The 144,179-nt window shown below is 34.3% G+C and overlaps 1 protein-coding gene across 1 annotated transcript; it reads right to left on the reverse strand.

Moving 5' to 3' along the window:
• Nucleotides 1–4,110: 4,110 nt before the first annotated feature.
• LOC129234221 (amiloride-sensitive sodium channel subunit beta-2-like) lies at nt 4,111–88,208 on the reverse strand. Its single transcript, XM_054868153.1, has 12 exons — nt 88,119–88,208; nt 52,106–52,169; nt 49,598–49,740; nt 47,515–47,630; nt 42,228–42,391; nt 41,111–41,209; nt 38,639–38,759; nt 36,015–36,090; nt 21,455–21,509; nt 14,781–14,836; nt 6,798–6,873; nt 4,111–4,513 (listed from the first exon to the last, which is right to left on the reverse strand). Exons 3-12 carry the CDS (start codon nt 49,699–49,701, stop codon nt 4,223–4,225), a joined length of 1,158 nt encoding a protein of 385 aa, XP_054724128.1. The 5' UTR covers nt 49,702–49,740; nt 52,106–52,169; nt 88,119–88,208; the 3' UTR covers nt 4,111–4,222.
• Nucleotides 88,209–144,179: the final 55,971 nt, after the last annotated feature.

Raw genomic sequence — 144,179 nt, forward strand, 5'->3', positions numbered from 1 at the left:
CCCTCTAGAAGGTATTTTTGATCAAAAAACACACCAGAAGGTGTTTTTGATCAAAAACTCCCCTCCAGAAGGTATTGATAAAAAAAAAAACCTCAAGAAGGTATTTTTCATCAAAAACCTTCCTCTAGAAAGTATTTTTTATTAAAAAAAAAAAACCTCCAGAAAGTATTTCTGGCTGCGCTAGTGATTCAAGTACTTTAAGAGAGATCTCAAATTCCCATCTCCATTTCTCTCGCAGCCAGGATCTGGAGGGCCACGATGATGATAAATTTCGAAAATGTCCCCCCCCCCCCTTTTGACTGTGCGCTTTAAGAATCGCTCGTTTAAACGTTACGTTAAAAACGGAGCTTTTCTGCATCGAAAAATCGTTACTCATGCTACCATCTAGTGACAGGATAACATGGTAATTTGTGTTGTTGTTGTAAGTGATTGCAAAATTTACGTAAAGCACATTGAATGAAATCGTGTTATTATTTTTGGAATACGAAAGGGATGAATTGATGAATATAGCTTCTAATCCAAATTTTATTCTTTTCAAAGGGGGAGGGAGGAGGGAAATGGATTTAAATTGACAAAAGTTACTGAATTGATTTGCTGTACAAGTTAGTTTTGAGATTTTTATAAGTAAATTGCAAAATCAACGTAGAGAATATGGCATTAAAAAAAGCAATAGCAGTTTTCACCCGAGATTTTCCTAAGAAAAAAGAACTAAGGCTCCCAGTGAATGGAATCTAACCTTTTACTACCAAAGTTATCTTATTTTACAAGGGGGAAAAAAATCTGCGGTTTAATTTTGCTTTCAAGGAAAACTGATTTTTGACAGCAGTTTTCGACCTGATTGAGCTGGATGAGTTCCAAATCGCTTTGAAGCGGGACATCATCCACCAAGTAGTACCAAACTATGAAATAAAAACCTTCTGAAGATTTATGGATTGAGCTGTTCTTGGTACTAAACTCCGGAGTCGTAAAAAAAGCACTTACGAAAATTTCCAAAAGGAAGTCCAAAAACTTCAAGAGTCACGACCCCCCCCCACAAGCTTATTTTTGTACATAATTCCTAAACATGTCCGTTCTTCTTGGCCACAAGCAAATTGTAGTTCCAGATTAATTACTATTTGGGAAATTTTAACGTTGCCATTTTATTTTCATCATTTGATTCTTATTCAAAATTTAACTATTTTCATCCTTAATCATTTATCTACCAAATTTCACCCTTTCATTTACAAATCATATTATTTTCAGAGAATTATGTGATGCAGTCTGCTTTTAAGAAATATCATTAACATTTCATTACGAGATGAAACCTTTTTTTTCCCCCAATGTGCGAATGTATTTTCTAAATCAGGGATTCCGAACCACTAGTCCGGTGAATCGGCTCTGGCCCCAAAAAAATCTCAACAGTTCTCGGGGATTTTCATCCTTATCTGTGTAAAAAGTTTTTATTAAGAAATAATATCTAATAGGGGCATTTTATCTAATATATTTTACGGTAACTTTATGATTACTTCTCTTAATTATCTGCGACTTTTAAGATTGATACACTTATTAAAATCTTAATTACTACATTTTTTGTTTTAACATTAACTGTATAATAAGTTGTAAATCATAACAAAAACCTCATAATTAAATGACGTAACAGTTTTTTTATGCACAGGTTTTTGTTTTTTATTTTGAGGAATAAAGACTTTACTGGTCCATAGAAACGTTTAACCAAATTTTACCGGGTCAAAAAAGCTGGTCGATTCAAACATTCTTCTGAATGGTTCTGTTCCGTCGTTGATTTCATCAAAGAATATTTTTATTCAGTGTAAAGCCATAAATAGAAATATTTTTGTCCATTTTTAAAGAATTTGAAAATACATAAATAAAGCAGGAATTGTTCGTCTTTTCGCAATAGCGTAACATGTTGATCATTCTGAGAATTTCATCGCTAAAACTTATTCGGAAATATTTCATCGGAAGAAATAACGGGGTATTTCATGAAATGATAAACGCGTCAATAGGTGTGTTAAATAGAATTGTTTGCTTCGTTTGCCATGGCACGTTCACAAAGCGAATGAAACAAGCTTCCTCGTAGGATGTTTTATTAAATTAATTTTAAAATGAAATTTGAATCATTTCGTGAAACAATGCATATTGTCAAAAAATGAATTGACTTGGAACGAAATAACTGAACGAGGAATTATAGAATTGATGATCGAATTAGGAGTTGGGGTAAGTAAATTAATTGTGTATCACTTAAAATCTTGCGATTATGTGAATCAAACTTCAAGGTTATTACTGTGCTTCAAAGGATTACTTAGCAGCTTGCAATTAATTCTTGATTGATAGTTTTCTAGTATTTTCGCTGAAATAATGACATGAAAAATTATTATTTGTCATCAGAAAAATAATGGTAGCATTACGCTTCAAATCGTTAACTTTTTCTGTATCGGGATCAATAGGGAAATTTTCGATTTTTCAATTTTATTTTTATATGATAGAGTAACATGTATGAACATCATAGGTGAATTTTTTTTTTTTTTTTTGCAATACTATAAGTAGTTTTTTTTAAATTAATTTTTAAAGTTCAAGCGCTTGTGACGTCAATTGGCATAGGAAGTGACGTCATGCGCTCTTCTTGAGGAAGATTATTTAGATTGTGCTTTAACGAATCCGGTCTCCATAGTGTGTTCAAAAGGATTATTGAATTTCTAAAAAATAAAAATATCAGCGCGCTCAAAATGTCCCTAGCGAAAACAAGGGATCTTCGGCGGAAGGCTGCCCATTAGTGCCCTGTGACGTAAGCTCGTGACGTTTCAGAAGAGCGCACTTTTGCGCGTGGATTTTAAAAATTCATTAAAAATCAACCACGGTGTTTTAAAATTCGGCGATGGTGCATTTTTTAGTTTTGGGGGTCAATTAACAATATCCAATAGCCAAAATATGAACATTTAATAGGTTGCAACTTCCCTATTGGTACTGCATCAAAAGATTTTTCTCTTTTTTCTTAGTTCAATTTAGTGTTTGCTTTTTGGTGTGATATAAATTTTTTGTAATTTAATTTCGTGTCTGTCGAACTATCCGAAACTCGTTAATTTAACTTGTCAAACTTTTACTTTTGCTGTAACCTGTAATCTTTTTCTTTCTTTCTTCTTTTTTTTTTGTTTTGTTAACATTTAAAAAAAAAAAAGAAAAAAAAAACTTTTTTACATTTGTATGATAAATTAAAAACATTTTTTTCAAGTCCCAATATAGAAAATAGCGGGAGAAAAGTATGTCGTTTCAAAAAAACAAGTGCACTCAGCCATCCCACGGCATACATGCGTGTCTCGATATGATCAATGGATATTTTAAACATCTTCGTGTATAAGCTTATGCAAATTCCAATGCTCATGTTTCTATTAAAAACTTTTCTTCTCATACACCGGATACAACGTCACACTATCATCACGCATTTTTCTACATGTGTTCGTACAGATGAAATTCTTAAGAGATTTTTTTTATGCACTCCAATGGCGCACAAACCCTGTATAGCAGGCATGGGCAAATATACTCTTTTCACGGAATAGATAGAGTGAAAGTAAACAAATATGTTGCCAAAAGGTTTGCTACTACGCCACTTTTGGGGATTTTCTCTGAAATAAAGAAAAACCAAGAGTGTTCGCATTCTCCGTCTGCTTGGCACCAATTTGATCTTACCCAATCCAAGTACGTGATTGAAGTCGCCAAATGGCGAATTTCTTTTTTCACTTCTAGTCCATTTTTTCCGTGAACGCAGTATATAGTCGATCGCGATCAACTGATAGATCACAGAACGAGTTCTCGTTGATGTAATAAAAACACCAGATAACAATCCTTTGCCTTTCACAATTTTTTTTTAAATTTTTACTTTAAGATGGATACTATAAAATAATCTGTGTCAAAAGGCTAAAAGATTGTAAATAAATAAATAAATAAAACTGCTTTGATAAATCAGATATCAAAAAAAAATATTATTCTATTTGACGATTAACGAACTGAAATACAGCTCCGTTGTTGCCGAACACTTTTCGAGTCATTACTGCAGAGACTTTATTTATCAATCATTTTCTACATTTTGTACACTTTACAACAACACTTTGGCCGGAATATCATCGGCTTATTTTATCGAGGTGGCGATCGGATGGCGATTGACATACGTTTTAATCACCATTTTTTTTTTCATTAAGTCGTGACCACGGCCAGTTTTGGGCCTCACTCATCAATAATAGCCATACGGTACAACCTGGACAATGCGTCCCGAGCGAGCAATGGGAAACCCAAACATGATATCGCTGTTGATGGCACGGCCGCAACTGCACTTGTGTTTGCTGAACGATTTCACGGGGGATTTTGCCTTCCTTCGCTTTTTGTCTCGTTTCTTGGGTTTGCAAGGTCTCAGTGTGAAGATTAGGACTGTGCAGAGGCCTTCGATGAAGGCACAGAACTCCAGAAGTGATATGCCGAGCCAGCCGCCTGTGATGCCTCCCAGATAGCTGAAGAGGGTTTCAGTCTGAAAAAGTGAAAAGGATCTTAAGCATAAGATGAATAAATACCTTTGTGCTGAAGAGTAAAGTAAAAAAAAAAAATTGCAGATTACTGCAGACACGTGCTTCGGCGTTACAGTGAACGCCTTTTCAATGCAAAAACTAATGAGCTTATGGATGAAAAGATATCCGACAAAAGCTAAAGGTTCCCTGTAACGCCGAAACACGTGTCTGCAGTAATGTGCAATTTGTGCTTTTGTGACGTTGCTTTTTCTTATCTTAAGCATGTTTAGCCACAAAATAGAAAAAATCTCGTATTAGATGGTGCAGAAGGGGGGGGGGGGGGGAACCTGTCAGTCAGAAAAAGCTAATCTTGAGATAAACGCATTTGAATGTTTGACTGATGGGCTTTATCCCCAGTACCACCTATTGTCGAACAAGTATTTCAGCTGACTTATGGAGTTCTGTCAAAAGATGACCGACTATTCGAAAAACATGCTTCAGCAACCACTAGACTGCATTATTATTTCGGTTCTTTGTAAAAGCTGACTGACGGGGCTTTTACCCTTGTACCCTTCATTCCAAAATTTATGAATCGAGTCAGTTAGGGTAAAGGGAGACAGAATTTTAATGTTTCAACTTTAGCTACATCCCTTTCTTTTCGTCGAATTGAGCCATAAAATGTTGTTCTCTCACCAAAGCTTTGCTATTAAAACTTACTTTTTATTTTTAACTAGCGGTACCAGCAAGGCTTTGCCCGTAGTAGAAAATTAAAAGGTCATTTGGTTCGACTGTATATTTACAAATATAGGATGATGAATTTCTCGCCAATTTGCTATATTCATTTGCTCGCCCATGTTACGGTTTCACGTTTTGATAATTTGGTAATTTACTCGTCCACGTTATGATAATTTGCTCTGTAAAATGTTCTTAAAATTAGAATAGAAAAAGAATAAAATCGAATTTTCGAAAAATCGCTTCGAGGTACTCACTCCTATGCTACGAACTAATTGTGTACCAAATTTCATGAACATCGGTCGAACGGTCTAGGCGCTATGCGCGTAACAAACATCCAGACATCCAAACTTTTAGCTTTATTATTAGTAAAGAAATCATCGAGGTACTCACCCCTATGCTACGAACTAATTGTGTGCCAAATTTCATGAAAATCGGCAGAACGGTCTAGGCGCTACGCGCGTAACAAACATACAGACATCCAAACTTTTAGCTTTGTGATTAGTAACGAAATCATCACAAAAAGCGTGGTTAAAGGAATTACTTCCATTTACATCATGTTTCGTTTTACCCCAACTGACCTCATATGGATTCCAAGTTGTTTTTTATGTGGGTATATTTTATTTCTATGTATTTTACATTCTATATGGACTCTAGGATTTGCGAAAGTTTTTTCTCTTTCCGTCTTGATTGCGTTTTTGTTGAGACTGACTGTCCCTCATCAAGTTTTCAATTTTATTGAAGTGAATTTACACATATATCAGTACAGCTATAGACTAATTCCACATTATTTCAAACAATCAAATTTAAAACTTCACTACATGACATCTTTAGTTCTAATTATAAAAACCGGATATACAATATTTAGCGGTATTTTTACAAGTACCGCTAAATATTGTATATACTTACATAGTAGACCATGTCGCATGGTCTACTGATTGGATCCCTGAGGTGAGAAAAAACAACATTTGCATTCTTATAACTTTATGTTTTTGGTCATTTGCATTCTTATAACTTAATGTTTGGCTGGTTCCGCACCAAAAATTTTTATTTTAATTGTTCGTACAGTTCATAGAACACAGCACACATAGAAAGTTTTTATTCGTGTTGGAAATCTTATAAGTAGTAATTTTGGTACTTTTTAGATACTTTTGTAGGAAATAAATATTTCAGTGTACGCAATTAAGGAGTTTAAATATTATTTAATTTTGCTTTAAATTATTAGTTAAGAAAAAAGGTGGTTTGGGTTTTTCTTCATATTCTTCTTTTATTTATTTATTTTTTTAAATAACTTTTAAATTTGTGCTTAGATTTTTTTCTGAACTAAAGTATTGTTGCATACTTATAAAAAAATTGAGTATTCTTCTGGAAATCAGTTTTGGCCTTAGTTAACACTCTCCCTTTTTCTTCCCTTTCCTCATATTATTTTCAAAAAAATAATAAATAAAGTTTTATTAGGAAAACGATAAAAATAGCTTTTTTGAATGCATAAATTCTAATTACAAGTTTTTAAAAAAATATTTAAAAAAAATTGTAAAGCAAGAACACATCATCTTCAAAATAGTCAATACTTACATTGAATTCAGGGGAATGTCTGTATATACGGTGCTCCATTGTCTGATAATGAATCCGTACGTCTGCCACAAAAATCCTTTCAAAAAATAGTGAAATATTATAATAAACATCTTACATGTATTGTTAACAACATGTAATCAACAAGTATTAAAATAAACATATGTTACATAATATCGAATTGAGTAGTAACTAAGGTCTGATTATCAAAATTATGAAATTATAGATTGTTATATGTTCGCAAGAACCACTTAAGTTTGATTGCTGATGTCTATTGTTAACTACAATAAATTTCAAAAAAGTAATTATCAACGTTCAAGTTTTAATATTAACTGTATTTGCCTGCAAATTGCTTCTAGGAATTCACTAAATGAAAATAGCTCTAAGTCCATGAGTAGTGCTGGTAGTTTTGAGTTACTGAAAGCGCTTTGCTTCATGGGCGGACTTATGAGGGGGGGGAGGGGGTTCCTTCCCAGTTTTTAGAGAACTTTATGCAGTAGCATCTTCTAAAATCTAAAAACAAAAATCATGATTCCTTTTTTTTTTTCTTTTTTGAATAGTTCAGAAGGGAAAATGAAGAGAATTGCAAATGTCCTTTTCTGCTCGGAAAGAGAGAGAAAAAAATAGAGAAAAAAATAAGAAAAACATCAAACATTAAATTCAAGTAGTACAGCTGTCACTGAGGTGCTGAAAATGTGTCTAAATTGACTATTTTGAACTAAAAACCATTTGGGCTAGTATTTTAATGAAAAGACAGGCTAAGCTAATGCAATACTTAAAATAATCGACGATTCTTTTTTTACAAATTAGTGCCTAAAACAAAAGGAGAAAAACTTCCCCACCCCTTTACACTAACGATCTGCTCATCATAATTTGCTTTCTTTCTTTTCAGAATGTTTATTTTCAATTTGCGTGATTTCAAAGGCTAGATATTTTGGGTTTCTATAGACGAAATATTTTGAAGAACCTTCTGGTTTCATACGCTCAAATAAAATTGGCTGATTTGAAGTGAGTGCAAAAGAAGTACAGAGAGAAAAGGTTTTTGTACAGAAAAATACTGCTAATTTAACAGTTAACACCATACGCGATGAGTTTATGGAACAATGAAACAAAAAACCGAATTGTCCAACCATTGCATCAAAAGAAAGTAAAAGGACTATAAACAACAATGCGTTGATTTTTTAGGGGAAAAAAATAGGAATTTCAATAGCTAGCAGTTCAAAATTTAATTTCAGATTCTCCAGAATGATACATCGTATAGAAAACGTCTAAATGAAAGAAAAGGTAAGGGAGATGTATTTCCGGCAAGGAAGTTTTGCACATTTCTTGTAACATCACTTTATTCGCTGATAAAATGTTTTTATAACTGTGTTTTCCTTATTTTTTAGAGGAGAAAAATATATAAATGAAACTAATAGTTAAAGCTGTACTTCATGCGCTCAAAAAAAAAAAAAAATCAGCGAGATTTTTGATTTTTCAGATTTTTTCAGATTTGTTTGTTTGTATTTTTTTTTTTTTTTTTCAGATTTTCAGCGAGTGAACTATAAAATTGTCCCACCATTGCACCAAAAGAAAGTAAAAGCACTATACACAATAATGGGTTGATTCTTTTTTGGGGGGGGGGAGTAGGAATCTCTATCCCTAGCAGTTCAAAACTTAATTTCAGATTTTCCAGAATCATGCATTGTAAAGAAAACGTCTAAATAAAAGAAAAGGTAAGGAAGATGTATTTCCGGCAAGAAGGTTTTGCACATTTCTGGTAACATCACTTTATTAGCTGATAAAATGTTTTTATAACTGTATTTTCCTTATTTTTTAAAGGAGAAAAATATGTAAATGAAACGAATATTTAGAGTAGTACTTCATGCGCTCAAAAAAAAAAAAAATCAGCGTTTTTTTTTTTTTGAGAGAGAGAGAGAGAGAGAAAGGGAGAAAAAGAGAATGAATACTATCTCAAACTTAACAAATTTCAGCTACCTGAACATTCGGATTAATTGAATTTTTTTACTCAGAGGGAAAATACCATTTTACTTACTTTCTAAATACTAGTTAAAAAGTAAAGTAAGTCATAATCATCTAAATCTAAATAAGCCAGTCAATGTCATTATTGAAATCTAAATGATTCAGTCATCAAAAGTTTTGGAAAAATGTACTGAAATTTGATAAAAATCGATAAAAACCTAACTAGTCCAGTCAATAGGTAGAAAAAAACGGGCTTGCCTTACAAAAAATGGGGTCAAAGATTTTATTTTTTAAATTTGTGTATACTAGTGCCAATATGAAAAAACCAAGTTATCCAACACAAAAGACCTCGGGAGAACTTTTGGGGGCCGAAAACCCCCAAAAATTTGTGACTTTTTGTAGTATTTTCAAAATATCTCAAAAATGGTTAAAATTACAAAAAAACTTCCAATGCAAATGTTAAAGAGGATTAAATTTCCTTCAACTTTTGTCGTTACAACATTTTTGTAGCATGAAAAGCAAGCGAGTTACAGCTTCTTGAAAGTCACACTTTTTCTGAACCCCTTCAGCGAAGTGCGTGAAAGCGCATCGGATAACGGAGGAAAAAAGGAGAAACGCCGGCAGTCTGACCTTGGAAATCATTTCACAGCTGAGGGTAAATGGCTCCGTTCCCTTTAGTTTAAACAAAACACCCCCTTTCCATACCCCCCCCCCCTTTTTTTTCTCCAAATGAGATGAATCGACTCAATAGCTACTCATGTTGGTCACTTCAGGGTTTGCGCGAGAGTATGTTTTATCAATTTGTGTATTCTGAATTACAATTTTTTTCCTAGAAATGATTACGCCTGACCAAGGTGTTTTTTTTTAATTATTATTATCATTATTTTTTTTGAAATCAGTTTGCATGAATGCGAAATAAAGATTGTGAAGGAGAAGGGAACAGAAAATCTTCAAAGATGCAGCGCAAAACGGCAAAATAAAGAACATCAGCATTTTTTGAAGTTCTTAAAAGAAGTGGCCATTCACACTGCCTGTCACAAACGCTATATCAATGAGCAATCAATCTCTTCCCTTGAAGTAATGGTTGAACCTAACATGTTAACTAAATTCCTAAAGAAAGATTTCTAGCAAATTATAACAAAAAGAATTGTCTTATTCTACTTCTTGAGACATATTTCGAAGAGTGTGGTATTGAAGTCAGGCAGACTCAAGATGATGCCGACTCACTCACTTACTGCTCTTTCAAAGGCAAAAGAAATTGAAAAGGTTGTTATAGTGAGCGAGAGGACTGATGGCAGCTTTAGGACAGCCTTTCAGCAACTTGTTCTTTTTAAAACCTGGAAGAGGGAATGCTTGTGATTTGTTTTTTCCCCCACTAAATCTTTTAAGTTTAACCCCAGCAATATTCTTTTCATCCATGCGTCTAGTGGGTGTGATACGACTTCGGCAATCTTTGGCCAAGGCAAAATTAAGTTGTACAAAATAGTCAAAAAAAAAACCCTCCTAAAATTAAGGAAGCTATTGAAGTATTTATGGACCCAATCTGTCATCATGATGCCTTCCTTAGCTGCAGCTGGAGAAAACATTTTGCAAATATTATACACAGGTGACGTAAAGTATTTGAACCTATCTTTGGATACTTTGCAATTTAATCTTTTTATAAAACTAGTATACAGGGCTAAGATAAATCTTGCAGGGCTACGTCCAACGTGCGGGGGGGGGGGGGGGGGCATGCTGGACGGTTATCACTCATATCGGTTCTACCACCAAATTCAAAGTTGGTTGGGCAACATAATTGATCCAGAGAAATGGGGTTGGGAACGCAGGACGCAAGGTCTAATGCATGTTGACACGAAAAGAGATTCAGTTACTCAGAATCTTTTGAAGATGGTACCTTGTACCTGCAAGAAAAATTGTACTGGAGCCTGTTCTTGTCACAAGGCAGGTTTAAAATGCTCCAGCACGTGCAAACACTGCAGTGGCACAAATTGTGAAAATGTTGCAGAAATTTCATCTTTGGATGAGACTGCTGAAGAAGATAATTTGTTCCAGGAGCTTTTGGAATTACCGCAACAAGGAGATGAACAATTAAAGAACCACAGCTTCTTTCTACCCCCTACAGATTCTGAACTGGGAGAACCTGGACCTTCAAAACGGCTTCGAAGAAGATAAACATCGTATTTTGTTGTTATTTCCCTATTTGCTTTAAGGTCGAATGAATCTCTCTGTAATTTAGATGTATGTATTAATCTTCTACAGTTGGATTTTCATTTTGTAAGGTAATTCTTTTGGGTTTTTCATGCCTCAAAAAGTCAGTTTCTGCAGAATTTTTTCTAAGTGTTCATTACGTATTGCTATTGTACCTTTATTTATTCATTTTTATGTCTATTGTTTGCTTATTATCACCCTAATATTTATTCATTCACATCTATATTCGAATATTGCATTTTCGCTTGTAATAGAATAGATGGTACGAATTATGTGCTTTAAATGAATGAGAAGATTTTGTAATTCAATTACAAACTGCAATATAAATCATATGTTATTGGAGTCTGACTGAAGACTACCTCTGTCAGACTAGAAATATTAGTTCGTGAGCGGTGGGGGAGGGTTTATTATTATTATTGTATCAGAGCATAGGATGCATGACTGTGTTGATTGTTTGCTTATTAGCTGCCTAATATTCATTCCTTCACATTAATATTTAAAAATCGCATCTTTGTTTGCAATAATTAGACTAGAATGTACGAATTATATCCCTCAAATGAATGTATATATTGTATAATCCAGTTACAAATAACAATATATCATCTATTATTGGAGTCTGATGAAGACTACCTCTGCAGATCAGAAAAGTTAGTTCGTGAGCAGTGGGGAAGGTTTTTTTTAAAATTATTATTGCATCGTCGTATGTGCTTTAAATGAACGCGTATATATGTATTTCAGTTTCATAATACATCGTCTGTTTTTGGAGTGTGGGAACTAATCTGTCAGCCAGAATTGCTACTGTGTCCAGCGGGGGGGGGGGGGGAGGTGAGCAAGAAACTCAAACTACTCTAACTGTCGATAAACTCTCTGAAACTAAAGTTTCTATTAAAGTTCTAATAATTATGACGCCTTGCTTTCAGTGTGAAAGCTTTTTTTTTTCGGAGTGGAGGAAAACTGCCTATTTTCAAAGAGCTATAGCAAGCTTGTTATTTGTGCTACAAAAAAGTTGTAAATACAAAAGTTGTAGGAAATTTTATGTTCTTTAAACTTTATATTTGAAACTTTTTTCGAAGTTGAACCGTTTCGGAGATATTTTGGAAAAAACAAGAAAAGTCATAAATTTTTGTGGTTTTTCGGCCCCCAAAAGTTCTCCCGGGGTCTTTCGTGTTGGATAACTTGGTTTTTCCATGTCGGCACCAATATGTGCAAATTAAAAAAATAAAATCTTTGACCCCATTTTTTGTAAGGTAAAATGTATCTATTGACTGGACTAAACACAGATTGGTAGAATCCTAAAAATCCTTTATAAAGCCGTAAAAGCTGAAGATTTTTTTGTAAAAATTACCAAAAAATGGAACAAAAATCTAAATGTAAGAGTGAATTACAAACAGGGCCGGATTTACCTATAAGTTAAACAAGCTATAGTTTAGGGTCCCTGCTTTGAGGTGGGCCCCCAACTCCCAAAAAACTACATGATTCGTTCATAAAAAAGAAAAGTACTTGAAAAAACTAATTTCATTTTCAAGTGCTTGAAAACCTTGAGCATTTAGAAAAGTGTGGCAACAAACCTTAAATTTTAAAATTTCTAACAAGTGGAAGGGGGTAGGGGGAGGAATACCAAAATATGTCAAATTCAGCTCTTTGCTACACTCTGCATCCAAATGTAAAAATCATGGTTCTCACGTTTCTGTAACATCTTACTTGAAATTAAATTTTGTGATTCACATGTTTCATATCTTGCTATTTATTTAATCCTGAATGCAGTATTTTGGAAATTCTTTTGTATATCTTGCTTTTATCTTATTTGTACTGCATTTTGTTAATTTGCTTAGCCCGAAAAAAAAAATGATATACCACCTGTATTCCTTTTTGTTTTCTACACTACTTGCAAATGAAAAAAGGTTGTTGTAGTGAGAAATATATTGTTTATTTCTTCTGTTAAATTTAAAACAGCTGTTTCTAACGAAGTTTGAACAATAATGTATAGCTGCACATTTTAGTACTAAATTTCAGAGTCTAGAAAGTACAAATGACATAAAAAATTAAATGTTCCAGAATCCTTAAAAAGAATTAGATCAGTGTTTGAAACTCCTAAGAAAAGTGTGTTTCAATTTTATTTCTTATCAAGTGTATAAATAATCAGGAATAGTTCAAATGGGCAGTATGTTACTCTCTTGTTACCCAGTTTCTAAATCTGTACACCATTTCTTTTAAAACATTAATTTACATCTCAAAGCACATTTAAAACATAAAACTTCAAAAAACATATATATTTGCCTATTTTTGCCCTAGTTTTTTTGTCTATCCTATTACCCCTTTGAAGCTTCAAAAAAAAAAAAAAAAAAAAACGAATTTTATATCTATTTTACAAAATTTCTCCAGGATCCCCTAAAATTAGGAACATACTATACTTTATTGAATGGGGAGTCCTGTATCACTCTTAAAATACCATTAACCTTCTTAGGGCCAATTCAAAAAGGAAAGCATGTAAAACACATTTAAAAAAAAAAAAAAAAAAAAACGACACACATATAGACGAAACATGAAACATTAACAGGAGAAAAGACAAAAACATAGGGGGATGGAGGGCATTTAAAAAAGGTTGTTAAAAAAATACTGCCGCCCCCCCCCCGGAACTCAGTCCTAAATCCGCCTATGTTTTCTGTCATTGCAAGCTGATTTTTATTTATTTTTTATTTAATTTAGCATTATTTTCGCAGTGAAGGAATGATTTTATTTACCATCAAGTTAGCCTGTGTTAATTTCGCCTTCCTCAAAGCAGTATGCGCGGTATAATGTGTAGTACTTGAAGCTGTACAAAGTACTAGTACATTGTAAAAACAATTCAGAATCATTCCAGGAAAATAATGGGCAGCTAATGTGCCCAATTTTTGCCAGTAACATATCTTGCAAAATACAGGAACGTTTTCCACTAAATGTCAAGAATATTCTGAAATCATCGTGCACTGTTAAAACTACAGGTTACATTCGGCACCTTTCAGGGGTGAAACGCTTGTTCACCAGCGGCACCCAATACCGAGCCGAAATGGCACCTCTTACTAAGGCTACTGCGCGGGCTGATGGCCCTTCATTAACTTCTTTCTTCCATTGAGGTGCTAAAAAATGTCGGAACAAAATTTCCTAGCCTTCATGGCACCCTGTGGCTCCGTCTTTGCACCCAAAGGCGGAAAAGTGCACCCATCTGGCACCTCTGGTTATAACAGTGTGCAGTATTTCAAAAGAATTCAAAAATCTCCCCGGTTATGTTTAGTCATGTCACTCGAACCTTCAGAGAAAACTTAAAGAAGTTTAACATAATAGCTTGCCGCCTTCCCGATTTTCCAAGAAAACTCCGAAAGCATTACTTAGCTATTATGGCCAAAGCTAAGCTGGAACTCCAAGTAAGTACCAAGCACCTCAGAGACACATCGCTCTCATTGGGAGCTTAGTCAGTATGATTTTTTTCTTCTTTGTGTTTCATTCATTATCATTTTATAAAAACTAGCCTAAAGAAACGATTGATTACTAGTGCAAGTTTCAGTAAGATAATTAAAAAGTTGCGGATTATCATTTTTAAAATGTAATGAGTAACTTCTGTACCTTGCTAATAAAAATGTGTTTGCAAGATTTCGTTTACTACATTCCAACACACGGTTTTTAACTAGAAGAAAGAAATTTTAAACACAGAAATTGAATGTAATAAATTGATTGTTGTAAATACGATTTTATAGTTGTTAGACCAATGTAATCAACCGTTTCTAGAATTACAGAACAGTAGAAAACAAAGCTGTTATGAACATTTTGAAGAAGGCTCACCCTTTTTCTTCACCTCTTTTCTTTTTGTAATTTTCGAGATCCTTCTCATTTACCACCTAAAAATTAAAAAATAGAATCAATGAATGTACAGTGGCTCCCAAAAGTCTTCGTACACCTACGACTTTCAACGAAATAGGCCCCAATCCATTGGTTAGAATTAATCTTTCGGAATGGGTTTTTAATTATAAGATCTATGATCAATTTTTAACAAAACTACATGAAAAGTTTTTCAAAAATATTAAAACTTAATTTTTTAAAAATCAAAAACCAAAAAGTGCCGGAAATTTCATCTCACAAAAGTCTTCGTACACTTTATAAAATGTCTATATCTTATTGAATAATCTATATTTTTATTAAGTTATTAATTAGTAGAATATCCTACAGTATTCATAACACTTTTTAAACGTATAGGAATAGATTTCATTCTTTTTCTTTCTTTTTTTTGCGTAATTTCTGAGTAAGTGTTCAACCACACTTCGAGTCTTACTGTTTCTAGCTCTATTTTCGTTTTAAAGCCCTATTTTCGAAATCTAGCCCCCATGTATCTCTAAATACGTTACATTAAGTTAAAAATCTAGAGATTGAGGGGGTATTTTCTAAACTTTAGGACAATTTTCGAGGCACTAGACGCAAACGTTGAAAACCGTGTGCTTCTTATCGTTATCTTGATGAAAAACAAAGTTGTTTCCAATAACCAAATTTTTGGCTAACAGTTCAAAATTGGTTTTTAAAATATTTAAAGGAACAGTATGATTCATTATTTCATCAAAAAATTACAAACTACCAAGTCCTGATGCTGATATGCACCCTCACATTAGAAAACCTCCACCGTCCTGATTAACTGATCCAAATAAGTTCTTAAGATTAAGTTCCTAATTTTTTCTTCTACATACAGTTATGCAACAATTTAACCAAAAATGTTAAATTTATTTTTATCTGTAAGTAAGACGTGATTCTAAAACGTTTTTAGCTTATTTATCATTGATTTTGCGGCGAAAAGCGTAAGTTTTCTGTTTTTCGCACGACCAAGAAAATTTCTGTGGGAAGAGGTCTCATTTAATCCAGCTAATCAGAGAACTTGACGAACAATTTTAGGTGAAAATTAAATGTAAAATGTTTCATTTAACTCTGCAGAAACTTTTACAGCACTCAAATGTGTATTTTTTATAAATTTTTTAACTTTAAATCTCCGATCACGTTTCGTCAACTTTGTCGGTTGACCTTTTCTTACCTTGTTTTCGGTCCGATTCCTTTCTTTAAAGCATTTTATCAAGCACTTTACTATACAAACAAATAAATTAACTAATTTAGAGACCTTTTAAACCAATTTACCACTACTGTGGGAAAAAAATTCAAAATTTGAACGGTGTTTTTGGGTTTTTACGAATACCAGCCATTTTACAGTAATAAGCACAATATTTAGGAATAAATAAACAAAAAATTAAAGCCAAATAACTCTCAAGGGTCAACACAATGCAAAAGTATTAATAAAATGGCATATGATAATTTTAATCATGAATTTATTCGAAAATATTTGAGTGTACGATGACTTTTGTGGCGTGTTATTTCTCTGTCTCTTCGTTTTCTGACCCATTTCAAAAAGAAGATCCGTCAATATTTTGAAAAAACCAATGGGTTGTATTTAGTATGACATAGGAATGATGTGAAAAAATATTGAAGTTCATATTCGAATTCAGTTTCGAGGTATATTGATTTTTCTAAAAAATTTCAAAGTGTACGAACACTTTTGGGAGCCACTGTATACTGATTTTTTTTTTTTTTTTTTTTTGTGAAACACCAGAAAAGAAAAAAAAATCTATTTAAAGTTTTTTTAACGCTTTTACAAGTGTATTTCACGTATTGAAAATCGTATTTTGTAATCTTTACTAATAATAAAGCTGAAAGTCTCTGTGTCTGGATGTCAAGAGGATGACTGGATGTCCTGAGGATGTCTGGATGTTTGGATCTCTGTGACGCGCATAGCGCCTAGACCGCTCGGCCGATTTTCATGAAATTTGGCACAAAGTTAGTTTGTAGCATGGGGGTGTGCACCTCGCAGCGATTTTTCGAAAATTCGATGTTGTTCCTTTTCTATTCCAATTTTAAGAACAAAACTATCGTAAGATGAACGAATAATTTACGAAATTATCATAACGTAGAATCGTAACATGGGCGCAAGCCAATTGGCGAGATACGAAATTATCATAACATGGAGCCGTAACATGGGTACAAGCCAATTGGCGAGAATATTCACCACACATTATTTGTAAATATACAGGCGAACCAAAAGACTTTTTAATTTTTCTATTACGGGCAAAGCCGTGCGGGTACCACTAGTTACAAATAAAAACCTAGGTCGACAAAAATGAGAAGAAAAAAGAACTATTTTCTTTACAAATTAAAATTCGAATGTTTTTTTATTATTATTATTATTATCTCTATTTTTCGGCATAAAATGTCAGAGATTCTAAAAGCTTAAAATCGAAAACGTACTCTATCATCATCCATTTCCTACGCAGAATTTGTTTTTTTTTTAATGAAATCTATCGCAATTGGACTCTTTATTGTTTTCACATATCTTATAAAATGATTTGTTTCCTCTAAAAAATGTTGAGGAATATTTTCAGGCTTTGGAAGAAAGAAAAAAAATCCAGCACTCAAGATTGAACATCCAGCCCTTGGCATTTATTTGAATTTTGGCATCTTGCATTCAAATTATGTTTTTCGCAATTTCAAATTGCAGTAGCGCCCTTTTCGTTGGGTTTCTTGTTTCTCCAAATGGTTCCTATGGAGCCACAACTTCGAAAAGCATAATATTTATTTATTTATTTATTTATTAAAAGTATTACGCACAACAGAAAAAATCCAGTTATAGTGGCACCAACAATATAAAAATAGCAATTAAAGCCAATTATACATTTAGACTATTAAAACATAAAGACTTAAACTTGTAAAATGACAAGTAAAAAATATCTAAATCACGACAATGACGTTGAAAAGTTTGTAAAATTTAAAAAGACAAAAATGATCAACATAGTTCTGTTTTGAAAAAAATAAATAAATAAATAAAAGAAGAACGACTCCTAAGAGGGATATTTGTGACAAGTTGTATCGAATTAACGACATCAGAGCAGTCAATTAAATTATGCAGAACCTTATAGAAAAAAAAGAAGACATAAAAGTTCACGGCGTGATTTAAGAGTGGGAACATTATAAATATTACATAAATAAGGGTAAAAATAAGTCAAAAAATCTTGATTTACAGTTCTGTAAGACAAGTAATAAACAAATTTGAATTGAATGTGCTCAAGAATTTTAGCTTTATTGTTGTAGTAGGGATCCCAAATAAGACAGCAGTACTCAAGTTAGGGGCGCACAAGACAAAAATAAAGTGTTTTAAGTGCTTGCTCATTCGAAAAATCTTAAGTCTTTTTGAGAAAACGTACACTCCTGTTTGTGAAAATTGCAACACCATGAAGGAAGCGTCATAGTTGAATGAAATTTAATACACAGTTGAGTGGTAATGATACAAATAAATGATTACATTTTCAAACCAAACAAACAATAAAAAGAGATAGAATTTAGTATTTTGTGTGGCCACCACGCGCCGCAATAAGAGCGGCTACACGACTCGGCACGGAGTGAAACAAAGTTTGAATATCTGCCTGCGGAAGAGTATTCCGTATTATTTGTATGCGCAACCAAAGTTCGTCTGTCGGAGCAACAGGACGAGGGTCACGAGCGAGACGCTGCCTGACGAACACACATGTTCAATCGGTGACATATCCGGGGAATATGCAGGCCAAGGAAGAAACTGTACCTGCTGCGAATTGAGGTAGGATTTGACAGTCCTGGCGACATGTGGATAGGCATTATCCTGCTGGAATACAGCCCCTGGCAATCCTTGCAGGAAAGGAATAGCTTAGGGCTGTAAAACTTCGTTTATGTATCGGGTACTGTTCAAATTGCCCACAATTCGTAGCAATTGTGATCCTCCATGATATGCTATGGCACCCCAGACCATAACTCCGGGTGTTCGTCTACTGTGGCGTTCGATAATGCACTCCGGAATGGGCCGTTCACCGGCATAGCGCCTGACACAAATTCGGCCATCATGGTGCCACAAATTGAATCGGGATTCGTCAGAAAAGACGACCTGCTGCCAATCAGCACGCCAGCTCTTATGCACATTGGCCCATTGTAGTCGCAGGCAGCGTGGTTTTGCGTGAGAGGAATCCTGTATAAAGGAATCCTTGCGCGCAGCCCACGCTGCATCAGACGTCTCCGGATTGATGAAGCACACAATGAAACACCTGTAGCTGTTGATCACTGAGCTGCCAATTATCTAGAAGAAGCTGTGCGGTCCGTCAGTGCCATACGAACCAGGTGTCTGTCATCGCGAGCTGACGTCACATTTCGGGGTCCACTCCCGGATTTCCGAGCTGCCCGACCCTCGTCCGTCCACTGTTACCGAACACGCGTGATTGTGCTGCTGTTACGCTGCACACGAGCGGCTACTGCACGATAAGACAATCCAGCTTCACGAAGGCTGATGATTCTGCTCCGTTCAAACTCCGAAATTTGCTTAAATTTCGCTTTCTTTCGTCCAAGAGGCATAGTAAAAATTCAAGTAACGTTTACTCATGCGCTACCGGTCTGCAATTCTAATCATTTGCATATCATGCCCTATTTTACATTTCCTGCAATTTTCAGCTCACTCGGGTAAGTCCTTCATGGTGTTGCAATTTTCACAAACAGGAGTGTGTGAATTCATATAAATTCAAAACGTCAAAACTAAGATGAATGCCAAGGGCTGGTGAAGAGAATTATGTAAAGTCGAGAGGATCGGGCAAAACTAGAATGGACACCACCGCCCAGATGGAGGGAAGTGGAGGCGGAGGCCGGTGGACAGAGGCTCAGAACTCAAAAGTGGACGTCAACTTCAACCAAAGTACGGATAACTAGCAATTCGTGATTGCTTTGAAAAAAAAAAAAAACTAGACATATTTCTTGGTCTACTATTGTACATTAAACTGGTGTCCAGTGAATATTAATCATCCTTGGAAATGATAACATACATGCGTCATTATTGGGAATTATAGCTTGAGAGCGTTACTCTCTTGGTTTTCCGACTACACCCATGCTCTCTTATCGGATGAACGGATACCTTTAAGTGGATAGGCAGAGCTTGGGCAGCAGGAGCTGTGGGCTTAGGCCACGCAACCTGGTATCAGGTGCAGTGCCATTTTCCTTCTCCTTTAATAAATAATCTCAGGTTCAGTAACCTTTTGTTTAGTTCTTTTAAGGGGGTATTTTAGTTTAGAGGCTTAATTTTAAGGTGGTTTTACAGGCGTAAAAAAAAAAAAAAAAAAAAAAAAAAAAAAAACAGCATTAGTTTCACTGTCCATTTTTATCAGTTTTTTAATCAATACTTTAAAAGTATAAAAATGCAAAATAGTTGAAAAAAAATCAAAATTGTAGTTGGAAGAGGCTGGCAAAGTGGAGACTCTAAAATAAAGGGGGGGGGGTCTCCTGGTTGACGTTATTCCGATCCTCCAGGTGATCTGAAACATAAAGTCAAGGTTCATTCTTATTAAACAAGGATGTAGAATTGTCTAGACGTAGCCGATTTGAAAAAAAAAAATTCCACAAAATGGCGTCTTTTTTTTTTTTTTTTTTTTTTAAGTTCATTTTTTGGTATTTTTTTAAAAATAATAAAAATCAAAAAATTCAAAAACTCCTACGTGGGGACAATTTTGATAGTACTAAGAAAGTCAGTACCAAATTTCAAGTAAATCGGTGAATTATAACTTGAGATATCTTGTCAACCGTATCGAGAAAACTAGTTTCGAGGAAAACGCTTTTAAAGTTTGCAGTCTCATTTCAGCAAAAAAAATTTATTTCAACAAAATTAACTGTAGCTCCAAAAATAATTTGAATTACCATAAATCCTCTTAGAAACTTATTCTTAAAGGCCTAAACTCTGAGAATATGAAGACAAGAACAAATCGATTTTTTTTTTTTGAATTTCTAGACTAGAAACCCCCTTAACTAAGTTGTGTGTGTGTTTCAAATTGTTCAAAAATGTTTTTTTTTTTTTTTTTTTTTGAAAGAGCACAGTCGAAAAACATGGGTTACTTCCTTTGACATAGTAAAGGAAGTATTGCATTCGCGAAAAAAAAACACTCAAGTATCGGCCTAATTTCATTTTGCTTCTACTTTTATGCAGAAAATAAATATAGATAAAAACAACGTTTAAAACTATTGTCTGTTCGAATTTTTCCATACATATCACTTGTACCCACTACTTTCATTAGGAAACAGGTTAAACCTTCACTTTTGCTATTTCAATAATTTTCTGGTCGGTCCTGTCACTTTTATAGTTTACACGTATTTTCTGCATTGAAAAAGTGATTCCTTCTAGTGTAAGCTATCCTTCATTTGCATCAAAAATAAACTTTTCTAAATTGCATTTTTTTTCTTGGAATCGCAGTTTTCATGCCTATGCAAGAATTCTAAAATCCTTAATTATTTGTGAGTGCAAAAATCCTGGAGGCGAGTACCGTTTCGTCGAATTGTTTTTAGATCATGTAGAATATCTTTGTGCAACCGTGTTTCCCTTAACTGTTCATATGAAATAAATTTTACTCTATTACTATAAAAAAATCACTTACTATTTTGTGTTCCGATGTTGGTGAAGAATCTATGTTTATAGAGTAGTGAGTGTCGCTGAAAAGTTAAAATTAATAGTTAATATGAGCAATAAACATTCTGAAATTTGTAGCAGTTTTTAAAAAATAACAAATCAAAAATATAGATAGAGGATGGCATTTCCGATCGATATCATTCATTCGATGCAACATCAGAAAAGTTCCTAAAAATGTATCAACTTAATGATTTGCTGTTTTAACTGTATGCTGTTTGCTGTTATGTATTTTATAAACGTTTTTTTGCTGCTTCCAAAATTTTTGCAGGACATGATCAAGACAACTTCAATTTGAAGGGCCGAATGAGTTTTATATTTTAATTTTCCAGATAATTCCGTAGCCTATAGTTATGATTTTGCATTGTGTCTTCATTTCATATTTAAGTATTTTCCCAATTTTTTTCCTCATGAGTTTTAATAGCTTTCTAAAAGATATCAAACGTACTATTAAGTTCGTACTATTTGAATGATTGTTCCGTCAAACATAATCATTCAAACAATCTTGAAAAGATGCTTGACCTTGGACAAACTCATTTTAAGTGGGTAAAGAAGAGATTGGTACACAACGGCAATGACCGTTATTGGAAACGTAAACCGGCTTTCCTCACCCCCTTTTCAATTAATGGAATCGTTTAGACTTCAGCCGATCAGATGTCAACTATTCAGAACCAGAAGATCCTACTTTTCTTGTTATGTTCTTATCTGTGAACATTTCGTTATCGTAAGAGGGGCCGACGTATTAACACCCCATACTTGGAGAGAGTGCTGTGTAAGTTGTGTTGGGGATATTATGGTGAATGGTAGTATCGACAAATAACAGTAAACGTGCCATTTTTGCAGTCGCAGCAATGGCATGGCGTGATAAGGGGCCATTCATTAATTACGTAGGATGATTTTGGCAATTTTCCCCCCTCCCCCCATGTAAGTGTACGTAAGATTTTTCAAACCCCTCCCCTCTATTCTTACGTAAGATTCCATTTCGTTTCTCAAATAATAAAATAAGGAATCCTACATCACTGAAATCGAAATTAAATTCACTATTATTAAATTATACCCTTTTGTGTAAATAAATATTTACTAAAAAGTTGGAATTTAGACTGACTGTTTTTTCGACACTTTTTTGTATAAGGTGCTATATTAATTAAAAATAAAACTTACCATACTTAGTGCGATTCTTTTATTCCATTTCAGACTATTCATTCAACCTTTATCCTGCCATTAGACTTAAATTGACATAGGGTTAAGTTTTTTTTTTCTCTGAACTCACACGCAGATTCAGAAATGGAAAAATGAGCATGGGGTCAGCCGTTTGCCTTGACCCGGAAACAGCTCCGATCTACGTAAACAATGATCGGATTCTTGCTGTTAAATGTTCATTTCATAAGTTTTGCAGAATTTCACATACATTCATCTTTAATCGGTCGACCAAAACTTCTCACATAATCCCATTGTTGTGAAAACGCAAGAGTGATGCAATTTTTTTTACCAGCACTGTATCTTAGCCTTTAAACTAAGAAGAGACTCATTCAAATGCGCGAAACACGCGCATCAAGTTTTTACTTTTCTCTCTCATTTAGATAGACTTGTCTTAACTGGATGTATGCCAATTCCATACAAATCGTGGTTGGACAGCACTTTTAACGGAGCAATTGCTTGTTTAGCGAATATACTTGAAATTTTAACCCTAACTCCAGTATAGAGTTAATAGTTGACCACTTTTTCGCTTCTTCACTCTCCTAAAATGACGGTTTTACCAGTAAAACAGTTAAGTGATCGAATGCAGTTCAGCCTCGTCAAAATAAAGCATTTTCCCTGAATGTCAATCATACCAAAATATATCATCTAATTATCATGCCGCGGCGCGAGTTTCATTGTTGATGACATCAATAGCGTTATTCGATCATTCGCTGTTATTTATATGAGGATTACAGCCCGTGTTAAATTACCAGCTGCACATATGCACTAAATTTATTATATTTGAGCTTCGTTCTAAAACTGAAGCTATTGTTAGTGTTTTGTTCATTCATCGCTCCAATATTAAAATAATAATATTAATAGTAAAATAAAGTAAAACTGTTCGCCCTCTTTTGCTCCCTTTGTTATTGGTGGACAGCGAATCACTTGATTCACTGTCTCCTCGAAATTTCTCCTTGAAATATGTTCTTCAAATTATTACTATGTTGTTACGCTTAGTCTATACATTGCAAGTGGTGGGAAAACGGCTTAGATAAAGATCAATTTGAACACAAAGTTGGCAACTTAATTTAAAACATTATTATTATTCACTATAATATTAAAATCTGTTCGCGTCCGTCTGTCTGTCAGTCTGTCTGTCTGAAGATCGATCTTCTCGAGAACCGCTGCGAATCGAGAGTCGAACGAGATACCGATCAATTCGAAATTTTCCAAGTGCGACTTTAATTAGCGGATATATTAATTAAAACGTTAATTAACATAACTTTCCTATTCCTATTCAGAGTCACAACTGACTACAACTGTATTTATGTCGAGGACTGCATACTAAGTGCCTTGCCTCCATTATTTTAAATACCGATAGATGGCAGCACCATCACCGGATCGAACAGTTAATGAGAATTTAGAACTAGTCCAGGAGCTAATAGCTACCTGGTGCTAGCACCCCCAGAGGTATCGTTTCACTTGGAGGACATTGAGACCACGAGCATATTTAACGTCGCCCAGTCCCCTTTAATGACGACGGTGGGTCTTCGACCATCGAGGTTCGAATTCAGGACCCTCCGGCCCCGAATCCGACATTCTACCGATCGGGCTACCACGGCCCCTAACATAACTTTATTCAGGAATTTTTATTTCTTTCCTGTTGCCATTTTGCATATGGGTGAGCAAGTAAAATTCTAATAATTGTTTTAAAAGAGATTTTTTTGGCTGCTTTCCCAATCTTAAAACAACGTTTCCATCTAGAATTTCATTTCGAATTAGTTTAAAATTGGTTGCTCTATTCGGACATAGCCTTTATTTTGTCGTCTGTCTTTTTTTTTTTTTTACATTCAACGTTCTTAACTCTTTTCAGCATATATGAAAGTTGTTTTTTTCGTTATGTTTATTAATTGTAGTGTAAGTTTATCATTCACCGGCCTCATATTTTGGTACATTTAGGATGCGCGACTAATTATGTTTATGTTGTTGGACTTTTTTCCGTCACATGGATGAGTTTTCGAATTGTAATAACTCTCTTTTTCCTTCTTGTTTCTATTTTTGTAATGCAGTTTGTATAGTTAAGAGAACATGTTAAATTAAGATTGTTTGGATTTCTTTAAGTGAAACAGAGTTGAACAAAAAAGATTGTTTTTAAGGATTTTAACAAAGCTAATTTGGAATCTGATGACTTGGTATTAAATTAATGCTTATTGGTATTTATTTAGTGTTGGTGCTTTAGTTTCACGTAGTCAACCAAAACGTATGTGTCATTTTATGTAAAAAGCCGATTGTAATTGTACATAAATATTTCAGATATAGTCTATCAGATTGTTCAGTTTAAAGTGAGCACAGATTATAGTTGATATTGCATATATATTCATCTTTTGTGCTAATTGAAAATACTCATAAGTTGTATCATTGATAACTATGATTAAAGTTAAAGAGATTTTTGCCAAAAAAATGCTCTATTGGTGTTTTGCAAACCTTGCATTACGCGTATTTATTTATTCCTTACCGCTTTAGAAACTGATGTCAGAGTAATACAAAAACATCAATTATACATCTCTTTCATTTTTTAAGTAGCCCGTGCAACGCCGGGCACGCAGCTAGTTTATCATGCTAATTTTTGTGAAGATTTTTGTCCGAACAGTTGAAATGATCTGCAATCTAAAAAAAAAAAAACATGTGATATAAATTGGCGCTTCTTGATCGGTTTGTGAAGGAACATAGAACATATGAGTATGCATAACTTGATCGGTCATTTGGATATCAACCAAACTTCTGCTCAGAAATGAACCAATACATACTGCATGGAAAAATTTGACTAGTAGTTAAAATGTTTTAAATCCAGGGAGCAAAATTGTATGTTAATATATTATGAGAAGCAAGCTACCTACATATGAAAAGATTAACTTGGACGGTATTTTTGGTTTATTAATTTGTAAAGAAATTTCATTAAAAAAAATAACTGTTAATATTTCATTCATTAATAGCTTGAATTTTTGATAGGAGCATAACTTAATTTAACTTTAATAAGTGATTTTCAAAATTTTCAAACACAAAATATGATTTTAACTGATGCTGCCATCTTTTGAGCAGAAAAAAGAATAAATAATAAATCCATTATACATTATAAATGAATTTTTCTGAAATGCTATCAATTAAGCCCTAATTTATAAGTAAAAATCAATTTGTCTCAATTCAACTTAAAAAAGTTAAAATAAGAAAGTATTAGCTGCAATGAGTTTATTTTACTTCGTATACACTAGTCAACACCAAAAATGCATCCCGCTCAAAAATAACTATTTCCGAAGTATTTTGCCCCAGGTTGGGATGGAAAATCTCACTACATGAAAACCGAAAGAAATTTAAATTTTCGGAAGAAAAATTCCCCAAAATCAGCCTCTTGTAAAGCCACCCATTTCTGATCCCAACCCAATGCTCATTCTGCTGGGAATAATGAAGAACTTCGTGAAAGCCGTGAACAAAGACAATTTTCCAATTCGCAACTCCAATAAACTATAGGGGGTGCTGCAGACCACTGTCTAATGGCGGATGAAAAAGGTAAAAACAAACAAATGCCGAAACTTATAACTTGCTTTGACGCTTAGTGAATGACAGTAATTTTTCATCGTGTTGTGGGAAGCTTTTCTTTTCTATTCTTCTAAAATTACATTGGGTCATTCCATGTCAAGTGATCCAAAATTTGGGAAATTTTTTCCCTCACCCTTTTGTATTTCTTTGAAATTTGGCTCATCGATTGTACCCTTTGAGGTAATCAAAAGTCCAAAATTTTTAGATTTTTATCTCTATTATTTTTTTATTTATGACACTTTGATTTTTCGAAAAACCCGCTTTTTTTCATGGATGCTTGAACATAAAATGGACGATAACTCAGCACCAAATATAGATAGAAAGATTTGGTAAAAAGCATTTTAAAGTACATTAGTTGCTGTTTAATGGGATATGTAACATGACTAATTTCAAAAAAATTATATTTTTTTAAAAATGAAATTTAAATTTTAAATTTGAATTTCTCGAAAAAGGTATGATGAATTTTTTTAAAAAAATTCTCAAAAATTTGTGTGTATTTTATCTTTATTTGTGCAAAGTTTCAAGTTGGGATCTCAATGGGATCATATTTTTTATGAATTTTTAAATAAAATTCGACTTATGAAATAATGACATTTTTCAGATTCTAACTAGTTAAAAATGGGGTTCTCTCACTGGGGATGGTTTAGTAAGTAGTAATTGATCATAACTATGCTTGAAATGAGCTGACGTGAATTTCTAAATTGGCAAGCAGGCCCCCCCCCCCCCGCGCCACCACTTTTATTATTTTTTTTCAAAACTATTCTTAAAATGTAAAAAAATAAATAAATGAATAAAAAACCAAATTGAATAGTAAACTTATTAAAAATTGGTAAATTTTCTTCTTTAAAGTAAGAAAAAGACCCCCACCCCCCCCCCGGGCCACCACTTTTATTATTTTTTTCCAAAACTATTTTCAAAATGTAAAAAATAAATAAATGAATAAAATAAAACAAAATGAATAGAAAACATATTAAAAGCTGGTAAATGTTCTTCTTTAAAGCAAGACAAAGTCCATTCCCCGCCCCCCCCCCACATTCACTCACACATACGATTAACACTATACTGGTATCACGCTTCGTCTGATGCTTTTTTTTTTCAGACCAAGTGTTTCTTTTTCAATCCGAACTTCACAAAGTGTACTTGATTATTTCACTATCTGATAAGGAAAGTTATGATTCATTTCGTTCCTTACCCCTGCACCAACTTTCAATTTTGGATGGAGGAAAGAAATAGTTTGCCCCAAGATCACAGCAAAATAGGAGCGTTTCCCCCCCCCCCCCGTGTTGTTTCATTCTTTTTACACTAAACTAAAAATAAATCTAAGTATCAGGTCATATGTCTGTCAAGCATAACACTAACTGTTTTTCTATAACATTTGGAGTGCAGCTGTTTTTTCTTTTCTTTAATGCTAGTTTTCTTTTACTTTCACTTGTAAACGAGAGCAATGCAGCGAGATCTATTTATACATACATTAAAAGCAGTTATAGATCAAACACATTTTGCTAATTTGAGCATAACCTTCCATGTTATGTTTCATTCCAGATTGCCCCCCCCCCCCCCCTCCCCCTCCCCTACCGTCCCACTTTCCGAAAGAAAAAAAAAATCTGCAAATGAGTGGTTCTCTTCAGTTTTTCTGACTTTTAGTTTTTATGACCCCCCCCCCCCCCCATTAATAATCTTTAGGTCACTACTGATGTTTAGCAGCGTGTGTCCCAGTTTATTAAGGTTATAACTCTTACGTGCCGGCTTTTTTTCTAAATACAGTTTTGAAAAAAAAAAACGATAAAAAGTGGTTGTGTGACGGAGGGGGGGGGGGGGGGTACTAATCTACAAAGTCATGTCAGTCCATTTCAAGCATAGTCATGATCAATTACTACTTACTAGACCTTCCCCAGTAAAAGAACCCCATATTTAACTGGTTAGAATCCGAAAAATGTCATTATTTCATTAGTCAAATTTTATTTAAAAATTCATAAAAATATGATCTCATTGAGATCCCAACTTGAAACTTTGCACAAAAAAAGATAAAATACACACAAATTTTTGAGAATTTTTTTAAAAAAATTCATCATACCTTTTCTGAGAAATATAAATTTAAAATTTAAATTTCATTTTTTTAAAATTAAAATTTTTTTGGAATTAATCATGTTGCATATCCCATTAAACAGCAACTAATGTACTTTAAAATGCTTTTTACCAAATCTTTCTATCTATATTTGGTGCTGAGTTACCGTCCATTTTATGTTCAAGCATCCATGAAAAAAAGCGGGTTTTTCGAAAAATCAAAGTGTCATAAATAAAAGAAATAATAGAGATAAAAATCTAAAAATTTGGACTTTTGATTACCTTAAAGGGTACAATCGATGAGCCAAATTTCAAAGAAATACAAAAAAGTGAGGGAAAAAACTTTGGATCACTTGACATGGAATGACCCCATTACATTATAAACTATCTGAAGCCTGTAATTCACCCCAAAGAAAACACGTGGCATGGAACGTTTTACCTTTTTCTTTAGCATTGTTAATCACTGCAAGGTAGCGTATTCGAGCTCTGGAGTTGCGAATACCTTAGCGGGAAATTTCCCAAGACATACCGAAGCTAAGGTTAAGGAGAGTATTTTTAACGGCCCTTCAAACGCGCGAAATTATGAAAATCGGTGCTTGAGGGGGGGGATTGCAAAGGGAAAAAAACACCCAGAAAGCATATATTACAAATATTTCTAACCAGCAGCGAAGACGATAACTAAAAACAGCTGATCAAATATCCTGGGGGAAGTTCCATGAACATTGATGAATGATTTCTGTAAAACTCTATTTTGTTCACTTTTTCCAGGATATTTTGTTTAAAAACTATAGCTATGAGCTGTGAGCATGAGAAAAGGTTTCACCAAGATATCTTTACAATGGAGCCCAGATATCAGGGTCATTGAGCTGAGTTACTGCTCACCAAATATTGCTGAACTATTACAAGAGATGGTCCCTCTTTGACGTGCAAAAAACAATCGAAAATGAAGCGTTTACATCAATAAGCCAAAAGCAACCACTGCTTTCCCCAAAAAAAAGCCTTTTTACATAAAACAGGACCTATTGAATAACATTTATTGCACATAATTCTTCTTTTCCTTTTTACTTCCTTTTACAAAAAAAAAAAAAAAAGTATTGTATTTGCGAAAAAATTTTCACTCAAAAATCGACCTTAATTTTCATTTTGCTCACCCCCGAATGAATGTTGAGTTTTTTTTTTTTTTTTTTTTTTCGACTCGACCACACGTGCATATATACCTAAGAACGTATAGACGCCCAAAATATCCATTTTGACGTTTCCCGAGGTAATTACAACAAGTTTTCTCGTGACGTCTGTATGTAAGGATGTATGTACGTATGTGCGCAAGTATGCCGCATAACTCAAGTACGGTATGTCCAAGAAAGTTGAAATTTGGTACATAGACTCCTAGTGAGGTCTAGCTGTGCACCTCTCTTTTCGGTTGCATTCCGGTGTTTCTAAAGGGGTCTTTTGCACCTTTCTGTGGGAAAATCATTGTTAATTTCGATGCAAACTCAAGTGGTGTTGTGATTTGTCGGAGACTTGGCAATATATCACCAGTCTTTTAGTCGCCAACTAGGCGACAAATTTGGCGTTTTTTTTTTTTTTTTTTTTTTTTTGAGCAATCACGATTGCTTATTGCTTTCATTTGACTGTTTTTGGCGTGTTATCATTTTTGTTCCCACCGGTGCCACCGCCTACCAGTACCAACCGTTGGCCGGCCTCACGATTCTGCTCCTGTAGCGAAAACCATCTCCAGGTTGCATCCATATCCTACACACACACGCCTACACACACACACGCCTACACACACATACACACTCTCATGCCTGCACACAGACACAAACACACAATCCTACACACACACACATACACGAACACCTAAACACACACGTGCGCGTACGCACACAGTACTGCATACACAACACGCACACACATGAATACATACACACACACGCACCCACACACATGCGCCTACACAAAAACACACGCGCGTTCATACACACACGCTCGTGATTGCGAAAAACATAATTTGAATTCAAGACGACAAAAATTCAAATTAATATTTTTTTTTTAATCTGGTTTCAATTTGGCCATTGTTGGTGATATTTAGAGCGTTAACTATTGAATCACATTAAAATTGCCAATGATGGGGAAATAACTTTAAATTGGTGTAAAAGGAAGTCATGTGATGCACACATCAGCTCGTTTCTTTTTCGAAAACAACATTTGTTGCAATTTTCTTTATTTAATGCTTCTTCTCAATTTGAGCATAGTTAGGTTGTCGTGTTGAGGGTCTTTTACTACGTACAAATTAAAACTAATTTTATTGTTCGCTAGACAGAGAGAGAGGGGAAACACTGTGAGTACATGAAAGAGCACTATTTAATTCTCCCCTGAAATTTATAAAGTCGGCTTATAATTAAAATACAAACTGTGTAATAAAACTTTACTCTTACGAAAAAAAAAATCCTAAACAAATCTGGTAGAGGAAGGGTACTGATTTTGCCTCTCTTTTCAGCAATCAGCGTTCCTTAAAAAATTACAGTCGCTCCCAGGAAAAATCCTGAGTGCGCGTCTGGGTTACGGTAACATGGCGGCTTGACGAGATTAACGAAAAATAATATAATTAGATATATTTTTTTTATTTTAGTGAAATTTTTAATTTAATATAAGGGCTTGTAAAAAATTATTTGGGGGATAATACTTTAAATTTTAATGGAGCACTTATGAGCTTTTTGTGGCCTAACTTATTTATTTGGCGAAATTTCCGTTATTTTAATAAAAATTTTTAGATTCCAGGATTTTGGAGACTTCCATACGACCAAGTTACCTTAATTCGGCCTGTAATAGAACTGTTGTGAAAATCTCTGCAGAACGCCACCTAATGGTATTCGTCTTGACTTTGCCACAGTGAGGTTCATTTTCTGTAGGCTCTTGTTTGCTTTAAATAAAACTTCATTTTCAACTCCAAACTTTTTAATGATAGATTAAAATAGGCGTGTTGATACATTTTAACTCTAATATTTATTCGAAACAAGATCTATTTGACTCAATGCATCGTTTTGAACTGTCAATCAATTTACCATGGAACTTTCAATTTCAGTTTTTTGAATGTTTTTAGCACCTGTGTCACAGCTGCTTGAATTTCCAGCAGTCATGACACAGTTGCTAAAGAACATTCCCAAAACCGAATTTGAAACTTTATGGACAAATTGCTTGACCGTTCAAAACGTCGCATTGAGCTAAATGAATCCTATTTTAAATAAATACTAGCTTTAAAACATATTACTGCGCTTATTTTATTCTGTAACTATAAAGTTCGTTTATTTTTAGATCACTCTGTGTATATATTTGAGTGTTTTATAACCATTTTTGAAGTTTTGAATTTTTACAATGAAGTGCTCTTTTTCTGATGGATTTGGAGAGATGCAATGTATTTGCAGTATCGGGACTTCATGATTTAAATCAATATTTTAAAATTTTATAATGTCTAACGGATGAAAATTCGTAAAACATTTTATAAATCATTTTAACCACGTTTTTACTTACTATAACGAAATTCTAATTAGCTTCACTAAAAGTAGTAAACTTTTTTCGGTATTCCTTCCATTGTCATATTTTCCCTTCTTTTCTTCAAAATACTTTTCTAGGTCCTTTTAAATTTATTTTTGTGTTGTCTCTCTAAACAAGCATATTTTTCTCTGTTAAGCGTTTTACCAAGCTCTTCAGATTAAAGTTTGTCCTTGCATTCTATAAACTTTCAGAAAATGTGATATTTTAACATTTCGTTACTGCTGTGTTTTTTCTATTTCTGCTGCTGTGAAATTTCATCTTTTCAATAGTAAATGTTGCAATAATAAAAATGTGATCGGCATTAGCCACGCGTAAATGCGCTGGCTTGCAACTGAGTCATGATGACAAATTGAAGTACTGACTCAATGAGTCATTTTAGAAGGGAAAAAACTGCAAAACAAGTTGGAAATACGTTTTTAGAACAAACCACTTTATATTTTATTGGTTCAAGGTGCATGTTTCTTATAACAGCTAAGATTGTAAATATTTTTCTGTTAATAAATCCCTTTTCAACTGAAAACACATTTTGAAAAAATGGTTTTGCTTTGTTTTCTTGATACATGGAATAAGTTCGAAATCCGACTTCAGAGGTTTAACCTTAGAGCAAGAATATAAATGGAGAGAGCAAGTCTTATTGGCTTAGCAAAAGCTGAGGCTGCGAATCCAAGTCACGTGACTCAACAACGACGAATGGTTGGCACGTTTTGCGTGAAACTAGCGAAAGAAATCTGATTTCTTCCAACGCTTTGCTTTAAAATCTGCCACGTGACTTGGGGTTTTTGGTTCACTTAAGAAAGTCTTCACTCTCTCCATTTTATTTCTTCTCAATGTGTTCAACAGTCGGGTACTTCGTTTACAAAAACAGCCAAACCGGTAATTGAAAATGCCATATGGAAAATTCTGGAGCAGTGTTACTATCCCAATCTGTCACTGTGTATGGTACGGTTCTGATAACAAGACACCTGACTGTGAGATAGTTCATATCTGCTTGAGGAGGAAAAAAAAGGAATTTTGTTGGCACTAAGCCGAAACCCACCACACGTTATCGGCGAAGCAAACCAGCTTTCTTAATCCATTTTCAACAAATAGCATCGCTGAATTCAACGTTTCAGATCATCAGAGCTAAACATTCTACTCCATTGATTCAATTTGAACGCAACTTGCGTGGTGAAGCAAATCTGGTTTCATCAAAATCAGCATTGTGTAGCCCCCCCCCCCACGAAAAAGAAGAAGCGTTGAACGTTTTCGAGACAGTTTAAATGAGTTTGGGGCCATTCATTAATTACTTAAGAGTCCCAACGGGGAGGGGCTTTTAGAAAAATTTCTACATACCCTTACTTGGGGGGGGGGGGGGGGGTCAAGCTCATTCTTAAGTAAGATTTTCCAAGTCGATATTTTACACTTGAAATCACGTGGTCAAGTGGTTTGACAGGGATTATATTTCATTTGCGTCAGGAAGGTAAAAAACGTATTAGGATGAGCAGTTTTTTATTTGTTTTACAAAGATTTAATAGTGTCAAATGTAATAAAAGATTCGCACTATTTTTGGCATGTTTTATTTTTAACTAGCCGCCTGCGGCGACCAGCTGGTCCGCCTTTTTACGCCAGGGGTGCCGCCTTCGGCGGCTGCTTAAACAATTTAGCGACGACATTAATCAATGTTTTTCTCTATAAATCAGTATTATCATTCGTTTTTTTACGCCAATGTTGCCGCCATCGGCGGCTGCTTAAATTAATTTCGTGGCGGTGTCAATCAATCTATATCTATCTATATCATTAATAATTTGAATAAAATATTTACTAGATCTGTCTCCAGTTTCGTCGTTTGGAATATTTTTAAAGGAGGAGGAGGGGAGACACAAACGACGTACTCTTCTTGCAAATGTTGTCGAATAATAACAAAAAGCACTTCCACTTTTATGTGAAAGCATTGTTTTTTCAAAGTCATGGTGTATGTGGGGGAGGGAGGGGGGCATTGACACCCAATGCGCAAGCAGCCACCTACGGCGGCTGTTTGGCTAACTTGTCATTTACCTTTTTACTTCAAGTTTGCCGCCTTCAGCGGTTGTTTAAATAAAGTTGGCAGCAGTATTAATCAATCCATCTCTATCTTTTTTTTTTGTGCCATTCACATTTTTACGCCAAGATTGCCGCCTTCGGCGGCTATCTACCTTTACAATCTATCTCTACATTTTCTTATCCATCTCTATTTATTTTGACCTCCTCACCCATTTCCTAATAAAAACAAAGAACACTCAAAAAAAAAAAACGCTTTTTTTCATTTAAGTAGAGCAAAAAAAAAAAGCTCAAATTCCCCGTAGTGTGCAAAAAGTAGCGTTTGACAAAGATAAAAAAAAAATCTCGCTGTTTTTATTGAATTAATGCGCACAACTATGAAATGTAACGTAATATAGATACAGCGAAAGGTCCAGCTTGGGGGGGGGGGGAGGATGGAAAAAGAAATAAATGCAATCCCTAAATAAAACAAAAAAAAAGGAAAGAAAAAAAGCAAGCGCTGCCGAAAAAACACGTGGTCATCACGTCAGAAAATAAAGTAAGCTATATAGTAAAAAAAAAAGATTAACATTGCTTGCGATTAAGATTCCATCGTAAATATCGAATCGAAACCCAAGTAGTGACGTCACAGGCATAGAAGATTGAAGAACGCTTTTTTCGACTGATGCGTGAAAGGACATGATGTGTTCAGCATCAAAAATATTATTAAAAAAAAACTATTGCGTATTTTTAAGAACTTTTTTCTTCTGAAGAGGGCGAAATGGTTTTACTATTACCAACTTAAATTTCAGAAATGATGCTTTGATACTTCTCGCAGGATGATATTAGAAAAAAATAAAACCCAGGAAAACATGCAAATTAAAGTTTTTTTCAAAAATTCATAAAAAATACAAAAATTGCTCTATCTTCAAAATTTTTTTGTTCATCATATTTAAAATTAAATTTCCGACACTATAGTATCAAAAATATTTGTCTGGCGTGATTGGTTCGGGGTCTGTGAGGTTAAAAGTACTAAAAAGTGCTAAAAATCACATAAAACATTAAATAACTTTTTTTCTAATTAAAATATCAAAAATCGAAGCCCGAGGTGCACAACTTCAGCAAAAACTACACCTGTATACCAAATTTCATCTTTCTAGGCCTTACCGTTTTCCCGGGATGCGCGCCACACACACACACACACAAACATCTTATTTTATTATATGTATAGATTAGTCTCGCATCATATACAAAAAAAAATGTCGAAAAAACATTCAGTCTAAATTCCAACTTTTTAGTAAATATTTCTTTACTCAAAAAAGTTTAATTTAATAATAGTGAATTTAATTTCGATTCCAGTGATGTAAGATTCGTTATTTTATTATTTTGAAAAACGAAATGGAATCTTACGTAAGAATAGGGGGGGGAGGGGTATGAAAAATCTTACGTACCCTTACATGAGGGGAGGGGCGGTCAAAAGTGGCCGAAATCATCCTTACGTAATTAATGAATGACCCCTTTGCATCTACCAACCAAGTTTTGGATGGCGATTCCAGAGCTACAGATGATATTATGTCATAATGACCACTGAACATGGTAGGTTTCCAGATGCTTCTAGGCGTGATATCCATCTTTCCCTTGCAAGTTTTAAAAATTCATTCAAAATGCGTAAAAATTTGATTTCTTAACTCAGTTTGAAACCCTCACATATGTAATAGCCAATGTTCGAGTAACGCTCTTCGCGTCATCAACAATGAAACTCGCGCCACGGCATGATAATTTGATAATATGCTTTGGAGATGGTGTAACATGCAGGGTAAGGCTTTATCGTGACAAGGCTAAACTGGATCGGGTAACTTAACTGTTTTACCGGTAAGACTAATTTTAGGAGAATGAAGAAGCGGAAAAATGGTCAACACTAACCGCTACCTACTGGAGTTTAGGGTTCATCCACTGGAGTTAGGGTTAAAATGTCAACTATCAAACTTTCAGCAAACAGGCAATGGCTTCGTTCAAATGTAGATGAAATTTTCACCCGTCATATCTTGACGAGCGATTTTCTAGTATAATATATTTTGTAAAAACTTTAGCATATTTCCTTAAGCTTTTAGTTTTCCTCCTAACTGAAAGCAAAAAATACTTACTGGCAGGGTACACTGCAGAGTGAAGTGCAGTATTCTTTGTAATTTTTCGATAAAGACATCGCACATTGTTTGTCTTCTGAAATAAAAAGCATATTGTGATTTGTAAACACGTATTTAGTGGATAATCTTTACTAATAATAAAGCAGAAAGTCTCTCTGTCCGGAGGATGTCTGTAGGATGTCTGTAGGATGTCTGTGACGCGCATAGCGCCTAAACCGTTCGGCCGATTTTCATGAAATTTGGCACAAAGTTAGTATGTAGCATGGGGGTGTGCACCTCGAAGCGATTTTTCGAAAATTCGATGTGGTTCTTTTTTTATTCCAATTTTAAGAAAAAAACTATCATAAATTACGAAATAATCATAACGTGGAACCGTAACATGGGCACAAGCCAATTGGCGAGAAAATTCACCATACATTATTTGTAAATATACAAGCGAACCAAAAGACCTTTAATTTTTATATTACGGGCGAAGCCGTGCGGGTGCCACTAGTACTCAATATTTTTAATGGAAGAAGAATTCGAAATGGCATGCCTTTGAAGCCTACAAGCTTCATCGATACCTTGTATTTCACACAATGTCTGACTGCTTCCAATGCCATTGATTCTACATAAATTAATGCGCACACGTACGTATAGACATCAGCTTAGGGGTCATTCATTAATTACGTAAGGGTCCTTTGGGGAAGGGGGGGGTTGGAAAAATCTCTACGTGTCCTTACTTGAGGGGGTGAGGGGTCCGACCCATTCCTAAGTAAATTTTCCAAGTAAATTTTTTCGTAATATTTTCCAAGTCGATATTTTTTATTAGAAATTTTTTGATTTTATTCTTTGAGGTAAAAAGCGTATTAGGATGAGCTGTTTTTTACTTATTTCTCAAAAAATTAACAGTGAAAAATTTAATAAAAGAATCGCACTGTGTATGGCATGTCTTATTATTAGTTAGTATCACATTATTTTCAAAAAAATATTTGTCGGAAAAACATTCACTCACAATTCTTTTTATTAAATATTTCTTTTCACAAAAAGGTTTTAAAAAAATAATAACAATAGTCAATTTGATAACAATTCAAGTGATGTAAGATTCTTCTTTTGTATTATTATTTTGAAAAATGAAGTGGAATCTTACGTAAGATAGGGGGAGGGGGGTTGAAAAATCTTACTTACCCTTACATGGGGAGGGGGGTCAAAAATTGTCAAAATCATCCCTACGTAATTAATGAATGGCTCCTTACTAATTCGCTATTATTTATTCCGACATATAGAATGATTCTGACAGAGGCTCGTTAAAGCAAAATGTTACTGTAGCTTTATCAGAGTGGTTCCAAGTAACAAAACTAATTAAAAAACTAAGTTTTATTAAAACTTAAAAGAGAATGAAGATAACGAGGCAGTTACTCGTTCTTGCTAGTATTAGGAGGGCTGGCGGCTCCCTTTAACTGATGTAACATAACAACATGCAACATAAGCCAAAAGATACCAGACAACTTGCTTAAATAGGTGAGGAATACGTCGTCTTACGGCCATTCGCGACACTCGTATCGCATTCCGGCAAGGAAAGTGACACAACTTAAAATTTGAGGAAAATGGACTAACTATTGATTTAAAATCTAAAATTACCATAAAACTCCTTTTGTCCCACATGTGACGCTTCGTATACTTCATTAAAAAATAATCATTTTAAATGTTCATGACAAAATGTTTTGCTTAAATAATCACACATATGTTTGTAATTTGTTAAGCAACAAAAAAAAATTGTTCATTACCATTTTAAAATATTTTTTATAATGAAATATATGAGGCGTCACGTGCGGGACAAAATGACCGTTTTCCGTGGAATGGCTCAGTGACACATCGCTAAAATTTCATAATTTACAAGGAAAATTTTTGAACTTTCAAGTATGCATCATTAATTTAAACAAAAAAAAACTGTATACATCACTTTAAAAAAATTTTGCATGCACGGTGGTATTTGAAGCTAAATCGCTTAAAACTACTTTTGCGTAAAATTTTGATTTTTTTTCTAAAGTTTTTTTTTTTTTTTTTTTTTTTTTTTTTTTTTTTTTGAGCTGTGTCACTTTCCTTGCCGGAGTGCGATATATTAATTTGTTGAACTTATTATGACTTGAAATGGAACAAGAAAGCTGTCTCTATATGGATAGGAAGTTGCTGCAGGGAGTACAAGAAATACTTTACGAGTTCTGATGCAGGTTTAAGAAGGACTTATTCCCAAATCATGAAGCAATTCGTGTTTTGTTCCTAAAAAGGCTGAGTATTGTCTCCTTACGTATGGAAACATAGTGGGCTGACTGTCATGCATTCTTTTATGTGGTAACAATATCGATAATACACTTAACCACTTTGCTAGTTCCATGCGTTGCTGTGTGGTAATCTTAAGACTGAACCTAAAAGGTACAAAGTTATTACTGTAGAGAATTTTAACGCTGTTGTCGTATTATTTATTATATTTAGTGTTAACGTTATTGGGAACTAGCAACTGAAACATTTATCACGATGTTTGCGTTTTCTTTCTTTCAGTTTCATAAAGAAAATAAGTATAAAATGTTTAGGTAACTGGAGATTTTCTACCTAGCCCAGAGATAAGACACAAGAAACTCAATTACCTTCTGTAATTTGGTGATAGTCGTATGGTATGTCCTGGGAAAAAAGAACTACGTTGTCTGTCACATAATGATGGTCACACCCCGTCCGCTGCAGATACAGTAAGCATTCAACCGTGCATATCTAGAAGAACATATAAAACAAAGCTGTTTAATAATGATTTGATTCCATAAAATCAGTTATAAATAAAAATACGGACAAAAAAGAGAATTTAGGGACTCATTCAACTCGATTTTGTTTGGTTCGATCAAATTCTATTTTCTAGCAGCGCAGCGAAAGATTTCTTTCTGAGAGGGGCTAAGAAAACTCCTGGCTGCTGGATTGGTAGATACAATTGATCGTATTCAATTCGATCAAATTCTGTTAGGATTTAATGAGCCTTTTAATCTCACATAGAGGTTGTTCATAAAGGATATCACTTTTCTTCCCAACACATTTGACTCCCTACTCCGTTTGTCACAAAGTATTCAACTTGACCTCACCTCCCCCTCTCCCCGCCCTTCCCTTGTCACACGTCACTCTATATTACATAAATATATTGTTAAAAAAGGTTTTTATTTCATCCAAAATGGGTGATGTCACACTTTTTGTTACCCCCTCCCTCCCTCTTGTCCCAAACTGCCACAATTTTTAAGACTTTCCCTTCCCCCTGAAAGTGTAACATCAATTGAGGCAGTGAGAAGCAAAGGGATGTAAGTGGACATTTTCTTGAGTAAAACGACTATAAAGATAACGTCCTAAGTAGGCTTTCTTTCAATTTTTGTTTTTCGAAATGCTGTACAGCAGCACCTACCAAAACTACTAGTACAATCTCTTGCCCGAAGACAAAGGAGGGGTCCACCGCCTATTTGTACTGGTTATCTCCAAATTTTTAATTTTGTTACTTACATTCCTTTGCTTCTCCCTGCCTCAATTGTGGACAACCCCTTGTGAAAAAAGAAAAAAGATTTAATCTTTATTCTAAATTTGTATGAGGCACTTTTGTTCTTGTTCAATATTGCTCATATCTTTGAATATCTCATAGTGATTGTTGTTTAACATACCATGATCAATTTAAGTTTCAAGACTAATGAATCAAGTAAGTGGTAATAATGGGCAGTAAATCAATTTCACTGATTCTAATCAATTTATTGCTTTAAAATAATGGTAATGGTTGTCAAAAGGAAGTATTTACACATTGTTGAAACATTGCAAAGGTAAGTTAAAAGCATCAGACCATAACTTTACTACTGGATGAAAATATGCAATTGTTGATAGCATCAATATTTCAATATGTTTTAACAATATCTTTTAAATATTTCCCTACAATAGATCACAGTCAATTTAAAACGTATATTAACCGTTTCAATAATCTTCCAAAAATAAGGTCATGAGGAGCAAGAGGATGTAAATAGATTATTATAAGTTTTGAATAAAACACGTGCTACGTTCAAACCCTGGGGTGACATTCATTGAAGAGATTTTCTAAATTATGCATATCTACCATCAGGCCTGCTAATACCCCCCCCCCCCACCCCAAACAGATGAGAGTTTTCTCTAGCATTTGTACTGCTTTACGAAAACTGGCGTCAAGTTCTTTCTTGGCTTTTTTTATCCTACTTTCCTGTTAATGTTCAAGAAAACAAAGCACGAAAAAAGGTTTAGTATAGAGTAAAAACATCACTGAAATCAAAAAACGAAAAGTTCCAAAAATAAATAAATGTCTAAGATACTGAAAAATTTTTCGTTGAAATGTTATAGCATATGCAAATCCCGAACTAAGAAAAAGATTTACTTCGAATAAACTTTGTGGGAAAACTATTTTTGACGCTGAGTATGAACAACAAAAAAAAAAGGTTGATTTTTAATACAGGCATATTGTAAACAGTCTTAGCATTATCACTTACGTGGAAACATGAAGCATATATAATTCCTGAATTCAAAGATGTGTTTTGAACAAACTTTATTGAAAGAACTTTTAACGCCTATTATTTGGAAAAATACGTTTCGCTTTGGTCATTTTAAGGTTATTTTTGGTACAATTTCAAAAGAAAAACGGCAGCTTGGCACTTTTGGGAAACATGAAGCATACATAAATCCTGAACTAAAAAACAGATTTCATTTTAATGAACTTTATTAGGAAAGTTTTTGACGTTTAAACTAAGTCAAAAGAAAGGACTATTTAACTTAATTTATTCAAAGGTGTTTTTTAGAACCGTTAAAAAATAGCATTAAATTAAACCAGTAAAATCCTCAAATTTTCGCGTGAACTTTCTCATAAAATTTGAGGATTTTGCTCATCATAAGAAATTTTAACTTTCTGTGACTGACAGTTTTTCAGTCTTGTGGATACATTACTTCCCTTACTTTACATCAGGTATAAGAAAGTAATTAAAGGTGTTGCAAAATTTTGAGAAATAATATTTACGTAGACTTTACTTAAACATATTAAATTGCTTCAATACGCTGATGTAGCAAATGAATTATAGAATTACCCTTGGGGTTAGTTCCATACTTGACAGTGAATGAAATGGTAGATCATCATAATTTGTGCAATTCGTCATGTACGGCTTCGGCAGTAAATAAACACTATTCTGGAAAAGGAAAAAAAAAAAGTCAGATGACGTTAAATACAATGAAAAAAATAAATTTCCTTTTGCGTTATTTTGGAATTAAAAAAAAACCACACACACACACACACAATAGTTGTAGAATGGTAAAAAATATTGCCTGATGTTGTTTCGACCGTTCATCAAAAAAAAAAAAAAAAAAGCGCTAAACACCTAAAGCCGAGAAAATCAGTTATGTTTATAAAGATCATTGGCAACCGAAAATAACAATTGAAGATTAGCACAGCTGTAACATAGGGTTTATAGGCTTCGCAAACATTTGCGGCGAAATTTAGTAGCACCAATATTTAGGGCGAGGATAGCAAAGCGTGCCAAGAGAAGGTTGTTTTTCTTCAGTAATACTGCACTAGCAGAGAAATGTCTTTTACAGCTTTTACTTTGTTTTATTTATTTTTTTGAAAATTTTCATCCGAAGGGCTTGCCTGAAAAAATCCTTAAGTACCTAGAAAGGGTAAAAGGCTCTAGACTTGAGATCTTTTCTAGTTTGCACTGTTTTTTCTAGAATCCCCTGGCTGCACAGCCCAACGTTAGGAATAAGAGCGTCGTGAAAGAATATGAAATTTGTGATTGAGGTTAGGTGACTTGAGGACTAATGACTCCAATTTCTAACGTCACTCTTAAACACTTACGCTTCGTTACTTTTGCTGCATGTTTCATAGCGCTAGGCCTGAATCTGCATACCCGCAGACAGGGAGGGAGGGGGTGGGAGGGCATGCCCGTAAAGTGCCCAGTGTCCCAATAAATTTTTAAAAAATAAAAAAAAAAAGAACAGCACTAAGAGTTATTAAAGTTGCAAATATATACTGCTCGCCTTTGGGAAACAGTCATACAGATTTAGTCGCAGGGGGCCCAAAATTTATAGATCCGGGCCTATAACGCAAAAAGAAGCAAAGCCTTAACTTCTACTTCAACAGTAATTTTTGGAATCAAAGAATCTATCTTATTTTATAAGAAAGAGAGAGAGAGAGAAGCCTATAAGTACCTTTGTGACTGCTAAATTGTAGGAATGATCGGCATAGACGTGCATTCCATGAGCAAATATGTGTGGGTAAGACATATCTTCATGCACCGAAATGATGAGCCCAGGAGTTGTTTTACCCGGGCTCAAGTATTCGTCGTGCTCGACATTCAGCACCAAATCCATATCTAGAACAACAAAAAAAAGTATGTAATTTTTCTTATAAAAATTTACATATTAAAAAAAATATATATTTTTTTAAAGCAATCATGATTGCTTATTGCTTTCATTTCACCGCAGTTGATGTGCTTCCTATTTTATTTTTCTGTGCTTAGTATTAGTGATGTGCCGGATCGTTAAAAAAGTTGATCCGTGGATACGGATACGGATCCGCATCATTAGTGTCAAGATCCGCGGATACGGATGCGGATCTCAATTTTTTTTTTTACCCAATTCAACTATCCAAGTGTAAAATTTGTTACGAAAGGTATTCCCGTCAGAATAATGGCAGTTTCTTCAAAAAAAATGTGAACTGCGGCAAAAATATAATCAAGACTATGATTTACTCAAAAGAAATCTCCGTTAAAATTGAGGGAGAATTGGAAGGAATGGGTCAGCGTTGCATTAATGCTTAGATGGAATGTGAAAAATTATTTCTAGCTTACTCGGTAGATGTAGGATACAGGAGCAAGAGTGTAAAGCTGCTACTGGACAGGCTAGAAATAATTTTTCCCATTTTATTTCAGCATAAATGCAGCGCTGACCCATTGCACCGATCTTCTCCGACCGACGAAATACAGAGCCGGGAACACTTTTACAAACAGTAAATAGAGAATTTAGTCTCACTTTTTTTGAAGGATGCCGAGAAAAACAAAAATGAAGAATAACAGAAGCCCCAAATCAATAACGAAAACTAATATTAAATTAAAAATTAAAAAAACAAAACATGTCCCAGAGAGCCGACCTCATATTAAGATGAATTTCGCGAGTCAGAACACACATTCGTTAACAAATATGAACTGACAGCAGGTAAAAATTTTAAATCATTGAGCTTTTTCTCCTTATCTTCCGACTATGAAATCGCTACCAATCACGCGTATAAAGGTTTAGAATTGCAATTAAAATTTACTTAACTCTATCCAGCATCCAACAAACAACATCCAGCAACTAGCACTAGCACACAACATCCAGCATCAAGCACACAACATCCGGCACATAACACACAACATCCAGCATCCAGTACACAACATCTAGCTCGCAACATCCAGCTTTGATAAATTTGAATTTTGATATCTAGAATTCAAATTATGTTTTTCGCAATTTTTGTTGCGATAGGAGCCATTTGTGGGAACAAGGAACTCGCAAGGGTCCTATCGCAATTCGTGATTGCGAAAAATGTAATTTGAATTTTTAAAGTCAAAATTCATTTTTTTAAGGATATCATCTGTGAATATTCAAATACAATTGTCATCTGAATTATATTTCTCGCAACTGGCCTGTGGTGCACCAATGTAAATTGGTCTGAAAAACAACAGCTGAATATTGTCAGCCACATTTTGTTAGATCTTTTTAAAATTCAGATGAAGTTTAAAGCAATATTGTTTGTTAGCCTTACCTTTTTATTTTTTTCTCTTTTACGTTTTTCTGTATATCCAAAGTGTAAAGAACACAGTATCAGATTGGGAAAAACTTTCGATGTTCGTATTTTGGTAAATTTTTGCGTTTTATAAGGTGCCATTTTACTTATTTTTAAAAAAATGTCTGTATAAGTTTGTCTGCATATGGATGAACACTTTTTTTTTTTTTTGTGGGCATTCTACTTCAGAAATTAACGCTAGGATTCGAACATAGTTTAGTGCGCATTTGTCCACAATGAGAATTGACGCTGAGTTATGTGCAGACAGACAATCAAATACAGTTGGCTCTCTGTTTAACGACGCTCTATTTAACGACTTTCTCTATTTAACGAAGGCAGTCCCAGATGATTCACCATAGTGTTAAAAGCATTCTATTTATGGACGCTTTATACTTAAGGACGATTTTTTGTGGTCCCTTGAAAGTCGTTAAACAGAGAGCCAACTGTAGTTATTTAGACTTCTATTCTAAACACAGATAAATTCTAAAATGAATGGTATTGGTATAGCATGATTTGAACTGTACTTTAAAGCACCAATAGCTTTAACTGTGTTTGAAACGGATTTAACTTCAAAGTCTTTACAGAAAAAAAAACGCTTAAAATTTCGAGAAAAAGATAAAACTAAGTAGACGGACATATTTTCACCAAAAATGACAGAACCTTATTTTTTTACGTATGAAAATAATCTTGTATGAGTTGCAGAATGAACTTTTGTGTGTCTGTGTGCGTGTGTGTGTAAAATAGCCGTTTATGCAGGCATATAAGCAAGACTAGTCGACCCGTGCGGAACTCCGCACTGTACTTCGAATCGTTTCATAAGGCATTTCGCTCTTTAAAAATTTCAAAGAAAGAATATTAGGAAGAAAAACCGAAAAAAGTAAGCGCACAAGAGAAGGCATGTAATTTGAAGACATCAATAACAAAACCTCGTTAAATACAATGTTGTGATAATTCGATCATCGCTCCCCTTTTGGTTGTACGTATTTTCAATGCAAATATAAATATCATTAAAAGTGTGGCTGAGTGACACGTGAAAAATCAGTAATTTTGCATGTGAAAAAACAGGTTGTGGCAAATACAGTCCTGCCCATGTGAGCATCTGACGGAAAAAAAAGAAACATTAAAGAGATATTTAGTGGCACGGATTCGAACTGGCGCCATTCTGATTAACAGTATGACGCTCCAACAAATCTAGCAACTGCGCCTTCCTTTTCGAATGCTATTCATTGAAGGAATGCGTAATAAAACACAGTAAAAAAAAGCTTTTTGCCGAAAAAAATATAATAAGATCATGCGTCTATGTTTTGTCATTAGCCAGCATACGATTTAAAATTACTCGTAAAACACGGAATTAGATTAAAGAATGAGGAAGATCTCACGTAGCGATTGAAACAAACATTCTAGAGAAGTAATAAATTCGATTGAAAAAATAAGTGTTTTTATTTTTGAATATTCAACAATTTCCGACAGCAGGCTTCTTTAACCTATACGGCTTAAATGCCCGCACTTGTTTTTCTTTTAATCGAACACTTAAAATTCAAAACCAAAACCATTTGAACTGAGTCCGTTTTTTAAGTGTAATTTTTCGAACGTAGACAAACTGCTTTTTTTTTTTTCAGCCGAAAGCAGAGGAGTAGAAAATGATTTTTTACTAATGAAATTGATAATAATTTTAATGTTTTCTATCGTATTCGAATAAATAATTAAAGATTATTAAACTCGTAGTTTTAATTTGGCGTAGTATTTTTTCATTTGTACAAATTTCAAACACTGCTATTTGAAAAATCTACATTTCAGCATACAATGAAAATGTTTTTCTGCACAAAAAGTATTCCTTTGAGGTATATCTACTTTTTTTTATGCTTACATTATGCTCAGTGGTCTGAACGGATTCAAAGCTTTAAAAAAAGGGAAGAACACCCTTCGATTAGCAGTCAACTTATCTGAATGATAACTGTAGCCTGCATAAAGGAGTCGAAACACCAAATAGCATTCCCACTGCATTTATTTTATTACGTGTGTTATCTGTTGTATGTTATGAGTACATGTAATGCGTAATATTAATGTAAATTTGCTATTATGTCGGACAGCCCGAACTGGCCCGAATTTCAGACAGTTTATAGCCGAACGCTCTACCGGAAAAAAAAAACCCACAGGTTAATTTTAAGTTTTTTTTCTTGACGAGAAGTGTTTTTATTTTTGAAAATTTTTACAATTTGTTACCGCAGGCTGTTTGAACCTTTATGGCTTAGATGGCAGCAAGTGTTCATCATTTAACAGCACGGTTAAAATACAAAATAATTTGAACTAAGTTCTTTTTTAAGCGTACCTTTTCAAATGTAGTAAAAATGTGATACGCTATTTGTTTTTCTGCAAAAAGAAAAAAAATATATATATTACCCTTTAAATTGAGGTAGCAATTTTTTTATTTGTACAAAGAGTCAAAAACTCATTAGAAGAATCTATATTTCAACATACGATTTATTATATTTTACTGAACAAAAAACAATTCCATTGTAGTCTGAAATCTTAAACCTGATACTTATATTTTCGCTTACATTATGCTTTAATTTTCTTACCGGAGCCAAAGCTTTAAAAAAAAAAACCCTTACAATTGAGTATCAATTTAGCTCCGTGTTGCATCATGTTTTCATAACAGCTAGGAGCGTTTCTATCTCATGTATTCCCTCATATTTGATACTCATTGTTCATGTAATGCGCGATATTTTTCTAATTTTTTGATGCAGATTGTCCGGATGTGGGCCCGAACACGCATTCTCCTGGTTACCAGTCGAACGCTCTGCCGATCAAGCTATTCAGCTCTGTCGGTAACAGTGCAAGTTAAAGTTATACATTTAACTGGAAACCTCATTCTGGTTCGTTAAAACAGGTTTTTTTGCCCGAAAAAACAATTTTTAGACCGTGGGTCTATTTTTCGTCAGTAACCTGCACGATAAGCTTTAAAATAAGGTGTAAACCAAAGAAATCGATCAAGAATTGAGGAAAATCTCGCGTAGAAACCAGAAACAGGCTACAGAAATAATATATAAGGATGAATTCATGATATTTTTCACCTTTGAAAACTAAACATACACTTTTTACTTCTTTATGAAATGCTATTTTGTTATCAATTCTACCAAAACTGGATCAAAAATCTGTTTTGTAAAACTATTTTCCCTCATTTTACCACTGCTCTTAACATGTAGAATGGGGTTTAGAGCGATTGCATTGTTTATGCTTCTTGCCGAAGACATCACAAATGATGAAATGCCATTCAGTGTTGCCATTCACAGAGCAAAATATTTAATTTGCATCTTTACTCACGTGTTTTGGCAACGATATGGTTGATACCAAGCTTAGAGCGCAATTTTAATTCGCTTCTTGATTATCATAACGTGGAAACGCGGTGCAAAGATGCGCCAAAGAACATCATTTGTGACGTCATCAAGACCATGCTTTGTTTGAAAAATCGGACATTTTAAAAAATTCATTAAAAAATAACTCTTGGGAAAATGAAAGAATTTTCTGGGTCTATGTTATTATTTTTTGCTTATTTATCAATTTCAGTGACTATGTGCGGCAATTTAGCGGTGATGTAGTATTCAAAATTTATGTAGGAAAGTTTTCAGTTGAAACATAAAGTATCAAATAAAATCGAGCGAAATTTCTTTTTACCTTTAACATCTTGCCAGGCATCTGGCTCTGTGACCAACAGCTTCTGTCTTTCTCCATTTCCAGAAGCAAACGTAAAACAGTTTCCCAAATGAGGATCATACAAGGGAACGAAATATCTGTGTGTAAATTTAAGAAAATGGATCATAAATCGAAACCTTAAAAAAGTAAATTCAGTGCGAAGCAATACAATTTCATTAAAAATGTATCGTTTTCTTAATGTAAAGGTAACGCAAAGAAAATTTTTCGAAAAATCATTGAAATAAAATCATTGTAAACCGAACTCTAATCCTGAAACGTTATTTTGCCATGATAATTTAAACTAGTTTACAAAAGTTCTCAACTTTTGAGAAACAAAGGTACACTTTGAGCAATTCATATTTTTGTGCATCAATAACCATATGAGTTAGTGAGAAGCAAAGGGATGCAAGTGGCAAAATTAAAAATGTGGAGATAACCAGTACACATGGTAGGTGAACCTCTCCTCTGTCTTGGGGCAAGAGATTGTACTAGTAGTTCTGGTAGGTGCTGCTGTACAGTATGATTCAAAAAAAAATTTCAATGAAAGCCTACCAAGGATCTGATCTTTAAACGCGTTTTACTCGAAACTTAAAATAATCCACTTGCATCCCTTTGCTTCTCACTGCCTCATATGTACTCCCAGCAAACACACTTTAACTTTTTTTAATATGCGTTATATTAGTTAAATATTAACAGCTAAGCTATTAAAAATCAATTACAAAAAAGTAAAATTTAAATTTAAAGCAAAACATTTTTCAGTGGGCATTTTACGCTTATTATACAGACATTAAAATTAAAAGAGCCCCAATAAATATCTAGTGGTAACTGGGAACGGTGACCCTGTTTTGTTGACAAAGTTCACCAAAGCGTGGTTCTATCTCAATGAAAGTCTAAATCCTGCTTTATAGCAGTGCCTAATAGGGAGATTTTTATTAACTCTTGCCCCAAAACAGACGTGAACTTTTCCTCCCATTCGTAGTACTACAAATCTTCAAAACTGATTTTTGGCACTTAACGTTTTTGCTTCAAGGGACTCTAAATATCTTTAAAATGAATCATAAATAAATCAAACGAGTAACTTTTACCTCTTGTTACAACGTTACAAGTAAAGTCGTCTCATGATTGATATCTCGTGATTTATATTCACGTATCATTATAACTTAGCAATATAATATTCATTTTCGTGCGAAGCTATTCCTCCTATCAATATTTTAAATGCTGTTTTTCAATAGTAAACGAGCTGATGTGTGCATCACATGACTTCCTTTTACGCCAATTTAATGATAATAGCGCCTTGGAGTAAGCAAGGAAACAATAACATTTTCACCCCTAGTTTCTTGCGAACAAAAGCAAAAAAACGTTTTACACCGATTTATTTCCCCATTATTGGCAATTTTAATGTGATTCAGTGGTTAGTTAACTCTTTAACCAACTCTTCGGCCAAATTAAAACCAGATTTGAAAACAAAAAAAAATCGCAAAATATTCGCCATGTTGGCGACAAAACTTGGCGGCCAAAAGCTTGGCGACGTATCGCCAAATGTCTGACAACTTATAACACCACTTGAGTTAGCATTGAAATAACCAATGATTCCTCCCCCCCCCAAAAAAAAAAGGTGTAAAAGGCCCCTTAGAAACATCAGAACGCAACCAAAAGGAAGGATGCACAACTAGACCTTACTAGGAATCTACGTGCCAAATTTCAACTTTCTAGGATATACCGTTTTTAAATTATGCGAAATATATACGTACATACACAGATAAATACGTACATACGGACGTGACGAGAAAACTCGGTGTAATTAACTCAGGGATCGTCAAAATGGATATTTCGGGGGTCTGTACGTTCCTAGGCATATATCATGTGCGGTCGGGTCGAAAAAAAAAAATAAAACCTCAACATTCATTCGGGTGTGAGTAAAATAGAAATTAAAGTCGATTTTTGAGTGAAAATTTTTTTGCGAATACAATACTTCTTTTTTTGTAAAAGGAAGTAAAAAAACACTCACGGAAAAAAGTCAAGCCATACAATTTATGCAAAGTATTTTATCTAAAGGGTTTCTTACTTTAAGCAGCTTTCGGTGTGAAGTTCGGGTTTTCCAGAAAACTCGCAGCCAATAAGCATATCCTCGATTTGGTGACCTAACACTGACTTTTGGCCTTTTAGCATGAACTCAAAAGTTATGTTGAATATTTCTTCTTCTGTAAGCTGGAAAAAGTCGAAAGTAAGACGAGGGTTTCAACTTCCGAAAATTGTCAAAAATGTTACGTCGATAGCTATTTTGAAATAACTTTCCCATTAAAATAACAATTAAATGTAAACAAAAGGTGTCCAACCTTTTTAGACTCATCGCGATCCTTTTGTACAACGCTCTGAGGTTATGCTGTCTCTTCACTACGTATATTTTGACTTAATATATGGGGCATTCCAAGGTATTTTTGACATTTAAGTAGAGTCCGTAACGTGACCTTTTTTGCCATAACTTTTTAATTTACTGTTTGATTAGCATATTATTTTATTTTGATCTTTTCCTACCAACACACCAGCTAATATTAAAATAATTTGCAAATCAAACGGTAAATTAAAAAGTTATGGCAAAAAAAGGTTACGTTACGGACTCTACATAATGTCAAAAATACCGTGGAATGCCCCATATGCTAATTGAGGCAGTGAGAAGTAAAGGCATGACAAAATGAAAAATTTGGAGATAACCAGTACACATGGTAGGTGAACCCCTCCTCTGTCTTGGGGCAAGAGATAGTACTAGTAGCCCTGGTAGTTGCTGCTATACAGCATGATTTGGAAAAGAATTTCAATGAAAGTCTACCTATGAGCTAATCTTGAAACGCGTTTTGCTCAAAACTTGAAAATGTCCTCTTACATCCTTTTGTTTCTCACTGCCTCATGTGTGAAATTCTAAATTTATAGAGACATGTGGATGAACACTAAACAGAAAACCCGAAAAGAAAGATACAATGTCGAAAATATTTGCATGTACCCCTCAAGGCACATGTTTTCTAGGCACATCTTCACACATTTTTTTTTTAAATGCCAATTACTGGTTCCATCAATAAAGAATAAATAATTCGAATGGCGGTATTATGTTCCTTTGAGTTCCAAATCAGTAAGTTAATTTGCCGCTCTGGTCTGACTCTAGTATTACTTCTTAAGCAGCCGAAAATGCTTTTCTTCAAATAAGATTTGTGTCTTTTGTGTTCTTTTTAAATAACTGTAAAACATTTCTTCATGTTATATAGAAAAGTCAATAAAAAAAATAGTCGCATTATTTTTTTTTCCTTTTGAGGGGTTCCCGTGCCCCCTGGACCCCTAAAATCCTCTACTGTCTGAAGTTGCTGTTACAGCTGTATACCACCTTTTAAGTTCCTAACAAGTATAAGAGACGATTTGGCAAACACAGTATATTCAAATATCGAATACAAATGCGGCACGGTGCACACACAACTAAGGATATGTAATAAAACCGAAAACTGTTCACTAAAGCACACTTTGAATAAAAATTCAAACAGACACTTAGAACATATCGCGGTGTTCCTCTGGTTATATAACAAAACCGAAAATGGTGCAAAAATGCTCACTTAAGATATGCATGTTGATATTAATATCGAGCTTATATTTTCTTAGTAGAGGTACATAATTATGGCACCAAATAGTAATGAGCATTATTACATGCAGTACACCGATAGCCCGGTTACAGTTTCGTCCTTGTTACGGATTCATCAGTCTGGAATAGGGAATGACCGAGCTGGATGCAGATGTCATTTCATTAAAGATGAGAGTGCCGACAATCATATTTCAAACTGATGAGTCCATAACAGGGGGGAGGGGACGGTACTGTAGTTTGTGTATGGGATAACCGGGCTGTTAGTATGTTGCGTGTAGTTCTGCCTGAACCCTGGCTTAGGGCTGGTATAGCTTGACCACGAAAAGAAGGCGGATGACCTTGAAGCAAAAACATCATTTGTATCATTTGTAATGGGTTGTTTGTTATTATTTTGGAATAGATAGGATTAGCAAGACCATGCCTCTTACTATTCGGTGCTTTCTGGCAGATTCTACCAATTACAAACGATACAAATGATGTTTCGCTTCAAGGTCATCCGCCTTCTTTTCGTGGTCAAGCTTTAACTTACTGCTTAATGAGAATTATCGTCCGAAACTTCATACTGATAGGATTGCGTACGAATAATTAGATAATTTTCAAATAATTGGGTAAGTATCCTGACAGGTTTTAAAATAAATTTCTAGAAATTTTCATGCGATAATTGCCTAAAGCACATGTTCAAATACTTTCAAAAGTGCTCAGTGAGTAATTCCTAAGTAATCTGTGATTCTTCTAAAGTTTAAATATACAAAATTTATTTACACGAAGTTCACTCCCAGTTAAAAATATTTTTACCGTTTTTGGAAAACATAGATCGTTTCTTTATTATAATTATTAATACTTTTTTATTTGCCTTAACTCCAAAAATGTATAATGAATTATCTGAATTTGCATTGTCAGTGTTTTAAACACTGAAGGGAAATATATAAAATAAGGTAAAACGCCAGATACCTCAATATCTTTCCCTTCAAAGCAGCGATCAGGAAAGGCTTCACAGAATTTTGATCTTCGAATTCTGAAAGAAATGAATGAAAATAGACTTCCACTTTCTTTCAAAAACCATTTCTATACACTGTAGTCTATATTATCTTCGCCTTTAGTAGCAGAAATGTTTTATATTAATCTTTTATTAATGGCTTGTTATTTTCTCATGAAAAAAATTTGGGCGATTCTAATAACAGCATAGGTAAAAAAAAAATTTCCATCAAAATTTAATTTTTACCCATGTTTTAAAGAGAAATTTAAATGATAAATGTCAAAATTTTGAAAACAAAAATCGACAATTAAAAGTAAAATTTGAGTGTTGCTTAATAGCTTAACTGAAAAAACTTGAAAGGAAGAAGAATCTTTTAATTGTTAGAAATAATATGCTGTAACATCTCGCTTAGTGGTGCTCATACAATTATTTAACATTTTTTAAAACCTTCATAGCTGAAAATTATTTAAAACGTATTCTGAGAGTATTTTTAACCTATTATTATGATATGTTATTTTTTAACACAAGAAAAAATATGAAAAATGTTGCACAGCGATGTTGCAAGACTACGCGATGTGTTGAAAGCTAAAGAATCATCAGGCAGAATGGGGTGGTTTCCAATATTTTTAAAGTATTTTTTCTGAAAGAACATGCTTAAAAACATAGGATCAAGCAATTTTTTAAATAATTTGTTTAAGTTTAATATTTAAAAAAAAAATTACTTAAATCGGTGATCTTTCATTGTTTACATTTCTTGCCGATGACATCACAAATGATGAAATGCCATTCTGTGTTGCCATTCACAGAGCAAACTATTTAATTTGCATCTCTACTTACGTGTATTGGCATATTGGCAACGATATGGTTGAAAGCAAGAGTTGAGCGCAATATTTAATCCGCTTCTTGATTATCATAACGTGGAAACGCGATACAAAGATACGCCAAAAAGCATCATTTGTGACGTCATCAAGACCACGCCTTGTTTGAAAATCGGACATATTAAAAAATTAATTAAAAAATAACTGTTGGGAAAAAGAAAAAATTTTCTGGGTCCAAGTTTTTTTTTTTTTTGCTTATTCTATCAATTTCAGTGACTAAAAGTACTACTTTTGACTGAAGGAAACAACCCCATTGAAGCACCAAATTTAATCAATTCAATTCACAAAATCAAATCATTACACGTAAACAAAGCGATGAGGATGAGAATCTAAACTGTTAGTACACTGACTTAAAAGCTTTCATAGCTTGATTTCTTTTCATCTTCATCACCAGAGTTTTTTCTATACATTTGTATCTATAATAATGTAAAAATATTTCTCTAGTTCACTCAGGTATTTTTTAAATGCAGACGGAAAATATACTTAGTTCGTACCTTTTCCATGCTGTGTTAAAGTGACAATAAAAAAGAAAAGATTGATGTTTGTTATTGAATATTCTGGAGACAACTGTTCTTTTCAACTAGTTATCTTCAACTTAGAATACGTTTTGCTACACCACTGAAAATAAATTTATTCCAAAGAAGGAGTTTCTACATCTGATGGAGATTCTAATGTTAAACATTCACCTGACGGTTTCAGTATCCATTGACAGCACATGATTTTTCCATAAGTGGTTTTAAAAAGACAAGGTTATTAAATTTTATTTCAATGATGGATTCACAGAATAACGCTCTTTGTTGTTCTCACCGATTCAAAACTAGCACACAATAGTGGAAAAACTTGATTCTTTTGCGAGGACAATCAGACTCTAAAATATTTATTTTTCGGCAAATAAGAAATCGACCACAAGTCTTACAAACAGACTTCTTGAGACCTTTGAATCATCTTCCGACACAAATAAAAACTATTCGTTCATGTTATCCAGGGACGACCCAAACTTAAATTTTTGGGAGGGCGGAAATTCACAATTTGCCGAATAGAACATCGAATTTCGCCAAATGGACATCCAAATTTCGCCGAATAATGGTAAATTAACCAAAAGGAACTCCAAAATTTTGCTGTATGATGGTTTTGCCGAATAGAATTCCAACTTTTGCCGAATGATTAAATTTTTACCGAATCGTTAGACAAAATTTGCCGAAGAAGGAAATTTTGGAAGGTCACAGAGTCAGTTCTCTTGATCTCCCATCGGGATGGGAATGCTCATAATGTTATCATTATCAAACATATATATGAAAAAAATACCTAAGAAATCAAGTTAACCCTAGCGAAGTCGCATTTCCTTTTGCTACGCTAGTGCTCACGCTTCGGTCTTTTCTCCGCCGTAGCGATCCGTGAGACGAAAGCAGAAGAAAGGAAGTGCCGGGGAGAAAATGACACCTGACTAGGATGGCGCGCTGTTGGTATAAATGACCAAAATACATTTCCAAAAGCTATGTAACCTTGAAATACCGAGGAAAATTCTCAGAACTAAGTGAGTGGTCTGGGGAGAGTCTGACCCTTCAGCTACACAGATGGGCCCCATTATTAGAATAAGGGATGGTGGGATAGAGCGAAATATCTGACAACGGGCGGGGAATCGACCGGAGCGCGACTTCTCTAGGGTTAAATACAATCAAAACAAAAGAAATTCATTTTAGAAAAACGGTAATACACATGAAGTTCTTTTTACCTGTTTACATTGCAGACAGTTAGTGCAGGAAATACCATGACAGGCGGCTTCTCAACCTGAATTTTAACAACTGTTGGATACTTGTAATAATACTCCAAAAGTGTTGTCGTTTGATAGAACCAGCCGATGACGCCGAAAGTGAATAACGTAATCCAAAGTACTCTTTTACCATTCGACTTAGCTAATGCTATGTGGCTGATCCCGTTGACTGAAGAAACTGCGAAAACTTGCCTGGAGTACTCCCATATATTTTTTATGCTCCCTTGAATTTTAGAACGGGTGCTACCGGTTCGTTTTGCTGTCATTTTAAAAACATAACAATTCTCTCCTTACGTTATGTTTTGTATTTTTATGACATCTGAAAGTAATACCTTAAAAACTGTCATTTAAAGGCATTATTTATTTTTATAACATTAGGGTTGAAGTTTAAAATTTGATTAGAGTGTCGCGGTTGGTTGAAAAATAAATTTCAATTCAAGATGAATTTTTAAAGAAAAATCACGCTGAGGTACATTTTTCATAACCTCTATTTCTACAAAAAATCACCTCATAAAAAGTATAGCATTAGCAAAAGAAAACAAAATCTATTCGTACATTCTATTTTATTTTTTCAATTAGATACAAGCAGGATTTTCTAAATTCGTTGTCGAATTTAATATTTTTATCCAAATATGTTTTGAAGTTTTTTTTACTGGTTGTGAATTCATCATTGATTATTACTGAAGAACAAAAATAATAATAATTAGAATTAGAATAAAATAGACTTCCTGTAGAAATTGCCGTCCTCGGGGCAATTCGCTTTGGTTGGAAAAAGAACTACCGAAGAAAAACAGTTGAAGCGGGAAGAGGTTTAGCGAGAAAAAATAAATTTGCAAAACGAACAAGCGACTTTGATTTGAAAAACTACTTTGAAAACACTAGGATCAACTCAGCAATTCTTCTTGTTGCAACGATACTTTTTGCAGGCGTAATAAATAATAGTTTATAAATTATTCATTAGTTAATAAAGAAAATACTTGCAAAACAATTGGGTACTACAACATTTTTTAAATCGAATAGGTAAACCAACCCTAACTCTTTAAACATTGCAACTTCAGTAAATGTACGAATATTCTCTTCAAATTTCTCCGAAGAAACAAGCAAGCTTGCGAATAAATTATTCTTAAAAACATTCCGCCGTAGAATAAAGTTGGCTGCAATAGATTTTGAATGTTTTGACCAATAAAAGTTACACAAATTGCTGAAGATTTTCTGAAATAATTCAAATTATTCCTTGGGAAGAGGAAATATGGTTTCGATCAATGCACGGAAAAAGTGGGTAAAAGTAAAACACCTCAGAAATAAAAAAGAAAAATTTAAGCATTATCTTTGAGGCATAATAGAAACAAAAAGATTCTATTCTTTGCTGAAAATTGATTATTCAATTGAGGAAAGTCATTGCGTGACAAGAACTATTAGATTTTGAATAGTGATACGCTCGATAGAGTGTTGAAAAACTTTTAAATTATTGTTTTGATTTTCGTTTATTTCTACGTAAATGAGTATCGTGCTAAAATGAAGCAGTCCTATTTCTTTATCGAAAGGGTTCTCAAATGTTTTCAGCTGCGGAGTACTTCTGATACTTGTTTCTTTCTAATGGCTGCTACTCGCCATTTGCAGAGCTACTGCATTCGTGTGTGAAGAAAAAATGCCCGTATACTAGAAAATTTGTGGGAAACTGGGCTTTCATGAAGGTTTCTTAGTAACGATACTACTATTTCTTAACAACAAGAGAACCACGATCCCCGATGGAAGTTTACGGGAGGTCTTACTCTGACCTCCCAAAAATTTCCTCATTCTACAAATTTTTTCTGGTGATTCGGCAAGTATAGGAACATTACGGCAATTTTTGAATGCCCAAATGTTCCTTTTCATCAGTATGTCTGTATTTTATCATTCTAAAAAATAAAAAAAGAAAAAGAAAATTTAATTTGAGTTTTGACATCTTGAATTCAAATTATGTTTTTCACAATCACGAGTGTGTGTATGTAGGTGTGTGTTTGTGTGTGGGGGTATGTGTGTTTGTGTGTAGGGGTATGCGTTTGTGTGTTTGTGTCTGGGTGCTGGCATAACTGTGTGGGTAGTTGTGTGTATGAATGTGTGTGTGGGGGGGGGGGTATGTGTATGTGTATGTAGGCATATGTGTTTGTCTGTAGACAGGCATGAATGTGTGGGTAGTTGTGTGTATGAGTGTGTGTATGTGTAGGTGTCTGTATGTATGCGTGTGTGTATGTGCTTGTACGTGTGTATGTGTTTGTATGTGTGTATGTGTTTGTGTATGTGTGTGTAGGTGTATGTGTGTGCGTGTGTGTGTAGTTGTGTTATGCGCGTGTGTGTAGGACATGGATGAAACCTGGAGACAGCTTTCGCTATAGGAGCAGCATCGTGAGGAGCCGGTCGACGGGTGATGCTGCGGAGGGTGGCGGTGGGAAAATAAAATGATAGGACGCCAAAAACAGTCAAATGAAAGCAATAAGCAATCGTGATTGCTCAAAAAAAATGGTGTTCCAAAGAAGCTTTATCGTTACGTTACAATCTTTATGGAAGTCCCGTAGTTGCCCAGTTTCTTAGAGATTTTCTTTTAAACGGATAGTATTTCTTTTTCTTTTAGTGTTTGGTGTGTGGCCAGCATCCTTTCATTTCCTGATATCAACGGATTCATGAAAACTTGAGAATTTTCACGCCCAGTTTTCCACCACATATTAAGGCACTAGAGGCTCTCACAGTGCAAAATTGCACTAGGGATTTAATTTAACCCCGAGAGTGCCTAAGCCAAACGGAGCACTCATGGTATCGTTAGCATCCTAAATTTAAAATTTAACAGTTCATATCGGATCTATCGTGACACAAATTTTGTTTCGATCTCTTGAAATTTTTATTGAGCTGCAACAATCATAATTAAAAGGAGAAAAATATTCGGTTGTGCCATTCTTTTAGAGCAATTGTCCCTAAAAACTAATCAACATCAATCCCTGTCGGAATCCATCAGTCCACCAATTTTTGTTTCCTTAATTGCATAGCTTCTTGAAATATAGCAGTCATCAACGCGAAAAAATCGACGATATCAAAGATGGGCCACAATTGCATATTTTAGATTGTTTATTTTCGAAAAATTTCTGGGAGTGGGCCCACGGATCATTCCTCTCCTGAACATCTTCTAAGATCATCCTAAAACTGTTTTTGAACTACAATTTTGAAAATTTTTCGGAGGAGAACCCCCAAAGCCCCATTCCTTAATGTAATTTGAGAAAAAAATATAACAATTGCGTTTTTCAAGTTTCAATCTCGAAAAATGGCCGAGGAAACGCTCCCAGACCGCTTTTTCACCCTAACATTAGCGAAGATCGTCTAAATGCATTTTTAAGGCCATACAAATTAGAAAAATAGATACTCTTCTTGATTTTTGTGCTTATTTCTTTATAGCTCTGGGGCCAAAGGTTAAGTGTCCAGCAAGTTGGGGGGGGGCACGTGCCTCCTCGTGCCCCCTCGAATGTACGCCTATGGTTACGCCATCCCCCCCCCCCCCTTGAGTGGCACAGGAAATTCGATTAACATCAGTTCCTTCCACGATCAGTCTGAACACCTAACTTTTATTTAATTCTTCTGGTTATTTCTGGAGGTATTGAGTTCAGGCTTAGTTTGAGAACGGTTCGGCTGTGCCAAAAATTAGTCAACACTAGTTCCCATCGCGATCACTTGACATTTTTACGTATGGCTTATATACCGCAGAAATGTTCGCTGTTATTCGGTCTATATTTAAAAAACAGAGAATATGGGAAGAAATTTCCTTGATAGATCAACTGAATTGTACATCCGGCAAAAAAGGCATTCGGATTTTCGAATAATCGGAGCTGTGCGATGTTTTGGATATAGAAGAAAGCAAAAAATAAGAATATCACTGAAAAACTTTGCTAGATGGCGCCACTAGGTAAATTCGGCAACATTTTTATCATTAAGCGATGAACGACATAATCTGTTTTTATTAAAAGTTTTTGAAATTCAAATTTGACAAATGTCTATACAACTATATTCTTTGACAAAGTGCTGAATTACTTTCACGGCCCATCAAGTGTAATAACAAATCATACGCCATTGTGCTTTTAGCGAACCTCAACTCAGGAATTATAGTCTCCCTTCCTCAACTATACTAGTGTACAAAAACTGGAAATATATTGCGTTTTGCTTAAGATTTGAATGAGATACTTCTTTGCAGAGAAGCTCTAAGATTAATTTCGTTTCGGTTTAAAATTATTCATCGAATCTGGCGCAACAGAAGGCATTATGTTTTCGGGACTATTTATGGGATTTCGTAAAATGAAAAGCAATGTTTGATGCGAGAAAATATTTAAGCTGTACGAAGCAAAGAAAAAATGCAAAATATGTTACTCCTCTCCTTTAAATTTTTAGGGATCCTGTTGCAAAATGCAACAATATTTTCATCCGTTTAGTACTTGACTCAACTCATCAGTAAAATAAAATCAAAAAAATTGCACATCGCTTTTCCAAAAAATTTCAAGATGCCAGAAAATATCGTACCAAATTTTTTCTTCAATACATTTTATATAATTTATAAGGGATGACTTGATTATTCGATGGCTATTTTTTAAACTTTGCAAGAAAAAAAATAAAGATTGACCCCTTCGAACAAGGGCGGATCCAACTTTCGGTTTTGGATAGAGTTATTATCAGCTTATTCTCCTGTATCATTAGCACTGCATTCGAGCACAAATGGGAAGCCCAAAAAAATACAGCTGCTATCATATGGTTGATCAAAAATTGCTTAGAAAGGGGTCATATGTCTCCTTTGTCTATATCCGCGCGTGTTTTCGAGAGAGAGGTTAACCTTTTAATTTGCGGAACGTATGCATTGTACTAACTTTTATTCTCAGGGCAGCCGAAAGCGAGAACACTTCCCCCCATGAAAGTATTAAAACTTATAACTAGTCCGAATCCGAGCCGGGCTCTCTCAAGGGCCGAGCCCCTAGTTTTCGATCAATCTGAGATGGCCTCACGTCGGCCCTGTTTATTCCTCATGCCATGATCTCTTATCCGGGAAAAGTTCGATGTCAACTAATCCAGCTACATAGTAACTAAAACAACATAAAACGTTCTGCACCTGTTTTGTGGGAAAAAATTAAAAACAAAGATATTAATTTCATGGAGTTCGTACAAAAGAAGCATTACTGCCCTGTTTCACAAAACTGTCAATAAGAGATCTTATTTTTCGTAATGACGCAAACCTCGAAAACAATCTTGAAACTCAAGTTTCAAGCACCTAATGTCACTCTTAATTACGTGTAACTTTGTAAATTCAGTGGTTGCACCTGTCAATGGATTCCAGTTATATCCTGTAGTATACGAGTTTATTGAATCAGCAGTTCAGTTAAACTTCACCGAACTTTCCAGAACAGCTGTGTTTATTTAAAAGTGATGGGTCAGAAAAGCATCGTAATTCTATATGGCTTTTATAAAACTTATGTCTATCTCTGTTTAAATCGCGGGCTCATTTTATTACCACACGTTAAAGTTTCGCAATATTACGCATACACCGGCAATAAGTTCGTCATATTGTTCGAGATTGCGGTGATTTTGGGGTGTGTGCAAGATTGACATCATTCAATTATTGCTTCAATGAAAAGGACTTTTTTTTTTGAAAAATCTGCGAAGCAGAGACATAAATAATTCATTTAATCTTTACTAATAATAAAGCTGAAAGTCTCTCTGTCCGGAGGATGTCTGGATGTCTGGATCTCTGTGACGCGCATAGCGCCTAGACCGTTCGGCCGATTTTCATGAAATTTGGCACAAAGTTAGTTTGTAGCATGAGGGTGTGCACCTCGAAGCGGTTTTTTGAAAATTCGATGTGGTTCTTTTTGTATTCCAATTTTAAGAACAAAATTATCATAAGAAGACGAGTAAATTACGAAATTATCATAACGTGGAACCGTAACATGGGCACAAGCCAATTGGCGAGAAAATTCACCATACATTATTTGTAAATATACAGGCGAACCAAAAGACCTTTTAATTTTTCTATTACGGGCAAAGCCGTGCGGGTACCACTAGCTTATTAAATAAAATAATTCGCAAACATTCGTTTTCAAAAAGTTGTAAGGGTGCAAAGCTTACTTAAAACGCCTCTTTCGAATTCCTCCTTCCTTCCTATTTTGCCCTCATATTAACTGCATTTGTTTCAATCTGCATATGCACAGGCGGTTCGTACGATGAGCTAGGGAGTCAACTGCCACGTCACTTTTAAAAGTTAATGGACCTTGCCCCTGCACTTTTTCTAAGTTCAAAATTAACAATCAGTCAAAAAATTATTATTATTATTATTATTTATTTTTTTTGAGCAATTACATTGCTTATTGTTCTCATTTGACTGTTTTGATGTTCTTATGTGATTTTATTTTCCCCCGTCTCCCTCTCCAGCACCACCGTCGACCGGCCCCTACCAATGCTGCTCCTCTAGCGAGCAAAGTCTCCAGGTTGCGTCTATATCCTACACACACATTCAGACACACACACACACCTGCACACACACACATACACACACATACACACAAACACACGCATATACACACCTACTCCCCCCACACTCATACACACACATACACACCTACCCCCCCCCACACACACCTACATACACGCACATACACACACACACATATCCACACACTCATGCCTGCACACAGACACAAATACGCACGCCTACATACACACACACTCACGATTGCGAAAAACATAATTTGAATTCCAGATGTCAAAATTCAAATCATTTTTTTTTTTTAAATTACGCTCGTCTTTTCGGACATGAGACGTCTTGCAGTCCAGTGCAGTATTGAAGTGGCTCTAGAGGGCGTGAGAGCTTGTAAGTGAAATGAATGTCAAAAAGGGAGGAGCAACTAAGAGATGTTCCCCAATCATAGGGGAGGTGTGAAAAAGCGCACAAGAAATGAATTTTATAAATTAGTGTCGACAAATTCACTTGCGTAAAGAAATAAGAATTGAGTTGAGTAAGAGTGCTTTTTATTTTTCTCATCCTGTTTTTTCATAAAAATTAAAATGAAACAAAGCTGGAAAGAGGAAGTCTACTGAGGACATCTGTCCCGATTTCCGAGGCCGTGGGCCGAACTTTTTAGAGAAAGTCATTTTAGCATTAATGACGTTAAAATCCAATATTGTGGCCATTTTTTTTTTTTAAGTCAGCTTTAGGGGCGCTTTGGGTAATTTTATGTCATTTAAAAAGGGAGTCTGAATTAATTATTACTTATTTTAGCAATCAAAGGCAGACACATTTTTCAAAGCATATAAGTTAAACTTTGAATTTGGTAATTGCTTTTTTGAGATAAAATTCTTTAAATAATCAAAGAATGAATATTTTAAGTGAACTGCGCACTTTTAATGACACATTATCTTGTTTCGCAAAATATTAAACGAAGTTATTTTAAATTGTATGCAAAATTTCACATTTCAAAAAATATTTACACATTTTCACTTTACTGGATCAAAGCTGTTAGAAACGAATATGATTTATCTAAGCTGCTATCGCTCAAGTTTATCTGTCTACGTCTCTATTATCCAGAATTTCAGGTCTCGTTCGGAACCTTGAAAAATTCCACGAAAACAAGCAATCATCATTCATTAAGTCACTTCTCATGATGAAACTAAACGAATTGAAATAAGTCTGATGGACCTAAAGCACATAGTCATAAACTAGAGAGGTCACTTAAAAAAATAATAATAATAACTGATCTTGCATACTCCAACACGCGTTCTCATCTATGAGCTTAAAAGTTTGTCTAATATTCTTTACTAGTGGTACCCGCACGGCTTTGCCCGTAATAGAAAAGTAAAAGGTCTTTTGGTTCGCCTGTATATTTACAAATCATGTGTGGTGAATTTTCTTGCCGATTGACTTTTGCCCATGTTACGGTTCCACGTTATGATAATTTCGTAATTTACTCGTCCGTCTTATGATAATTTTGATCTTAAAATTGGAATGGAAAAAGAACCACATCGAATTTTCGAAAAATCGCTTCGAGGTGCACACCTCCATGCTACAAACTAACTTTGTGCCAAATTTTATGAAAATCGGCCGAACGGTCTAGGCGCTATGCGCGTCACAGAGATCCTGACAGACAGAGAGCCTTTCAGCTTTATTATTAGTAAAGAAAATATTCCATTTTGCTCCCTCAAGCTTTGGATCATAGTTGCATCAATCATAGACAAATGCTGAGCTTACATCTCATTTACTCTTGATCTATTTCTTCTCGGGACTGGAATAGAAAAACATCATTCTAAATTTTGCTATTAAATCAACCGTTCTTATAACCTATTTATCTGTTTATGATTGATAACGAGCTGAAAACAATGTTACTTTTTTTTCAATGTTAATGATACTTTGATTCACCCATCGAAGAAATTTTAGAAAACAAAACATTACAGATGTATGTTCCCATTGAGTTCAAAAAAAAAAAAAAAATCCTCCCCCCCCCTCCCTTCAAATGCTTGATTAATTCATAGCAGGGGCGGGGAACGTTTTGCCTTTATATAAACTAGCTCTTGTATTAGCTAGTATTGAACTGAAGACATTCTGACGATTTGAAAGTAAATTTAAAAACGCTTAGGGGGCATTCATTAATTACGTAAGGATGATTTTGGCAATTTTTGAATTACGAAATCATCATAACGTGGAACCGTAATATGGGCACAAACCAATTGGCGGGAAAATTCACCATACATTATTTAAATATACAGGCGAACCAAAAGACCTTTTAATCTTTCTATTACGGGAAAAGCTGTGCGGGTACCACTAGTAAGTAATAAATGTCTGGAAAGAAATATTAGTTTTCTGCTTTATTTTTTTTATTTATTTAAAGTGTTATTTAAACACGTAGTGTTTTTTTTTTTTTTTTTTTTTTTTTTTGAGCAATCACGATTGCTTATTGTTCTCATTTGACTGTTTTGATGTCCTATCTTTTTATTTTCCCACCGCCACCCTCCGCACCCTGTCACCGTCGACCGGCTCCTCACGATGCTGCTCCTATAGCGAAAGCCGTCTCCAGGTTGCATCCATGTCCTACACACACGCGCATACATACACAAGTACACACACACACGCACGCACACACACATACACACAACTACCCACACATTCATGCCTGCACACTGACACAAACACATATGCCTACATACACATACCCCCCCCCCTCACACACACACATGCACACATTCATATACACAACTACCCACACACTTATGCCAGCAGACAGACAAACACACATGCCTACACACACATACACATACCCCTACACACAAACACACATACCCCCACACACAAACACACACGCCTACATACACACACTTGTGATTGCGAAAAACATAATTTGAATTCAAGATGTCAAAATTCAAATTAATTTTTCTTTCTTTTTTTTTTTAAAAAAATCAAAAGTATGAATTTTTCTTACAGTAACTTCTTGCGTCAAATAATAAATGAGAGACTAAATGCTATTTTTTCCATTTCTATATCATGCAATGAAATGATAAAACTATGCAAAAACTACAATAACTACAGTAAAGTCGCATTTAAAGATTTATGAACATTTGCGGCCTCTGTTATCACTGCCTAATTTAAATGTGGCCTCCAGTGGTAAAATGGTTCCCCAACTCAGCTTTATGTTATTCATTACAACTAATTAATCCAATGGTGCCCAACCTACTGCCCACGAGCCTTTTGTGGCCAGCGAAACTGATCCTTGTGGCTCTTTGCTATATTCAGGGTTTTCAATCGAAAAACATCTTCTGGAACCTTCCAAAAACACCGATTAGACAGGGCAACAGTGATTTTGTTGCTGGTGTTTTTGGAACTGATTTCGAATGAATTTGGTACCCTGAATTCAAATATGACATCAGTTTTTTCCCAGAAGCTCAAATTTTTAAGATATAACATTTAAATATACATAAAACAGAGGTTTAAATTACATCTATAGACCAAATGAAACACAAAACAGAGATTTTTTTATTCCTATTGTATTGTACAAATAATAAGAGATTGATTATCAAACAGTCCAATTAGGCTCTTGGACATGTGTCCCTAATTTTTAAGAGCCTCAAAATGACTAAAATTGTAGTAGTCTTAGTCAAGAAAACTTTACCTTAATTTTCTTTCATTTTCTTAAGTTTTCTTCTTTATTTATTTACCTTTTTTACGTGTACTTAAGTGTGGGATACTCTGCTTCCCAACAAATATTTTGAACGAGTAGTAAAACACCTTAACACCCCAGAAATGGTGGTTCCCCATTAATGTTTATGTTTATAAGGTTTGACTTCAGAGGACCCCACAAAAAATTTATTTTGGTTCACCCGCTATATTAATCAGGCGCTGAAAAATACTGTATCCAAAGATCCAGCTCATCACACATCACAAGAAGCGATTATATGCAAATCAAGAACTTACAAATTGCTCTTACTTGTTGAGGCGTTATTACTAAACTTGTCAAACTTTTACTGCATCTGGTGAATTTTCCTTTAAGTTACTAGACTGCAGGCTGACAAAGGGGTAAATATGCCAGAAGCAATCCTTGTTTAAGAAGCCTACACTTGCTTTAGAAATGGGCAAAATGGAACTAAAACTGCACATTTGGGGCCGTGGTAGCCCGATCGGTAGAGTGTCGGATTCGGGGCCGGAGGGTCCTGAGTTCGAACCTCGATGGTCGAAGACCCACCGTCGTCATTAAAGGGGACTGGGCGACGTTAAATATGCTCGTGGTCTCAATGTCCTCCAAGTGAAACGATTCCTCTGGGGGTGCTAGCACCAGGTAGCTATTAGCTCCTGGACTAGTTTTAAATTCTCATAAACTGTTCGATCCGGTGATGGTGCTGCCATCTATCGGTATATAAAATAATGAAGGCAAGGCACTTAGTATGCAGTCCTCGACATAAATACAGTTGTAGTCAGTTGTGACTCTGAATAGGAATAGGAACTGCACATTTTGGGTAAAACAGCAGCATTTATCTAAAAAAGTAGAGCTGTTATAGATAAACTAATTTCATATTTCGATTTAGAGCCCCAAGCATATCTAAAATCAGTTCTCAAACTCTGGGCACCAAAGAATTTTTTTTTATTTGTTGGCCTGTGTTATCTTCGTTCGGTGTATCGAATGATTGCTGCAAATTTGAAGCCAAACAGTCTGAAAATGGTTTCTAAAAACCGGATGGAAACTTCTACCTATAAAACCAGTCTGTATTAAAAATTTTTGGTTAGTCTTTTTTTCTTCCTTTTCTGTGTTTTCCCATGTTATCTGAAAGCATTTAAATTTATTTTAATTTCATATTCGCTCCGGCTCGATAGGTTCATCTTAGAATGCGGAGCGGCCCTTGGGGGGAAAAAAAAGGTTGGGAACTGCTACTATAATCATGTATAATTTTAGCAAGTTACAAAAAAAAAAAAGGAGTTCATGATAAATCGTTTATTATTTCATTCGTTTTATTTGAATGAAAATCATGAGCATTGCTTTTTTAATTAAAGTGTTTATGACTAGCTTTTTTCGAAGACATTTTCCTCAACTTAGCATATTCGGCATCACATCAAGAACAATCTAACCGTAAGTGCTCTGTCACGAGCATGAAATGGAAGTACTCGAAACAATCAAAGGCTTAGTGAAACCCGAAAAACAGTTTATGAAAATCGTCCGTCAAGGTCAGTTAACTTGAATTTATGAAGATGGTGCGTTATTCTGCCGTTTCCTTTCAAAAAAATATCAGTAAAATGCATTTTTCTTTATCTGTCTTACATGTTGGACGTATTCGCCAGCATTGCGTTCTTAAAATCAAAGCAATATCTTTGTCTATATAAATTTAGAAATTATTTTGATATTCAAAATTGAATAGCATGAAAATTAACGCGATATCACAGAATATATATTTTTTTTATTGTATGCATTAAAGCTAGGCGCTCTCAACCTTTCAGACTCTGCGCCCTCCTTTGAAATTTGATGCGAGTTAACACCCCCCCCCCCCCTCCCCTCCCACTCCATCAGATCACCATATGTGGTCAGTACAAGAGTACAACTTGTGAACAGAAGATCTCGGGTTCGATTCTATCTGGTCGAAGATCCACCGTCCTCATTAATGGTGGCTGGGGGACGTTAAATATGCTCGTAGTCACACAGGGTTCATACTCTGTTTGGATGAAAAAATTCCATGACTTTTCCAAGACTTTTTCATGACTTCAATAAAAATTTTCATGACCTTGTTCACGAAGAGAATAGCACTATTTAATCTAAAACTTGCTAATTTTTGGAAATGAGCTTTAGCAAAACGTCTACATGAATGCCACAGCTTCATTGAAGCACTTACTTGTAATGGAAAAAATATGAGTGTACAGTTAAAAAACTGAACTATTCTTATTTGTCTTCATCATTTAAATTTAAGTAAAGTAAAAATGCAGTGAAATGAAAAGTATGATGCTTAAATGTGTATTTTTTTTAATAAACAGGCAGAATAAACAATGAATGAGACAATGGTTGACTAAGTCATCACTAAGTTTCAATAAATTTGCTTCAAAAGTTGCTTTTCAATGTCAAAGGTGCATTTAATCATCCACATAACTTGACAGTATTTTGGTTCTTTAAAGTAAAGCCACATAGTTTAGTCAGGGTTCATACTCTATTTGGATGAAAAAATTCCATGACTTTTCCAAGACTTTTTCATGACTTCAATGAAAATTTTCATGACCTCGTTACATGAAGAGAATAGCACTATTTAATCTCAAACTTGGTAATATTTGGAAATGAGCATTAGCAAAACGTCCCACAGCCTCATTGAAGCACTTACTCGTTGTGGAAAAAATATAAGTGCACACTTAAAAAACTAAACTATTCTTATTTGTCTTTATCATATAAATTTAAGTAAAGTAAAAATGCAGTGAAGCAAATATGATGATGCTTAAATGTATGATTTTTTTTTTAAAACAGGCAGAATGATATTGAATGAGACAAAGGTTGAATGAGTCATCATTAAGTTTCAATAAATTTGCTTCAAAAGTTACCTTTTATTGTCAACAGTACTTTTAATCATCCACATAACTTGACGATATTTTGGTTCTTTAAAGTAAAGCCACATAGTTTAGTTCTTTATGTTTCCAAACCAGTTCTTTTTTGAAAAAAAAACATTCAGTAATGAATCAATCTTCTGATTCAAAAGTATATTTGTTTTGTTTACAAATTTGCATTTTCAAATGCATATAAATTAATAGGTACAGAAATTTCAGAACACGTTTAATTCCCGATATTGAACGTAGCAGTGGGTCGCATGGATTAGTTTTGCGTGCCGTATGTTGGGCACTACTGTTTTAGAGCATTCGAATTCCTCTTTTTCTGTATTCTGTCACCTCACTTAATATCTATATTTTCTAAAACATTCAACAAATTAAGATAAACTCTGAAAAATTTAATAATAAAGTTCTTACAAGTGATGGAATCGAACTCGCATGCAACTGAATTGCTTTTTTTGAGTGGGCGTGGCAAAACTAAGAACGTGAAATTTTGCTACTACAGAATATGAAACATAAGAAGTGTTGAAAATAACGGAAAATTCAAAATATAAATGATGTCCAGGCAGTAAAATCACATCGCAAAAAATGGCAAGCGGCTGCGACAGAAGTGGATGAAATGAGATTTCAAAATTCAGATTTAATTTTTGGATCGTTCAATTTTCCACTTTTAATAGCTTTTATGTGCTATACTGTTAAATCACTCAAGATTTCTAATGCTCCTTTAGCTACTGTTCCTTTCTCTTTGTCCAGGACATTTTTCCATGACTTGAAATGAATTTCCATGACTTTCAATGAAAATTTTAAGTTTCCATGACTTTTCCAGGTCTGAAATTCTGTTATTTTTTTTCCATGACTTTCCAGGATTTCCATGACCTGTACGAATCCTGGTCACAAAGCCCTCGAAGTGAAACGATACCTCTGGGGGTGCTGGACCAGGGATTGCTCGACTTCTGGTCTGGATCAAAAAACCAGAGCTGTCTTCAGGGTCCCGTCCAACTGGTTAAACCACAAATAGTGGTAGGTACGGGGGACCCTGGAGTGAAAGAGTACAATCAATATTAAAACTGAAGCTAGTCGGGGTAGCTGAAGATGATTATGAAATAAAAGAATAATTAATTTCGTAAACTAGATTTGATATTGCTACACATAACTTTATTTCTGAACATATCTTTGTTAAAACAAAGGAAATCAAAGAACTAAACACAAATGATTGTAAAAAAGCAGTCGAAAACTTTGTACATTGGAATGAGTAAAAATGACAACAACGAGTATAAAGTACAAATAAAGTAGTATAAAAGAGTTAAAAACTCAGCAAACAGCTGTTTCGGGGCTCTCATATGCAAGTCCCTTCATCAGTGCAAAAAAGAACTAAAAGTCCACACAATGTAAACCGAACGATAAAAAACGTTTTTATTGTTCGGTTTACATTGTGTGGACTTTTACTGAAGGAGGGGCTTGCATATGACAGCCCCGAAACAGCTGTTTGCAGAGTTTTTAACTCTTTTATACTACTTTATTTGTACTTAATACACGTTGTTGTCATTTTTACCTAAACACAAATGAGTTGGAGGTAAAAAGAGGAAGAAGGAGTAAATTAAAACATTGTAAACAAGTCATTCCGTGAAATGACCAATCAGATCTCACAGCGGTTGAACAGTGGATAACTGAAGTCAGTGAGTAACTGACAGTGGGTAACTGACTTAAGAAAAAGAGCACCTCCTGAAGTCATTTTTAATGTCCATCTTTGCTCGACATTTTGACTATATGCTTGTCAATGCTGTAAGTGCAGATTCTCAGTAATATGTGATAAAAACAATGTAAAAAGTATTTTCATGTAACCTCAAAATTTATTAACTTATAGTTATTTTTACTTTGATAGTTTACTTTCGGAGTACATTCACACCCCCTCTGGTTCTGCGTCCTGTATAGGTTGAGAATCAAAGCGTTTTAGTACTGTAAAAGCACTTATTTTCGCGAGTCGTAATTTTAGAGAAAATGAAGTTTGATTTGTTGAGCTAAAAATTATGTGAATTTTGTATGAACAGATCCAAAAGTTGAGACGGTCTCGCAAAATTTAAAGCCTGACGAAATGCAGTGCTTTTGCAGTAACAAATAACATATTCGATTGCTCAATCATTTGACTCTTTCCTAATGTTTTTTTTTTTTCTTTTTGAATCTTCTTTACTAACAATAAAGCTCAAAGTCTCTCTGTCTGGATGTCTGTAGGATGTCTGTCTGTCTGGATCTCTGTAACGCGCATAGCGCCTAGACCGTTCAGCCAATATTCATAAAATTTGGCACAAAGTTATACTCAATTCAACGAGAGCTGGTAGAGGAAGTAAACAAAGTGGGTTACTACTTTCATGACTTACTCGCCCGATTGGCAATGCTGTTCGCATTGAAAGCGCGGACATTTCGCTTATCTGATTGGCGCTGCTTTCAATCATCCCACCGCCAAGCAGACAGCGGTAACGCCAATTGTCACGTTGCTTTGCTTACGTCCACTATCAGCTCTCGCTAAATGGACTATAGTTTATAGCATGGGGGTGTGCACCCCGAAACGATTTTTTAAAAATTCGATTTTGTTCTTTTTCTACTTCAATTTTAAGAACATTTTCCGGAGCAAAATTATCATAAGATGGACGAGTAAATTACGAAATTATCATGACGTGGAATGGGAGAGCGAAGCGAATGAACATAGCCAATTGGCGACAAATTCGTCATCCATTATTTCTAAATATACAGGCGAACTGAACCTTTTAATTTTCAACTACGGGCAAAGCCGTGCGGGTACCACTAGTTGTAAAAAAAAAATTAGAACATTTTTGAAAGATATTTAAAAAATATTGACTATCATTGCAAGTTGATAAATCTTGAAGTTAAGACATGATATTTCATAAATACGAAAATACACATGATTGTTTTACGTCATTTCAAAGCATTTGCAGTTTCATTTCTCAAGGTCATCACTAGCTTTTCTGCAGAATTTCAGAACTGATTCATAAAATTTGCATTTTGTAATCACTGTCAGAATTAATGAGGTTCAGATTGTGCTCAGAGGCATTTTAGTTTATACTTGTGCACGTCAGGGTGACATTCAGAGCTTGTGCAACGGCAGCTCTGATGTGAAATGTTGACAGGATACCGAAAATCTGCATCTATCTCCTAAATTTTCATCTGACATGAAGAAAATTTCTCATGTCGAACTTATTGAGCAATCACGATTGCTTATTGCTTTCATTTGACTGTTTTGAGGTCCTATGATTTTATTTTCCCTCCAGCACCCTCTGCAGCATCACTGTCGACCGGCCGCCTCACGATGCTGCTTCTCTAGCGAAAACCGTCTCCACATTGCCTCAATATCCTACACTTACACGCATACATACACGCACCTACACACACACACAAACACATACACACACATACACAAACACATACACACACAAACACATCCATACACTCAAACACATACACACGCATACATACAGACATCTACACATACACACATCTACACACAACTACCCACACACTTATGTCTGCACACAGACACAAACACATATGCCTACACAGATACACAAACACATACACACACAAACACATACACACATTCAAACACATACATACACACACATGCATACATACAGACACCTACACATTCACACACACCTACACTGCCGTGCTAAGCACAGATGTGGTATCTGCACATTTTATCAAAATTGAGTTATTGTCACCAGGTGACCGTTAGTGATTTAATTTACCTAAATGTCAAGTTTTTTGGCGATTTGTGAACGCGAAATATTAAAAAAAGCTTTAAGAAAAAAGTCGTAACTGCACAGTTAGTGTAGTTTGCTAAGGCAATTTGAACGTAAGTGACAAATACTAAGCCTTTAAAGTGGCATCTGCGCAGTTACCACTTTTTTCCTTAGTATTTTTTGTAGATACGACATTTATACCTTAGTAAAGCAGCATATTTAATGATGTAGCACTTTATTGTAACACAGAATATTAAAATTAGTTTACCGTTGAGTAGTTGATACAGGTTGATAATAAAAACTAATACAAATTTGCCTAATTCTTAAGGTAAATATTCAGCTTTTTCTATTTAAATGTTTATTTAAAATGCAATTCTAAAAATGAAATGCATGTAAAATATTCATATCTAATTCTTTCAGGCAAACAAACCGCATTTCATTCTACGGCCAGTAATATTTTTATTTAAGTATCGTCTGCTGTCAAAATTATCTTCATGCTCGGTAAAAATGAATCTAAAAAATAAAACATTATAAAAAACACGTTCTTTGAATATAAAAAACAGAAAATTGTTATGGATTACAGTGTCCAGAGTTTTGAAAATGGTATCTTTCAGAAGGCAGATTCTGTTAGATTTATATTAACAAAATAAAGCGAAACAAATTAAGTCTAAATAAAGCAGATGTTTTTAATATTATTTAATGATACTTTGAGAATGTTTTACTAAGCTATTTTTGTCGTATTTGTGCAGACACCCCTAAAAACGCCTAGTAATTGTCACTTACGGTGAAAATAGCTTAGTATATGAAAAGGTTTTGAAAAGAAAATTTGTCGTAACTACATTTATTAATTTCAAATTAAGATTTTTACAAAAATACTGTCTTACGGTTTTTAGATAAGTTATTTACGAAACAACTACCGCAAGTTGAGCATTTAATTAAGTCATAAATCAAAGAAACGAGTTGTAAAACTTTAATCGTCAATTTCTCATTTTGAGCTCTACTGCAGATACCACATCTGTGCTTAGCACGGCAGTACACACAACAACCCACACACTCATGCCTGCACACACACACAAACACATATGCCTACACGCACATACACATTCCCCCCACACACACAAACACTCATACACACAACTACCCACACACTCATACCTGCAAACAGACATAAACACACACTCCAACACACACATACACATATCCCCTATACACAAACACACATATCCCCCCTACACACATAAACACACACGCCTACATACACACACACACTCGTGATTGCGAAAAACATAATTTGAATTCAAGAGGTCAAAATTCAAATTATTATTTATTTATTTTTTTTTTTTTTTGAGTTGTTAGAAACGAGGATGAAATTATTTAAATATTTCAAAGCATTCACTGAGCATCCGCGCAACTGGAAAGTCTTGATTTTCAACCATGATCGAATTTGGTTATGGAAATCGTGATTTTCAGCAAAAATGCTCGAAAATCACGGAAAATGATTACTGGGCATGAATTTTGGCTTCTAGAGTTTGCATACTTATCAAACATTACGGATTAGGGGTAAACTTTAAAGATTTGAGGTTTTTGTTTTCTGTGTGTGTGTTGATGTTGAATAATTTAAGTGTTTGAAAGCTGTTGAATACTTTAGCTTGCATGACCAATACTAGTTTTTAGTACGCTCATAACTAAACGAGTGTAACCATTACTAGTCAAACTATTGTTTTGCAATTTATGTCAAAAATTATACATAAATCATAGTTGAAAATTAATGAAAATTTCACAGCTATAAAAGTGCAATTTCTAAGGTGATAATTACTTTCTTTTTTTTTCATGAACTAGAAATACAACATCATAGTTCAGCAACATTTCAAAATTTAAAAAATTCTTAACAATGCCCATAACTAGTTATTTACCCTACAAACTTGCAATATTTAGAGCGGATTAGCGGTAAATATGATTAGCTCTCTCAATGTGCAATGCGTTTATATTACAACGGAAGTGAATGTTTAATTCTTTTTAATAAGCATAAGTAACAGAGAAATATGTTTTAAATTTCAAAAAGTTTCACTGCATATAAAGTTCAAATCGGAAGAACTTTAAAATGAAATGAAAAACATGATTTTTTTTAATCTAAAACTATTTCTATAAACTTGTTTCGCTCTAAAACGTATGAAATGACTTATGTGTACATGAGTTCTTAGTTACAACACGCGAAAATTGCATTTAATCGTGATATCTTAATCTTTATATTTAGGTTAATTTTAAAGCAGAAAATGAATTTAAGTGAAAGAATGAAAGAAGAAATACAGGCGGTATATATATATATATATATATATATATATATATATATATATATATATATATATATATATATATGTATAGTTAAAGCTATACATGCAGTAAAAGCGAAGTTGTATGCTGCTTATTTCTTCTCTCCAAATGTTAACTTAAATTTGATTGGCTGCTTTAATTCACCAAGTAACTGTAGTTTTCACTTGTTGTAACCAAGAAACTACATGCTATTTATTTTATTTTATACTTTTCAGTGCAGCTTATAGAAAGTCCTCAGATTTAAAAAACATTTTTTACATTTTGTTGATTGGTTATTTTCCACACATGTATCATTTCTGTACTTCGCCATGAAATCCTTTTAAGTCATGAGCATGAGATACTATGATTTGAAGTAAAACTCAGAACGTTTTACACTTTCGACACCACCTACTTTAAATATCATTCAAACGGTTTGTGTTCAAATTGCTGTTAAATGCCGATTTCGCATCCCATGACCCACTGTCGCTTGGATGGTTTTAAACTGGAGTCCTTTCAAGTCCTGAGTTTCTACGATTCAAAGTAAAGCTCTGAAAGTTTTATGCTTTCGACACCATCTACTTTAAAATATCATTCAAACGGTTTGTTTTTAAATTGATGTTAAATTCCGATTTCGCATCCCATGACCCACTGTCGGATTGGATGGATTTAAACTGGAGTCCTTTTATGTCCTGAGTTTCTACAATTTAAAGTAAAGCTCTGAACGTTTTACGCTTTCGACACCACCTACTTTAAAATATCATTCAAACGATTTGTTTTTAAATTAATGTTAAATTCTGATTTCGCATCCCATGACCCAGTGTCGACTAGAGTGGTTTTAAACCTGGAGAACTTCTTCATCACTCGGTTTCCTTCTTGTTGCCACTTTCTCCCGCAACGCTGTCTACACGCCTGAAATAGTTGCCTCATGGGGTCAAAAGTTTCGTTCTATTTCATTTCAATGACTTCAGCTAAAGCTGGAAATTACAAAAGTGTTAGCATAATGCAGAAAAGTGTATTTGCATTATGTAATAACTTCGTAAAGTCTGTTAAATGGAATGTTACGCATCATCATTTTGCAATTCTTGTTTGTAGATAGTTGTAGGATTTTTGATGGTCGGTTTTAAAGTTTAAAATGTGGCTAATGTTCTCAATAGTGCTTTTGCTCGTATGATTTTTTTTTTTTGGGCTACAAGAATTTGTCACTCAGTACAAATGTAGGGGAATGTGTATTTGACACTTGACAACCTCAGAGACCACCCGCACCTACCAATTGCTCGGTTTATCGGTTTTAAATGCTCAGATAAATCTAAGCAAGTGGGTCTCTGAGGAACTTTATTTAAATACATAAAAAATCACATTATTATCTGTTGCAATTGCAATTTTGATTTGCTCTTGACAAAAATTTTGGTAATTTAACATCAATATATGTAATAAAGTATACAAAACCAATGCATAAAAGCTTTACAATGATACAATAAAACATAATCGACACTAGAGAGTTGTTGCTTTACAGAAGATAACGTGTTAAAGTGCAGAAAAAAAAAACTAAATTTAAACGGTATTAGCTATTGAAAACAGAAAAAATATGTGTATTAGTCAACGCCTTGAAACGTGAAGCTTTCATTAGCCAAGAGACTGAAAATCGAGTTAAGTCTGATGCGGGTATGATGTTGTGAAAAGGCGATTAATATGTTTTTATTGAGTGAACGACTATGATTACATCTAAAGGGGAGTGTGCAGGGCAGCCCCGACAGGAGGTTGCTGCGACTTTCCATAAATTTTCCTATTCGGCAAATTTTGTCTGATGATTCGGCAACTTTGAAGGCAGCATTGCAAAATTACAATTTAGAAAAAAAAATGATGCTATACTCATATTTTACTTTTTGCTGAAATTCGGAGTTTTTTTCGACAAATTGAAAATCCCCCCCCCCCCTTACAAAAATTTTAGTTCGGGGAGCCCTTGGATATGAGATAAAATGACATGGTGATAGGCAAAGTGAAATGGTAAAATATTTCCGCAGGTTGCTGCGTCATCTATCCAGAAATATTTTAACTCTGCTCTTAAACAAATAGTTGATTCTAGTCAACAAAAAAAAAAAGAAAGAAAAAGAAAAAAAAAAGGGGGGGGGAATAGCTTTAAACGTCAAGGAAAATAATAACTCAAATCTTTTTTTTTCAAATTTCGCACCCACATTGTAATGTTTTGTAGTTGACCGAATATAATTTATGTTACCATAAAACGATAAAGGTTTTGCAATTAATATTAAAAATATTAATTGAGATCTACTGAAATTCGGTGCCAAGTTTATTCAGTTAATATTAGAAATTTTTTTCATTTTAAGTGTTTCATACAATTTGTGAAGTGCACGCGGGGAAAATGAATGGGAGAAAAAAAAATGTTTACTGATATATTTATTTATTAAATCACTGACACACACATTCATTCATTCGCTTATTTTCATCTTCATTCTCAATTTTTTTCTCATATATTAAACGTATTTATTTATTTATTTATTCGAGTGTGTTTTATTATTTATCAAGTATTTATTCATTCGTTTATCTATTTATTTATTTGATGAAATGTATTTTTACTGATGAAATCAAAAATATCTCAATAGATTTTTTTTTATTTTCTTTTATTTCTTGGAGGTAATTTACTGTCAAAATGAAAAATTATATTTTAAGAAAAAATTTTAATACAAAATACATAGTTCTTTCTTTACGATCAGTAAATTTCAGCCCGAATTTCTAATTTGTTCATTTTGAAAAAGGTGCGTTATTAGAACTAATAGAATATCTTTGTTTTTTTTTTTTTTAATGAAATTTATCTGTTATTGTCTTTACTATTTTATTATATTTCACTCCGCTAAATTGCATTTCACTCCTCTAAAAAATATCAAGGCGTCATTTTCACGCCTTGAGAAAAGGAGTATTTTTACGCTTCTAATAGTACGTACGTGTAGAATAAAATAAAATAGTGCACAATACATTATAATATTATCTCTTTGTTGGTGTGAATGCTTCAATTTTTTTTTCTGAATTTTTTAATTGTTGTTGATTGAACTAAACGAGCGAATCTGGAAGTAAATTGGTTGATATATTAGTCACTTCGTCCTTTGTCAAATTCAATAATTATTTCATTGAACTTTCTAGCTTTTAAAATCTAGGAATCTAATGAATTCATTGCAACCCAATTTCAGATTTTAATTTGTGGCATTTCTTAACATTGATTCATGTTACGAACTATGAGCGACGGCTTCTTGGAGCAGCTTTAGACGCCAGCCATCATGGTATATTTCCTTTTCCAAATAACTTTTTAAAAATAGCATTGATAATTTTGTTAATGACTAGCAAAAGTACCACGCTTGGAGTGGCAAAGCATTCTCATTTAATTTTCGACGCATCAGACTAATTACATTATATTGATTACTGCCAGGTCAAAATAATGCCAGATATTCTTACATTTTAAAATTATCTGTGTTTATAATACGTGCTACCATGTTATTAAAATGCAGAGGCGGCGAGTGGGGCTTATAAGTGAGGGGGCATTTTTTTATTGGAATTTGAAGATTATTTTAGGCTATCTTGAGTGACTAGGAGAGGGGGGGGGGCTGCTGATGTTCTCTGGCGTATGTTTTGGAATTGTAGTTTTAAAAACGTCGTTTTAGAAGAGTTTTGTCAACGTTTAGGAATGAAGGGGAGCTTCCCGGATTATCCCAGTAATGTTTTTTTTTTTTTAAATAAAGTCTAATTAATCATAATAATAATAAAAACGAAGAAGTTTGGACTGTCTTTGGTAATGTAAGGGTAAAGAAGGCACTTCACGGAAAAAAAATCTTAAACTGATGTCTTAAAAGCGCAAATTAAAGCCATCTTTAGCAAACTTAGAGCAAGGGGTTTGGGGTTCTGTCCCAGAAATTTTGCAAAGTTCAAACAATTTTTAAACTTTATTTTAGACTTCTCTTTGATTGACTTAAGGAGGAACAGAAGGGTTTGGAGCTTGAGGGGTTGAAAGCGTACAACGTTACGAAATTCTAAAACATATATGCTTCAAAACAATGTATTAATATTCCATTTTCATGTTTTGAACTGCAAATCTGAAAACATTATGCTATAAATTGAATATACTTAGGTTTTGCTTTGATGACCCGTTAATTTATTTTCTATTTCTTTCCTTTTTTATTTTTTCTTTTCTTTCTTTCTTTCTTTTTTTTAATTTTCTTTTTTGTTTTTTTTTCCTTTTTTTTAACATTTTCATTAGTAAAAATATCATTCGCAAGTTTAACCTGACGAATCGTCAGCGTCATGACATTATTTTGATAAGTTATAAAAGTTGTAACTTATGAGTTAAAAAGTACCTCATGAGTTATAAAACTGTCTTAATTCGCCATCTACAAGGCAATGAAAGGTTTAAAAAATATTATCAGTATGTAAAAAAAATATGTTATTCCGGTTACTTAACATTTATTCAAATTAAGAAAACGCATTAGGTAAAATGACTGCCTTTTAACAAGAAACCAGTTGTGAGCATCTTTTCTTTCTTAATACAAAGGTGCATTCGATTTTAAGGAACGAATTAATGCTTATGAATATCTTTTTAAATTCCTATCCAATTTTTCTGACTGAATTCACGCATTTGAGCACAAAACATCCTTGTTTTTGACGAAAGCTGTGATGTGCGAAGAATCCTTAAGGCCAAAAAAAGAAGAAATAAAAAATACCTTCGCTTGGAAGGAAAAGCAAAATGGTATTAATAAGTAAACACATTTAATAACTGCGCACATAAGATTGCGTTAAATGTCTAATTCACACTATCTCGTTCATCGCATTCATGATTGAATGTTAGGTGTCACGCCACGAGAAAACGACATCTGTTTTTATGACATAAGTCTCGTTTGAACAAATGCTCGTGTGATATTATATAACTAGTGGTACTCGCACGGCTTTGCCCGTAGTTGAAAATTAAAAGGTCATTTGGTTCACCTGTATGTTTACAAATAATGGATGACGAATTTCTCGCCAATTTGCTATGTTCATTTGCTCGCCAATGTTACGGTTCCACGTTATGATGATTTCGTAATTTACTCTTCCACGTTGGGATAACTTGCTCGGTAAAATTTTCCTAAAATTGGAATAGAAAAAGATCAAAAACGAATTTTCCAAAAATCGCTTCGAGGTGCACCCCATGCTACAAACTTTGTGCCAAATTTCATGACGGCCGAACGGTCTAGGCGCTATGCTCGTCACGGACATCCAGACAGACAGAGATCCAGATATCCAGGCAGACTTTCAGCTTTATTATTAGTAAAGATTTTGAAAAAGAAAGTGAATTGAACCATGGGCGTATCAAGAGGAGGGGAAGCAATGGAGAGAAGACACACCCCATCCAAAATATTTTTTAAAAAACATTAAATACAAATCCAAAGAGAGAAGAAAAAACAACAAGAAATTTCAGAATATTGATTAATTGACGATTCATTCAACTTCTAAACTTGGTGAAGAGTTAGGCTCTCATAACAAAGCTCCCGATTTTGGAGTGTATTAAGTTCTTTGGGAGCTCATTGTTAAAGGAAAGTTTTTGGTGTTGAGTTACCATCGCATAACCGCTATCATAACAAGATAATGTAGCAGCAAAGACGTCCCTCTTGCACAAACTCCTGACAAAAAGTTTGCTTTCTTTTTCAAAAACCTGTCATTTCGGAGTTTTCATGGAGGAGGAGGGGATGTTGTTTTTATTGTTTTGCAATTATGTGTGAATCTCGCGTTAGATTTTTTTTTTTTTTTGGAGGGGGGGAGGGCACCGAAAGAAATAAAAATAAAACTTTTTTTTTCGAATGTTAATTTTTAAGCAACCACATTGCTTATTGTCCTCATTTGACTGTTTTTATGTCCTATAATTTTATTTTCCCCCGGCCTCCCTCTGCAGCACCACCATCGATCGGCCCCTCCCGATGCTGCTGCTCTAGCTAAAACGGTCTCCAGGTTGCGTCCATGTGCTACACATACACTCACACATACACACACACCACCACACACGCATATACACACACACTCATGTATGCACACAGACACAAACACACGCATACATACACAGACACACACACACACATACCCACACACTCATGCCTGGACACAAACACACACGCCGACATAAAAACACACACTCGTGATTGCGAAAAACCTAATTTGAATTCAGAACGTCAAAATTCAAATTATTTTTTTTAATTTATTTATTTATTTTATTTTATTTTATTTTATTTATTTTTTGAGCAATCACGATTGTTTTTTGTTTTCACTTGTCAGTTTATTGAATTCCTATGATTTTATTTTCCCCCCGCTCTCTGCAGCACCACCGCCGGTCTCACGATGCTGCTCCTTCAGCGAAAACCGTTTCCAGGTTGCGTCACTTACTTGCCTACACTTACACATATACCTACACACACACATACACACACACGTATACATACAGGCACCTACGCATATACATACACACATATACGCATACACACAAGTACCCAGTCACACCCACACAAACACACATGCCTACACACATACACATACCCCCCGCACACAAAGAAACATACCCGAACCCCACACAAACACACACGCCTACACACACACACACACACACACACACACACACACTCGTGATTGCGAAAGACATAATTTAAATTCAAGATGTGAAAGTTTTTTTTTTTTTTTTTGTCTTGATCTGAACATATAAACGTTCTTCAATGTGCTTTAATAGTGATTCAGTTACGCTTGTAATATTCGTGAATGTAGTGCGTGCATGAAAAATCGGTAAAGATGAGGAATTTTCGATGTTTTTCGTGTTGTTGTGGGAAAACCCATTACGTGCGTCAGAAGCTATTGACCAATAGCTACGTTTCCCCCCTTTTTTATGAATTTGTTTGCATCTACTTGATTCATTTCTGTTCAATCTTTTAATTGCTGACTTTTAGGATGAATTTTGCTACTGCTTCAAATTCTTTTTTCTGGTTTGTAAAAAAAATCTGTACAGAAATATTGAAGTTGAAAATGTTTAACAAAGAAACTTTTGTGAGTCTTAATGAATTAAGTTAGCATTTACGAAATTTAAGAAACTTAATTCCACGAAAATATATGCAAGTTCCGCTGCGTAAAATCTCTTTTTTGTGTGACGCAAAATATCAAAAACAGTTGTGATTTTCTTCCTTGCGTAATTTTATGAAAAGTATCCGTATGCAGAAAGCTAAGCAATAAAAAACTGTAGGTTAAACTTAAAATTCGCTCATTTTTGACACTTTTACTAACAATAAAAAACCGTTCCTGTTGTAGTTCTTTGTTTTAAGGTAAAAAGGGTTTCATTCTCCATGGCAAATATATACAGTGGCTCCCAAAAGTGTTCGTACACTTTGAAATTTTTTAGTAAAACCAAAATAACTCAAAACTGAATTTGAATATAAAGTCCAATATTTTTTCGCATCATTCCTATGCCATTCTAAATATAACCCATTGGTTTTTTTCAAAATATTGACGGATCTTCTTTTTGAAATGGGTCAGAAAACGAAGAGACAGAGGAATAACACGCCACAAAAGTCATCGTACACTTAAACATTTTCGAATAAATTCATGATTAAAATTATTATATGCCGTTTTATTAATATTTTTGCATTGTGCTGACCCTTATAAGTCATTTGGCTTTAATATTTGGTTTATTTATTCTATAATATATTGCTTATTACTGTAAAATGGCTGGTATTCGTAAAAAACAGCAAACGCCATTCAAAATTTGAATTTTTTTCCCACAGTAGTGGTAAATTGGTTTGAAATATCTCTAAATTAGTTAATTTATTTGTTTGTATAGTAAAGTTCTTGATAAAATGCTTTAAAGAAATTAATCGGACCGAAAACAAGGTAAGAAAAAGTCAACCGGCAAAGTTGACAAAACGTGATCGTAGATTTAAAGTTAAAATATTTATGAAAAATACACATTTCAGTACTGTAAAAGTTTCTGCAGAGTTAAATGAAACATTTTACATTTAATTTTCACCTAAAATTGTTCGCCAAGTTCTTTGATTAGCTGGATTAAATGGGACCTCTTCCCGCAGAAATGTTCTTGGTCGTGCGAAAAACAGAAAACTTACACTTTTCGTCCCAAAATCAATGATAAATAAGATAAAAACAGTTTAGAATCATGTCTTACTTACAGATAAAAATTAATTTAACATTTTTGGTTAAATTGTTGTATAACTGTAAGTAGAAGAAAAAATTAGGAACTTAATCTTAAGAACTTAGTTGCATCAGTTAATCAGGACGGTGAAGGTGTTTTAGTGTGAGGGTGCATATCAGCATCAGGACTTGGTAGTTTGTAACTTTTTGATGAAATAATGAATAATGCTGTTCCTTTAAATATTTTAAAAAACAACTTCGAACTCTTAGCCGAAAATTTGGTTATTGGAAACAACTTTGTTTTTTTATCAAGATAACGATAAGAAACACACGGTTTTCAACGTTTGCGTCTAGTTCCTCGAAAATTGTCCTAAAATTTAGAAAATACACCCTCAATCTCCAGATTGTAACTTAATGTAACGTATTTAGAGATATCTGGAGGCTAGATTACGAAAATAGGGCTTTAAAACGAAAATAGAGCTAGAAATAGAAATACTCGATGTGTGGTTTAACACGTACTCAGAAATTACGCTGAAAAAAGAAAGAAAAAGAATGAAATCTATTCCCAGATGTTTAAAAGGTGTTATGAATACTGTATGATATTCTACTAAATAATAACTTAATCAAAAGTTAGATAAGTCAATAATATATAGACATTTTATGAAGTGTACGAAGACTTTTGTGAGATAAAATTTCCGGCACTTTTCGGTTTTTGATTTTAAAAAAATTAAGTTTTAAAAATTTTTAAAAACTTTTCATGCAGTTTTGTTAAAAATTGATCGTATATCTTATAATTAAATACCTATTTCGAAATATTAATTCTAACCAATGATTTGGGGCCTATTTCGGTGAAAGTCATAGGTGTACGAAGACTTTTGGGAGCCACTGTATATACATTGACATTACTCTCCGAGGGCCCTTGTAAATCGTTCAGAAAACAATACTACCCCCCTCTCTCTTTCTCTTACGGAGATATTTCTTCACCTCAAAAATTATCTTAATTTAATAAGAATGCACCTTTGATAATATAAAAATGGTGATTAGTATGGCTTAAAAATTTACAAGGCCATTTTGTAAACTACATGAGTGTATTGAACGTAGAAAAACCGATGTTTTATCTCACAAATTTGAAAATTAAGTTTCATACTATTGTTTTGGTGCTACATGGAACCTCTTCATTAATATACAAAAAAAAGCACTTCTGGTCATCCGTAAAAAGCCAAATCTTAAATCTTTCGAAATGGAAATTTGATGCTGCGAACAAGTGAAATCTGTATTTATGAAACTTACAAAGTAATGAAAAAGTGGTTGTGCATAACTTCGAAGCGCTTGTAGGGGAGAACCAGGAAGAATGGGCTGGCTGAAGGATTGGAATTAGTTGTATTTATGTACCGAAATAAAATGCGAATAATTATTTCGCTCTTGTCCTATGAATGCAGCAACTTTAGACGCTTTCTGCTACATCTACTGGATAAACTTGAAATAGTTTTTCACATTTTAGTTTGGCACATAAATGCAGCTGTCTAATTCCTCCCGTTTTCTCATTCCAGCAGGTTCTCTCCAATCCAATTACGTAACTTTTCAGCAACTTTTGCTTCTACGAATAGATAGTTTTTCTTCATTACGACATATTATAACGTAGTGATATATACATTTACAAATTCATTTACTCTTCAAAATAATAATGACATCTTATTTGTTTTAACAAACTTTGATTGATAATTTAGTTTAATGTTCACACAAAATATTTCTCAGTTCATAGTTAATGCCAGCCATTGTAGTTTTGATTTACATCTTACGAAATAGGGTTGTTTCCTTCAGTCAAAAGTACTACTTTTAGTCACTGAAATTGATAGAATAAGCAAAATAATAATAATAATAATAATAATAATAATAATAATAATAATAATAATAATAATAATAATAATAATAACATGGAGCCAGAAAAAAACTTTTAGTTTCCCAACTGTTATTTTTCATTTAATTTTTTTAAATGTCCAATTTTTGAAACAAGGCGTAGTCTTTATGATGTCACAAGCGAAGTACTTTGGTCCGCTACTCCATTGCCACGCTAAATGCCGCGCTTTGCTGTCAACCGCGTTGCCAGGTTATGATAATTTGCGCTGTGCGTTCATGGCATCAGTGAATGGCATTTCATCACTTGTGATGTCATGTGCAGAAGCGTAAAAAAGAAATTTCAATCTGCGCACCGATTAAAATAATTATGAAAAATATTAAATTTTGTCGAATTATTTAAAAATGGTCAAGTCCTATGTTTTTAAGCATGCTCTTTCAGAAAAAAAAAATGCTTTTAAAACTTCGGAAACGACCTTTCAAACCATCATATTCCACAAAGAAAAAAAAGAATGGCTACTTGAATTATTCATCAATTTTATAATCATTATAACAGTCATAACACTTTTCATCAATTTGGACGAACTTTATAAAGACTCGAAAACGTTACATACACACCCATGAGGCAAATTATTTGATCACAAACATCTGAGTGGGAAAACTGAGCTTGGATTTTTTAAAAATCGTTTTAATTCTATCTATAAGTATTAAAATTATTTTTTTATTGATTGATTTGTCAGGTTCTGACTAAAAACATTAATTTTTTATATCTAATAACAACCGTGATAGTTTGCGATGAAACTATTGCGATTACTATTCGTAACCTGGATTGTTGATCTCAATCACAAGTTTATATAATATTGTGCTCGGTAAATCAAGTTGTTTTTAATGAGAATGAAGTACTAATAAATGTATGGACAGTTGACAAGTGTTATCATGAGCTTATTTTATATGCCCATTTCTGAGATTGACATGAATGGATAAGGCTCGTCAGATAGTGTGCTATTGCCATGCCTTGGGGGTTCGCAACCACTAACCTATTAAGGCATGCGAAAAGAATTGGCAATAAAAAATTTGCAATGTCCGGTTTGCAAACGTCCCTAAACATTAATGTTCGTTTAATTCGGTAAGGAGCGAAAGCTACTAAGTTATAGCTTTGCTTTTATTAGCAGTTAAAGCATCAATTAGGTCACGACACTGTTCACAGCTATCTAAACTTGATCTACATATAGAGTTTTTTTTTTTTTTTTTTTGAGCAATCATGATTGCTTATTGTTCTCACTTGACCGTCCTTGGCGTTATGGTTCCTTTTTCAGCTTGGACCAGGGGCCTCTGCAGCACTACCGCCCACTGGCCTCTGCATGCGCGTCGGAATCCACTTTTCCTGGTCAGAGGCGTCCATGTCCTGTACACACACATGCTCACACACATACACACACGCCTACGTGCATACACACAGGTCTACGCACACACACAAGCCTACACATACTTGCACGCACGTCTACGCACACACATCTGTACACACGTAACCGCCCAGGAGGAGGGGCAAGCTTGGGGGGTCAGGTGTCGTTTCTAGAAACAATAAATCCAATGAGTAGGGCCCTGTCGCAACTCATGATTGCGAAATACATAATTTGAATTCAAAATGTCAGAATTCAAATTAATTTAATTTCTTTTTTTTTTTTTTACTGCTCTGAACCAATAGGGTTCCTTTTCCAGTGTTGTATGCTTGGGAAAATGTTTTATCAATGAACCAGGCCCGGTTCTTGGGGTAGGCAACCTAGGCGGCCGCCTAGGGCGGCAAATTTTAGGGGCGGCAAATTTCAAAATTGAAACATATTTCTTAAAAGTATGAATATCTGTTTCAGCGTCAAAAAATTCACTGCTTCAATGCTAAAAGTAATAATAATAATTTAGAGTGTGTACCAGTGCTTGGATATGCAAAACATAGTTCGGAATTAAACAAGAAATTCAATTTAATTTCAGAGGTGGCAAATTGCGTGACTTAAAAGTCTTTTAAAAATATTAATATCTGTTTCAGTGCCATAAATTGCACTACTTTAATGTTAAAAAAGATAATTTAAAGTGTGTACCAGTGTTTGGATATGCTAAACTTAGTTTGGAATTTAACTAGAAACTCAGTTTAATTTTAAGCACTTTACAATTATTTTTATTTTATTAATATATTATTATTTTATATTACTATTATTATTCAATGGGAAGGGGCGGCACTTGTCAATATTGCCTAGGGCGGCAGAACTACTAGAGCCAGCCCTGCAATGAACCTTATTGCAATAAATTGTGTTTTGCTTAGTTGGTATGGTTATTCCTTAACTGATTCGCTCAAAAAATATCCTCTATAAACAATTGTTAAAAAAATTGAATAATGTAAAGAAAAGACATGAAAGATGTATTAAAGCAGTAAAAAAGCTGCCCAAAGAGGCAGTTTCGAGTTTTGACATGGCAACAATTAATTAATGACCACATTGATTAATTTACATTGCAGCTGTCATCAAAACGAAGGTTGTTAATTTGGAAATTACATGAATTACTCTATGTGATGATATTTCTTACTCTTATTGAAAAATAAAAACAATTCAAAACGTTTCGATCGTTTACGGGTTAAGGGTTAATTTATATAGGAGATGACGGGAGCTAAGCTCTTGCACTTCTTTTCAATTTTATGCTAATTTGAACATTTTAGGAAGAATTCAGGCTCTTTATCCGAAAAAAAATTTGTGAAGAGTATACTGCCGTGTAAAGTAAAACAATGGTATCTGCAGCTGAACTCAAAATGCGAAACTGCTTTTTAAAGATATACGCCTAGATATATTTAATTCAAACTCCGATTTTTCAAAAAAAAAAATTTTTAATTATTTCCCACTTACAAATGACCATAAAACGTTGTAGAGCCGTATTCAAGGGGTGGGTTTTTAGGGTTCAGCACATTTTAAAATTTTTAAAAATCATTCCAGAAAAAGCTTTTTATCATACTTATTTTGCTGAAAAAAATATTATAACTATTTTACTTTTTATTAGTACAATTATTATTTATTACTATTTCGAGCACCATTTTGCACAAAACAAAAGTAGCTTTTCCTTCAGATTTTGAAAACGTGACAGTAAAAACAAAAATAAAGACATAGAAATTCTTTAAATTTGAAAAGACCGAACTCTTATAAATTTAGCTTATTTTTTTAGTACATCATATTTTTATTAGTAAAAATGGGAATTTAAGAAATATTATTTCGAATACGCGTATATGAGTACACGTAACTATTATTTTGAGCTATATTAAAAAGATTTCGATTACTTAAACCTTTCAGGGGCGCGTCATTAATTTTTGAGAAATCTTAAGAAAAAACACCACAAATGGGTTTATTTGATCATCTAGACATAGATTTTTCAGTTAAAATTTTTTTTTCAGAATTTTTTTCACTGGGAGTGGTGTCTTTATTTATTCACCCCCCCCCCCCCGGGGAAGGACAAAAACATGTTTATGCATGTAAAAATGAATTTGAATCTTTTCGAACAATATGATTGATTACCTGAGGAAAAAAGAAGAAAAATGATTCACTATTTCAGCGCTAATTAAAAATTTGATGATTTGAACAAGAAATTGAGCCTACGAAAAAAAAATTTTTTTGTTATTCTGCCATCTAATGTCGTTCATTGAACTTAAAAGAAGAGGACTCAAGCGATTTTGATTCAAAAAATTCGGAAAAAAGAGAGAGAAAAAAATTCATAAATTTAGTGGTTTCACAGAGCAACCACTGCCCCTGAAAGGGTTAATAGGGATACAAAAAAGTTATGTAGTGTAAGCTTCAGATTTGTTTTTAATTAAATAGATACGTTACCTTTAGTAATTGATTTAATTTGTCCATTGTAGTAGAAATCAATAGAACACATGAATGTAATCAAATTCGATTGGTCATACAGATTTCATGAGAAATGTGTTTGGTAAAACCCTCCCAAAACAGAAGTCTGCTTACGGCCCTGAAACATTGCATAGAAATAAAATATGTTAAAAAAAAACGCCCGCTTGTGACAATAACTCGATTTTGAAAAAAAAGTGCAGATGCAACTTTTGGTCTTAACACGCCAGCATAGGGCTCCTCCACTATTTCGGTAGAAATTAAGTCCTTGCTGGCAATGTAAATACTAAATAGCAAAGAAAACATTGCATTACTTGTGACGACGTATGACGTAACTTACTTAAGGTGTACGGACTACTCCACTTGTTTACCATTCCCCTCTCAAAGCCTGGAATTTTTTCTATCCACTCAATAATTAAATCTTTGACTTTGTGTTCTGTTCGTCCTTGCCAGCGTATGTGAAAAATTCAATGAAAAGGGTCCGTCCGTCACGCTTGACACACGGCTCAAGGCTGAAAGCATTACCGGCTTCGCTGGAGCATACGGATTCCAATGATATCGCCACCTTCGCTTCATTGTAATTGATGCATCGTGAAATTTCCGCTTTTCGCATGTCCTTTTTTACTTGATTTTGGAATTTCATTTCCCTTTTTTTCATTGAGGCTCTTTTCAAATGGGAGATGAGGTTGATGGGAGATTTTTTTTCCCCAACAGTTGGTAATTTTAGTTTTTGTTGAGATTTCTCAAATCAGTGGCGTAGCTAGACCCGACTTTCGGGGGGGGGGGGGTTACTTCTTTTACATATATATATATACTATATATATATATATATATATATATATATATATATATATATATATATATATATATATATAGTATATATATTATATATATATATATATATATATATATATATATATATATGATCGCTTGGAATTTTTTCCTTTTCTTCTTTTTTTTTTCTTTCTCTTCTCTCTTCTTTTTCTCTTTTTTTTTGAGACTAACGTTTCGGGGGGGGGGGGGGTTTGTCCCCAAAACCCCCCCCCCTTAGCTACGCCCCTGTCTCAAATGCTCATTGTTCAAGGGGAAAAAAAAACATGTAATTTCAGTCTGGTAGTGATAACTGTGGTTTGTATTAGCATGAGGGTTGAATGATAGTCGCCAGACATGCAGGTTGACGTCTTCCTCCAATCTGAAAAGTCGGCTTCAAATGGTTATAAGTATTTCTAAAGATTCAACAGCGTAATGTCTTAACCATTCAATATTACCCTGGCAACCAACAAGCTTATTCCTGTACCAAACAAGAAATCATTCCGACTCGCATCGATGTTATACCTCCTCCCTCAAACTGCGGAGTCGGGAGGAAAATGAGCTACTCCGACTCCGACTTCGGATATTTTAGAGCCTTCGATTCCTTTTCCCCAATATCAGTCTGACTTCGAATCCACGACTTTTAGAGCCCGACTCCAACCCCGACTCATTTCCCCAAAATCAGTCCGACTCTAACTCCGCAAGCGCTGGTAGAGTGGCGGACTTTGAGGGAAAATGATTGATTTCGACTTCTTATCCGACTCTTGGAATTTTACACCTTCGACTCTCGACTCCTTTACCCCAAAATCAGTCCGACTCCGACACCGTCTTCGCGTAGAAATTCCGCAAACGGATGCGGTTTGAGGGAGGAGTTATGACGTCAATACGAAAAGAAATGTTATTTAAATAATTTTCTTAAAGGACCTCATTGCATAGACACGAGCAATTTGTTGACATAAATTTCGAACCATCTTCGTATTTCAACTTTGTTCTTACGTCACTTGCCTTATAAAAAGCAACACTGCAATCGTTTTCTTTAGTTTCTAATATGCCGATTGTCGTTGACTGTATCGAAAATGAACTTGGAAAAAAACATCCCAAAAAATGCAGAAAAATGAATCATGGCGCGAAACATAAATATGTCATTTTGTACTGCGAAGTGATAGTTACAGTATCCAATTCTCATTAACAATACTTCTATCCAATAAAGAATAAAGAAACTGCTTTATTTCTATCTTTGCCTAACAATTTAAATATGTAAGATAAGTTAACACAATTTTCCTAGAAACTGCTTATTAAGTTTTAAGTCAATTAAAGTCTAAATTATTGCAACAAATAATCGCTTATTACACCCAAGAGCCCTGACAGGGAAAGAAGATTGCAATTTCATTTTAACACGCCTTTATTAGCTTCACCTGTATCTCTGTAACATCACCTGTATGTATGTAACGGAATCTTGCAACTCAATTTTCACCTACTTCTGTAGTCTGATTCTTTGTAAGTTTGGTATACGAACTCTGACCGGATGACAATACATTATTCTGTAGTCAAATTATTTATTTAACCATTAACTGTTATTTTTTTTTCCAATTTTAAGCAACAATTTCGCATTTATCCTCTAATACCAGGGTAAAAATCTCAGTTAATTAGGACAGGAGTACAAGAGTTTTTAATTTGGTGAAAACCCTCCCTAGGTCAGACTCGTTTCAAGCACTAAGCTACACAGCAAAATTTTACTCAACGTGTTTGGAGACCAACACGTTTGGTAATTTAAAAACGACTGTGCAAACGTAACATATGAGGTAGTGAGAAGTAAAGGGATGCAAGTGGCAAAATGAAAAATTTGTAGATAACCAGTACACATGGCAGGTTGGCAGGTGAATCTCTCCTCTGTCTTGGGGCAAGAGATGGTGCTAGTAGCCCTGGTAGCTGCTGCTGTACAGCATGATTTGGAAGAAAAAAAAATTCAATGAAAGCCTACCTAGGATCTGATCTTTAAACGCGTTTTACTCGAAACTTAAAATAGTCCACTTGCATCCCTTTGCTTCTCACTGCCTCATATGACCGTTCTTCTCTTCTCGGGAATCCATTTAGCACATACGGATTTGAAATTTGGTACAAAATTTGTTTGAGCCCCGGAGGTGTACACTAAACTTTTTTTTCTCAATTTTAATTTCGTTCCACGCATTCAAACCAAATTCTTTCTTCTCCAAGTAGGGGCGGGATTTTCATATTGTTCTAATTATTAACACTGGTTTAATCAAACTCTTTTTTTTTTCTCCTGGATTTTCATTTTGTTTTAATTGTAACTCGTCTTTTAATCAAATTCCTCCTAACACACAATTTAACTTTTCGCGAACTAATTAAAATTGCGAAACAATCTTTGGGGGTTGGTGATCGTTAGCAAGCATGGAGCGGAACTTCCAAGTGTTGGAAATTAGTAATTTCAGCGTTCAGTATTTATTTCATTTGAGTAAAGAATTTTATATTGTACTAATTTTTTTATCAAGAAAAATTTAATTTTGTCCGTCTAATTTTTTCCTTAAAAGGATCGCAGATTTGCAATGATGCCTGTTTCCCTGAGCCCTAAGCTTATTAACATCCGATTTTCAATGAACCCAAACCTAAGCAAACAAAGCTATTACGCTTATCAGAGTATGCTGAAAGAATAGAAGTAAAACCAGACAGGATCACAGCTGTTTTTTGTAGTGATTCATCATAATTATATCTATTATTTCAACCACTTTGGGTAGAAAAGAACTGCCAAAAAAAATTTCCGTGCCAATAGGCCGGGCGAACGAACTGCGCCGAAATTATTACGCTGCAGACACAGAACCCGAACTCAGACAGAAAGAAAAAAAAAAGGTGGAAAAAATCCAAGGGTTGAAAACAAAGGTCTTGATGCATCCTGATCCAAATGAAAGGTATGCAATTATTAAGGCAGGCGAGTGATGTTACTCGAGTTTTTTTTAGGGGAGTGACACAAACTGCGACCGTGACCTTCCGAATCCCTTCTTGATCGCAATGGCGATGGCGCCACATAATAAGGTGCTTCGAAGGCGGAAACCATAATTTCATTATTTTCTTAAGTCGTGCTTCCGCGTGCAGTGGATCCTTTAAGAGCGTTGACATTGATTAAGAGTTGATTCAGACAACACAAAATCAACATACCCTAAATTATTACCTCAATTAGACATCAGTGCTGGATGCTATTTTGTCCGCGGGCATTACAAGTCTTAGAAAAAAATACATTTTTCTAAGGCCAGATTGAATTTTTTATTCTAATAGACGTGGCTTTTATAGCATCAGGCATATGAAATAGGGGTGCTAGTCCCTCTCCCACGAAGAATGATGGCGATCCACCTCCACATATTTCAGAGCCCCTCAAAAACGATGCGACCCCCTCTCCCCCCGGAAAAAACGAAAGAATACCTCCAAAACCACGTCTATCCTAAAAATTTCAATGAGTCAGTCTGCGCCATGCCCCCCCCCCCCCCCCCCCACAACGTGATCCCCCTGTATGAATATCAGGTGAAATACCCGGGAACACATATCAAAATTTACGGAAGTGCTTTTATGAAACGCACCTTACCACGCCTGAACCGTATAAAAAAGTTTCGGCAATTTTACTTATTTTTGAAGCCAGGGTGAGGATTTCAAAAAAATTGAAATTTTCTTAGTTAATTCCACAAAAAGTAGCTATTTCGAGATGCAGAGTATCAGACTTTAAGGGAAAATGACAGACACTGACTCAAACTCCGACTCTGGAAATTTCAAACCGTTGATTCTCGACTCCAACTCCATAGCCCTGCAAACAACAGCTGTTAAAGCAAAAAAGTTTTCACCACAGAAAGATAAACTGGCTCATTGCCCTAAAAGTTCGGCCAAGAGTTAAAACTGGTACTGCCATTACTTGAGGAGTTTTCAAGATTTTCTGTTTGAAGTCGTTGTTATCTTAGTAAAACATACCATGTTCACACGGGCCCCGTTCTCACATATGTCTTCCTTTCCCCTATATAGTGAAGTGTGCAAAGAAGCAAAATAACAAAACGATTTTTTTTTTTTCCAGAAAAAAAAAAAAACGTTGAGTGAGAGGTTTTACACAGCACTTTTATTTGAAATAAATAAAAATAGATACAGTTGAACTCGCTTATAACGATCCCTGATTTAACGAGAACCCGGATTTAGCGAGGAAATCAGAAATACTTGGTTGGTACAATGTTAAGTCTATGGGAGCATAACTCACTTTTAACGAGAAAACCCCGCTTAAAGCGAGCAAAATTTTTGTGATTCGTAAAATTTATATTAACTTCCAGGTCAGTCTTATCCTCTTTTGGTAAATTTTCGTTTACATTCCAAAGTCAACCAAAGCTAGAGATAAATTATAAATCCTGAGAACAACAATGACAGCGTTTTTTTTTTTTTTTTTTTTTTTTTTTTTTAATTTGTGGAATAAAGAAACATATATAAAAATTATATACATATATTCTTCAAAAACAATGACATAAGAAAGAAATTCAAATAGTGCAAAGCAAAGTAACCATCTGATTTGGAAACTAGACCCCACTAGGAGTCTACGCACTAAATTTCAACTTTCTAGGACATTCCGTTCCTGAGTTATGCAATATACATACACACATACGCACATATATACGTGCATACAGACGTCACAAGAAAACTCGCTGTAATTAACTCGGGGATCGTCAAAGTGGATATTTCGGGTGTCTATACGTTACTAGGCACATACCCACGTGTGGTCGGGTTAAAAAAAAAACTCAACATTCATTTGGGGATGAGCAAAATGGAAATTAAGGCCGATTTTTGGGTGAAAATTTTTTCGCGAATACAATACTTCCTTTTTTGTAAAAGGAAGTAAAAACAAACTTTTTTTCATTGCATTGAAATACATTGTTGCTGTGAAATTAGATCTATGCCTGTATTCTCGTTCACTTAGATGGGCCAGTACTCCGACGGTCTCTGCACCTTGACCTTGAGACCGGCGAAAGCATATGACGTAGGCGTCTACAAGTGCGTGGCTCGTAACAGCCACGGAATCACAACATGCCGGGCCAGGCTTCACCTAGGAAGTAAGTGCCTCAGCATTCCATTGCCTTCCTTTTGTTCTATTTCATCATAAAGAGAAAGCTCAAAAACTGAGCGTGATGAATGAAAACGAAGACCTGAATCTTTATACAGGATCCATTATGAAAGTAATGAGCATTTACTGGCAAAATCAATTTATTGATTTTAATTTGTACAAATGTTCAATATTCTTCAAAATACATTCCTCCTGCATCAATACACTTGCGGAGACGTGTTTGCTACGCCTGAAAGGCACCCTGAAACTCTTCCAAGGGAATGCCTCTCAGGAACGTTGTAACATGGTGTTAGATGTTTCCCAAGGTTCCCCAATGTTTTCCTTTCTTCTCTCTCTCTCTCTCTCTCTTGAGTCGCGGAAACAAAAAGAAGTCACATGAAGCTAAGTAGGGACTGTAAGGTGGTGAGGGATCACCGGGGGGGGGGGGGGGGACATCCATAACGGGGTTCGTCGGCGACCTCCTCCTGGCTCTCTTTGAATGCCTTGTGCCACTTCCCAGACTGTGATCTTGAAATGCAATCGTCCTTGAAGGCTTCTTGCTGCATCTGGAATGTTTCGGTTGCATTTTTTCCAAACCTCACGCAAAACTTTATAGCGTATCATTGTTCAAGCGAACGCTCCATTGCGTTATGTTACAAAAGTTGAAAACATACTTCAAGCGGAGGCACTTATCTCCGCTCACACTGCTCGACAGCAACTGACGACTGGATGCATTGAAAGGGCATATCCCGCACCACATTTCCCAGCCGGTTATACCGTGCTGCCATCTATCGTCGCGTCACAATAACATTATGTTCATTACTTTCATAATGGACCCTGTCTACAGTCGAACCTCCATATATCGAACTTCCACATATCGAAATTTTCTATATATCGAAATCCCAGCAAATTTCTATGCTCAGTACATATAAAAATTGTTTTTATATATCGAAAAAAATCTATGTATCGAAATTTTTTTCGAGACATTCGGAGATTTTTTTTTTCCACTTCAGACTGTTTGTCTCATGAAAAATGAAAATTAGGGGAGAAAATGATGTTCACTAAAGGTTGCTACGAAACTCATAAGGAATCTGGGGTTGAGGGCTGTGTAGATAAGTCGTTGTTTCGTCCTACATTTCTTAAATTCCCTCAAGTTTATTTCAAACTAGTGGCACCCGCACGGCTTCGCCCGTAATAGAAAAATTAAAGGTCTTTTGGTTCGCTTGTATATTTACAAATAATGTATGGTGAATTTTCTCGCCAATTGGCTTGTACCGACGTTACAGTTCCACGTTATGATAATTTCGTATCTCGCCAATTGGCTTGTGCCCATGTTACGGTTCCACGTTATGATAATTTCGTAATTTATGATAGTTTTTTTTCCTTAAAATTGGAATAAAAAAAGAACCACATCGAATTTTCGAAAAATCGCTTCGAGGTGCACACCCCCATGCTGCAAACTAACTTTGTGCCAAATTTCATGAAAATCGGCCGAACGGTTTAGGCGCTATGCGCGTCACAGACATCCTACAGATATCCTACAGACATCCAGACATCCTCCGGACAGAGAGACATTCAGCTTTATTATTAGTAAAGATGAACAGTGATTAAAAAGCAACTATGATGAATTTTCATGATTTTTTTCACGAACTCGTTTTTTACGAGCATTCGGTTATAACGAACCAACGAACCTTTGCGCTCATTATAAGCAATTTCGACTGTACTAAAATTGGGCTTTTTTAACTCTAATTTTGGAAAAATTCCCGAACTTCATTCTCTAAAATCTTCGAAGGTCTTCTGTGCTGTTTTTTTTTGGACCTTCAATTTTTAAACTTTTTTGAAGACGAAAACAATCCCATCTCCTCCCCCACTGTCATCAAAGGTGGCTTACAGTAACATTTTTATGGGCTCTATTTGGATACATTTCCCTGAACTTTGAAACCTTCTTCATCCAATATGATTGAAAATGGTCTAAAATCGCGTTTCTGGAACTTTAGTTTGGAAAAATTACTTACGCGAAATCCCTGAATCCCAACATTCCTTATAACGTCGTTTCAAAGACTTCAATTTCGAAAAATCTCCGCAGGAGGCCCTTAAACTTCCCATCAAAAATAGCACTTTTTGGAATAATTTCAAAAAACATCCGGAAGAGAGTCAAGAACGCATCTTTTCTCCCAAATGCCCCCAACGATGACCCACAATTGTGTTGTTGTGTATTCAATTTCAAAAATTTCCCATGATAAAAAATCGTCTTAAGTTGCATTTTTGAAACTTTAATGTCTCAAAAGCATTACGGCTCAAGGAAGGGGCTATCGCCCTTATCGCCCTGTCCTTGTATCAGCCTTTAACTTTTTGTTTTTATAATATCCCTTGCAATTTCATTAATAACTAGTGGTACCCGCGCGGCTTTGCCCGTTATAGAAAATTAAAAGGTCTTTTGGTTCGCCTGTATATTTACAAATAATGTATGATGAATTTTCTCGCCAATTGGCTTGTACCCATGTTACAGTTCCACGTTATGATAATTTCGTTATTTACTCGTCCATCTTATGATATTTTTATTCTTAAAATTGGATTGGAAAAAGAATCACATCGAATTTTCAAAAAATCGCTCCGAGGTGCACTCCCCCATGATACAAACTAACTTTGTGCCAAATTTCATGAAAATCGGCCGAACGGTCTAGGCGCTATGCGCGTCACAGAGATCCTGACAGACAGAGATCCGGACAGACAGAGGGACATTCAGCTTTATTATTAGTAAATGTAAAGATAAAGATAAACGGGAAATTTGCCGTTACGTACGGCAGATCACAAAAGGAAATGAATAAGCAAGCATTTTTTTCCCTAGCAAGAAAATAACAAAATAAGTAGCCACAAAAATAAAAGAATATGTAATACAGTTGTTACAAAATGTAAATTATATGTAATAAAATGTTCAATCATTTTCAAAAAAAAAAAAAAAAATCAAATCTTGTATCATGTAGATATTGAAAGAATTTCATTTTGAAATTTTGATTGCTTATGACCGAAGTTGAGAGTTATCACAAGGTCACTGCTGTCCTTTGTTTCCGCACTAAAGCGTGTTTTCCTTTTTCACAAGAAGAAAACGCTCTTTCACTTAAATACAAAGAAGCAGCAGTTATGCCGGTAGAAACTTTTTCCACATACGCCAACAGATACTGGTGTTGGCGCTGGACATTTTACATTTTCTTCTGACGATAAGCGATTCTTCAAAGGGCAGACTTCTCTTTTGTTTTCGTTTCTTTTATTGTTTCTCAAATTACGTTCTCAGAAGCGTGATATAGTGATTGTTGAAAACGCTAAATGTGAAGAAAAGATTTTGCTGATCCTAAGAATGACCTTCCTGTAAAGGCTAAGAGAACTGGTACTGATGTTGTTGGATTTTACGGAGGATTTGTGTTATGTTTGACGGCCAAAGCATGGGGGAATAAAACATTTGTTCGGGGTTATTCACGTTAGCAAAATATATTCAGAAAATAATAAACGTGTTTTGTGTAGTTTTGTTGCGCTTTTATAGTCCTAAGTAATAATTACTTCAATATAAATACAGTTTATCTCTTTTTAAACATAACTTTGAAAAAAAAAAGGATGTAAGAAATGATTGATCCTAAAAAAAAATCATACTTGGTTAACTCGATATGTTGTAACTGTAGAACAAAATTTGTATAATGTTTGAAGCCTTAATTTCACCAAACAGTTCAAAAAAAAAAAAAAAACATACACCTGGGCAAACCTAACCTGGCAGCATTGTGAAAGCTACGCAGATCCTAATCACAAACATTGCGACGCTGCCGGGTTAGGTTTGCTCCAACTATAGGTAGAAAACTATTCTGATTTGAGAACAAAACTTGACGGGGAGAACTCGAAATTTTTAACATTTACTAAAAATTGCGCATTCAAAAATGTAAACCTCTGATTAGTTTTTTGAGAAATCAAGGTTGCTTATTAATTTCAATTTGACATTTATCAATCGATATTCTTTTTGACTAGTAGATGAGCGAGATACATGATACTTTTCTTTTTAAGCGGTTTTTTTTTTCTTTCATTATTTTTAATTTTATTTTGCTTTGTTTTAATAATTCACTTATTTATTTTGATGCCAATAAGACTTTTTACATCTTATCGATTCATTTTTTCATTTATTTCATGTATAATTTATTTATTTCTTTTTTTTTTTTTTTTGTTTCACAGACAATGAAACTTTTCGCATCTTTTTTATTCTTTTTCTTTAAATTTCATTTATTTATTTATAGATTTATTTTATTTATAGATTGATTTTGCCGACGACAAATATTTTTGATTTTTTGGTTCTTTTTTATTTGTACTTATTTATTACAGTATTTATTTATTTATTCATTTATTTTTGTATTTTGGTAATTTATGTGATTATAGTCTTCGGAAGTAGCGCGCTACAAGTAGCGAAACTACTTTCGTAATTTGTATAGCGTAGGGAGCTACTTTTTTTTTAAAACAAAAGTAGTGCAGAGATGAGTGCGATACAAAAATGTAGTAGTTTATATCGGTTCCTGAAAACTTTTTTACTTTCGTAAAAAATAAATAATTAAATAAATGAAAAAAGATTCAAACGGCAAATAATTTTTCGAATCTGTAAATGCAAACCAAACACGAGTCCGTCAGCGAACGTAATGAAAAAGTATCTGTCTCTAAACGTGAATGAGAAGATATCTGTCTCTAAAATCTATGCTCTGTAAACAAGACGCTATCGGCTCAAAATTGCCCACTTCAAATTTGAAATTACACAATAGACGTAAGTTAAGCTATTAATATTTTAGTGACATTTAATACTTCAGATAGTTTATTAATATATTTTGATCATAAGTAGAACCGGTTGAAATATTTTTTATTTTTTAATTTTATTTCATTTTATGGATTAATTATTAATTTTCTGTATTGTAAATGAAGCTATTCTCATGTGCAGTACATTTATATTAAAACAAATATCAATGCTTTTTTTTCTTTCTTTCTTTTTTATAAAAAAAAGACGGATTGGAAAAAGTAAATATGATTCATGACGTAAAAACTTTAAAATTAAATATAAAACATGTTTTTTAGTTCTAAAGTCTACTTGTATAAGCTTGGTTTGCACTAAAAAAGTATGAAATAAAATAAGTATATGATTTCTTGTTTGCAACACTCAAAAATTGAAGTTGATCTTAATAGTTTTATGCTCATGTAAATTCTAAAGCAACCAATAAGATTAAAATTAAAAATTTGAGAGAAGAAATAGACAATAAGACGGCATACAGTTCTGTACAAATAACTTTTAGTATACCCTCTATATTTCTTCTCCTCTCAATTTTTAATGTAAAGTTAACTGGCTGCTTTAGATTTAACATAAACATAAAGATATTAAGATCAACTTCAATGTTTAAGCGTTGCAATCATATACTTTTTTCATTTCAAGCATTTTATTGCGAACCAAGCGTATACAAATAGTCTTTAGAATTAAAAAAAAAAAAAAAAAAAAAAAAAAACATTTTTTATCTTTTATTTGTGATTCTTTTTTCTTCCTATTTAGAAATATAATTCCATAATTAAACGTTACTTCTGATTCCAAACATACTTCTGAATTTGTTTTTACTTAAAACTATTAAGTTCGACGAATATAGAGTTTTGCAAATGAAAATAAAAAAGGGCACATTTAAGTTATTGATCCATTCATTTATCACTTTGACCATAACACATCCACACACTTTGACGCGAATATTTTCACTTATGATCAAAATTAAAATAATACTTTCATGTTACTTTGTGGAGTGGAACAAGTGGAGAGGAACATAACATGCTCTGTTACTCCCGATGTACATTACTTCTTCGAAGAAATTTAAGAATTTTAAACACTTCATGAAAAATTACGAATATTTGATAATTTCTTACATTTCTTGAATTGAATATTCGTTGATAAAAAAAGACAAAAAAAGTTAGTGGTTTGGGGGAAAAAATCCTTAAAAATGATTTAGATTAATTAGTTGGGTTAGATGAACATGAATAGATATTTCTTAGTATTTTTTTCTGTTATAATAAGTCTATTCGTTAGTTTAAATTCATTTTTAAGAAATTTTTCTTTCAATCAGCAACTTTTTGAAAAAGAGTATCAGTTTGCTCATCACTCTGCAAAATGTATCTCCAAAAAATAGTTACGAAGTGACTACAGTTCAAGAGTAGTTTGTAGTTGCGAAATCTTAAGAAAAGTAGTGGTAGTTATAGTTAGTTACATTTGCAATAATGTAGTTGTAGTTGCAAAGCACTACAAAATTAATGTAGTTTTCCCGATTACTGTTTTAAACCACACCTAACTTAATGATGCCTTATACCAAAAAAAAAATATTTAAATTGATTCACTTAGATGTTATTCTGATGAAATGTTGTTTTTGTATGATATTTTGTTTGATTACAAAAATCTATAAAGATAGACTTAACTTTACGAAAAAATATAACTTTAAGGAACATAGAGTTGAATCCACGGGGTTGCAATCCTTGATTACAAAAGCTCAAGTTTGTCGTAAACAAATTCAATTACTATTCTTATTATTGGAATTATACTAGAGTTTTGAATACGTTTACTTTGACATTTTTCCGAGACAATAAAATTTGAAAGTACCCCTCCTCTCTCTTCTTCTTTTTTTTTCCTATCTTTCTTCGTTTTCTTTTAAAAAATAAATTAATTAAAAAAAATACTTCTTTAAATGGAGCTAATAAATGTATGGACAGCTCTTTCAAATATTTGTGCAAACTTTTTTCATTTCATACGTTTTGTTCCTAATATTCTTTATCTTTATCTTTACTAATAATAAAGCTGAAAGTCCCTCTGTCTGTCAGGATCTCTGGGACGCGCATAGCGCCTAGACCGTTCTGCCGATTTTTCATGAAATTTGGCACAAAGTTTGTTTGTAGCATGGGGCTGTGCACCTCGAAGCGATTTTTCGAAAATAATAATAAAGCTGAAAATCCCTCTGTCTGTCAGGATCTCTGTGACGCGCATAGCGCCTAGACCGTTCGGCCGATTTTCATGAAATTTGGCACAAAGTTAGTTTGTACATTGGGGGTGCACTTCGAAGCCATTTTTCAAAAATTCGAGATGGTTTCTTTTTTATTGCAGTTTTAAGAACAAAATTCTCATAAGATGGACGAGTAAATAATGAAATTATCATTACGTGGAACCGTAACATGGGCATAGGCCAATTGGCGAGAAAATTCACCATACATTATTTGTAAATATACAGGCGAACCAAAAGACCTTTTAATTTTCTATAACGGGCAAAGCCGTGCGGGTACCACTAGTTAACAATATTTTGGAAGAGACGAAAGTTTGAACTCCACGGGTAGACTATATAATTCAAATTATGATCCATTACAAAAAAAAAAAAAAAAAAAAATACCATGCACACAAGATTGTTATTATGAACACGAAAAAATATTTTATGCATGCATTCTACGCTGAAACTTTTTCCCCGTTAAATCAGAGAAAAAAACTTGGAAGAATTTTCAAAACAAAGAGGAAATTAACCGACCACATAATCATTTTTCCACCAAACGTCACAGTTAATGCTTTGGTAACACTCAATCCAAACGTTTTGTTCGTCACGCAAGTCTAAATGAGAAGATAGCGTGAAAATGTTGTTCCATTTCTTCTAGAATTCCTACAGACACAATTGACACTGATGAAGAAGTCCGTATTGATTGAGCGCTGTTTATACCATACAAGTGGCACCCGCACGGCTTTGCCCGTAGTAGAAAATTGGAAAGTCTTTTGGTTCGCCTGTATGTACAAATAATGTCTGATGAATTTCTCGCCAATTGGCTTGCCCATGTTACAGTTCCACGTTATGATAACTTGGTAATTTACTCGTCCATCTTATGAAAATTTTGCTCGGGAAAATGTTCTTAAAATTGGAATAGAAAAAGAACAAAATCGAATTTTCGAAAAATCGCTTCGAGGTGCACACCCCCATGCTACAAACTTATTCTGCGCCAAATTTCATGAAAATCGGCCGATCGGTCTAGGCGCTATGCCTATACCGTTAAAGACTCACACCACAGTCATTCAAAAATGTACTACAGGTTTACTAAAAGAAATTCAAATGCATGTAGTAACTGTCCGTTATTTAGGTGGATCAGAAGGGGTCAATTGCCCCCCCCCCCAACACACTGGCTATGGAAAATAAATCTATTTACATGTAAGTGGACGCTGGTTTTTGCGGGGTTTTGGCTTAATTTACAGTTAGAGTATGAAGCTTAGAAACTCACTTTACAGCACTGTGATCCTCACCCAAACCACAATTTCGGTTAAGTGACAATTTTCATGTGCTCTTAGTGGGCACAGAATTTTTGTATCTTTTAGTGCAATCGGTACACTTAACAGATGAACTTAAAAGCAACCCCTAAATCCATGCTGAACTAAATTTGTAGCAATGTGGTTGTTTCCAAAATTTTAAAAGTTTCTTTTTCTGAAAAAGCATGCTTAAAAACATCGGATCTGACCATTTTTTGGTAAATTTGTTTACGTTTAATATTTTAAACAGAATACTTAAATCGGAGCGCTTTTATTGTTTACGGCTTCTGCCGATGACATCACAAATGATGAAATGCCATTCAGTGTTGCTATTCACAGTGCAAAATATTTAATTCGCATCCTTACTCACGTGTATTGGCAACGATATGGTTGATAGCAAGCGTAGAGCGCAATTTTAATTCGCTGCTTGATTATCATAACGTGGAAACGTAGTAGAAAGATGCGGCAAAATGCATCATTTGTGACGTCATCAAGACCACTCCTTGTGTGAAAAATCGGACATTTTAGAAAATTAATTTAAAAAAAACTGTGGGGAAAATAAAAGTATTTTCTGCGTCCATGTTCTTTTTTTTTTTTTGCTCATTCTATCCATTTCAATGACTAAAAGTAGTACTTTTGACCGAAGGAATACCACCCCATTCCGATTCATGCCGCTATGAATCTAGCCCGTCCATTTTAACAAGATGATCCCATTCGCTTATTATTTACCCCTAGCTCTGCTCTGCAGCTTCTCGTAAAAAATCAAAATCCGACATTTATGAATCGTTAGTCAGCCTACTGGCTTCAGGGACTCGTTCGCTTGCGGCTGTGGTTATTAGCCAGAGCAATGCCCTCGTTTGCGCTCTCTTGTGAAAGAACGGCGAGAAAAAAAATGCAGATTGTGTGAGTGGTTCGAACGGAAGATTTTGCATCATTTTTATGTTTCTCAGAGCTAAATCGAATGTTCGTCTAATTATGCGTTTTGCTGCGGAAAAGAAACTGCACAGAGAAAAAAAGATCAAACGATTAACCCATTTTATCAGTGTCACAAAACGGTTGCAGTTAAGAGATCGTTGTTTTCTTATCCCGAGGTTAAAGCAACACCCGACCAAAAAATAATGCAACTGTTATGTCATTATGGGTTGATCATTTGAAGCAACCTAGTATACGATGCAATGTTTTGAAATTACTGCATTCTAATCACATAGAGTAGTTTAGTAGATCGAAAATCATGTGTGTCAACTGAATCCCGTGCTTTTCCTTTTTCAGAACAAAATAGTCAAAATATATTTAAAATACTATGAATGAACTATACAATAACTCAAGTATTTTTCAAATTATTGATGTTTTCACAGGATAGCAAATATTACTAAAACTTTAGAACTCACGTACATCAACGAAACAGAATTTTGCCAATCTATCGTGTTCCACAAAAGCTAATAAAACTGGCGAGAAAGCGAAGACGATATTTAAAAAAAGAAGAAGAAACCAAACCCATTATTCTTTTTGAATGAACAAAAAAAAAAAATCTTTCATTCATTTTTCGTCAAATAACTATACTACCGTGTGCAGCTAAACGGCAGTATCTGCAGAAATGAGTTTTCGAGATATTTGAAGAAATGTGTGTCGGATTCAATATTAACCATAAGGAAATCTTGGAGTTAGACGCTTTTTTTCGTGTCTTTTTTTCAGCGGAAACGAAATAAGCAATAAAGCTAACGTACAGCACTGGTAAAAAAAATTGCATCGCCCTCGCATTTTCAAAAGGGGATTATGTGAGAAGTTTTGGTCAACCGATTAACGATGAATGTACGTGAAATTCTGCGAAACTTATGAAATAAACATTTAACAACAGGAATCCGATAACTGTTTACGTAGATCGGGGCTGTTTCCGGGCCAAGGCAAACTGCTGACCCCATGCTCATTTTTCCATTTCTGAGCCTGCGTGTGAGTTAGAGAAAAAAATTACTTAACCCCATGTCAATTTAAGTCTAATGGCAGGATAAAGGTTTCTAAATTGTTACTTACCAGTTTTGCCCTATGGCAAGGAGCAGAATCATCCCGGAAAATGACGTTTGGAACTGAAGTAAAGTGATCCCGGATAGTAGGAAGCAATTTCTTCCCCACAAAATACCAATATACGCCTGAGCGTTTTCTGTTCCTTGTACAAAGTGAAGCCCACCAACTCCTTGATCAGAAATACATCCCCAAATCATCTGGGATACGGGATGCTTGACTGTGTGTTGAATGCAGTCGGGATGATAATCCTCTCCTTTTGCGACGCGGGTGATGCAATTTTTTTTACCACCCCTGTACAATAGATGAAAAAAAATGCGGAAAAATTAAAAATGAAAATTTTTCTGTTACTGCCCTTTACTTGCACACGGCAGTATAATTATGAAACAATCAATATTTTGTTTCGAGAGAGTTCACTCTCTTCTTCCCTCTTTTCCCCCTTCAAAATCTAATTTCACAATTTCAAAGCATACGATAATCTGAATTGTTGGTGACGTCAGAGAGCGTTCGTTACTCGATCAGTTTTGGTTATTATACAGCCTAAGGCCCCTATATATACGAGCCGGCGCATCAGCTTAAGATTAGCGTTTTTTGATCGGAGCGCGTGTTTGAGCGGTTGTCTTTTCTGGCACGTTATCGTGTTTGGTGACTGACCACTGTGAGCAATTACTAGCGACACGTGAATTGTTTATTAAATAAATTATTACTTTCTGCAAATTTGACGAAATCCGAAACTTTGCTGTGGTAACCCTAGCAGCGCAACAATGAAAAATCCGATCCAAAATGGCTAAACTTAAGCTGATGCGACGGCCTATCTATATAGCGGCTCTAATACAGCCTGTATATATGAAGATAAATAAAGGAAGTTCAAAGAACAAATTAATTTTCAGAACTTTTTAATTGTTTACAGTATTTCTATATGCATTTCATTTGCATTTTCATGATAGTTAAATTTTGAAATTCAGCCCTGTTCTGAACCTTCCTAGCTTGAGCACTCGTTGAATTTCCAAACTCAGCACTACTGATCTTTATGGTGCACTCTTAATGTTGCACTTTGCAAAGAAAATTATCTGACGACCACCCACGCGCTCAGCTTCAATAGAAAACTTTCGTGTGCTTTTCCTTATTTTAATTTTGATACTTTCTTTGTCAGCCACATCGATAAATACTATGTGACCACAAGCGGATTTCATTTTCCTTTCCTTTTCGCTTCTAAGAAGACAAGCAGGAAATGCAGGAAGATTCTCCATTTAACAACGCTCTACACTTTTAATCTGCAAAAGAAAGCTATTAAGATTTCCCGCAATTATTGCTATTATAAATATTTTGTTGCAAATTAGGTAACTTATAGGAAGTCTGACTTTTGATTAGTTTTTATTTTTGATTGCTTACATTTCTGAAAAATGTATTTTACTTTAAAACTAGTGAAAAATAATGTGTGATTACATTGCAATCTATTTTTATCGAAGCTTCATTAATGGACGTTTAATTGAAGCTTTCTTTCAAAATGCATCCGAAACTTAAAATTGATTATTATTAATTGAGATTCCATTACGGTTTTTTTCCTTCAGCAGAGTGACTCGGAGGAGAAAACGAAGCAAGGGAAACTCTCTATGAGGAAGAGAAAACAGTAGTGGCGGGAACCTTTTACATTGCAAATGTCACTTAAAATGCACGCTATTGAAAAAAATTTCCCACCAACGTTCTTGTTCGGACCTAGATGTGTCGAACGCAGAACATTGATATACAAAAGTAAAACATCGATAGCATCGATGCTCCGCAGAGAATTCTTATGAAAAACGGAGGTAAAAAATTCGAATGTGAAAGCAAAAATTAGCTCAGTGAACTCGTGATTTTTCGAGTTTCGATTAACTGAGCTTCAAGTAAACCGAGAGAACAGAGGGCAGTGACTTCTGAAATTCCCAGGGGCGATTTTTTATTTTTTCTATATCGCGAATTGAGAGGAGCCTCCATTACCACAAAAATGCACACGATAAATGTTTAACATAGTTCCGTAATAGACAGAGGGGGGCAAAAACTCATTAAAACGCGCCCCCAAACTTGTAAATTCGCTACTGGACATTCAAAGGACGTTGGACCAACAAAAACACTGCACTTTCTGACATATATTGCAAAATATAACGACTGCTCTTGAAATGGTCATTTATTTTTGTTTGCTTGAAGTAATTCACTGTCTGATAAAATCATTATTTATATCTTGTAGTGTAATTCTTTGCGCTGTGCTAACTGGAAAAAGAAAAGGATAACCACTGCTGCTATTAAAACCAAAAGGAATGTAAAAGAAAACGATTTAATTTAGGGGAATCTCACTTTCTCGTATTATATTTGCTTTTCATCAAAAGAAAAATGGAAACACTTTATTTATATTTTGGCGGCGACAGGATGACGTTATGGTTAGGCGTAGGCCTGGTATACCTTTGATCACGTGTTCTGAACTCACTAATCGAGTAGTCAGTCAGTGTATTATTGAGATGCAGAAAATCAGCGTCCATGCCGCATGATTTAAAAGATCCCTTTGTTGCCGACTCGGCTCAAGCACTCTCGGTCAAACTAAATCCACAGTGCCATTTCACATCGGGAGAGCCGAGGTGTCCATTATTGCCCGTTTTTTAGGGGAAGGCACTTCGCCACGCCTCCTTGAACGCATAGTTCCATTTTACGCGGGGGTGACCGGTAAGCAATCTACGTGCATCTAAAGGAGACAAAACCAGGCATCCTTAACTTGGGCGTGCATCTTAATCTTAGTGTCCTTTACATCACTTGCTTCACTTGTCTGTTGTCATTTTAGTTATGCTTACATTTTAAAAACTGCTGCTTTTGCAACAAAATGCTATGATCCGAATATACCTTCTGCCGGAAACAGCGAAATGGAATCATCGGAAACCACGTGACGAGTCAAGTGTCTTCTTCTGAAAAACGGATTATATCTGGTTTGAAACTGGGCGTCAAAATTCGCTATGCCATTGACATCCGCCTGTTAGTGGTGGCACGTGTAAGACTGGATGCTATACCTTGGGTAGAGCCCCTTGAAAAGGACAAGCTGACTTATCCGACATTTTGGTTCCAAGACAGAATTGGAACCAACCTCGTTTCCAGTATTTATAAAAACGTTATAGTATTTGCTGGTTGCTATGCCGCAAAACAAATGATGATAAGTTGAGAAAAATGTCATTCAAGGTGAATCTAGAAAGATAACTTAGTTCACAAATTCACCAAGAATGTATCGGAAAATGTTTATTGTAATAAACCTTATTTTCACACCTTATTTAACTTGTAACCGACCTTCACTGCCCAAGAAACCTCTCTTCTACAATAGCTAGGCTACGCACTGGACATTTCAAGGACATGAAGATATTACCAACTAATAACAAATCCTATCCCATCTGCAAGCACTGTCCCCATTTACAACTCACCCCGGATCATGTTTTTAATTGTCCGGCCATTATTCTGCCGTGCTAAGCACAGATGTGGTATCTGCACATCTTATCAAAATTGAGTTATTGTCACCAGGTGATCGTTAGTAATTTAATTTACCTAAATGTCAAGTTTTTTGGCGATTTGTGAACGCGAAATATTAAAAAAAGCTTTAAGAAAAAGTCGTAACTGCACACGTTGTGTAGTTTGCTAAAGCAATTTGAACGTAAGTGACAAATACTAAGCCTTTAAAGTTGCATCTGCGCAGTTACCACTTTTTTCCTTAGTATTTTTTGTAGATACGACATTTATACCTTAGTAAAGCAGCATATTTAATAATGTAGCAGTTTATTGTAACACAGAACATTAAAATTAGTTTACCGTTGAATAGTTGATACAGGTTGATAATAAAAACTAATACAACTTTGCATAATTGTTAAAGTAAATATTCAGCTTTTTCTATTTAAATGTTTATTTAAAATGCAATTCTAAAAATGAAATGCATGTAAAATATTCATAACTAATTCTTTCAGGCAAACAAACCGCATTTCATTCTACGGCCAATAATATTTTTATTTAAGTATCGTCTGCTGTCAAAATTATCTTCATGCTCGGTAAAAATGAATCTAGAAAATAAAACATTATAAAAAACACATTCTTTGAACATGAAAAACAGAAAATTGTTATGGGTTACAGTGTCCAGAGTTTTGAAAATGGTATCTTTCAGAAAGCACATTTTGTTAGATTTGTATTAACAAAATAAAGCGAAACAGCAAAGTCCAAAGGAAGCAGATGTTTTTAGTATTATTTAGTGATACTTTGAGCACGTTTTACTAAGCAATTTTTGTCGTATCTGTGCAGATACCCCTAAAAATGCTTAGTAATTGCCACTTACGGTGAAAATAGCTTAGTATATGAAAAGGTTTTGAACAGAAAATTTGTCGTAACTACATTTATTAATTTTAAATTAAGATTTTTACAAAAATACTCTCTCGCGGTTTTTAGATAAGTTATTTACGAAACAACTACCGCAAGTTGAGCATTTAATTAAGTCATAAATCAAAGAAACGAGTTGTAAAACTTTAATCGTCAATTTCTCATTTTGAGCTCTACTGCAGATACCACATCTGTGCTTAGCACGGCAGTATTCACTCCCTCCTCCAACTTGGAGCACCACCAATTGAAACCCTGTACAGCCATCGGGCTCCAGAATTAGCAGATCTTGTTATTAAGACTTTTGGAGACATCTAAACCTTTCGCACTCTGCACGTCATCAGACACGACAACAACAACAAAAACATTTAAATTGTATTAATTAAATCGTCTTCATCTACAGAATAAAATAATCAAACATCAATCAGGCAACACATCTATAGCTTGGGCACTAGTTTTCTGCAATGAGGCTTTTGTACAAATACTCTTTTTATCGTCCGACAATTTTAGAACCAAAATGTCGGTTAAGTCAGCTCCCCTTATATAAGAGCCTTAACCTTGTGATCGCCCTAAGTCTGCAAAAAGGCTTAAGAGCCTTACGCAGATTTTTCGTTATTTGCAATCCATTAACAAATGCAGTTAGAATTAAATATAATTTTGTCTTGGGCGCTATTTTCCACTAGTTACTGCCAGTCTACACTAAGGACATCGCTTTAGTAAGGGTATCCGAGACTGGCATTCTGACAACCACACCAGTTTCAGTGATGGGTCATTCCATGCGAAATGAGCAAAATTCGCAAAAAAGTGGTGGCCGCATGGTAACAGATTTTTATGAAATTTGGTATACAGGTTCCTTTTATGCCTATATAAAAATATCTAAAATATTTTTGCTTAAAATTTTTTATTTAAATAGTTACATGCGATTGAAAATTGGTCAAATTGAACAGCATTCTCATCAATGCTAAATGTTGCACTTTTGAAAGCTTGTATCTTGTTAACTATTTAATGAAAACATAAAAGTTATATGTTTTTGCAATCTATGGAGTAGGGTAATCAATCTGATATCAGTAAAATTTTCAAAGTTATTATAGTTAACTTTTAACCGAGTCTCAAAAACTGAAAATATTTCAATTTTCTCATAATTAAGCATTTTATTTTTTAATCTCAATCTTTAAGGAATGCATTAGCTTTGATGAAATTAATACCCAATAATGTGCTAAGTATCATAAAAAAAATACCTTACTTTTGAAGTTGTATTTTAACTCATTTGCCTTCAAAATCAGTTTTAAACTTAGTGACATTTTGTAAAATGATGATTTTCCCCTTCAGACAACTTTAAAAATTTTCAAGAATATAGAGCTGTGTTTCTACTATTTGCTTGAAGAAACTCGAAATTGGTTTTTGATTTCCAAACGTAAAATAAAATTCAGAAAAATAGCATTTTCTTTCTGTTTTATGGGTCAATCCATACAGGTTCGACGGATGGTTGCGCTCGACCATTTTTAATTTTTTTGAAATTCATATCCCTAAAAGCTGCATATGAAAGATGTTTAAAACCTCTTTTATTTTTTCTCTCAACTTTGATTTTTTGGAGGTCATCAAAAGTGATTTTCGTATTCAAAAATGGGATTTTTAGACCTTTGCATTTTGGCCAAAATCTATTTGAATTACATTTATGACAGTTAATTTAACGCTTTGATGTTAAAGTGCATAAGTTGATAGTCTTACATGCTGAGTTACGTAGCTGTACGTTACTAATTAAAATAATGGCAACAGGTTAGTTCAAGACCAAATGTAAAAATTTTACTCATTTCAAAGGGGGATAACTCGCGTAGGGGACGGAAACACAAAATTAAATACGGCAAAAACTAATCACTGGAACCATGCTAAAAGGAATATGTAACTGTTGCTGTGTGTTTGTGCGCCCTTTATAGATTACAGCCCCTCAAAAATCGGAAGAATGACAAAAATGACACTTTTAGACCCCTGTAAACCAAAAGGGGATGGAATTAAAAATAAAATTTCTTAACCAATTGAATATTCCATTCAAGTACTATACATGTTATACATATTGTTTTTTGTATTTGGTTTGTAAAAAAGATACAGGTCTTTGAAATTGAGCAATTTTGAATATTCCATTCAAGTACTATACATGTTATATATATATTGTTTTTTGTATTTGATTTGTAAAAAAGATACAGGTCTTTGAAATTGAGCAATTTTGCTAGTCAATTCACACACTAAAACAGAAATTAAAAGTGTGAAAACTTAATTGCACCTTCTTAAATTACATATATTGTGCCCTACATAATACATTATACTGAAAAAACATATTGTAATTTTCAAAATAATTATTTTAATTTTATAACTTAGAAATATTTGAACATGAATGAGTAGTTTACACTGTATGAAACCTGTATGGATTGACCCTTATGTGAAATTACGAGAATTCAAAACACTAGATAAAAGACTCAATGATGCAAAAGTAAGCATATCTAACATTTATTTCGATTTTTAAGAAATGTACATTTTAGCAAATACTTCATAAACATGCTTTTGAGAAAATGAAACACGAAAGAAATGAGATAAATAAATACCTTTGTGCTGAACAGTAAAGTAAGACAAAACAACGTAAGCAGAAGCACAAATTTGTAAATTACAGCAACTTGAGTGAATTTAGAGCATTCCCTCATCTTCAAAAAAACATCTGAAATAGAGGAAAAACTGAAATTTTCGATTTTTTAAAGTACGATTTCGTCATCAAGAAATTCATAAACAATATCTAAATTAGAGCAGATAGTTAGTTACAGATAGTTTTTCAATAATCTGAATCATTTTTACTCTTATATTTTCATTAAAAGAGCTAGAAGAGTGATTTGAAATCTGAAGTAAATTGGCAAAATTTCAATATTTGTTAATATCTCAGATTCGAAAAAAGATCCGAATAAATTTTACTTTGCTTTTTCCCAATAGAGATTTGTTTATAAAATGCGGAAATATTTATTTTTTAAGTGTACGTTTATAACTTATGGAGTTATTGAGTCAAAAACTGGCAGCAATGAACTCTGAAAATTTAGGCTTAGCGTAAAGCATCAACTTCTAATGTCAATAACAAAGCAACAAACAGTTTTTAAACTTCCATACTTTGCATTCCCTCATAGATATGCATGGTTTACCTAAATAAAATTTTCATTGAAATCTGTGACATGTCAGCCACAGCTGATTTGCTCATTTCGCATGGAATGACCCTGTTGCCAGATGGTCAAATCCAGATTTCCCCAATTCACTTCCAACTTTTCTCCAAAAAGCGATATTTTCTATCAAAATTCCCCAAATTCAAAAATTATTTTTCCACTAATATTTTCATAAAATGAAACGACATCCTCTGATAATTTTGTCTCTTAACAAAATTTTTTTCCCCCCAAATAGCCAAATTTTCTTATGAAATTCCCCAACCTTTTTTTTCTTCCCATTTTTGCTTTTTTTTTTTTTTTTTTTTTGTCTTTACTTTATCTTTTTCACCTTCACTAATAATAAAGCTGAAAGTCTCTCTGTCCGGATCTCTCTCTCTCTGTCAGGATCTCTGTGACGTGCATAGCATCTAGACCGTTTGACCGATTTTCATGAAATTTGGCAAAGAATCAGTTTGTAGCATGCGGGTGTGCTCCTTTAAGCGATTTTTCGAAAATTCGATTTTGTTCTTTTTCTTTTCCAATTTTAAGAACATTTTCCCGGGCAAAATTATTATGAGATGGACGACTAAATTACCAAGTTTTCATACTATGGAACCGTAACGTGGGCAAGCCAATTTTCGAGAAATTCATCATGTATTATTTGTAAATATAGAGGGGAACCAAAATACCTTTTAATTTTCTACTACGGGCAAAGCCGTGGGGGTGCCACTAGTTATAAATACAAGCGCTTGACCGAGAGGTAAGAAATGACCAAATTTTTCTTTCTACTCGCATTTACTACTTTGCTTCTGTATGTACATTTAAACTATGATTTTTGTATGTATTTATCCAAGAACATTCTTCATCACACTTATTTTTGCCTATTTCACGTATCAACTTGTTACTCACGCAGAACTATTAATGCGAATTCAGTAGCATAATATTCCACATAATGCGGAATGCGAATTCCATAAAGTTGAGCAAAGCTGCAACCAACGCTGTTTGATACAAACAATATAACTACCAGATGTCAAGACACCGAATTTAAATACGAATTTTTTTTTCCCAGAGGTTTTTTCCCCCAGGTTTTCCCCAAGAAAAAAAAAATTTCCCCAAAGAATTCCCTTCAAAACCCATTTTCCCAGAGAGCACCAGATTTCCCCAAAAAGGGGAAATTTCTCCCAATCTGGCAACACTGACCAGTTTCAACATTGCAGAATTCTATGTTCAATGGCAGTAGGTGACTGATTCGATTGACAGACGAATTTATTAAGTGGATTCTATGGCGAACAGATAATTGTAGAATTTTCCTACTGGTAATAAAAAAAATACATAATGCGCAATAACGCAAACTTGAGAATGACACAAAGAAATAAAAGAGCTGCTTTGAAACTGCAGGACAGATGTCCAAAAGAATTACTGCCGTGTTTACAGTTTCCATGAAGAAGATTATTTCTACGAGTTTCTACGACAAAAATAAATAAATAAATAACTTGGAGCACTCCCGAATTGTAAGAACGGCTATCGGAATGCTCTGCATTGTGTTTTGTTTTGACAAAGCTATAACCCTGTTTTTATCAGTTAGAAGAAAATATTTTAAACTGATTTCGATATTCAACATTCTTTGTTTTAATGGGTTTGAACTGCGTTGTTCACAGCAAGAACTGCAGTCTCGTGTAAAGTTGCTTAACTTTCATGTTTTCCGCAAAAAACATCAAAAAAAAAAAAAAGATAAATTAATTTGAATTATGGCATTTTGAATTCAAATTATGTTTTTCGCAATCACGAGCGTATGTGTGTGTGTGTATGTAGGCGTGTGTGTTTGTGTCGAGGCATGAGTGTGTGGGTATGTGTGTGCATGTATAGGTATGTGTATGTATGCGTGTGTGCTTGTGTCTGTATGCAGGCATGAATGTGAGTATGTATGTAAGTGTGTGTGTGCATGCGTGGGTGTTTGTGTCTGTGTGCCAGCATGAGTGAGGGTGTATGTGTGTGTATGTATAGGTATGTGTATGTATGCGTGTGTGCTTGTGTCTGTATGCAGGCATGAATGTGAGTGTATGTATGCGTGGGTGTTTGTGTTTGTGTGCTAGCATGAGTGCGTGTGTATGTGTGTGTGCTGTGTATTTGTGTCTGTGTGCAGGCATGAGTGTGTGTGTACGTACGTGTACAGGTGTGTGTATGTTGGATATGGACGTAACCTGGAGACGGTTTTCACTATAGGAGCAGCATCGTGAGGCCGGTGGACGGTGGTGCTGCAGAGGGAGGTGGTGGGAAAATAAAATCATAGGAAGATCAAAACAGTCAAATGAGAACAATAAGCAATCGTGATTGCTAAAAACAACCCCACTAAAATAAATCTGTTTTTTTAACCGTTATAATCTTACTTACTATAAAACTACATACACTGTACCAGGGGTTCCCAAACTATTCCAATTCGCAGCACCCTTTAAAGAATGAGCACTTTCTCACGGCACCCTAGTCTATCTCTTTTCCAAAAAATAAACCTAACCACTTTGCGGCACCCCTCACCTCCTCTTGTGACGCACTACATGACAAAAATTCAAAAAGAAGAAATAAAAAAGAAAAATTTGCAGATATTGTCCTTTACCTTTACACAACAGTACTGTCCTACCATATTACTCTTCAAAATAGATTCGAACTTCCTTAACCTTATGAGTCATTACATCATTGAACAGTTCTCGTGAATCCTCTTATATAATAGCCGATGATGGAGTAACGCTGACGTTATCAACAATGAAACTCGCGCCGCGGCATGGTCAGTGGCGTAGCGAGAAAAAATCCTTAGGGGGGGGGTAATTTTTTCTGAAGTTTAAAGTAAAACCATGTCCTCAAGTTTATACACTTATACTGTACATATATATACATATATATATATATATATATATATATATATATATATATATATATATATATATATATATATATATATATATATATACACACACACATATATATATATATATATACATATATATATATATATATATATATATATATATATATATATATATATATATATATATATATATATATATACACACACACATATATATATATATATATACATATATATATATATATATATATATATATATATATATATATATATATATATATATATATATATATATATATACATTGTTTTGGGGCTCATGGGGGGGTTCTGACCCCCCTATCCCCCCCCCATGGCTACGCCACTGGGCATGGTAATTTGATATGTGCGTTGGTAATGTTTAACGTGCAGGGAAATGCATTATTGTGACAAGGCTGAACTGAATCCGGTCACTTAACCGTTTTAATGGTAAGACAGTGTCATTTCAGGGGAATGAAGAAAAGAAAATAATTAACGCTACCTACTGGAGTTTAGGGCTCATCCGCTGGAATTAGGGTTAAAATTTCAGCTACAGTGAAGCCTGTGTAAGTTGACCACTTGTGGTGCACTACTTTAGTGGTCAACTTAAACAGGTGGTCAACTTACAGATGTTGATTTATGTGATAAGGGCTAATTCCGTGCTTGAAAAAAGCGGTCAACTTAGACAGGTGGTCAACTTCACAGGTTTTACTGTATCAAAATATCACCAAACAGGCAATGGCTTCGTTCAAATGTAGAAAAGTAGAAGCAATTTTCGCCCGTCAACCTTTATGGGCGACTTTATAGTAATCTAATAGCATCGAAAATAGATAAATCATTTCCCACTCAAAAGCTGGCATTCATTTTTGCATAAAATAGCAGGAAAACCTTGCTTTAAAAAGTGAAATCGATTTACCGAAATAGTCATTTAAAAAAATGAGATCGAACGGGAAATTCGTATTGCTTCCTGATAATCTGCATGTGTGCGAAGTAAAAAAAAAAAAAAAAAAAAGAACTGATCTTTGTGTTCTACACAAGTTTCCAAGGCTTCGTATTAAAATCCTAAAAGGAAAAGCAGCTAGAAGAAAAAGTATATATAAATATATATCAGCGAAGAATAATGAACTCGAGTTACGGCAAGGTATGACTCAGTTCTTCAAACATGACGTTACGAAGAACTTAAGACAATGTTCGTAATACTAACAGAACGTGTTCTGAAATGGCGGGGTGTGGCGCTAATGCGTTCGTTGCCTTTCAAGGCTAAATTCATTTTGCATTTAAAGCAGCTCTTCTGTTGCCATGTTCCAACTTACGGGAAAATGGAGAAAGTTGTCATAGCGCAGTATTTATATATCACGTTTTTCAAGATAATGTATCAATTCTTCTAATGGCGTCGTTTCCAAAATTTTAAAAGTATTTTTTTTTCTGGAAGAGCATGCTTAAAAACATAGAATCTGATCATTTTTTAAATAATTTGTTTAAGTTTAATATTTAAAAAAAAACTTAAATAGAGCGCTTTCATTGTTTAAGGATTCTGCCGATGAAATCACAAATCATAAAATGCATTCTGTGTTGCCATTCACAGAGAAAAATATTTCATTCGCGTCTTTACTCACGTGTATTGGCAACGATATGGTTGATAGCAAGCGTAGAGCGCAACATTTAATTCGCTAATTCGCTTTTTGATTATTATAACGTGGAAACGTGGTAGAAAGATGCGGCAAAGTACGTCATTTATGACGTCATCAAGACCGCGCCCGCACCTTATTTGAAAAATCTGACATTTCAAAAAATTAATTAAAAAAAACTATTGGAAAAATGAAAGTATTTTCAGCGACCATGTTATTATTATTATTATTATTATTACTTTTTTTTCCGTTCATTCAATCCATTTCAATGACTAAAAGTAGTACTTTTGACTGAAGGAAACCACCCCATAGTCTACCATTTTTTCTATTAAATCGAGAATTTAGCTTTAAGTGCAATACTTGACGCAAATATTGATGAATGAGCAAATTTATTGTTTTTTTTTTCTCTTGTAGACTGTTGAAAAATCCTTTAATTTGCATGACTGTTGAAGTTAATTTAGAAATGACAGGTTTTTTTTCTCTCATTTGCTGAGGTAGGGGGTGACAAAAGTTATATGCTCAACGCATATATCAAAAAACAGCAGAAACCACGCCTACTTATATGTATAGAAATAAAGTGATATATTAAGCCAGTGAAGTCAATAGATCCTCCTTACACCACTAATGAATGTGCATAATGTTAAGCTTTTTTCAATTTTATTTATTTATTTTTTAATTTTTTTTAAGCGATGAATATGCATAATGTTAAGTTTATCAAGCGATGAATGTACAAGATTGATCTTTGATGAAAAGCTATGAATGTGCAAAATACTAAGTTAATCGTTCTTAAGAAAAACGTGAACTACTTTTATGATGTAATTTCAATTTCAAAGAAAACGTAATTTTTCTTTGTGTGAACTAAAAGCGTAAGAGCCAATTTTTTTTTTTTTTTTTTTTTTTTTTTTTTTTTTTTCAGTGCGAAAACGAAGGTATTTTTAACATTCTTTTTTTGTTCCAGTAAATTCGATTCGTCAATTTCAATATTTTTTTATTCTTAAATATTTCAATAAATTGGTTTATTTCCGTATGTTTCATGCGGTATCCATGATAGTAGCATAATAAGATCAGCTACTGGAATTATTTTCAAAATTGCAGAATAACTATGAATAGTTTGTCTTCATTTGATCATATGTGTCTTATCTACAATTTTCTTCCTAGCAAAGCATATTTTTCAAGCAGTTTCCTTTGGATCACAAAATTGTTTTCTTTCATTTCCTGTAACGAACTTAGCAATTTTATGAATTTGTTCGAAACACTGGAATGACTCGAAAATTCAGTAATAAAATAATCTATAAATAGCAGAAGGTACGTCGTGACAAAATCAACATAGCATAATAAATAATAATTTTACTACCAACAGTAATTTTTCTCCTAATCAAGCACTTCTTGTAAAAAGTCCCATAAATTTGTATTTTTTTTTTTTTTTCAATTTCAAAAGTTGGTAGAGTAAGAACAAATCAAATTCTTTACCTTAATATAAAAGTTTGAAAACACAAAAGGTACTTAATTTAAAAATACCTTCAGCATCGGTTCGTCTTCCGGATATTTATTGTTTGAAATATACTGCGGTAGAATTCCAATTATCCGAAGGAATTAGAATCGAACTTCATTTGGATATTCAAAAATTCGAATAACTGTATTTTTCCGTAGAAAGGATCTACAGTGAAATCCCGTTACAACAAACATCGAGGGATCACAAAATTTATTCATTGTAAGGGAATTGATGGAACTTAAATCGAAACTGAAAATTCATTTCGTTGTATTGGTCTTCGTTGTAATGGGATTTCACTGTATTTGAATTAATTACTGTATGCATGTTGAAAATTGGAGAAAAACCTATTTTTAAAGAAAAAGAGGTTTTGTAAATCAAATGAAAAGGCAACACTTTTACGTGTTAAGCGTACTTACAAGTACTGTGCATTAGTACAGTACTTGAAATGAACGTCATTGCTTGCTGAATATCTTGGTCAAAGTAAACTGTTTGACTAGCTTTGTGGAGGTAATAGCGAGCAGATAGATTCATTATTTTGGGAATCGCAGTAAGTTTCGGTCTGTTATTTCCCCCTGAAATTCTGAAAGTGATTCGGATAATTGGAGTTATTCTGCATTTAAATTTCAAAGTGTTATTGTTTCAAGATCAGCGCTCAAATTTGACTGTGGTAGCAAAATAATTATTCTCCACATTTCCATACTAGTGGTACTCTCACGGCTTTGCCCGTAATAGAAAAATTAAAAGGTGTTTTGGTTCGCCTGTATATTTACAAATAATGTATGGTGAATTTTCTCGCCAATTGGCTTGTACCCATGTTACGGTTCCACGTTATGATAATTTCGTATCTCGCCAATTGACTTTTGCCCATGTTACGGTTCCACGTTATGATAATTTCGTAATTTACTCGTTCATCTTATGAAAATTTTGTTCTTAGAATTGAAATAGAAAAAGAACCACATCGAATTTTCGAAAAATCGCTTCGAGGTGCACACCCCCACGCTACAAACTAACTTTGTGCCAAATTTAATGAAAATCGGCCGAAGGATCTAGGCGCTATGCGCGTCACAGAGATCCTGACAGACAGACATGGAGACTTTCAGCTTTATTATTTGTAAAGATAAAGATAAAGAAGAAAATCGTAAATCTTCCTGATGGAAATGAATGTGTGTTCGTGTTCATAGTGTTCATCAACTTTATATCTTTCACATAGAAACAATCCAAAAAAAAAAAAGAACTTATGTACTTATTGCCATTGTATTTTAATCTAACTTAAACTGGGGAAAATATAGATAAAGTACAAATTTTGGTAGCTTCTAGCTATAATATTGCATTTTCAGCATAATCGCGCTTTCATTTACTCGCAGATTGATTATAATCTGACTCTGATAAATTGACTTTGGGTAAAACTTGACCACGGAGAGATGGCGGATGACCTTAAAGCAGAAACATCATTTATATCATTTTTAATAGGTAAAATCAGCCAGAAAGCGCCGAGTAGTAAGGAACGGGTTCTCGCTGATTCTACCTATTACAAAATGATAACAAACAACCTATTACAAATGATATTTTCACTCTAAGGTCATCCACCATCTCCCCGTGATCACGCTTTACGCAGAGGTACATAAAATACACCGCCAGCCCAGTCATTCCATCCGAAGACTGCAGTTTCGTGTTATTAGCACTCATCAGCTCGGACTAGGAAGTGTCTGAGTTGGAGGTGGAAAACCTCTTAAGGAAGTCAAGAGTGCCAAACAAACTGGTAGCTAATATAGAATGGGGTCGTTTCCGAAATTTTAAAAGTATTGTTTTCGGAAAGAGCATGCTTAAAAACATGGGATCTGACCATTTTTTAAATAATTTGTTTAAGTTTAATATTTTTGAAAAATTACTTAAATCGGTGGGCTTTTATTGTTTATGTTTCAGCCCGATGACATTACAAATGTTGAAATACCGTTCAGTGTTGCCATTCACAGACCAAAATATTTAATTCGCATCTTTACTCACGTGTATTGGCAACAATATGGTTGATAGCAAGCGTAGAGCGCAATTTTAATTCGCTTGTTGATTATCATAACGTGGAACCGTGGTAGAAAGATGCGCCAAAATGCATCATTTGTGTCGTCATCAAAACCACGCCTTGTTTGAAAAATCGGGCATTTAAAAAAATTAATTAAAAAAACAACTGTTGGGAAAACAGAAATATTTTCTGAGTCTATGTTATTTTTTTGCTTGTTCTATCAATTTCAGTGACTAAAAGTAGTACTTTTGACTGAAGGAAACAACCCCATTAGCACTGACCTCTATATATACTTGTAGCTCTATATTAGCTACCAGTTTGTTTGACACTCTTGGCTTCCTTTAAGAGGTTTTCCACCTCCAGCTCAGGCACTTCCTATTCCGGGCTGATGAGTGCCAATAAGCACGAAACTGCAGTCCTCGAATGGAATGACTGAGCTGGCCGTGTATTTTATTTTTTCTGCCTTAGCTCCGGCTATAGGGTGGTAATTTACTGAAAATTTTACGCAGAGGCTTGAACGATTCCATTGCTAAAGTAGGGGTGATGAAAGCCGGTTTACGTTGAGATGAAGATCGATGCCAATCCACGAAAGTCCTATCTTTTGACCAAGTCAACAGAAAGTGTCAAGTTAACAGAAATATACTACAATGATTTTTTTTTTTTTTTTTTTTTTTGCCCCGAACTTTGGAATAGGATTTTTATTAGTCCCTTGTTCGGCGGCCACTCCAAGAAGGATCGATTTAATTTGAAAATGCCTTTTTTTCTTATTTTTCTGTGTTTCGAATTTCTAAAAGCGTAGCTTTTTTATGCTGTGTGACAAGGTCGTGTTTTATGGTCGTTCCACACAATAAAGATGTCAACTGATGAGAGAGGATGCAGTCTCACTTTTATAGGCCTCAATCGAATGAATTATGATTTTTCTGTCTGCAATTTTGATAGTTGTCACGGAAGCTTTTTTTTTTTTTTTTTTCTTAAAGGAATTGCGCGAGATATAGGCAACTTATTAAGTTTGGGTAAAAGCAAACCTAATAGTATTAACATATAGAAAGCTAAAAATCAAAGCATATTCAATGACTTAGTTCTAGACATAGACGAAAACTTAGGGACTCACCCTCCCCCCCCCCCCCAGGCCCTCGCCTTAAATATTAGAAACTACACCTTTGGCCGCTATTCTTTTTATTAAAGCATTTTTCTATTTTACCCCCCCCCCCCCCCTCAAGTTGGACCTGCCGGAATGCAAACGTATCTCAGAAGGACAGTTCAAGCATCAAGTTTTGTTGCAATTATTATGCCTTATATGTGCTTATCGCAAAGTTTCAGAAGTTATGAGTTTATGAGTCGAAATGGAGTTGTTTCCTTGAGTCAAAAGTAGTACTTTTTGTCACTGAAATTGATAGAATAAGCAAAAAAAAAATAATAATAACATGGACCCAGAAAATACTTTCATTTTCCCAACAGTTATTTTTTAATTAATTTTTTAAAATGTTCGATCTTTCAAACAAGGCGTGGTTTTTATGACGTCGCAAATGATGCTCTTTGGCGCATCTTTCTAAGCCCCCTGTGTTTGAGTGGTTGTCTTTCTGGCGAGTTATCGCGTTTGGTGATTGTTCACTGTGAGCAATTATTAGAGGCACGTAAATTGTTCGGAAAATTTGCCGAAATCCGAAACTTTGCTGTAGCAACCCTAACAGTGCAACAATGAAAAATCCGATCCAAAATGGCTAAACTTAAGCTGATGCGTCGGCCTATCTATATAGCGGCTCTACCATAGACTAATAATAAGAGTAGATCGAGCTATGGCAACCCTTTTGCTGCTCATAAACCAAACCATGTGACTGGTGGATATCCTAGCAACAGCGGGCGTTAATCGTAGCAGACGATCAACGCCAGCGAGAAATAAAATAAATAGAATTGATGGAAGACGGAAGAACGATCTTTTATGGAGTCCGATTTGTAAATTTGTTATTCTAAGTTGTAAATATTTTGTTAATATAGTGAGTTTTTCGTTTAGATAGTATTGTGCATTTTCTTTAGTCAATTTCAATAACTCTCTAAGCAATAAAAGATGCAAGCGACCAAGAAGAATCGACAAACGGTAAGATTTTTACCTACAGTTTCAATTTAAGATACCGATTAGTACATTTTTGCGTTAACGCAAAACGTTTACGCCATTTCGTTCACGCCAACGCTGACAGCTCCAAATGAAATAAAAGTTACTGAAAACTGATCAAAAACTATTATTTATGTCAAAATAATGCATAACTAAAGTAAAAACAGTTCAATCTCTGCACCTGGAAGTTTTTTTTAATGAAAACACATTGTCTTAAAATACATGTCGAGTGCCAAACTATAGATAATGCTGCCATCTAGCAACCATGCTGCCAAAGTCTTCGCCAAGCCCTTCCACTAGTCACATGATACATCTATGAACCAATTTTCTTCATCAGCAAGAATGAGAAAGCTCGGTCTACTCTTATTATTAGTCTATGGGCTCTACATCTTTCTATCGCGTTTTTACGTTATGATAATCGAGAAGCGAATTAAAATTGCGCTCTATGCTTGCTATCAACCATATCGTTGCCAATACACGTGAATAAAGATGCGAGTTAAATATTTTGCTCCGTGAATGGCAACACTGAATGGCATTTCATCATTTGTGATGTCATCGGTAGAAGCGTAAACCATGAAAGCACACCGATTTAAGTAATTTTTAAAAAATATTAAACTTAAACAAATTATTTAAAAAATCGTCAGAGTCTATGTTTTTAAGCATGCTCTTTAAGAAAAAAATACTTTTAAAACTTTGGAAATGACCCCAATATACTATTATTTGGTAATACGAGACTAATGATGAACAACTCAGCTTCTCGGAATGAAACAAAACACGTCACTCTTTTTCGAGGCTCAGAATTTCCAATAAAAAAACTGCTATGATCTCGAAAATAGAAAATGACATCATAACAAACGAAAAGGTAAACGTGATTCAATCATGACTGCCATCATTTAAATTTGGTAAAAATACTTCCTCACATTAGATTTAACTCATTAGTAGTAAATCAATATTTCCAAAATAATCATGTAATGCAATTATAGTAGGTCTGAAACCAGGGCCGATCCTAGCAGGTGTGCAGGGTGTGCACCGCACAAGGGCGGCCAAAGCAAGGGGCGGCCGCAGGCCGCATCAAAAAGTTATTTTAATCAAGCAAAATTCCTCAAGAATTTCTCAAAAGATAACTTATAATAAGTCAAATAAATGTGCTAAATTTTAAATGTTCAATTATCAAAGTAAGTGCCGATTTCCCAACAGCATAGCATAGTTTAAGAAAAATAGATTGTTAGGGAACATTGTGCTGGTTCATTGTCCATTAATATCTACTCTTTACACACTTGCTTCATTTGGTTGCAAAATTTATGACAGAATCGGTAATCAGTCATGGATACAGGGGAGGGGAGATGAGTGAAATGCCCCCTCCTGAAGCATGAAAGGGTGCCTTCTAAAAGGAGCACTCAGGGCCACTAATGTTTACCCTCCAAGCTTTTATAGACCTAAACAATGAAGACATATTTTATATATTATATTTAAAAAAAGCTATACTGATCACAAGCATTTCAAACAACAAATTCTGTTTTCAACAATCGCGGCTGCGTGGAGAGACTGGAAAATTGCGATTCCCCTGAGAGTCAAATATATATGAATGAACTAAAATTTTGTATTTTTTCCCCTTTACAGCATTTTTTTCGAATTAAAATCACTCATGAACTGCCCGGTTTCAGATCAGGGCTCTTGCCCCGGGTAGTAAATTTAAACGTGGCTTCAAAACGAAGATCCAAAAGAATGCCATGACCTTCTTGACGAGACTAAAGAAGACTTAAAATGGCGTTTTTAGGACTTTAATTTCGGAAAATTTTGCTGATTGAACCACCGATCTTAAGGACCCAATTAAATCTCTGATTCACCCCTTCCAACTTAACTTAATCAAACATAGCCTGAAAATCTGGCTTTAAAATCCAAAATGTGTTTTAAGAGGACAGCCCTTCTTAATGTCATCAAAAAATTGCTTAATGACATTTTTCCTATTTCTTTTTCGAAATTTTTGTGATGGAGGGCCCCGAAATCCATTCCCAAACATTACTATTAAAGATAGTCTCAATTAGCGTCTTTAGAGAGGCCCCTAATCCCACCCTCTCAGTTTGAAATTGACTTCGGTTTCAAAAAACAGTTCGTGAGGATACACTGAACCCCTGCCCGCTCTTTGTCCCATCGTAATCAAACAATGCCTAAAATACGATTTTGGAAAATCAATTCCTAAAAAACTCTAGAAGAGGCCTGGCTTATGTAACTTTTTACGGCACTAGGGCATATACCCATCTATCGTCGAAGTGAGGTGGACAAAAGTCTATAGTTGTGTTTTTTAGATATTAATATCGAAAAATATCCGAAAGATCCGCCGAAGCTTCCCAGTTTTGTAAACGTCACCAAAGATAGCATAAAATTGCGCTTTTAGAAATATCCGCTTGGGAGCCCCAAAGCCCTTCCTTCCCAAAAATAGCCTAAAATGGATTTTAGTTCCGAAAAATATTTCGGTTCGGAATTTTTTCACGTTTTCCCTATTGTTTTCAAATATAGCCAGAAATGGGTTTTTGAAACAATAGTGCCAAGAAATTACCAGAAAAAAGCCGCCAGATCCCTTACCGTCACCAAAGATAGCCTAAATTTGCGTTTTAAACTTCAATTTCGAAAACTTTCAATGGGAGATGATTGAATCTCCCTCCCTCTAGCAACAACAACAAAGATAACCCAAAACTGCTTATTTAAAGCTTCAGTTTCGGAAAATTTTCGGGAAGAGCGGCGATTTTTCCTAAGCTACGGTCACAAAAAATAGCTTCGAATTGATTTCAATTTTGAAACAATTTTAGGAGAGAACTCCAACATTACTTTTCCCCTGAAGTCTCGAAAAAGTTAATAAAATAGCGATATTTAACGTCAATTTCGAAAATTTCTCCATGCACCTTGAATATACACTGTCAAAACTACGGGTGCCTTTGACTAACTATTTGGCTCCCTGGGGTGAAAACACCGGGCCTCAGGGTGCAGTAGAGGCTAGGAAGTGTGATCAAGGTGAATGACGCTAATAAATGTGAAAACGGACCTCCTAAATGCATGGGTGAAACGCTGGCGCATGCGCTCTCCGCTCTAACATCATTCAACCACAATCAATGGCGGACGCAAGAATAACTACGCACATGCACTTTCCCATTGAATGAAATACGAAATTGGATTAAAACTTATAAGTTTCTGCGATTTACTCTTCAAAGTTTCGCGTAAGTACATGCATTTGATCATAGTGTAGCTTTTAAGGCTTTCGAACATATTTAAAATTGTTTCAAAGGTACGTTGATTCTTCAGTTAGCCGTTATATACATTTGCTATTCCTATCATGCATAAATTTTACCTAAAAATAGCTATCAGCACCGGATAAGTAACATTTAATAATCAAAACGCCTTAATTAGATGATATTTGAAAAGTTATTTCAACTATTAATTTTGACTATGTGGTTTTACTTGCTTGTATTATCAACAATCTTGTGGATTTTTAACTAAGAGATTCATTGCTAGCAATGTGATGCACTCAGCAAGTGAACGGAAACTCTAATTACGATGATGCAAATAGCAAAAACATAAAAGCACGAAAAAAAAAAGGAAAGCGGATTGAGAAAAAGAAATTTCTTCTCCGTCTCGATTTTTTTTTTTTTATTTATTTATTATCTCGTGTCTAAGTTAACTAGCTTTCCTCGGCGTTATTGCTTAAAGCGAATGACTGAACTTTTTTTCGTCACTCTAGTAATAGTAAGAATGAATAACTCGTTAGAATTTGTTTTGGCTTTTAATTTATCGAAAGACTTTTGTTCGTTTATATTCTTTACGGATATTCAAATGTCGAATCATACATACGTACAGTACTAATATGGTGCTCTTTGATTAAAATTTCGAACGTGATGAAAGGTTTTATTTTTCCATGATTGCAACATAATTGAATATTTATTGCTCGTGTAAATGATTTACAAATAGTACCTACGTTCTTCATTTTCGGTACGATCGTGCTGCAGTAAATGTCAATAACATATTAAAATTACTGAGCAATCCAAGTGGATGTACGAAAATTAGTGCACGGCAGACAAATTTAAGTCATGAACACTTTTAAACTATGTTCGAAAGTTGAAATGTGATCAAATGCCTTAAAGTACAAGTTTTAATCATTTTCAGAACTATTCAATGTGGAAAATGTACCAAGACTTAGCTTTTTATAACTCAAAACAATAAATAATAATGTATACAATTGTTTACGGAAATGCACACAAAACCGAGGGGGGGGGGGGGTGCTCAGCAACAGAAAACAGAGGGTGCCAATGTTCTGCCATAGGGTTCCGTTTTTCACCGCGGTGCACGCTGGGTGAAGGGTGCCGGTTTTTTCGCCCGTGTTAAGGGTGCAATTTCGGCACCGTAAAGAGTGCCGCTGGTGAACAAGCTTTCTCACCCTCGAAAAGTGCCAAATGCAACCTGTAGTTTTAACAGTGTACCCGACTCTTTTCTCCTTGCAACCAAACACAACCAAAGATTACTAAAACTATTTTTCATACGCCAATTTCAATAATTTTCTGGGAGCAATCCCCCCTCCCCTGATCTCCCTCCTCCATCCTTTCACTGATGTCACCGAAGAAAGACTATAAAATGCGTTTTTACGACTAGTAAATTTTGGCATCTGTTATTTTCTTCAAAGATATAAATTGTACCTAAAAAGTTTCTTACTAGAAAATTTTTCTTCATTTTTATAAGTTCAACCTTCTGTTTTTTTTTTTATTTATTTATTTTTCTTTTTTACTTCCTTTTACAAAAAAGGAAGTATTGTATTCGCGAAAAAATTTTCACTCAAAAATCGCCCTTAATTTCCATTTTGCTCACCCCCAAATGAATGTTGAGTTTTTTTTTTCGATTCGACCACATGCGGAAAAGTGCCTAAGAATGTATAGACACGCGAAATATCCATTTTGACCATCACCGAGGTAATTACAACGACTTTTCTCGTGACGTCTGTATGTATGTGCGTATGTGTGTATGTGCGTATGTGCGTATGTATCTCGCATAACTCAAAAATGGTATGTCCTAGAAAGTTGAAATTTGGTACATAGACTCGTAGTGGGGTCTAGTTGTGCACCTCCCCTTTTGGTTGCTTTCGGATGTTCCTAAGGGGGTCTTTTGCACCTTTTTGGGGGGAAATCATTGTTAATTTCGATGTAAACTCAAGTGGCGTTATAATTTGTCGGACACTTGGCGATATATCGCCAGTCTTTTGGTCGCCAAGTTTTGTCGCCAACTTGGCGACAAATTTGGCGGAGTTTTTTTTTTTTTTTTTTGGTTTCAATTTGGCCATTGTTGGTGATATTTAGAGAATAAATATTGAATCACATTAAAATAGCGAATAATGGGGAAATGAGATTAAATTGGAGTAAAAGGAAGTCATGTGATGCACACATCAGCTCGTTTTTTTTTAATTAGAACTTGATTTTGAAATTTGAAGAAATATTTATATGGGCGTCAAAGATTAGTCAAAATATGGAAATTACTCTTGAAGGGCGGCACAGTAGGTCTTTGCACACGGGCGGCCGACACCCTAGGATCGGCCCTGTCTGAAACAAAAGAATGCAGCGTACTTTTACACCATTCGTTTTTGATTACGGAAAGTAAGACTTTTTCTTCTTTTCTTTTATCAAATTATTCACTAGCTGCGCTGTTTGGCGTTGCACGGTCTACCTCGAAAACAAAGTTGAGTCAAGTGACACATCATGGGCGGATTTATGGGGGGTCAGAGGGGGGAAATGCCCCCCCCCCAGTTTTGGGAGGACTTTATGTAATAACAACACATCTTCCAAAAATTAAAAAAAAAATCATTATTTTTTCGTTTTTGAATAGTTTAGAAGAGCATGGGTGAATTTATAGGGGGGGGGGGCAAAGGGGACAATGCTCCACAGTTTTGGGAAGAGTTTATATAGTAACAACTTATTTTCCAAAATCTTACAACAAAAAAAAATCATGATTTTTTTCTTTTTTGAATAGGAAATTAAAGTTTATTTTTACTTCCTTTTACAAAAAAGGAAGTATTGTATTCGCGAAAAAATTTTCACTCAAAAATCGCCCTTAATTTCCATTTTGCTCACCCCCAAATGAATGTTGAGTTTTTTTTTCGATTCGACCACATGCGGAAAAGTGCCTAAGAATGTATAGACACGCGAAATATCCATTTTGACCATCACCGAGGTAATTACAACGACTTTTCTCGTGACGTCTGTATGTATGTGCGTATGTGTGTATGTGCGTATGTGCGTATGTGCGTATGTATCTCGCATAACTCAAAAATGGTATGTCCTAGAAAGTTGAAATTTGGTACATAGACTCGTAGTGGGGTCTAGTTGTGCACCTCCCCTTTTGGTTGCTTTCGGATGTTCCTAAGGGGGTCTTTTGCACCTTTTTGGGGGGAAATCATTGTTAATATCAATGCAAACTCAAGTGGTGTTACAATTTGGCGGACACTTGGCGATATATCGCCAGTCTTTTGGTCGCCAAGTTTTGTCGCCAACTTGGCGGAAAATTTGGCGATTTTTTTTTTATCTGGTTTTATTTTGGCCATCGTTTTTAATATTTAGAGATTAAACTATTGAATCACATTAAAATTGCCAATAATGGGAAAATGACATTAAAATGGAGTAAAAGGAAGTCATGTGAGGCACACATCAGCTCGTTTCTTTTGAACTTAAAATAGCCATTTCTTGCAAAGATTGAACACTACTGTACAAGTGTATAATCTACTACTCAATTTCAGAGGCTGGAAAGTGCAAATTATTGATAGGTTCTAAAATCCCTGAAAAGAATTGGCGCAGTATAGCCTACAAGGGCTCTTGAATGTAAAAAAAAATCTAACCAACCAAACCTTGAAAATAATTAGACAAGTCTTTGAAACTCCTAAGCAAAGTGTGCTTCAATTTTATTTCTTATCAAGTGTATAAATTAAGAATTGTTCAAATGAGTAGTATGTTACTCTCTTGATACCTATTCTCTAAATCTGTGCACCATTTCTCTTAAAGTATTAACTTGCATCACAAAGCACTTTTAAAGCGTATATCTTTAAAAAAAATTATTTGCCTATTATTTCCAATTAGCCCTTATAAGACTTCAAAATGCAGAATTTTATATCCATTTTAGATAATTTCCTCCGGGGGAGTAACCCCCGGCCCCCCTAAAACTGGAGATATTCTATATCCCACTTAAAAGGGAGCAATGCGTTACTCTCTTAATACCAGCCCCCTCTCTTTTAAGGTCAATTTAAAAAGGATAGCATGATTACACACAGTACTGAAAGCGACACATAAAAAGTAAAGAATGGCCTTACGCATCGCAGAAAACAGACAAAAACATGGGAGGGGGAGGGATTAAAAATTTTGCTCCAAAAAAAAATCCTGCCCCCCCCCCCAGGAACTCAGTCCTAAATCCGCCTATGTGACACATGTTCAATAATCAGTCTTTAAAAAAAAGAAAAAAATAGAGTACAATTTCCCGTCAACGTGTGAAAAGGGGCAGTTTTAAGACTCAAAATTTAAATTTAGACCTTTTTGAGTGCTTTTTGAATTTTAAAAATTCAGTCATTGTTATTAAAAAGCATAAATATATTCCATTTCACGGTTTTTCTACAGAACACGCCACCGTTGTGATTTCCATAGCATGGAAGGACTTCTGTGCTATATTTGGCTAAAATCCGAGGTAAACTAGATTAATATAAGGAACACACACACACACACATGCATACAGCCATTTTTATATGATGAATAAAAATCTTTGGTAAAGTGTCCAGATCTCCGCCTGTTAGAATAAAATCGTTTAGTGGCTGTATAATTGAAATTTAGAAAAACTGCTCAATTTTTCCACCACAACCATTAAATACGTAAGATAGTCCTCTATATGCAGAAAATATATAAAATGCTCATGCAATTTGTGTGTGGGAACTTCCTTGGTAGTACTTTGTCAGTATGATCTTTTTGCCAAAATTATTTACTTATAATGCCATGGAAAGAAATGAGTTTTAAAGATATTTAAAGAAATACGTTTTGGACTCCATAATAATAATAGGAAAATGTTGAAATTTGCTTTTTTTTTTTTTTTTTTTCGTGCTTTATTTTTAGTGGGAACCCAATAATCAAGCTTGTACAATAAAACTTAAGTGCAATAGATGACAAAAATGCAAAATGAAAAATTTGCAGATACTGCGCTTTACCATCCCATGGCAGTATGTAACTAATATCCAAATAAATTAGAAGAAATTAAAACCCTCTAAATGTCGTTGTTGTTTATAATAAGGCTTCGCATTGGTTCCTCACTATTTGCGTACTTATGGTGTTTCTGTAGCACATTTACCGGTGGATAGCCATTATCACGGGAATATTGAAACCCAGATTCCCCACCAGATGGAGGGATCAGCGCTCTTACGGCGCAAAATTGCACTAGGCATTCAATTTTACCGAGAATATTCAAGTCAAAGTAATTGTTCAAGAGATCCTTTACATGGCACATAATCTTACGATATGAAGGCTGACGGCTCTATGCATCTTGAAACTCCATCAAAAAGAGTCGGGTTTGAACCCACGCCTTTGGGCGTAAGAGGCCAACGCCTAACCACTTCGCCACTCTGCTGGAAAAACCGAATGAACGAAAAGTGACTCTGGCAGCAGTTTTAATTATCCGTAAGAAATCGGTCCTTTATTGCTCAGTAACAACATTACTGAAAAGAAAATCGTTCAAGTATCACAAACAGCAGTTATAAAGTGTTTCAGGCAGGGGAGAAAGGACCAGGGCCGGATTTAGGGGAATGCAGGCGGGGCTACTGCCCCGGGGCCTCCACAACAAAGGGACCCCCCACAGTAAAATTTTTGCAAAATATCCTAACTTTCACGGGTCGAAAATATCGGATATGTATATCAAAGTATTCTTATATATATCAAAGTATTGGATATTTTCGAAAATATGATCTTAACGAACCTTGATTAGGGGCCTCCACTCCTTCGTTGCCCCGGGGCCTCCACACTTCCAAATCCGGCCCTGGAAAGGACACCTGTTGGCCTGGGCCGAAGCCTGAAGGGGGCCGGGGAAGAGGGGTGACTTATATGTATGGACGTTGGTGTAAACGGTATGGAGGGGTGCCCGTAAAAGTAATTTGTGACGGGCCCCAAAACTTTTATGCATGCCCTTGGCTTCAGATTTGCAAGAAAGAGTAGTGCGACACTTTTGAGACAAAGGTGCGGGGGGGGGGGGGGCAAATATGATGGAAAAAGATGCAACTTCATTTTTATGGACAGCCTCTTAGAATAGTTTTAAAATACTTTATTATTGAAGTATAAATTTGCTTACTTAAAGAACGTCGAGTACTTTCGAGACATAGCGAAAAGAACTTTCTTTTTGTTCCAATCTATAGATTTCATGCAGTAAATTGGTTAAAAAGACGTTCGAGACAGACAGAAATTGGAAATTCGAATAAACTGTCATTTTAATGGTCGCATCCGTTTTCTGTGACACATTTGCTCGTTTCCTGGTACTTTAGCCTCATTTCGCTACCGAGAGGTGTTCAAGGGGAGAGTTGTGGTTCTGAATTTTTCGTCTGCGACTATCAAAATTGGAGCACAAACGTCAAGAATCAATCGAAATCTTCGAGGAATTTTGTTTCTTCTTCTCTTTGCGCGTGACTGATAATAACTACTTTAAACGGTCGCAAACATTTAACAAACGCATTTAAACTTAAGTACCAATTATTTTATTGTTTTACATTAAATTGATTAATAGCTCTTAAGGAGACTTCTAAAAATAATGCTAAGTGTTTTTCATTATCATAATTTTCCAGTAAACTATTATCAGTTACAAATATATCCGAGTAATGGGGTTGTTTCCTTCAATCAAAAGTACTACTTTTAGTCACAGAAATTGATAGAATAAGCAAAAAAAGTAACATGGAGCCAGAAAATACTTTCATTTTCCCAACAATTATTTTTTAATTAATTTTTTTAAATGTCCAATTTTTCAAACAAGGCGTGGTCTTTATAACGTCACAAATGATGTCCTCTGGTGGATTTTCCACTTCGTTTCCACGTTATGATAATCAAACAGCGAATTAAAAATTGCCTCTACGCTTGCTATCAACCATATCGTTGCCAGTACACGTGAGTAAAGATGCGAATTAAATATTGTGCTCTTCTGAATGGCAACAGTGAATGGCATTTCATCATTTGTGATGTCATCGGCAGAAGCGTTAAACAATGAAAGCGCACCGATTAAAGTAATTTTTTTAAAGTATTAAACTTCGTCAAATTGTTTAAAAAATGGTCAGATCCTATGTTCTTAAGCATGCTCTTTCAGAAAAAATGCTTTTAAAATTTTGGAAACGACACCATTACATTTCTAAAGGTCAGAGCAGTACTTTTGCATTCCATTCTTCCTTAAGATAGAAATTTTAGAATTGTCTAATGAGGTTGTTTCCTTCAGTCAAAAGTACACCCTTTTAGTCACTGAAATTGATAGAATAAGCAAAAAAAAAAAAAAAAAACGTGGAGCAAGAAAATTTTTTATTCTCCCAACAGTTATTATTTACTTATTTTTTTTTTTAAATGCTCGATTTCGGAAAAAAAGGCGCGGTCTTTATGACGTCACAAGTGAAGTACTTTGGAGCGCTACTCCATTGGAGCGATGAATGTTTGTGCATTGTTAAAAAAAAAGGTTTCCATTTAGCAGTAATATTAATAGCAATCATAATGAGAATTTTGAATGAAGGTTATTTCTATTATTGCGCTTTTTTTTCACTTTATCTAATGCCGAAATAATGCGCTCTGTGCTAATGGCATCAGTGAGTAGTATTTTATCACGTTAAAAATAAATTTGAATCTGCGCACCGTTTTTTTTTTTTTTTTTTTTTTTTTTTTTTTTTTTTTTTTTAAAGGTTAAGCTTTGTCAAATTATTTAAAAAAAATGGTTCGATTCTGTTTTTAAGTACGCTCTTTCAGAAAAAAATACTTTTAAACTTCCGGAAACAATCCAATTTTGCATCGGAATTTGTCATTGTTTACTAAATATTTGCATTGTTTTAATTATGCATACGCACGCATAAATGCTTGTTTGTGTGTGTATGCATGTGTATGAATGTCGAGTTAGTGAAAAATCGATATTGTACATTTAAAATGTTTTGATAGTAACGAATTTTCTATACATATGATTCTAGAAACATTGGAATACCAGTGTTAAAATCGTATCTTTTTTTTTTAAATTGTGAAGCTGTTAATATTTGCTTGAGTACTGATTCAAATGTTTAGAATTTCTACTGTGTCATTGGTTTTGGTGGAAACAAGTCCAATTTTTAAAAAATGTTAATTTTTGTTCTTGATATTTTACGACATATGTAATTTTTTTTTTTTTTTTTTTTTCAATTTTTACAGGGCATATTACATGTTTGCTCTTTTTTGTGGTGATTATGTTTCGTAATAGAAGAGAAAACAATATACAGGGAAGCATTTTTATTAACTAATTTATTTATTTAAAGTTTTTTTCCCACCCTCGACATCCAAAAATTATTTATATATTAATTATTGACAGCGCTCGGCCCTAATGAAACTAAATAAGATGTTTTCACTATGAAAGGAATTATTGTCCTTTTAATATTTTCGTTAGTTAAAAGTAAAAAGTAGCTCTACCTGATACCATACTAATTTCCCAAAAAATGGTAAAAGAGGAGTCCTTGAAATAAGAAAATATCGAAATCCCATTTTAATTCATAGTTCGTGTATAAACGTACGCAAATTCTCTCCAATGCAAACTCGAAGGCTTTTTAGACGTGGAAAATATGGCTTCTTTCAAAAAAGCAGCATTGTTTTTAGATCATAAAAAATAGCTCGTGATGAAACGAGACATTGTTTAATAACACGATTTTGGCAGTTTCTCCATTTGTGAATACAAATATGACTCTACAACATCTAACATTACATCTTACCTCAATATGTAAAAAAATGGTTGCTTCTTTTTTCCACTACGCAGATGTAATGTCCATCAATTTAGAAATCAACGAACCGTAACAATATTATAATACAATCCAGATTAAAGATTGGTATTCGAAAAACTGTAAGAATCACTACCAGTTCTTACATAATGAACGGTCGGTTTCTTCGAGAAAATCAAAAAGAAATGCCTGATCCATCTTTAAAGCCCCCCCCCCACCCCACTCTTGGTTAAAATAAAAGTGGCGTATGTCAATCTATCATAGAAACTGAAAGTTTTATAAAAACGTCTGCAGGAAAAAAAATCAGGACTGCTTAAAATTTAATTTTAAAAGAAAGAATTGCATCTTTATCTTTACTAATAATAAAGCTGAAAGTCTCTCTGTATATCAGGATCTCTGTGACGCGCACAGCGAATAGACCGTTCGGCCGATTTTCATGAAATTTGGCAAAAAGTTAGTTTGTAGCATGGGGGTGTGCACCTCGAAGCGATTTTTCAAAAATTCGATGTAGTTCTTTTTCTACTCCAATTTTAAGAACAAAATTATCATAAGACGGACGAGTAAATTACGAAATTTTCATAACGTGGAACCGTAACATAGGCACAAGCCAATTGGCGAGAAAATTCACCATACATTATTTGTAAATATACAGGCCAATCAAAAGACCTTTTAATTCTTCTATTACGAGCAAAGCCGTGCGGGTACCACTAGTTTAAAATATAAGTACGAGAATATGGATCAAATACAAATAGCGGAGCAAAGTGAAATGGTGAAACATTTGTTTTTTTAGCGCCACCTACCTGGTTCATATTTTAAATATGTAGTTAACACGTGTATATTCTAGTCAGGAAAAAAGTTACCTCTAAAAATCAAAGTATAAAATATTACAAACAGTTTCTAAAAATTCATACTCATATTGCAATATTTTGCTGCAAGCCGAGATTTGTTCTTGTTATTATAAAATGCTTAAGTTTTGTAGTAAAATTTTTAATATTAATTGAGACCTACTTGTGCTGTATTTTTATTGGTTTAGTACTAAGCTTATTTTTATTTTCAATTCATTTTCAACTAGTGGTACCCGCACGGTTTTGCCCGTAGCAGAAACTTAAAAGATCTTTTGGTTCGCCTGTATATTTACAAATAATGTATGGTGCATTTCTCGCCAATTGGTTTGCCCATGTTACGGTTCCACGTTATGATAACTTGGTAATTTACTCGTCCATCTTATGATAATTGTGCTCCAGAAAATGTTCTTAAAATTGGAATAGAAAAGAACAAAATCGAATTTTCGAAAAATCGCTTTGAGGTGCACACCCCTAATTACTAATATATAATTACTAATAATATATGAATTACACCCCATAATAAACTAATTCTGTGCCAAATTTCATGAAAACCGTCCGAACGATCTAAGCGCTATGCGCGTCACAGAGATCCTAACAGACAAAGAGACTTTAAGCTTTATTATTAGTAAAGATTATCGTGCAATAAGTCAAGCGGATAAGGTAAAGTGAAATAATTCATCTCGTTCATTTATCCAATCATTAATATATTCATTTATTAATTACTTCAATTGCACTCCTTCATTGAAAAATTCAATTATTTATTCATTTATTCGAGTATTTTTTTATTCCATCTTATTTTATTCACTCATTTATTTTTCTTATAAACTCATTTACTCACTTATTCATTCATTCATTTTCTTATTTACTCATTCATTCGATCAAAATTATTTTAATCATCAAAATATTTCATTAGAAAAATATTGTATTTTTCACTTTGCAGCCTTCCAAAAATAAGTGAAGTCTTTCCATTTTAGTTTGTCGAGGATGCAAAGTTACTGTCAAAAATAAAAAATAATTTTTCCGTAAGTTTTGTTACAAAGTACATAGTTTTTTCTTTATGTATACTGTAGTTTTCAAAACAAAGTTACAATTTGTTCATTTTGAAAAAGGTAAGTTATCTTAACTATTTTACTTTGCTTCACATTCCCCTACTTTTTTATTTTTATAATTACACATAAACGTTTTATGAAAAGTTACTTGTTAACTTGGTGGCTTCAATTAGTAGCATGGACTTGCACCACTGTCAATCTGCCTTGAACAGCAGTTTCGCTTAGTAAGTGGATATTTTCGTCTGCTCCTAGTGGGCAAAAACTTTTTTCTTTCTTTTTTTTTTTTTTTTTTTTTGCGCAGTTGCTACACTTAATGGAGGAACCCAAATCCATGCTTAACTCAATTTGCAAAATTTTTGACTCACGCCACTATCGCTCTAACTCGTCTATACGCTATGATGTTTAAACTCGTTTGCATGAATGAGACTGGCCCACGTCGAGAAAACTTTTAGAAATTTTCTACCGTTTTTTATTCCTACAAAACATTATTTGAAAGAAAATTTTCTTTCTTGAAAGATTGATGAGAATTAGGAATGCAAAAAGAGTAAATACTAGAACTCTCTAATTTCTTCAATGATTGATAGTATGACAAACAATGAATCTATCTATCACTCTTTCGTAACTATTTTGAATAAACTGAAGATTCCACGGTCACGTGTGCGACAGGTCTGTAATTAAAGGGGTCAGGAGGGGGCAATTGACCCCTCTCCCCCCGGCTTTAAGAAGTTTATGTCTTTGCATATAAGTGGGCATGGTTTTGGTTACTTTTCAGTATAATTTGCATTGAACATACACCTTGGACTAACATGGACATACTCAGAGCCGGCCTTAGCACATGCGGGCCCCGATTGGAGAATTCTGATGGGGCCCTTCACAGAACGATTGTACAAATTTGAGAAGTGCCGTAGATTTTTTCGAGTCAGGTAAGGATTCAAAACAGCTGCAATTATCCGTCCTGCTTAATTCTTATCCTGATACTGTGATTTATTCTTTCTTTTTTCGCAAAATCGGACTATATTATGGGATTTGAACATGACTGATTAAATCGTCTCCATGAAATGTGAAATATGACCTCCAAAATCGGGACGGAGGGCCACCGTAGACTTCCCTCTTCCAATTCAAAGTTCGATTAGCGTGAAATAACAAAAGAAAAGTCCATTTAGTTAGAATTTTTAGCTCTTATTTTCATGAAATAAATCAATCTACCCAATAAAAAATTATTTTTCTATCGATCTTGAAAACTGACGACCCCTTCACTCTTGGAAGTGAGACCCCCCCCCCCCACTAGTCGCCTATATGCACAATTTAAAGCTTTGACGGAAAAGTAAAATGCACCTAAATTTGTCAGTTCTAAAAAAGCTATTTTAGACAATCTTTGGGATGTCAGAAGTAATTCGGAGTTACAGAGAACGGGGGAGCTCTTGGACATTTTTCAAAATTGAAGATTAAAAAAGTAGTTTTGGTACGAAGGTGAGGTTGGAGGCGGGGATGGGGGGCGTTAGAGGTCAGACAAACTGCCCACGGTCCCCGGAAGAGTCGTCAAAGCTGACGTTTGAAATCGCATATTTGAACCATTTTTTGTAAAGTTAAGGGAAAGGGGGAGAGACGGAGGCCTAACCGAAATTTTAGCCCCAGTTAAGTGATGTTTGATGGAGAAGAAATAGGCAAATTGGTTATCTTCTGGGGAAAACTTTCAAAATCAAAGGCTCTAAGGTGCAATTGTAGACTATCATTGGTGACGTTAGGGAATTCAGTGACTCTTCGAAAATCTTTCGATATTGAAGTGTTAAAACACAATTTTAGACCCTGTTTGCTAACGATAGAGGAAATGGGAAGAGATTCCCTCCGGATTTTTTTTCGAAACTGAAATCAATTTTAGGTTATTCTTGGGAAGGAAGGGTTCATGGTTTTTCTCACAGTAGTATTTTCTAGAAGGGAAATTTTAAGCTATTGTTTTAATGCTAATTAAAGGATTCATTAGTTAGGAAAAGGGGTCGAAGACCTTTCCCCGGAAATGTTTCGAAATTTAAATTTTAAAAACACTATTTCAGGCTACCTTTGGAGACGTTAGGGGAGAATAAGGGGAGGAGGGTTGTGAAATTCATGAATCTTTCTTCTTGGAAATGTTTTAAAAATCAAAACTTAATTTTGTAATTTTTGTCAGTTTTTTGTGATAAAGTTGAGGTATGGGTGGGCGTTCAAGTAATCTCCTCCCGATTTTTTTTTTGAAATTGAAGTCTTAAAAACGCATTTTCAGTGACGTTTGAAGGTATGCAGGGATTTGGTGGCTCCCCAAGAAATATTTTGGCGTTGAAGATTTAAAAACCAAATTTCAGGCTATCTATACGTTAGGAGAAGACTGGAAGCTATAGGCAATTTGCGTTCTTTAGAATTTTATGGTGATGTGTTGCGCATATCAAGCACGCAGTATTTGAGTTTTATTATTTGTTCAATTATTCATGTATTTTCCGTAATTGCACCTACGTTAGTGTTAATTCTATATTAGAAAAATTGTCATTGCTGCTGAGTTTTAGCATTTTTTATATCAACAGGAATAAAGTTTAAAAAAATAATAAAAGTAAGTATATAAATAAAATAAATAGTTTGGAAATTTCTGCAATTTTTGGGGTCTCGGGGCAATGTCCGCATTGCACATGTGATAGCAAGACCCTAGGACAGGGGCCCTTGACCCTTTTATGCTATTGCTTACCGTATTAATTGCCGATAATCATAAGAAAAATTGTACATTGGTTCCCCACTAGTTCCTTTCTTTTTACCGGAAAATAGGGTACAGCGGGTACGGCCTTAGATATGGATTTCAAAATGTTCAACTGGCTATATGTTTTAACATTTTCTTCCGGAAATTTATTTCAGACTAATAGTTTTGAAAATATATTTTGCTAATCTTAATAGGGAAGTTAAAAGCTTCAGGAAATTCCCCCTACTCCCCTACTGAAAGTAGCTCTATACTCCCAGTTTAACTATTAGAAAAAAATATTATAATTTATGTCAGTTAAGTTCATTCGAACTTTTAATTTATTTTTTTTCTAATTTATTTTCGAGAGCAAAAAAAAAAAAAGATTTTTTTAGAGCGGGGCCCCTGCTGGCGCGGGGCCCAATTGGACCCTTTTGCTCTAATCGGCTTAAGACCGGCTCTGGACATACTCACATGGAAAACGGCGATTACTTACCAGTAAAACAGTTGAGTTAACGGATCCAGTTCAGCCTTGTCAAAATAAAGCATTTTCCTGCACGTCAAACATAACCAAAAAATATTATCGAATTTACATGCTATGGCGCGAGTTTCCTTGTTGATGACGTCAGAGAGTTACTCGGTCAGTGAATTCATTATTAAATGTATGAGGATTTGTCGTTTATTTGAAATTTTCCATCTGCAAGAATAAACGAATTGCTAAAACTTCTTATAACTTATGCCCTCTACCTTTCTACAAAAATCAGATCACAGAAATGTTCTCTTCTACGATGTGAACTATTTTCTTAAGATGGAATTGTGAATTTTTAACTAAATATTTAAAGAAATGTAACTTTATTCATATTTTTAAGTAGTTGGATGAAAGTGAAAGCATGCAAGAAAATCTTTTGAAATATTTTTATTAACACAAAGTAACTTACGAAAAGAAAATTTGGGAAAATAGTTTAAAATATTTTTTATTCTGTAGGCTTTTTATTAGTGAGAAATAAGATTTTTTTTTCTTTCACGTGATTTGGTCAAACTTAACACAAGGAAGCAATTTGCGGGAATTTAGAATGTGAGAGGATAGTATGTGTTAAAAAAAGAATGCAAGAATGGGGTCGTTTCCAATATTTTAAAAGTATTTTTTTTTCTGAAAGAACATGCTTAAAAACATAGGATCTAACCATTTTTTAAATAATTTGTTTAAGTTTAATAATTTTAAAAAATTAATTAAATCGGTGATCTTTTATTGTTAACATTTCTTGCCGATGACATCACAAATGATGAAATGCCATTCTGTGTTACCATTCACAGCGCAAAATATTTAATTTGCATCTTTACTCACGTGTATTGGCAATGCTAAGGTTGATAGCAAGTGTAGAGCGCAATTTTAGTTCGCTTCTTGATTATCATAACGTGGAAACGCGGTACAGAGATGTGGCAAAAAGCATCATTTGTGACCTCATCAAGACCACGCCTTGTTTGAAAAATCGGACATTTAAAAAAATTAATTAAAAAATAATTGTTGGGAAAATTAGAGAATTTTCTTGGTCCATGTTTTTTTTTTTTTTTTTTTTTTGCTTATTCTATCGATTTCAGTGACTAAAAGTACTACTTTTGACTTAAGGAAACAACCCCATTATTTTTGTATTCGTACCATAAAAAGGGGGAACATTGCTCCAAAAAGAGTAAGGGTTTTTTTACTGATTTTCGAGGACGTCAGTGACGAAGTGACAATGCAGAATTTCTTTCAACTAGGTAGAAGATAACAGTAAACAGGTGGGCAAGTTACCAATTCAAGACCGGAAATCTGTAAAAAAAAAACTTTTACACTTTTTGGAGCAATGTTATCCTCAATGTTCCCCCGTTTTATGGAGCACGAAATAGCTATGATATAAGAGCAGGAAATAACTATTTTTCTGCTCTTCCATAGAGCTAATTATAAATTTAGTGCTATAAATATGAAGATGATAAAGTTCGTAATAAACTAAAGCAGAAGGAAGCACAATTTTCATCATACTTTTCCATATTTGGCAGTTTCAGTTTATCTTCCAATTTTAAATGTAATCAGCAAAGTTTTCTTGAGACTAGTCTTATTCGATTATTGAAAGGATTAATAAAATAAATAAGTAAATAAATAAATAAGCTCAAAAAATTAGAAAATATTTTAGTTTCTCTTCTTGCCATACACAATCCAATCAATCTTATTCAAAATATTCCTTCATGCACATAAAATATCAATCAGTGAAATGATATGTTGAGAATTTGAAACAATGTTTCAATTACAGACTAGCTGCGTACCCGACGTTGCACGGGTTGCTTAAAAAATGAAAGAGATGTTCAGTAGTTGATGTTTTTGTAGTACCTACTCTGACATCAATTTCAAACACGTTAAGATTGATTACGTGAAACTAAAGCATTAAGACTTAATAAATACCACTAAGCATTAATTTAATAGCAAGTTATCATATTCCAATCAAGTTTTAGTTAAAATCATCAAAAGCAATTTTTTTGTTCCACTCTGTTTCCATTAAAGAAATCCAAACATTCTTAATTTAATGTGTTCTTTTAACTAAACAGGAAGGAAAAAAGAGAGCTATTATAATTCGAAAACTCACCCATGTGAAAGGAAAAGTCCAACAAAATAGTAAACATAATTAGTCGCACATTTTAAATTTACCGAACTATGAAGCTGGTAATGATAAACTTACACTACACTAAAGAAATATTTTTCATATGATGAAAACTGTTAAGAACGTTGGTTGCAAAAAATTTTAAAAAAGGGCAGACGATAAATAAAGGCTATGTCCGAATAGAGCAACTGATTAACCCGGTTGGTTGTTTGGATGACGTCAGTATTACTGAAACCACAGCCTTCTATATATCAGGCCTACGCGCTGTATTGCGCAATCGATATCACGTGACCTCAAGCAGGCGTTGAGCGGGAAAATCCCTTCAGTTCAAACAGTGTTGTGGCTCGTTGCGGATGCAATATTGTATTTCATCTCACAACTTTAGTATCAAATAGCAAAGTAATATTTATTCCAAATGTGTGAATACGTTATCAACTGTCTTTATGGTGACTTGAAATGATGTTTTCTTTTTTGTTCTTTGTATTTGACTGTGCTAAATCGTTACTTTTCGTCAAGTTTACATTATAAGCCGTTGGGATACTTTGGTGGTGAAAATTTAACGTATCAAATGTTTAACATCTCCAAATATGTTTGAAGCTACTACTGTTGGATTAAAAAATGTTAAGAAGGTAAGTGTGGTTACCATTGGTTATTTTTAAGCAGAATTGATAATAGAAATAAATACAGTAAAATCCCTTCTAACGGATACCCCTCCTATGTGGACAGTATTTAATTCCTCGATTCTAAGGTAAAATTAAAAGGTATTAAACAAACCTCTGTCATGCGGACATCTCTCTACTGCGAACAAAAAATTTTGTCTTGTTGGTGTCCGTATTAGAGGAGTTTTACTGTACTTGTTAATTAATATTTTAAGGATTTTTTACTTGTAAGGGACAAATTTTTATGTATGTTTTTTCATGCTACATATTTTTATCACTTTCGATTTTAATGACGAAGCTTTTTTTGCCCTCAATTTGTATAATGATTATTTTTTGTAACTATTGTTTCAAGGAACTTTTTAACATGAATTGGCTGAAGAGTGCTGTTTAATAATATACATTAGATCGCGGTTCATTAAAAAGAGCAACTGTTTTAACTTTTAAAGCAGTTTCTATTTCTGTAAGGTACTGTACTCTATTATTGAAAGGTACACATTTTTATTTATGTTTTTTTTTTTCATGTAATACACGTTTATTACTTTCGATTTTAATGACGAAGCTTTTTGCCCTCACTTTGGTAAATGATTATTTTTTGTAACTAAAATTTCAAGGAGCTTTTTAATATGAATTCTCTGAAGAGTGCATTTTAATAGATAAATGAAGTCGTGACTTTTGAAAAACACCAACTTTTTCTTTTAAACCCAGCTTCTATTTGTATAAATGTATTTTAAAAATGTTGTGGTTTTTTTTTTTTTTTTTTGAGGAATTCATAGCAAATGAAAATGAATTAAAGCTTTTAACAACTATTAGCGAGCCATGCATTAGAAATGTGGTACATGATAAGTACAAGCTTAGCTCTCTCACCATTTTCTTGATTTTGAGAAATATTATGCAAACGATTTATAACATACTGTTGAATAACTTCTCCAAAAAAAAAAAAAAAAATCACAGATAACTCATGATAAATCTAATTATATTTTTTACTCTGAAATATATGCATCAGTATTGTCCTTTTATACCAATTGTTTAGTTTGTTTCAATATTTCAGATGTTTTGTAATTATTATTGGGTATTGGAGTGATTTTTTCTCAAAAATGTATGCTGTTTCTTTTGTTTGTAACAGTTAGAAATATGGCTAAGTATTGGTTTATTTTATTCCATCTTATTTTTTTTTCATTTGTCTGTATTTTTATCAAAGGAAATCAATACTACTGTAAATCATTCGTGTGAAAAATGCAAAATATTTATTAGTTTATGAATAAGAAATATGCACTTCCCGTTTATCTTCCCCGTCTGTCTTAATCATTTTACAATTTACAGTAAGCAAAATTTATTTCGCACTTTCTTTTGCATTATGATTTGAAGTTGAAGTGTATTTTCTTTTTACCCATTAAAATTTTAATTTTTTATTCATTGTCTATATATTTATTGCGAATATAATATTTAATGTGTCATGCATGAATTTTAATTTAGTTTACTATTTAATAACTATTTGTGTTGATATTAAAACTCGAACGATATAATTTTTTAATTTAGAGATGTATCGGAGTATTTCATGTAAAAATTAACTTTTTTTAATGGATTATAAAAAAAATCTAAATTTTTATTCACGGCAGAGCTATTAGGAGATGTAAACAAACCGCCTTCACGGGCGGCCATGTTGAATGAGCGCGCAGGCCTTGTGTTAAGATGGCTGTGCTGAAACTAAGGCCCCTATATATACGAGACGAGCCGGCGCATCAGTTAAAGATCAGCCATTTTGGATGGAAGCGCGTGTTTGAGTGGTTGTCTTTTCTGGCGAGTAATTGCGTTTAATGATTGCGTTTAATGATAATTGCGAGCGATTATTAGGTTACGTTTTAAAGAAATAAATAACGTCAGTTCAGGTCTAATTGATAAAATAAAAATAGAAAATACATATATCTTTTTCCTTGCCATCTTCTAGTTTATACTCAGAAAGTTAGTTTCATATTTATAATAAAATTAATCAATGCTATGGTCTTCGCTGTTATAGTACATTTGTTTTCCAGTACAGTATTACTATTTCTTATTGGCCATTTTCCACTACTCGAAAATGACTTTCGCACTCCTAAAAGGAATATTGCCCTGTCTTGGGGAAAAACTAGCTCTTATTTTAATCATGTGCGTACATTTTATGAAACCAAGAGTTTTCACTGTGTATTTCAAATTTCATACATCAATAGAAAAGGAATATGTATTTATGTTTCGTATTATTCTTCTTTTATTTATTATTTTTCGCTGTTGGTTTGTGTTAGTTCATTTTGATTTTTTTAAGTTGCATTTTTTAATCCGTTTCTTTGTACATTTGACTATGTTACTTATCTCAAAAACAATTTTTGTTTTCTTATACGATACGAAATTTTTGTGCGAGTTTAAAAAGAAAAATAGATCATTAATTTTTAGCATAGGCGGATTTAGGACTGAGTTCCTTGGGGGGCAGGATTTTTTTTTTTGGAGAAACATTTTTAATTGCCCTCCCCCCTCCCATGTTTTTGTCTGTTTTCTGTGATGCGTAAGGCCATTCTTTACTTTTTTATGTGTCGTTTTCATTACTGTGTGTAATCATGCTGTCATTTTTAAATTGACCTTAAAAGAGAGGGGGTTGGTATGAAAAGAGTAACGCAGTGCTCCCTTTTAAGTGGGATATAGAA

The sequence above is a fragment of the Uloborus diversus genome, chromosome 1 (assembly GCF_026930045.1).
Source record: "Uloborus diversus isolate 005 chromosome 1, Udiv.v.3.1, whole genome shotgun sequence".
Classification (NCBI taxonomy): Eukaryota; Metazoa; Arthropoda; class Arachnida; order Araneae; family Uloboridae; genus Uloborus; species Uloborus diversus.

Excerpts from the sequence above, each read along its gene's own strand:
- LOC129234221 (XM_054868153.1), bottom strand. The coding sequence starts at position 49,701 with ATGCTAAAAGGCCAAAAGTCAGTGTTAGGTCACCAAATCGAGGATATG. Across the intron at positions 14,837-21,454 it reads CAACATCGGAACACAAAATA|GTGGTAAATGAGAAGGATCT; the intron begins GTAAGTGATTTT and ends TTTAATTTTTAG. Across the intron at positions 6,874-14,780 it reads AAAAGAGGTGAAGAAAAAGG|GATTTTTGTGGCAGACGTAC; the intron begins GTGAGCCTTCTT and ends ATTTTTTGAAAG.